We start from the raw sequence: 130,929 nt of genomic DNA on the forward strand, positions 1-130,929 counted from the left end.
ACTGTTTCAAAATGTCAAAAAGTCATCACTACAATAATTCTATATTAATTTTTTTACCATTTTAACTATCCAACTATTTAACTGTTCAGCCTTTCAAACTGTCAGTTGTCATCAACTATGACTCCTGCCAACTGTTTCCTCTGCCCACAACTGTTTCAAAATAAAAGTCATCACTACAATAATTCTATATTAATTTTTTTACCATTTTAACTATCCAACTATTTAACTGTTCAGCCTTTCAAACTGTCAGTTGTCATCAACTATGACTCCCGCCAACTGTTTCCTCTGCTTACAACTGTTTAAAAAAAAAAGTACTCACTACAATAATTCCCTATTAAATAACCAAACTATTTTCACTATCCAACTATTTAACTGTTCAGCCATTCCAACTGTCAGTCGTCATCAACTACAACTCCCGCCAACTGTTCCCTCTGTCCTCAACTTCAAAATAAGTCCTCAATACAATAATTCCCTATTAAATAATTTAACCATTTAAACTATCCAACTTTTTAAATGTTCAACTATTCCAACTGTCAGTTGTCATCAACTACAACTCCCCACCAAACTTTTTTCTCTATCTGACCTCCATCTTTTTACTTGGATTAGATTTTAAACAATATTCAACAATATTTTATTCAGCAGCCATTTTTCATTTTCATGTACTCGTAATTCCCAGGAATTACATTCTCTAGTTTATTATTGCTTTCCCCCCTCATTTTCATTGTTTATTTCATTAGGCTATTGATTGATCCCTGTTTTAAGTATTATATTGTTTTGTATTTGTTAAGGGTAACCATAACCATCATGGTACCAATGTGGTATTTTCTTATGCACTTGAAACAAAGAATAAAAATGTTTCTTTAAACGTAGTACCACTTTAAACACATCACACACTGAACAGCAAAGTAGCTTCCTGATTATGTGTAAAATGTTTACAGAATATCCTGATGTAGTAGGTCCATGTTCTCATATTTTTACAGCTGACATGAAGGCTGCAATATTACATTTTTGATTTATAATGGAGCACCCTCTCTGACTAGCAAGTCTGTGGTAGAGGCATACGATTACAGACATATTGAGAGAGCCTATCAATGAGTTGTCACAGTTTTCAATTTAGACGTATTATTTAGAAATTATGTACGTCTACGGGAGGATTACACATACCTGATCAAATCATACCAATGCAAAATGCTTCTCCAGCGGTGCAATCGCAGGTAACAACGATACCTTAACGCAAGAGTTAACGTTAATGAAACTTAACATCGCCTTCTCCAGTGACTTAAGTGTATTCAAATGAAGTTGCAACGATGATGGCGGCAATCACTGGTTACGTTAAACCATTTAAAACAAGTAGGACTGTAAATGATGGTGACTATGGCTAACGTCACTTCAATATAGCAGAGCCCTTTTACTTAACCTATCAACTGGCTAATGCTAGCATGATGTAGCATGCTATGAGCTAATATACTTAGCATGTACGAAAGAACAGCACATATCTTTTTTCACAAAGAATCTGTCACAACTAACAACGATGTCTCTTACAAACAACTACACAATGTATGACTATCAATTTTGTATTTAGTCAGACTGTGATAAGATATAGCCTAATGATAATAACAGCAACACTTATTTAGGTTAGATTATGTGTCGAAATCAGGTGTCGTTAAAATAAGTGAGCGATGACGTGGTAGTGTCTGCAGCCTAGACGTTAAAACATAATGGACAAAGCGTCGTGTCTGCAGCCAGCCAGCTGTCAATCATAGGTGTAAACACGCCCTTTTTAGATTTGTTAATATAACATTAAAAAAAATAATTTCAGCGAGAAAAGAAAACTTGTGTGTATTGAAGCATCTTGAAAACTATTTTTTCGAATAAAAAGTTGTAGATACAAAAATAGTTTTAGGTGAGAAAAGTGACACGGAAAGTTGGCTACTTGGCCATTGAAATACATGGGGATGGGCGGAGTTACACATTGTACTGCAACCAGCCACCAGGGGGCTCTGGACTAGCGCTCGCATCACTCTTAACAGACGGCACACTGTCCAGTTCTATATATACAGTCTATGCCTGAAAGGGTTGCCAAGATATGAGCTCACTTCCTGTTTGGCGGCTTCGCCACCAATTTCGATTGGCTGTTACAGACGCATGCTTTTGTCAATTGTTCCAGAAAGTAATGCATTGATAAGGCATGGTCTGAAAATAATGTGTGTCAAGTTTGGTGACGATTAGATAACATTTGTGACCTGTGAAAATTTAGTTTCACTTTTGATAGAATCCAATATGGCGGAAAATCCATCATGGCGGAAATTGACGGCATAGGATGTGTTGAACTCGCCTTGGTCCAAGGATTCCAAAGAAACCTAATTTTTGAAAATCAGGCCAATGGGTCAAAAGTAACGTGCATGAACGCACATCCAACTTTGGCCTGTTAGTAACGCTAGAGGTGCCGGCATGAAACTTGGTGAAATGATACATTGGACTGTCCCCAATCAGTGTGCCAAATTTCACAACTTTCACAACGGTTCTATGGGCTGCCAGACTCCCATGGTGGAATAATAGGGAAGAAAACAAACAAACACAATAGGTGCGCGTGTCGGAGCATACCACATTTGTGCGTGGTATGCTCCTCCGTCACATTTCCATATCAATGCTCATTAAATGGTGAAAAACGGTTGAGCCTGGAAGCAGGCTATGCAACAATGGAATCAAGTGTAAACAGGTTAATTCCTCAACTTTATCACTGTCAGGACCAAAGAAAGTAGTACAATAAACTGAACAAGTCGATTTTCTTTTTAAAGTTTGAAGTTTATTTATTTCAAAAAGGGACAGTGTATATTTATGAACATTTCGAAGAATCAATGTAAATATACAGGATTATAGCCAAAGGCTAATTTCCATCCTTAGTCCCTATAGGTTGATGGTCCCTATAAGTTAAGTTAAATAAATAAAACAAATCACAATAAAAAATTACATACATTACAGATCAACAACAGAGGACAAATTATAGATCATCCCAGCTAATGACAACAGGTTTGGTTTTGCAGTAGCCATTTTTTAAACTGTTTGGAAAATGCACTTCTCCTAAAGGGAACAGTGCAGTTACCTCTGGAGCCTGCTCTGGTTGTGCTGTTTGAGTTATTTTCTTTATAACTGAACCACTTGTTCATGCTATAAAGCAGGGGTGTCCAAACTGCGGCCCGCCACGCATATTAATCCGGCCCGAGCGTTTATTAGTTTATCATAGATCCGGCCTGTAGCTGTCACTGCCGTGCATTTAATTAATTAGGTTATCAAAGGCCGCTTTTTTTCCAGCATAGGGCCTAGACAACGTTGTGAATAACTTTAGGCTACTGCAAACTGCTTTAGCCTACACTCTTCTTAGAGAGGGTTTACCATGTCAATGTCAAAACAGCTTGTTACATCGAGATACATAGTATCTCCATTGCAGCAGATCTAACTACGTTATTCTACTCTATTTAATTGGGAACGCATTTGAGCGTGCACAAGAGGGAGAGAGTGTGACAGGTTCCAGCTGGCTTGTTATCGTTGATAATTGATCTTATTTTTATAAGAAACTTTTAAAAGGAAATCGCGATGGCAACAATAGTACCCACTACTGACCATTTATACACTGTGAGCCATAGGCACAGCACTAGCGATAGGCTAGTGGAGCTGGCAAAAGAGTCTTAAAGTGACAGTGCACCATTTATAAATGAATTTAACAACATCAAATGAACAGTATTTCTTAAGAAATCCATTTTCTACAACAAAATTACTTTGTCATTTAAATGATACAAAACATTATACACATTATTTTTTTGTTGTGTGGCCCGCCGGCCAATTTTCAAAACCCAATGTGGCCCTTGAGTCAAAAAGTTTGGACACTCCTGCTATAAAGGCATGACTATTGCCTATAGTGCCAACTGGGCGATAAGCGGGATAAGCCTTTGAGGTGTCCCATTATACGGAATTAATGGACTTGGTGGTTGGGGAGTTCATTAGGCTAATGCAAAAATACAGATCCAAAATACAGGTGAAGATATGAAGGCAGTCGCATATGCACATGTACTTTAGTGTACACACATACTATGCAGTGCATACCTGTAAAGGACATATACATATCCTGCTATTGCACAGTCCAGGCTGCTGGAGAGCACAGCAGAGAACAAACAGGCCTGCCTCAAAACGTTATCGGCCGACCGGGAATTTTCTTGCTTTACAGTGAAGGGGGAACCTCACTAACCACCACCAATGGTGGTGATCAGAGATGTACAGATTGTGCAGGCTAACTAGTCAGTCTAAGCACAAACAGGCAAGCTGAGAGAGTGGAGGAAAGGTGCTCATGATTATGCTGCCTTCCTCCCCCCCAGCAGGAAAGAGGACGTCTGTGATGAGCAGATATGTCTGTGGAGAGGACGGGGTCCGTCAGCTGGAGACCCTCCCCATGGTGAACCCCCCTGATCCTGCGGCCGAGGGGGCCGAGGGGCGCTGCCTCAGCCACTTCTTGCGCCTCATCCTCCAGGAGCTGCAGACCGGTAGAACCCAGCAGAACCCAGCGCTGGAGCAGGGGCGAGCCTGGTACCAGAACACTGTGGTCCGGCCCATAAACACCGCCTTCTTCCTCCTCTACCTGCTCTCCATCTCCGTCTTCTTACTCTGTCTCTTCCTGGACTGGGTCTACTGGTAGACAACAAAGAGAGGAACACAGTCAACAATGTTGAGCAGCTCTCCAGAACTATGTAGGCTATTGTTATTATTATTAGTAGTATTGGTATTAGCTATTCTAATCAAACTTAGCTTATGGATTATGAATTGTATTTGTATGCTGATAGACAGTCTCAGTCACAGTACTGGTGCATTCTGTGCATGCTTGGGGGTGGGGGTTGTGAGGTTGTTGATAAGTGTCATAGTTTTGTCCAATTATAATAACACAGATTGTATAGTCATGGGATCAATGTGAGGGCCTAGTGAGATGTGTGAATTTTAATGAGTTACATTTACTCATACGGTGAAAATAAAAAGTACAAATACACTTTATTTATTTATTGACTGATCTTTTGAACTTTCAATTCCACAGATGTTCGCTGTAAGCTTTGAGGTGCAAGGCTTTAGGAAAAACTCATTCAATTCACTTCTCACTTCACACTTACAACAGCAGGGTTATCCTCTAGCCACTAGGTGGTGACATATCGGCGCAACTTCCATCTCCAATGATGAGAACTGGATAACCCCCCTCTTGAACACTAAACACACCTCCGTCACCAGCTTTCCCAGTTTTCATCTGAATCATGTCACTCTCTACTACAACATGAGCCCTACACTATGTGATAAACAGTGGAGAGTATCAGAGGAAAATAATGCCCCCTGCCCCCATGCTGGGGCAAACTGTCTAACCCCCAACCCCAGGCAATAGTACGCCTCAGTGACTATATGTCTTGGAACCACCCACCCATCCCTCTCCAAACTCTCCCTGTTCCTGAATGGACAGCAGCACCACACAAATCCTCCTCATAGTGACAAGTGTGACGTGATGTGACTACACCCCCTCCTACACACACACACACCAGACATCTCCTAACCTCTTCAGGGCATCATATCATATGATGCCCCACCACAATAATAAAATAACAACAACTGAAAGCTCTCTAAAGAACGCATCTGCAAAGCCACAGAGATTCAGTACAGACAGCTCAGTGGACCTGACACTCTGCAGCTGCTAAGGATGAACTGGTGACCGCTGGTGAGGTGCCGAGGTTCATGCTCATGCCCACAACCATCAGCCTCTCAGTTATTAAAGGCGCCCAACGTCTTGACTGGCACACTATCCCAGACTGTGCTGCGTAAGTTTTCATGGAGCATAGAATGCGGAGCTCATCCACTCATATGTTGAATAACCCCAGACAGCTGCGGGGTCAAACCCATGGTAACGGCTCGGTCGGTCAGTCTCATTGTCTCCCGCTGAATGTTACTGTCGGGTTAGTACGGGTGGGCTTAGAAAGTTAAATTGGAAGTTGACTGATTATCACATTTTTATCCGAAGTGATAACAACTCGCAACGACGGGTTCAAGAATCTAATCCGGTAGGGCTGTAACCATATACGATTCGAAACCGAAATCGCGACATTCATATCCACGATACTGTGTCGCGGTGTCAAAAGGCAGAATCGCGACACACCCTTTCTAGTGTTTCACGCAGTGCTTTGCAGCTTACGCGGCCGCAAAAGCAACCCACATCTCCCGCTTTACTTATCGGTAGCCTACGTTGTCCAAAAACAAATAAATAAATAAATAATAATGTCATACCGCTCCTTGCTTTCATAGACTAGGCTATGTGTGCAACTTTACCAAACAGTATAGAAGTAAACCCCCTATCCTTGCCCCGCTCTCTCTCGCGCTCCCTCCCTCTCGATCTTCCTCCCTCTCCTGCTCAATGAACACGCGCGACTTAAATAAAACATTCACAATCGTGAAAGCAAGGACGCATAGATACGGAAGCTTATTGCTGCCACACTAAAAGAAATAAAAAGGCTCAGTATTATTAGTCTGAGCGAATTAGCCTAGAAAAGGGTCAAAGGTGGAAGTAAATACAGCAAAATCATATTTGGCATCATTTGAATCGTAATTTTCTGTAGATTAAGAATTTGTGGTGCCTACAGCGCAGATTTGTACCGAAAAAAATATATAGGGCTTTGAATGGAGCATGGCACAATGGTTTTTGGGCCAAAAACGTATGTTAGTACATCTTGATATTAGCTGATATCTCTTAAGCCAATTGAAAGATATTCATCAAACTTGGTCTACTTACCAACTACAAGTTGTCAAAGAGCTGGCAAGACAATTTAGGTCTTGAGGTCAAAGGTCAAGGTTACAAGGGGTCACACAAATAACTCACATGCAGTATTTGGTTAATATCTCCAAAGCAGACTGATGGATCTTCATTAACTCTAGTACATTTATTGTCTATACAAGTTAGATGAACTTAGGGACTCAGGGCCATGGGGTCAAAGGTTAAGGTCAGTTTCATCCCCTGACATACAAGGTTATAGACGGTGGAGACATGCTAATCAACATGCCATGTTCAATTCAATTACTGTAAATATAGTGAACTTTTTTTTTATGTTGCACAACATAGACTTGGTTGTTTTTGACATGGGGAGTCCCTATCTACAGCACAATGAGTTTAATACCCCTCCTTTGTATATAATAATCAAGTATCTGATTGCAATTACTGTACTGTAGGCAAATGTGCTTAGCAGTTACATAAGTGAAATACTTCCACTAGCATGACCTGACCAATATCTCTTTCAATATTGCCCATGCAGTCCTTTCCACAGTACAAGCAGTGCTACTTCCAGCTGTAAATTATAGCTTTCTGTGCTGTTGTGACTTTCCATAAGTTAGTATGACTGTTAACTGTGGCCCTTGCTATTTTTCCCTTCATGGACAAGGTGTTGTCCACTTTCTCCTGGCAATTTCTGTGACCCTGAAGACTAGCATTGTCTTCCAGTTTTGATTTTACTAATGTGGCATGTCCGTTGTTCTCTGTTCAGTTGAAGTTAGGGGTGGGCAAAAAATAATATCTAAATATTTTGGAAGATTTTGACGGTAGATATCAATAATATAATTAAATACGAATTTGTTACAAGCCACCTTATAATTTCTTACAAAGCACATTAAGGGACACAAAGTATTAGGATAGCAGTTCATTTTCTAAATTTTGTTTCTAAAAGATGAGACTGTTGTAAGAAGCAATATTTTCCCCTGGGATGAATATCAGTATTTAGTTGTGCTCAGTACTGTCTTGATTCAATATTTTCCATTTCACTGCAATGTATGATGAGACTGACTCTCGCCAGATGAATTTTGTTCCGCATAGCTCCACTAATCCATCTGGGATCGATCCATTGGAGGGGTGTTTCAGAAGGCTGGGCCTTATCAAAAATCCTTGCATATGATTGGATAAGCCACTTGTCCGTCCTCTATTAACATGCAACTTCAACCACTCACATTGAAGCCAACCCGTGACGCTGAGAACAGTCTCACAGTCGCTTCTATGCTACGTCACATCTATGAAACTCCCGCCCTGCGTACTGATTGGCTCTACCATAAAATCTGGTGCCGAAATCACTCTCAACAGAAGCGATCCCAGATGGATGTGAGTGGAGTAAACATTGGTCTAGTGTTATCCAATTGCTTGCAGTGAGATTTTCAAATGCATGCTTGGTGCCGCCTCTCGAGTTGGGCCATTACATTGTTCGTGGCCAGACCCTTAATCTTTCTAGATTACCAGGGTATGGATTTTCCAGGCTAGAAAATTATTCACCGTATTGCAATGATAGTACAGCCCAACCAAAGTCCATCCTAACTCATAAGGCACAGTGGCCTCCTCATCCCTGTCCTGTCCAGTCCTCACTAGCTTGATAACACCCCCTCTTCCTCAACACCCTTCACCAATCAGTACCAAGCAGGGTCGCTTACATTGGTGGAAACCATCTTCCCATCATGCATAAAACTATATGCAAACCTATGTAATGCATAGGTAACATATGTAAAATAGTGTAACCTTAAGTTTTTCTGGTTCCTTCCAGTTTGGTGAAATAAAGCCTTATCTTATTCTCTTCCTAGCTAGACAGGCCCTAACTCGTAAGGCACAGTGGCCTCCTCATCCCTGTCCTGTCCAGTCCACACCAGCTTGATAACACCCTCTCTCCCTTAACCATGTAAGGAGGAGATCCTCTCATCCTGGTACCCCCAGTGCTTTATGAAACCCATGATTACATCCCTTCACATCCTGAAAACCCACCATAATACCTAGTAGAATCCTAGGTAATATCAGTCCGCTGCTGCCGTTGCTTATATGCCCACCTACAACTTCAGGGAACAAAGTATAACTATTGCAATGCGATGCAAGGGTAGTTTTTATTTCTAACAGTATTCTATCAACATAGACATTTACATAAATTGTCTGGCGTTATAATTTAAGTTGAAGGAAATATCTGTAGATGACAATGTTTATCAGATGTTTGACAGAAATGGTTTGGATTTAATCTAAAACTCTGAACTGAAACAGTTATTTTAAAACAGGTATTTACACAGATGTTTGCATTTTTAAAACAGCAAATTATTTAGATTTCCCCTGGTTTCAGAAAGGCTACTACTACAATACTAAAATAAGATGTAGAGGTTGAGACAACTGTTTTTATACAGAAAATAAAGTTTGTTTTGCTTTAATAAATCTTTTTTAATGTCAATTCAGATAGTTGATTCTATGCCTCAGCCAGCTATAGCCTCATGACCTTTAACCTCTACCTGTGACTCCATGATCTTTAATGCCTTATTAGTTAATTTAGGCTTAATTAACTGTGTTGGGTTTAATGAGGATCCTTCAGTCTGCTTGAGAGGTATAAAACAAATGAAACAAAGTGAAATGTTTCTTGTTATAACAATATCTTTTTCATGTTTTAACAAGATATTTATCACGTTATTACATGAAATTATCACGTTATTTCATGATACTGACATTTTCACGTTATAACGTGAAAATATGTTATTTCAAGATATTATATTTTTTACGTTTTAACAAGATATTTATCACGTTATTACATGAAATTATCACGTTATTTCATGATACTGATATTTTCACGTTATAACGTTATTATCACGTTATAACGTGAAAATATCATGTTATTTCAAGATATGATATTTTTTCGTTTTTACAAGATATATATCACGTTATTACATGAAATTATCACGTTATTCAAGATAATGAAACTAAAAGAAACAAGAGGCAAGAATAGGATATGCTCGTTTACACGACTCAATCAAATTCTATTTTAAGCTCGCAAGACATTCTCATTATTGAACACAGTGGATGATATTTATAGGCCTATAGCGTATGCGAACACCCAAGTATTGTTCAGAATAGTCTGCACCTGTGTGCAGTAGGCTAGCGGAGTGGCAATCGGGAGAGTCGGGAGGATTCCCGGTGGGGCCGGATTACTGTAGTGTGATCTCAAAAAGCGCATGCTATTGCTGTTTGAATATTTTCTTTGCTGTGCTCTCCAGCAGCCTGCACTGTGCGACTGCAGCGCTTCACTTCTCACTTTCTGTGTCCCTTCCCCACAGCCTTAGAAATGACAGCGATGACCTGACATGCAGGCTACCGAGCCAGAGCGGTCTATACATTCACCCACATTGCGTGAAGATTTGCATATTTATCAAAGCACTTTCTCCCTCTTGCGTCAAGTTAGCGAAAGTTTTATTTATTGTGTTGATAAGAAGATAAAGCAGAACTATCAGGCTGTCTGAGCCATATATATACAGTCTATGGTGTGAGCAGGCTATCCTGCACAGAACCTCTCTATCGGCCTCCTTTTCAGCAGCTCTCTGCCGATACACACACATCCCTCTTCGCAAGGCTGTAGCCATGACATCAACATTGGGGGGGGACCAAATCTGTGGTGCGGTCTGAATTTCAATAACAGAATTTCAATACATTTCCTGCCATGCAAAAATATTATTAAAATCACAAACAAGTCATTAGTTAAGTCAATTAGGATATACCAAACTTTTGACGGACATAGGCACGGATGGATTATGAACTCCTGGGCATAGATGCAAAAAAACCCTCCCCAGTTAAGATAGGGGGGCCCGGGGGCATACTCCCCCGGAAGAAGAATAAAAAAAAAATGACCCTTTATATTATGACGACTTGTGAGTTTTGTGGAAATAGAAGAGAAGGGCGGAGAAGCAACTTCACACAGTCTTAGGCTTCAGGGCCCACTGAGCTCTTGGGCCCAGTAGGTCCATTCAATAATCCATCCCTGGACATAGACCTGTGGTATGACTCCATTTGTCTCCTAAATATATATTTTAAAAGAAAATACAAACTAGAGTATCTTTGATAACCTCTATATTACACTGAATGCTTACTCATAGGTTTGGACCTAGCCCAATCATATTTTGTATTTTGATTTTATTATTTTGGTGGCTAATCGCACAATTTTAAGGTAGTTTGAAAGGGATGGGATTCAAGATAGGCTACTAAGACAGGTCCCTCTTCTGTCTGACTCACCTCAAGTTACCCTATGCATTATAGGCTGGTTTCTGACAGAAATTATGTTTTGTGTAGAAACATGTAGAAACACAACCTTTATTTGGTGAATGGAGGTGGAAATTCCTTTCTTTGGTTATTGTCCGCGATTCACATTAACTGTAGGCTATCACCGCCATTGTAAAAGTTTTTTGAGTGCTATGTTTTGCTTGCATGGATGCGCGATTGAGTGTGCATCTAAATGTAACATGCAAGATGCAACAACCATTTCTAAGAGGTTCATTTCTGACATTACTACTAGCATATGAATGCATTATTTATGTGTTAAGACGTGAAAAAAATGAATGACACAGGCACGCACAAATTCAAATAAAAGGACACTACGTTTCACTTTCGCTATCATTGCGAGAAAATAGGCTACAATATGGAAAATGCTTCAAAGTTCCCTTTGAGTCTGATCAGCTTCAAAAATGAATGGGGGTTTCCTTAGACAGTGCTACACCTTTCCAACAAGTTTTGTGAGAATTGTACATACGGTATATTTTGCGATATTGTTGACAGCCCGCACCGCAGTAGGATGCAGGAAGCTTTTGATAGCACACGCCCAAGAAAAATGCAAAACCACCAGGACAAACCACTCACAGTGTAGGCTACTCTCTCTGAAACCATCAATAGCTCACTAATTTGTGCGTTATTTACGTTTGATTGCATTTCAGATGGTGGGACTTGTTGGTTTCCTGTAGTAGCCTATAGCGTTTTTTTCTTTATTTATTTTTCTATGTCCGAATATTGGGGGGGACATTTTGGTCACATCTGAATATTGGGGGGACACGTCCCCCCCAATGTCTATGGTGACTACGGCCCTGCCTCTTCGCTGCTCCTCAGTCAGCTGGGAATTGACCACACACACAGCCTACACACTCATACACACATGCACAAAAACAAACACTCATCAAGCAGCACTGTAATAGCAGTCAGGGTGCAAGTTCATAGACACGACTAGTTATCATTTATGCCAGCCATGAGCTCTCGTGGCCTTGTTTTGTCTAGTTTCGTTATTTTGAAATAACGTGATAATTTCATGTAAGGTGATACATATCTTGTTAAAACGTGAAAAAGATATTGTTATAACAAGAAACTTTTCACGTAATTACATAATACTGAGCCTTTTTATTTATTTTAGTGTGGCAGCAGTAAGCTTCCGTAGCCTACATAGAAGACGTCTAGCTAAATTACTATTAAATCTGCTTAGCATCATTAGCATGCTGCACATATTTGTTTAAAACTCTTGCATTGAAGTTGACTGATCATCTCAATACCAACGTTTCCCAAAAGGGCCTGTCCCAAGGAGAACAAGTATTACCTTGAAACTTAAACACACATGGGGAAACTGAACAGTCCAATCAGTAGACTATGATAGGCTAAGCTAGCCAACTATGCTACTTTGTTTACAATATTTCCAGGCTTCAACCAGACAGATGATTTAAAGAGGTAGAGTTGTAATAAAAAATAGTAGGGCTAATCTGCATAAAGTGTGCTGTCATAAATATCAGTCATTCAGAAAAATATTTTTATATCAGGATATAAAATAATAGATATATTATATTGTAATCCTCTGGTGTTCTAAGGGAGGCTATTAAAATGTTATTTAATAAAATGTCTAGCCCCCCCCCCCCCAAAAAAAAAAGAGAAAAAAAGAAAAATCAATATTCGTATCAAACTGTGGGTCAAAAATCGTGATACAAACCGAATCGTGAGGTTGGTGTATCATTACAGCCCTAGAATCCGGGTCGACTGATTGTCAGTCGGAGATGTTACAGCTGCTCCACCACGCCTGTGAAGAAACAGGACGTTGAAACATGATTACAGGATGTAAAAACAGAGGAAGCAGAACGTCTGCAGACGGATAGGATGGGTGGTGAGGAAGATGAGGTAGGGAACTCTGAATGTCGTCGAGGTTGTGGACAATTCATGATCCTGGTCTTCCAAACTAACTAACAAACACTATTTTATGTTCAACTCTAGTTTAAAGAAGCGTCAGAAAAAAAGACAAAAAACTAACCTCATACAGCAATAAATTCTCGTTCTCCTCTTGTCTCCTGAGACAGCTTGCATGCCCTCAGAAAAGTTGAAGAAGTTCTAAAGCTAAAAAGCTGCCTTGCTCGGGCCTTTTCACCACCTCTGAGCATCCACTAACCTGGACCTTTTAGGGGGCTTTCCTCTCAGGGTGAATGAGAGGATGCTTAATTGCTTTTTACCTGACATTTTTTAAAGACAGATGTAATGATTAATGCATCCAAAGCCAGGATATAATTATATAATATGACATGATTTTAAATGTGACCTATAACAATATGCAGTAGGCTACACTTTAATTTGTTTAGTACTAATACAATTATTAAGCCTATTTGGAGAGAGAGATGTTTAGAATGTGACAATATGTCAGTTATCGTGTGAACAAAAGTATGAGGCATAGGCTACTTGTTCTGAGCAAGTGTTGTCAATGAACAGGCTGCAAAACTGTTGGCTATTACAGACACTCATGAACTGATGCTAATTATCTGGGAAACATTCTCTAGCAGCAGTCACGTTGTCATTGTTTGTGTCAAACAAGTTGTGGATTTGTAACATTAAAAGATGTCTTAGCTACTCTGTGCTGAAACCATGAACTGATGCTCGAAGCTCCAGTTTTCTCTGAAGGCGATATGAACAAAGAAGTAGGTAACAGTTTCACGTGAACAATTCCAGGATACGCATTTTTTTCATTGGTTGTTGCGTTAAATCTTTCCCAGATACAATAGTGCTATTTTCTGATTGGCTATTGTTTAGCCCCTCTCATTATTTTTGATTGGCTGATAAGTGGCAGGCTCAACTCCAGGGGAGACGCGCTTGATTCCTGCTGGTTCCGTAGTGAGAACGGCGCGGCCAGAGACATTTTGGGCGCTGCGGCATATTAAATATATAACTAGAAATGCAATGCCAGAGGAATTACAATAGTGGATGGAAAGCTGCTGGCTTAATGTTGGTGGGGAGATTCCTGAAAAAAATAAACATTGAATCACTTAATCTTTGAGATCATACCAACCCTCGTACCAAAAAACCTTATGTGTCAGGTGTTCTTGAGATATCCCACTCATGGTGGGTTTGACCTTGACATTTGATTTCATTATTGAGTCCATACAAATGTTCACACCAAATTTGAAGCATGTACGTCAAGCCGTTCTGAAGTTGTGGCACAAGCACGAAAGCTGGACTTTGGAAAATGTGGTAACACTTTACTTGACGGCTGAGTTCATAACACATTCATAGCAGCTGTCATAAACGGCACATAAAGCATTCATGACTGTTTCATGAGCCATGACTCAACATTCATACCAAACCTTTTATGAATGTGGAAGACAGAACGATGACAACTTGTCAAAATAAAATAAGTCCAACAATCGCAAAGCAGCATTGCTGTTTTTGTTCCACACCTCTTACCTGATCACGTCAGTCTACTCCAGTGCCAAAAAGACAGAATACGGTCAAGAAAATATTTTTTGTTTCATAAAAATTTATTTGTTTTATGATGTAACCTTTGCAGATGATTTCTCATCTTTTGCTACTGGGAATGTCCAACCACTCCAGGTTACATAAATACTGGTCAGCTGAATGTAGGCTAGTTTACCTCCCAGTGTTAAACTCAGTGATTATGAATACTTCACAACTTGTATAGTAAAGTGACAATCGATGTAGACTTCATGATATTAATGAAATATTTACAAAGGCTGGAGAGAAAAACAGCAATGCTGCTTTGCGATTGTTGGACTTTTATTTTGACAAGATGTCATTGTTATGTCTTCCACATTCATGAAAGGTTTGATATGAATGTTGAGTCATGTCTCATGAAACAGTCATGAATGCTTTATGTTCAGTTTATGACAGCTGCTATGAATGTGTTATGAACTCACCCGTCAAGTAAAGTGTTACCGAAAAGGTAGTTCAGAGAAAGCCTAATTGTATGCAATCCAATAGGCTACCTGCAAAACGGGGCTTTCAGTTGGTGTTGATGTCTGCTCATTCTGCACCCAGATAACAATTAGTCATTGAATCTATGTTGATTACTTTGTCAATGTTAAATCATTGAATCACCGTCGCACTGCAACATTGATTCTACACAGGGTTGGGTCAGATTACTTTGAAATGTAATCCATTACTGACTACAAATTACATGGCAATTTTTGTAATCAGTAATGTAATCAGTTGGATTACCAAAAGCATGTAACGTAATCTGATTACTTTAGGATTACTTTTAGATTAGGCCCAGGGCCGTAGTCACCATAGACATTGAGGGGGACGTGTCCCTCCCAATATTCAAATATGACCAAAATGTCCCCCCCAATATTCGGACATAGAAAAATAAAGAAAGAATAAAGCGCTATACTAGGCCTACAGGAAACCAACACGTATCTGAAATGTAGCCTAATCAAACGTAAACAACGCACAAATTCTATGGTTCCAGAGTAGCACACCCCTGAGTGGTTTGTCCTGGTGATTTTCCGTTTTTCGTTAGTGGCGTGCGCTATCAAAAGCTTCCATTTACTGCACCCTACTGCGGTGAGGTAGGGCTGTCAACAATATCGCAAAAGCTACTGGTACAATTTTCACAAAACTTCTTGGAAAGGTGTAGCACAGGCTAAGAAAATCCCATACATCAGCCATCACCAAATGGCGGACCGCGGTCCGAGTCCGGACCCAGACCATAATAGCCTAATTTAGATTTTCACGTAAGATTTCAAAGCTGCGCTAAATGTTTCGTTGGTTAGGATAACAGCATTTACTTCAGGAGCTTCAGGAACCATCATTTCGCTTGCTGCTACTCAGCCAGTGAAATCTGTGAATTCTGATAAAGTCGAGTCAGTGAGTAAAGTAGTATAGTAAAGATAGTAAAGTAGCCTACTATGGAGAAGAGACTGATAGCCTGAAACGAGCGAGGAGAGGAGACGGGACGAGAAACAATCAGATGGATATCTAAGTTAACGATAAGTAAGTTATTTTCAAATCATCGATTGCTCAAAGAGGAGAAAGCTAGAGAGCGAGAAGAGAGCTTTATATAACGATACGGGGGCAATACCACGCAAAACTGTCACGTCCGTAACGCCAACTAAATATGGATGTGACAGTTTTGCGCGGAATTGCCCTGGACTATGGCAAGCGATTTTATCATTTACCCGCTAAATTTGACTATCTGGAATTAACATTGTAGATATCAACAACGTCTTTCTGACTAGTCGCAATTACATTTTGGATAGTTGGAATTGTCATTCAAGATATCTGTAACGTAATTGTGACTAGTCGAAACGTCAGATAGAGATATCTGTAATTTAGTTTTGACTAGGCAAAACTGAATTACAGATATCTGTCCTCACGTCATTGAAAACAACATTCAACTCGTCACACATCTTAAATGGCAATTGCAGATATCTTTAATTCAGTTTTGACTAGGCAGAATGAAAGGTGAAGATATCTCAAACGTCATTATGACTAGTGCAAATTATTGTGCAAGACGTTGCTCTTTAGTTCCGTAGCAGAGCCCGTCTAGATTTCTAGGCGTCCATCTACTTAGACATTGTCAGCTAATTTCCCCTCCCCAACATAATCGAAGAAAAAGTGGGCTTATTTCCTTATTTCTATGAATGGAAGAAGAATAAGCAGGCTGTAATGTCGTAGCCTACATTAATTAGTAGGCCTAGGCTACTAAATTCACCAGTACCAGCTACAGGAAATTCCATTCATAATGGTGTTGGCTGTAATCGAAAAAATCAAAGCAACATTGAATCATCAATTCTTGCTGCCAGCTCCTGTCTTGCATAGGCTGCAGCATTAAAAAGACGATTAAAAACTCCTTCGCCCTCTGGCTGCTCTGACATGGTGCTAATTACAAAGTTAACAGTTAACAGGTGCTATGTGATTTGATGATTTGAACAACAACACGCTCTTCTCCCGCCTAAAGTGGGATGCGGGCCTAATTTGCATAGCAATACAGATATCTCTAACGTCATTTCGCCTAGTCAAAACTCTAATTCAAGATATCTATAATTACATTTTGACTAGGCAGAATGAAAGTTATAGATATCTCCAATTTCAGATATCTCTAAACAAAACTCATTCAAGATATCTATAACTTGATAATAGATATCTACAATCAAATTATGACTATCCCTAACTCCAGTTTGAGATATCTACAACGTCATTTTGACTAGTCAAAATTCCATTTACAGATATCTACAATGTCATTTCGCCTAGTCAAAACTTAATTCAAGATATCTGAAAAGGAACATGTAGATATCTTGAATTGAAGTGAATTAAAGATATCTTCAACTGGAGTTATGACTAGTCAGAATCAAATTGTAGATATCTCTAACTGGAATTACAGATATCTACAATTCAATTGCAGATATCCGTAATTCACATAGTGGATATCTGCAACTGAATTGTAGATATCCGTAATGATAAACCCCATAGAAATGAATGGCAAATGTGGCGTCATTTGTCCTAGGAAGAATGTCTTTGTGGATATCTGAAATGACGATTATGGATAGGAAGAATTCAGTTGCGGATATCTAAAATGTTCGTTTTGACTAGGCAAAACTGAATTACAGATATCTGCAATACATATCCAGTCTAGCGGGAAAATGTTAAAATCGCTTGCCATACCTGGACCTCTTCTATATTCTGAGACAGGCGATTTTAAGCGCCAATTTGAAGCACCTCTACTAGACAAAGCATATATTTTGAGCAAGCATAGGGTAGGCTAGGCCCATTCAACAGTGAACTGAGACCACAGAATATTTTACGATTTAAGAAGGCAATATGATTGATCCACCACAATCTAGTTAAGCCTACATGCATTCACTGCCCAACAAGGTGATTTTCCTGGGTTTCAGGGATTTCGGGTCAACATAAAAAAACTAAATTAAACTTGCTGATTAATGGGTTCAAGGAACAAGCTGTGGAAAATCCATCCTTGTCTCAGCTCAAATTTTATTTTAAGTTCACGTTAAGATCTTAAAACGTTTTTCTCCCCAATTAGGCTACTCTTATCTTGCCTTATTTCTCCTCATTTCGAATGTTGCCTTTTAGGCTACTTATTTTATTTCACATTAAACATTAGGCCTAGGCCTACACTCTTCTATTTCTTGAATTTCCCCTTGGGGATCAATAAAGTATCTATCTATCTATCTATCTATCTATCTATCTACAACTAGGCTCCATCCATCCATCCTAACATGAGGTGAGTCAGACAGAAGAGGGGCCTGTCTTAGCCTATTCCTGAATCCTGTTCCTTTCAAACTACGTTAAAATTGTGTGATTAGCCGCGAGCATAATAAAATCTAAATTAAAAGACAAAATCTTATTAGGCTCCAAACCTATGAGTCTAAGCATTAGTTTAAAAAAATGTATTGAAATTCTGTTTGGGGGTCCCTCAGACCCCACCACAGATTTGGTCCCCCCCAATGTTGACATCATGACTACGGCCTTGATTAGGCCTACTTCAATAAATACGACCCTTAAGTAAAAGACACTTAAGAAATTATCATTCTATTTTTCTCTTTATTGTTTCATTACATCTAAGAAATGTCTTTGCTCTGAGTAAAGCATTCCTGTGTGAATTAACTGATCTTTTCCTCCAAAAATCTTAATGTAGCCCCTTGTTTTAGTGTTACCATTTACTTTGAGGTCACTAGGTCCCATTGTCTGAAAAACATCCAAAACTAATACATTTCTATAGCTAATTCTCCACTTTGGGGTTGGTGTTTTGGTGGTTGAAATTTTCACCCCATCCCAAAATTGATCACTTAGTCATCATGGATGTGATCATGGATCACTATTCTCCAAACATGCACAACTCAGCTTAACCTTTATAAGGGCACACCTGGACAATGAATTTAGCTTTCGCTGGATTTTTTTGACCCAGGGACATGGCCTGAGATTGAATGACACCATGTCCATTTCAATTGTGTGGGTGAGACAGTTATTCCTTTAGGTTTTTTTTTTAACCAGGGGACCTGCTGACTTTATCAAAGTAAACGGTAACACTAAATCAAGAGGCTACATTAAGATTAGGAGGAAAAGATCAGGCAGTGTGCCGAGAGACCTGCCCCAATAGTAAATAAGTTAGTAAGTAAGTATAGATACTCTTTTGATCCCGTGAGAAATTTGGTCTCCCAATCCGTGAATTAGTGAAGCACACAGAGCACACAGTGAACACACAGTGAGATGAAGCACACAATGAGCACACAGTGAGGTGAAGCACACACCAACCCGGAGCAGTGAGCTGTCTGCTACAGCGGCACTCGGGGATCAGTGAGGGGTTAGGTGCCTTACTCAAGGGCACTTCAGCCATGGATGTGGGCATGGGAGAGCAGTGCTCAACCACTTCCCCCGCCCACATTTTTTCTACTGGTCGGGGATCGAACCGGCAAGCCCGAAGTTTGTCAAATTAAAAGATAGCTAGGCTATCATAAAAAAGTTGCATTGTTTGCATGATAAAATGTAATCAGGTAATCCCCAACAATGTAACTGTAATCTGATTACACAATTTTTTTTATTGTAATCTGGGCTGATTATAGTTACTTGATTTTTGTAATCTGATTACGTAATCCAGATTACATGTAATCAGTTACTACCCAACCCTGATTCTACATCACTTTTGCACCCTTCTTTAATATTGAAGCAAAATTGAAATTCTAACTACAGATCAACAGGATTTTAATTGATATTAAACCTCAGTAAACCACTATTAATCTTGCAAGATATTGGGAAATTCATATCCTGCTTTATCTACAGCCAGGATAAATTTGATTAGGCCTAGGTATGTCTGGTTTAGCTACACAAGCTTGCATAAATAACCATTGACAACTTGTTATCAGTTTAAAAAGCAAGTGCGTTTATTCACTCTTCTTCATTTAGAAATTCACATGTGCTGTGCTTTCCTGCCATCCATTCAGTATAGCATAGATCAGCGGTCCCCAACCACCGGGACATTCCTAACCGGGCCGTAGCCTACGACAAGAGTTTAAAAAAAATGCATGCAAACTAAATAAACTCAATTTAATTCGCAATAATGTCACATTCGCAATAATACCCACTGACGATGGTGAGCCAGATACCTCAAAGAAAAAGAAGGGGTCATTCAATACGAAATATGACGAGTCATATTTAAAATATGGTTTTGCAGAGACCAGTGACTCGCATGCACTAAGTCCTTTATGTGTGGTATTTGGCGATAAGTTGTCAAACGAAGCAATGAAACCATCAAAGCTAATTCGACATCTAGAGTCCAAGCATCCTACACTTAAAGCATACTTGTCAACATTTAGCTTTCCAAAACCAAATTTTTTTTCGGGGGGGGGGGGGGGGGTGTCAGTGTTTATACCGGATCTGTGTTTGCATATTTAATACGTTTCATACACGTGTTTCAACACTGCATTTCGGTCGTTGCTTTTACCTTACCATTACCTTACGCATGCCAGTTATGTATCCGACAGGACCTGCCTGCCTGCAGCCTACTTCCAAAACTCCAAAGCTGCTTGCTGCTTGCAACAACACTCAATAACAGTTTATGTGATGTGTTAATCAATTAAATTCCCAACAATTTCACAACAGCTAGTTCTGGAGTAGGCCATTCAACTAGCCCGCTTGCTTACGACGAGACTCAGGCTGCGCAGTCGGCACCCGCTTCCTTATTTGGGTTTTGGATTGCCAGGTTTTAGCCTATGACAAAACAGTTGAAATTGAAACTAAGTGATTGTGTATGTGTATGGTGTATTTCATACACAATCTGGCAACCTGAATGGATCAATGATTTTAAAATGAAGTTTGATGGCCATGCAAATTACGGGAGTTTTCCGGGAGAAATAACAAAACAGGAGGGTGCTGGGAGATGACCTTGAAATACGGGAGAAACCCGGGAAAAACGGGAGTGTTGACAGGTATGACTTAAAGACAAACCCCTTGAGTTCTTTGAGCGTAAGAAACGCGAGCAAGAAGGACAAAAAACTAGTTCGTAAAGCAACCACATCGGTGAACGTGGCTGCGCTAAAAGCCTCATAGTGGCTAGTCGGATTGCTAAATCTAAGAAGCCCTTTACTATTGGGGAAGAGTTAATTCTGCCTGCTGGTAAAGGCATGTGCAATGAACTGCTTGAGGAGGCTGCAGCTAAAAAAATAGCTCAGGTACCGCTTTCTGCAAGCACTGTCCATAGGCGAATTGATGATATGTCAGAGGATATTGAGACACAGTTGTTAGAGAGGGTGAATGGGTCACCGTGGTACGCTATCCAAGTTGGTTGGTTGCAGGTCACTGGCCAGAGTGTTTGAGTTGCGAGAGCCGCTTCTGTATTTCTTACAGAAAAAAAGTCACCGTTAGCTGCATATTTTAGTGATGAGGGCTGGGTGTCAAAACTCGCTTACCTGTGTGACATATTCGGATTGCTTAATGACCTCAACCTGTCACTGCAGGGGAGAATGACGACTGTCTTTAAACTGGCAGATAAAGTCGCTGCATTTAAAGCCAAGCTTGATTTGTGGGTACGACGAGTGGATCGGGGTGTATTTGATATGTTCCAAACAGTAGTGGGGGTTTTGGGAGAGACTGAGGCAGGGCCCTTTCTCTCGCAGCTGGTGCGCGATCACCTTGTTGCGCTTTCAAATGAGTTTGAGCGTTACTTCCCATCCTCCAAAGATCCACGGCAAACCAATGAGTGGGTCCGCAACCCGTTTGTCAATATCCTGAATAGTCCTAACTTGTCAGCGCAGGAGGAAGAGCAGTTGATCGAAATTGCAAATGACGGTGGTCTTAAGAGTGTGTAGGCTGAGGAAACCTCTCTGGCGGGTTTTTGGATGAAAACCAAAGCAGAATATCCCGAGATAGCCGTAAAAGCGCTGAAAACGTTGCTACCATTTCCCACCACGTATCTATGCGAGGCCAGGTTTTCGGCAATGACTGCAACTAAGACCAATATGCGCAATCGACTGGACATTTCAAACATACTGAGGGTGTCACTGTCTTCCATCACCCCCAGATGGAACCTTCTTGTTGCAGGGAAACAAGCACAGGGCTCCCACTGATTATATTCGTAATGCACGTTTAGTTCCCATATTTTGTTACCATATTTTGTTAAGCATGTTCACACATGATAGATGTAGCTTCAAGTTGTACAATTTTCATAGTTCGTTACCTTCACTGTTCATACATAACTGGAGCTAGTTCTTTTCAAGTAATGCATGCACAACACGGAACATGGAACCTGAACCCCCCCCCCCCCTTCACCGGTCCGTGAAAAAAAAATGTTGGGGACCCCTGGCATAGATAGACCACCCTGATCCTCCACCATCCAGTAGCAGAGTGAAGCGGCACCTAACAGAAATAGAAGGGGGAAAAAAGAGATAGCTGTTAGATAAACATGTTCAACTGAACAACAAACTAACCGCTAAGCCTACAATCAAGTCATTTTATGCCTAACCACTCATACAAACATAGTTCAAAACGAAGGCTTTCAGCCACGAAAGTTTCAGCCAGTGGCTGTTTGCCATAAAAGGCCATTTCCCTCGTCAGGCCAGCGATCGCTAGGAAAGACGGCTGACAATTTGAGTGTGAAGTTTATTATTACTTAGCTGCTAACACTACCGCCCCCACTGCACAAAACCGTGAACATCCTCTATAGACGTAGCAGCTACGGGTTTGTTGCTAATTGATGACGGGTAACGCCAGCTTGCTTGCTTACTTGTCTAGCCGAGTCGTTAAAAACAGACTTCACATAGTACTCCATTCGAATGAAAAACACAAATTAATTGTAACTTACATTGGGTGTGGTAGAAAAACGTCTGTTTCGTCATAGTTTGTTGGACGAAGCAGACACCAAGAACGTAAACAAGCAGTGTGGTTCAAAAGCAATTAATTACAGGATGTGTAGGACTAGTTTAGGGAGCGCCAGATTGTATGCACACATACATATATATATACATACATACATACATACATACATATACACACACGTTAAACATTTTGATGCTCCGGACCTTTGCTTGAGGAAATTCTCCGTAACTGGACCTCGCTGAAGGATAATTGAATACCCCTGGTCTGTACATTCCATGCGACTCTTTCTGAATAGAATAGATTTAATAGAATAGAATAGAAAGATTACAACCAGTACAAGTACAGGTACATTGGATTACTCTACCTATCATCTATCATATTTGTACATTCTTGTACACAATGATCAACATCAGTTAATTCCCTATACACATACCTGCAGCTGCAGCATTGGTTGAGGCATTGTTGCCGGGCTAGCCTTACGGCCTAGAAAAGCAGAGCAGCGAGGCGATGCTGATGTTCCAAAAACTGTTTATTTCCCTTCCCAAACAGGGATATGGTCATCTCAGAGAAAAAAAGAAAAAGAAAAACTCCAAAACAAAATAATCAATCAAACTAAAGTATTTATACTTTTAACTAAACTTGTAACTAAACTTTTTTTCAAAGCAAAATGACTTCAATAATATAGCACTTTAAATATAGCTAAATGTGAAACTCTTTTCTCTGGTCATACACAGGTGCTCTCTCTTTGCTCACCTTAACCAACTCTACCTGCTGTCTGGTCTGCCACAGGTCTTCTAGCCCCTGGCCACAACCAAATCATTGTCCCAAAATCAATCATTGTCTAACCAATACAAAAATATATATAAATACTCTAATGAAATATAATACATTATCCGGTTACCAGACATTAACACCACAACCTTTACAAACACAATAAACATACATACCCTGTTAAATACACAAACACCCCTCTTCCCACACAACAATGCCTCGCAATGCACACAAATTCACGCCTATAACGTTTACTCCGCAAAACTATAATTGTCTCTTGAGAGCTACCGTCGGTTCTTCTGATGAACGCAAACCAGGAAGTAAACAGACCAACGTAAGCGGTAAGCCCTGCTCTTTGTTTTACGCTAGTTTGTTTATTGTTTGCCAAGTTTATAAGTTTATTGTCCATAGTACTAAACCTTCAGTTGGCCACTCCTGAAGTTTAAGTAGTTTATTGACGAAGGTGTTTTTGTGTTTGTGTTGCAGATGCTGTTGCTTCCGTGACTGCCAGCTGCCAGCTCACGTTCGTGCGGTACAAACAAAATAAAGGCCTGTTTGAGAAACGGTGTCGGTGTGTTTGTTTGTAGCGATAGCTTGTAGTCTGATGTGGTGTAACACTGGTAACGGGCTACCGCACCGTTACATTTCCCCCCTCCCGTGCAGACGACGCCTGTCGCCCCAGGACCACGGGGATAATCCCTTCAAGCAGGGTTCCATGATGGGTACTCCCTCCTCCTCATCCTCCGGGATGCGGGACAGGAAGTCAGCCACCTTGTTTGAAGCACCAGGCCGATACTCCACAGAAAAGTTGTAGGGCTGGAGAGACAGGTACCACCTGGTGACCCGGGAGTTGGTGTCCCGCATCTTCCCCAGCCACTGGAGTGCTCTGTGGTCAGTCCCCAGCTTGAAAGGTCTGCCCAGGAGATAGTAACGGAGGGAGTCAAGGGCCCACTTGATGGCTAGGGCCTCCAACTCCACAGCTGCATATCACCTCTCCCGGTCGAACAGCTTCCGGCTGATGAAGGCGACTGGCCTCCGCTGTCCATCCTCCTCCTGTAGCAGGACTGCACCCAGCCCTACTCCAGACGCATCGGTCTGCACAATGAAGGGCTTTTCAAAGTCTGGGCTCAGCAAAACACTCAGTCACTGCAGACTGCCCCCTTCAGATCCTGGAACGCCACTTCACATTGCTCAGTCCAGACTACTCTGTTTGGCGCCGCTGCCCTGGTGAGCTCAGAAAGGGGAGATGATCTCTCAGAGAAGTTAGCAATAAAACGTCTGTACCATCCAACCAAACCTAAAAAAGCTCTCACCTTCTTTTCAGTTGTTGGCGGCCTACAGCTCCGAATGGCTTCAACCTTCTCCACCTGTGGGCGTATGACCCCACCGCCAATGATGTAGCCAAGGTAGTGGACCTCCCGCTTTACCAAGGCACACTTTTTTGGGTTGATTGTGAGCCCCGCTTCACGGATGCGGTCAAACACCTGTCTGAGGTGGTGGCAATGTTCTTGCCAGGTGTTACTCCAGATGCAGACATCATCTAAATAAGCTGCAGCAAACTAATGGGTTCCCCTCAGGACACGGTCCATCAGCCTTTGGAAACTGGCTGGCGCCCCCTGCAGTCCAAAAGGCATAGTATTGAACTGGTATATTCCAAAAGGGGTGCGAAAAGCTGATATCTCCTTTGCACGCGGACTCAGCGGCACCTGCCAGTACCCTCTGGACAGATCGATGGTAGATATGTATTTAGCCTTACCCAGCCGTTCCACAAGGTCATCGATTCTAGACATTGGGTAGGGGTCCACCTTGCTCAACGCGTTGACTTGGCGGAAGTCTATGCAGAATCTTACGCTGCCATCCTTCTTTGGTATTAGTACCACCGGGCTGCACCAGTCACTGGACGATGGCTCTACGACTCCCAGTGACAGCATCACATCCAGTTCCTCCTTCTATCTAGTGGCCCTACTATATCCATGCCAATGCGGGTGAATGGTGTGTCAATGATTGGGAGTGGATGAAGTGGTGCACGTGGTACTGCCTTCCCTGAAGTGAGTTGACACTCTGGGCATGTGCGAACAAACTCTGTGATGTCAGTATACATATTGGGCCAAACGGCTACCAACTCTAGCCAGGGTCTTGTACTTTCCCAGATGGCCTGACCATGGGATGGAGTGTGCTAAGGTCATTACTTTCTGCCTCAATGGTTGTGGCACAATCAACATCTCCTGCTCTCCTTTGACCTGGTACAAAATCCCATTTTTCAGGATGTACTGCTCTTCATGCAACAAGCTACCTGAATTACTGCAATCAGTCTTTTTAACACTTGCTTCAGGGTTTCATCCTGCCTCTGTAGCTCTGCAATGTTACGGGGTATATCTATATCAATAGACAACTCAGGCTGTGGCCATACTTCAGTCTCTTCAGCGCTTTTGCTGTCGTGTCAAGTGCCTTCTCTTAGGCTTACTGTCTGCCATGTCCAGATCTGCATCAGCAAAAGGCAACTCCTCCAGTTCCTTTGCACTCTGCACTCTTGTGACCGCATTGCAGTGCTTGACTTTGGGGACGAGGTCCCATAAAATGGGGAGATCGTGACCCAGAACTACTTTATAGGGCAGTGTAGGGGCGATTGCAACAGGCATAAGAAATGTTTGGCCACTAACAGTCAGGAACACCTCAGCTGTGCGGTAGCTCTTAATGTCACCATGCACGCAACACACTTTCACTGTTGGCTGACTATTACTCTCCTCTACAGGGACCAGGCTCTCCTGAATCAAAGTCTGTGAACTTCCTGTGTCCACTAGTGCATCTGCTGCCTCACCATTAACCCGTACCTGTACCAGCTGTTCTGTATTTGGTGTGTGTTGGATGTTTGGTGTGTGCGGCCTAGGTGTGTAGCAGATTGTGGTGTTCTGGGTGTTTCTGGCCTGACAGTTAGGTTTAATGTGACCCCGTTTCCCACAATAAGTACACCTAACCTCCTGTCTGTCTCTATCTGGATAGCGGTTAAAGCTAGGTCTCTGATGGAACTGACCACGGCTCTCACCACCCCCATCAGACTTACCCCTGGAAGTCCATCTGTTGGCGCTTGGGCCCCTGGTTCCATGTCGTGCTGCCTGAAACACTTCTGCCAGCCTGGCTGCTTCCTCAGCGGACTTGTCATGCTCTCTTATCCAGACGGCCATGTCCGGGTTCACCATGTCCATGAACTGCTCCAGCACTATCAGCTCACAGATGTCTTCCAGTGAGTGCTCCTCAGGCCTCACCCACTTCATGAATAGCTCTCTCAAACGCACATAAAGTTCTTTTGGCGACTCACCAGACATGATAGCAGAGCGGAATCTCACACGATAGGTATCAGCACTGATGTTATACTTTTTGAGAATGGCCTCCTTTACCTTGCCATAGTCCTCTGTCTCCTGCAGGTCCATTGCCACAAACGCACTGCGTGCCTTCCCGGTCAGCAAAGGTACCAGCCTGATGGCCCATGTGGAGTCTGTATTTCAGTTTGGGAACGTGCGCACATCCAAATTAAGGTGCAGGAGCCCAAAGAGCAAGATCCAGTAACAAAGATGTGGAGTGTAGAGTCTGGCCATCTGCAGGTCTTCGCAACACGCTCAAATGTGGCCAGGAAATGCTCTATGTTATCATCTTTGGTGAGTGGGCGGAGCTTGGGCTCCTTGAAGGTCAGCTGGGGCTGTCTCTCCCCCAGTGATGGAGACTGAGGTGTTGTGCACCTGGAACCGTCGCTCCCTCGAATATCCTCCATCTGTCCTTGAAGAAGGTGGAAATGGTGGGTCAAGGTCTTCCATCGCTGGTCTTGGGACTGCACCACTTTCTCCCACTTTTCATCACGGTCTGATTGAGCTTGTAACAGGGTCTTCACCAGGTTCGATAGCTCTGCCCTCTGCTGGAGGTGACACCGCTGCACCGTTGGTACTATATTGGCATCCACCTGCTCATTCTCTTCCCTCTGCTGGGGTTGGGTCTTGCTCTTGGGTGGGATCTTCTCAGCTGCTCTCTCTGAAGGTGTCCCAAGCACTTCTGACACCAAATGTTGCCGGGCTAGCCTTACGGCCTAGAAAAGCAGAGCAGCGAGGCAATGCTGATGTTCCAAAAACTGTTTATTTCCCTTCCCAAACAGGGATATGGTCGTCTCACAGAAAAAAAGAAAAAAAAAGAAAAAGAAAAACTCCAAAACAAAATAATCAATCAATCAATCTCTCTTTGCTCACCTTAACCAACTCTACCTGCTGTCTGGTCTGCCACAGGTCTTCTAGCCCCTGGCCAGAACCAAATCATTGTCCCAAAATCAATCATTGTCTAACAGCCTAGAACCAATACAAAAATATATATAAATACTCTAATGAAATATAATACATTATCCGGTTACCAGACATTAACACCATAACCTTTACAAACACAATAAACATACATACCCTGTTAAATACACAAACACCCCTCTTCCCACACAACAATGCCCCATTCACGCCTATGATGTTCACTCGGCAAAACTATAATTGTCTCTTGAGAGCTACCGTCCATGGGCGGACTGGCCATCTGGCATTTTTCCGGTGGGCCGACGCACCTTTTGGGCTGATAGAATAGGCTATATAATTATTATTTTGGCCAACGATCGGCCTAAAGGAGGACAATCAGCGGCCCATTGGTTACATTTCTATTGACACTGGACTGATCCAATAACAGCTCAGGCCCCACCTCTCCCATTTTGGCTCAGAGCCAGGATTCTGTGAGCGCATCAAAAGTTAATCGAAGTTGCCTACACGAAATTGCGGTGGGTGCCGGTAGTGACAATTGTGCAAAATTAACACCAATGTAGAAGATTCAAAAATACAATATTGCAAGTAGGCTAGCATGTCAGTAACATGTTGAAGTTCGTTGAGTTTGAACGAGGATGTAAGCAAGCATACAGAGCAGAGGGACAGTGAGCAGATGGTGGAGAGTGCGAGCCTATTGAGGCTACATGATAAGAACTCACTCACTGGTGGAGCAGGTAGGCTATGTGTGACATGCCATGCTGACGATGATGATTGTTGGAGCTACATTAGTTTGCTTTCAGTAGTGGTAAATTTGTTAGTTAATTTGTTTATTATGATTTTGCTCACATTAGTAATATATATTTTGGTGATATTCTTTTGCTCATTATTTGTTTAGTTAATTGTTTTGATTTATATATGTAGTCTTTATTTTTGGTTAGTTTACTAAAATATTTGGTTTAGACACTTGGGGGCAGTAGTGGGCACAGGTAAAGGTGAATATAGGTAGGAAGTAGCAGGAGGCCTGTATGCACCTGGGTGGTGGGCACATGGTTTTTTACCAGCGCGAGAGATGCTGTGTATTGTTTGCTGCAGCTGGAACTAAATAAACCAGCCAAAACCCCGAATCCAGCCTGGAATTGATTTTATTTCTTGCCTGCGTACATTACCTGCCCAGGGTGCCAGAAGTTGTCGTTTAATTTAAGTTTAATTTTATTTTGTTAACAAACGGCCACTACATCAAGTAAAAAACCCGCCCATGGATTAAAGAAAGAAGAAGAACTTTCCTTGGAATTCGCTTCGGATATTATTGGGATACCCGATGGAAAAGCACGGATTGTTTTATTCGACATTCGTGGATTATCTGCTGGCGTGAGACAGAGGCCTGGCCCGAGTCAAGAAATCAACATTTGGTATGTGTACTGCCAGAAACGCCGTATAGGAACACGGCATCATGAAAAGTTATATGGACTTAAAACTTGGACTGCTTTAATTGACTGTGCGCTTGTGTGGATGAAGAGGATCTGTTTGTTTTAAAAACGAAGTTGTTTCGATAGCGTTGCCATCTTTTGCTAGCCTTGTTGCCCGATTGTGGACACTTACTGATATTATCAACAATTAAGTTTGCAACAAAATGTCAGACGTAGAGGCGGTACCCGATGTGGAGAGGCCGGAATCAAAGCGGTCAATCAAATTGACTTCTAAGGGAATGTGCCTTTACATACAAACCTGTCAAGAAAAACGCACTGCAAAAACTAACCAGGCTAAAAAGATTATGAATAAAATCCGTGCCCTAATGGAATTAATTGGAAGTGCCGACGCAGTGAACACTCAGCTCGCTTTGTTCATTAAGTATTACGAAGAAGCACTCGATATACATAAAACATTTATGGAATTGCCTCTACCAGAAAATGATACAATACTTACCACTAAAACTAAAAACTTTGAAGAGAAGATGAAATCATGTCATGCATTTATTGAGGAGATAAAAGAGTGGCTGTCTAAAGCCGGTCATCCATACTCGCAGCCAAAAGAGCCTATCGACGCAGAATGCGTTGATGACGGAATACAACCTGAAGACAGTATTTCTAACGTCTTAAGTGTAAGAGCAAGTTCTGTAAAATCACGCGCCACCGGCGTATCAAAGACTTCTGCAACATCCGCAGCGCGCATTAATGCGGAGGCCGAGAGAGCAGCTCTTCTCAAACGCTCCGAAGCTCTAAAAAAGAAACATCACATAGAAGCGCAGGAGGAAATGCTTCGTAGAGAAAAGGAGCAATTGGCGCTTGAAACAGACTTAGCGGCCACAACTGCAAAGCTTCAAGTTTTAGAAAAGAATTCATCGCAGTGTAGTTCAAGAAGATCTGATGGAATGAACTCTTATTTTGAGAGGAGCAAACCTCAAAGATCCATCGGTTTAGATCCCTTTGCCAAAGCCTTTGTCCCACATGATGTTCTTGATGTTGTTGCTGCACCTGATCCTGTACCAGTTGTTAGGCCTAGACAAGGAGAAGTACAGACTGCTTATGGACGTCAAATGGGGCATATATTAAACTCTCAAACTCAAAGTGTTAACAACCAAAATGACATGGTGGGTATTATGCAAAAACAAAACGAAATCACTGCACTGTTGGTTCAGCAAAATATGTCCTCTGTTCTTCCACCAAGAAATCTGCCTATTTTTGATGGAGACCCTCTTCAATACAAATCTTTCATTAGAGCCTTTGAAAATGTAGTGGAGAAGAAAACAAATAATCCCAGCGACTGTTTGCACTTTCTTGAACAGTACACTAGGGGACAGCCAAAGGATCTCGTGCATAGTTGTCAACATCTACCTCCAGATCAAGGCTATCACAGAGCCAAGAGTCTTCTTGCTCAGCACTTTGGAGATGAACATAAAATTGCATCTGCTTACATGGAAAAAATATTTAACTGGACACCCGTTAAAGGTGAAGATGTAAAAGGATTACAATCATTTTCTCTGTTTCTCCGAGGATGTTCAAACCTAACAGAACAAGTAATGTATATGAGGGAACTGGACTTGCCATCTAACATGCGGAGCATTATTTTAAAACTTCCTTACAAATTAAGAGAAAAATGGAGGAATATTGCATGTGATCTACAAGAAAGAAGAGGACAGAGAGCCACATTCATTGATCTTGTAAATTTTATTGAGAGACAAGTGAAAATTGCTTTAGATCCAGTTTTTGGAAATATTCAAGATCCTCAACTTACTAACGTCAAGGCATCATGTAGCAGCCAGCTACGACAAAGAAGGAAGGGAAGCAGTTATGCTACAAATGTCACTCCTGTGAGGGAAGAAGCTATGGTACGGCCTGCAGGACATAGTACCTCCTCCACTCATTGTTGTCTGTTCTGCCTGCAGAGAAACCACACATTAGGTCAGTGCACACAGTTTAAAGCTAAGGCACACCGGGACAAGATTAATTTCATTAAAGACAAGGGTATTTGTTTTGGTTGCCTGAAGGTAGGCCACATGAGTAAGGACTGTAGGAGTCGATTGGATTGCCATGTATGTCACCAAAAACACCCTGGAGTCCTTCATATAGAAAGACAGGATAAAAGCACATCTGCAGAACAAGTCAAACATCCTGTGAACTTTCCAAGTGATTCAACCGTAACCTCTCAGACATGTGGCCATATTGGGGCCGGTGTGGAAGATGATTCTACCTTCTCCATTGTTGCAGTAAAGGTCAGAAGCAAACTGACTAATAAGATCATTCAGACATATGCCTTCCTGGATCCTGGCAGTTCCGGCACATTCTGTACAGAAACCATGGCGAAAAGGCTGAATTTGAGAGGTAAAAAGACAAGCATTCTGTTGAGAACGATGGGCCAACGAAAGGTTGTGAATGCTCATGTTTTGTCAGGTCTTGAAGTGTCTGGTGTGGGTGTTGAAGATTTCATAGAGCTTCCTGATGTTTTGACTCAAAGAACTATACCTGTGTCTCCACTTAATATTCCACGACAAGCAGATATTGATCCATGGCCATATTTGAAGGATGTAATACTTCATGACATTCATGCAGATGTTGATCTGCTTATTGGAACTGATGCCCCTAAGGTTTTGGAGCCATGGGAAGTGATAAATAGCATAAATGAAGGCCCATACGCCGTCAGAACCAGGGTTGGCTGGGTCGTTAATGGTCCTCTTCATGGTGGAAGCTGTAGAGGTAAGAGTGGCTACGCTGCTGTAACAGCAAACCACATCTCTGTTGAACACCTGCAAGAAATGCTTGTAAAACAGTATCAGCATGACTTTAATGAGAAATCATCAGAAGAGCAGATTGAAATGTCCAGAGAAGATATTAAGTTCATGGATATTGTCAGTAGCACAGCAAAACTAATTGGAGGTCATTACTGCATTGATCTGCCATTCAGAAAGGAAAATGTAACCCTGCCAGATAATCGTTATATAGCAGAGCAGCGCTTATGTAGCCTGAAAAGAAAGTTTGACAAGAACAGTGTTTTTAAGGAGGAATACACCACGTTCCTAAATGAAATAATAACACAGAGACATGCTGAGCCAGTTCCTCTTGACCAGCTGACACAGAGCAATGGGAAAGTGTGGTATATCCCTCACCACGGGGTGTATCATCCTCAGAAGGGCAAGTTAAGAGTGGTTTTTGACTGTGCAGCCTCATACAAAGGAACATCACTCAATAGTCAGCTTTTGCAAGGGCCCGATCTCACCAACAGCCTCATTGGAGTTTTTGTCCGATTTAGGCAGGAACCTATTGCAATAATGGCTGATATCCAATCTATGTTTCACCAGGTTCATGTCTCAAATAAGCACGTCAACTTTCTCCGCTTCCTCTGGTGGCCAGGTGGTGACACTGCACAGGCTCCGCAGGAATACCGCATGAAGGTACATCTATTTGGAGCTGCATCATCACCAAGCTGTGCCAATTATGCCTTGAGGAGAACTGCAGATGACAACGCAGAACACTTCCCTCCAGAGGTTGTGAGTACAGTGAAAAACAACTTTTATGTTGATGATTGCCTCCGTTCAATGGCCTCAGAAGGGGAAGCTAGGAAAATGATCCAGGATTTAACTGCACTTTGTCAGAAAGGAGGATTCACTCTGTCCAAGTGGGTCAGCAATAGTCGTGCAGTGTTGCGCTCTGTCAGCGAAGGCCACAGAGCAAAAGACATGATGGAGCTGGATTTGGATACAGATCAACTTCCTGTTGAACGCACATTAGGACTACATTGGTACGTTGAGACTGACCAATTTGGATTTAAGGCCTCCGCACGAGAGCAACCACAGACGAGAAGAGGAATTCTTTCAGTGGTTAGCTCCCTCTACGACCCATTGGGCTTCCTTGCTCCATTCAGCATGAGGGCTAAGTTGTTACTACAGGAACTCTGTAAAAGAAACCTTGGATGGGACGAAGATATTCCCCATGTTCTCGCTAAGCAATGGGCTGGCTGGTTGGAAGATCTCCACAAGGTGGCAGAGTTCAAGATTGATCGTTGCATTAAGCCTAAGGACTTTGGCAACCCTGTCACTATGCAGCTTCACCACTTCTCTGATGCCAGTGAGGTCGGGTATGGAGCTGTCTCTTACTTAAGACTGGAAAGGGACAATAAAGTGCATGTTGCATTTATGATGGGGAAGGCCAGAGTTGCTCCGCTGAAGCAAACGACTATTCCTCGCCTGGAGCTAACAGCTGCAGTTCTCGCTGTAAGAGTAGACCGCATGTTACAGAAGGAGTTGCAACTTAGGCTGGAGAAGTCAGTTTTCTGGACCGACAGCACAACAGTCCTTAAATATATATCAAATGAAAGCCGGCGATTCCATACCTTTGTGGCCAACAGAATTGCAGTCATCAGAGAGGCAACTAATGTTGATCAGTGGAGATATGTGGGGACAAAGGAAAATCCAGCAGATGAGGCGTCAAGAGGAATGAGGGCAGAAGACCTCCTGAACAGAAGGAGATGGATGATGGGTCCTGATTTCCTCTACAAGTCCAAGGATGGGTGGCCTAAATTAGACGTGGACCTTCAGGTGATTCCTGGCGCTGACCCTGAGATCAAAAGAGACTTGACCGTGAATGCTGTTGCTAAAGACACAGACAATGCTACAAGCCACCTGATCCATTACTTTTCATCTTGGAGGAGATTGCAGGTAGCTGTAGCTTGGATTCTTAAGATCAAGGATACTCTTGTGTTATTGGGACATAGGAGAAAGGAGCTTTATGCCTCTGCTGACCTCAGTATGGACACTTCAGACTGTCATCAACAAGTGGAAAGCCAAATGCAGAGCTTTAAGGCTACGCTCAAAGGACAGAGTCTGACACCTCAAGATGTGACCAGGGCAGAGTTGTCAATCATCCGTTATGTGCAACATCAACAGTTTAACGATGAAATTACCTCGCTGCAGAGTGGTGTGAAACCCATATCCAAGAACAGTCCACTGTACAGATTGGACCCAGTGATGGATGGTGAGATCCTCAGAGTGGGTGGTCGGTTAAGCAAAGCCTCACTGCCAGTGGAATCCAAGCGTCCTGCTATTCTGTCAAAAGACCTGCATGTATCAACACTAATTCTGCGCCACATTCATCAGCAGATAGGTCATGCTGGAAGAAATTATATGTTGTCCAGTTTAATGCGGAAATATTGGATTATAAATGCAAACTCTGCTGCCAGAAAGGTCATATCAGACTGTGTTGTTTGCAGACGCAACAGAGGAAGACTACTCCTTGAACAAAAGATGGCGGATTTACCTGCCGAAAGAGTGTTGCCTGATGAAGCCCCTTTCACTCATGTAGGCGTTGATTATTTTGGGCCCGTTGAAGTTAAAAGGGGCAGAGGTCTTCTCAAAAGATACGGAGTGCTCTTCACCTGTATGACCAGCCGTGCTGTACACTTAGAAGTAGCATACACATTGGACACGGACTCCTGTATAAATTCAGTGAGGAGGTTTATCTGCAGACGAGGCCCAGTCTCAACTCTCAGGTCCGACAATGGAACCAACTTTGTTGGAGCCAGCCGTGAGCTCAAGGAATGTCTGACTACTCTGAATCATGGTAAAATTCAAAGAGCCTTTCTTCAGGATGGCATAGAATGGAGATTCAACACCCCATCAGCTTCCCATCAAGGTGGTGTTTGGGAGCGCCTGATTCGCTCAGTGAAGAGTGTTCTTACCTCAGTCCTTAAACAGCAGACCCTGGACGATGAAGGACTCCAAACAATTTTTTGCGAGGTTGAAGCAATATTGAATGATAGGCCTATTACAAAGGCCTCAGATGATTCAAATGACCTGGAAACCTTGACCCCAAATCACATTCTGTTGTTGAAGAGCAAACCAATTATGCCACCAGGACTGTTTAACAGAAATGATCTGTATGTCAGAAAAAGATGGAAGCAGATACAGTATATGGCGGAACTCTTCTGGAAGAGGTGGATTTCTGAGTACCTGCCATTGATGCAACAAAGACAAAAATGGACAGTACGAAGAAGAAACCTCATACCTGGAGATGTTGTTCTTGTGGCAGATGCTACAGCTCCAAGAGGATCTTGGATGATGGGGAAAGTTTTAGATGTCAGATCGGATGTGAATGGATGTGTGCGCTCTGTCCGCCTCCAAACGAAGACCAGCATCCTGGAGAGGCCTGTGACGAAGCTGTGCCTGCTGCTGGAGGCAGCACTGTGATCACATGGACTGACTGACTTTCTCTCTCTCTCTCCCTCTCTCTCTCTCATTCTCTTTTTTGTAGGTGCGGCAGGAAGACACAAGAAGACATCTGTGCTTGATATAGTTAGGATACATATTTTTAGTGTAGCTCCGTTTGAGAGTTCAGTAATTGTGATAATGCACAATTAGGGGCCGGAGTGTTGGAGCTACATTAGTTTGCTTTCAGTAGTGGTAAATTTGTTAGTTAATTTGTTTATTATGATTTTGCTCACATTAGTAATATATATTTTGGTGATATTCTTTTGCTCATTATTTGTTTAGTTAATTGTTTTGATTTATATATGTAGTCTTTATTTTTGGTTAGTTTACTAAAATATTTGGTTTAGACACTTGGGGGCAGTAGTGGGCACAGGTAAAGGTGAATATAGGTAGGAAGTAGCAGGAGGCCTGTATGCACCTGGGTGGTGGGCACATGGTTTTTTACCAGCGCGAGAGATGCTGTGTATTGTTTGCTGCAGCTGGAACTAAATAAACCAGCCAAAACCCCGAATCCAGCCTGGAATTGATTTTATTTCTTGCCTGCGTACATTACCTGCCCAGGGTGCCAGAAGTTGTCGTTTAATTTAAGTTTAATTTTATTTTGTTAACAAACGGCCACTACAATGATTATGATGACTTATTAATTGCGATAATGTATATGGTAATGATAACATAGTAAAGCCGTGCTGTGATTACAATAACAAATAGTGCAACTTAAATTTTCTAAGTTAATGATTTGCAAACCCGGACAGCAAAAGAGTGTCAAATCGACGTTAATTGTTGGTCAGATTGATCAGTTTCCGTCAGACACCCAAAATTCAACATCGATGGCATGAGTGGTGGTTGGTCTCTCAAAGTAGAGAAGGTTTCTATCTTGGAAGGGTTATCATGCCATGGGCTAAAAGACTGTAGACTGACGGAAATGTAAGCTTCAAAACGTAAAGTCATGCACAAGCCAACTAAGCTATAACCTATACGATAGGCTACTGGAACAGATAATTAGTTCATGTAGCTATACTGTTCCAAAATGTACCAGCAATGTAGGTAGGTAGTATAGCCTACAGGAATAAAATATTTCCAGCCCTGTTTATTTCATGTTCTTTCAGTTGTCCTACAGTGATAACTGGTATAAATTACATTAATGTCTACGACAATCTGGGTAATTTAACTCTTTACACATAGGCTTCAGTATTTTTTGGTGCTGCTGTCAATTGAGCATTGTATAGTTTAAATGTAGCCTATTGAATAATTTGATGTGATACTTTGAATTCAAGCAGAAACTCTTCTTCAACAATTGTTTGTATAGCCTACTTGAATATGGAGATCATGTGCTCCATGCCTACCTCTGATCAGTCAGAGTGAGGCCTACATCACTTTCAGTGCTCCATGACAGTTGAAAATATACATATTCAAGGGTAACGCAAAGATTATGTATTTAATTAGGTGTGCCCGACCAATTTGAGGGCCGCTTGGGCCAGATATGCCAGGGCCGATTTTTGGTCCCAGTCCGCCCCTGCTACCGTCGGTTCTTCTGATGAACGCAAACCAGGAAGTAAACAGACCAACGTAAGCGGTAAGCCCTGCTCTTTGTTTTATGCTAGTTCATTTATTGTTTGCCAAGTTTATACGTTTATTATCCATAGTACTAAACCTTCAGTTGGCCACTCCTGAAGTTTAAGTAGTTTATTGACGAAGGTGTTTTTGTGTTTGTGTTGCAGATGCTGTTAAGTATAAGTATAAGTATATACTTTTTTGATCCCGTGAGGGAAATTTGGTCTCTGCATTTAACCCAATCGGTGAATTGGTGAAACACAAACAGCACACAGTGAACACACAGTGAGGTGAAGCACACACTAATCCCGGCGCAGTGAGCTGCCTGCTTCAACGGCGGCGCTCGGGGAGCAGTGAGGGGTTAGGTGCCTTGCTCAAGGGCACTTCAGCCGCGGCCCACTGGTCGGGGCTCGAACCGGCAACCCTCCGGTTACAAGTCCAGAGTGCTAACCAGTGGGTGTTGCTTCCGTGACTGCCAGCTGCATGCTCACGTTCGTGCGGTACAAACAAAATAAAAGCCTGTGTGAGAAACGGTGTCGGTGTGTTTGTTTGTAGCGATAGCTTGTAGTCTGATGTGGTGTAACAGTGGTAACGGGCTACTGCACCGTTACAGGCATCCCTTCGTACACCCACATGAAGTGAACTCCCTGCAGGCTTTAGGCATAGGTGGCAGAGACATTAGCCATGGCACTAATTGTCAGGGTGGTCAGAGGAATCAAATGCAGATTACAGAATATCTTGCAGTCTTGGTTTATTGGAGTGAAAATAGTCAATACTCCACAAACTTGGTCATCAACAAAAACAGGCTCTCGAAAACTAAACAGAGCACAAGAAACTGAAAAGTCAGCCGAGCTTACGTGCCGGTAACAGGTAGTCTTAGGCAGGTCTCACAAACACAGACACAACGATCAGACAAAGAACAATGAACAACACAGGGTTTAAATACTCAACAAACGAACTGAGATAAAATGCAGGTGGGAAGGTAATTGGGAGATAATAGGCAAGACAGGAAACAGACCAAATAAGGACAAGGGTGTGGCAACAGGAAAAAACTGAAATGCGAAACAAAAAACATAGATCAACACCAGAGGGAGCCAAAAACAACCAGTCCCTGACAGGCTCCCTGACAGTAATTTACCTTCCTTGTGAATCCATCCCATTTCATCCACTGGAGGAAGATCAGGATGTGGCAGGTGAGCTTGGTTCCAGATTGATGCTTGACAGTGTGAACGCATGATATGAAACCTCACTGCATCTGAGGTTGGAGGCAGAATCTCTTGTGGACAACCTAATCTGCACCCCTTAATACCCCTAAAAATGTTGTATAATATAAATAATCACAATATGCCTTCGGGGTTCTGATTTTGTTAAAATTGACCCTGTCTAGTTCAGCTGATACAAAAAAAAAATGGGATAGCAATGCGTTGTTATAATCATTCAAGTTAAGCCTTAACTATTGTTAAATAATGTTATTGTTGTTAATTATGTTTGTAGAAAAGGCTTGGACTGTTATGTGCCGCGATAGATCATTTGTCGCAATATTTTCTTTGTTAAACTTACACGTTTCCTGTTTAGTTTTCTCTCTGCCAGTGCCTGCAGTAATGAGCAGACGTGCAAGTTTGGTGCTCCAAGAAAAGTATAGTTACTTACCTGTTATTCCTGTAGTAGTTATCCTGAGTAATCCAGTCGTTAATATTCAGAGTGTCGAATCATTGACGAAAAACTATATATATATATGTATGTGATATGTATACATGTGTGTGTGCATATTGGCAACTGAATATAAATGCTGGAACAATACAGAGTTAAACCCCATCTCTTCTTCGTCCTATATTCTGACCGATATACCATCCAGTATAGTGCCACTACCCTGCACCCGAATCAGTGCAACCTTATAACCTCCCCAATATTGGTCCTTCGAACCGCACGCATTATACAAGATGGAGTTGGGAGGAGAGATGTACCCCGATGTGAGACCGAAGCGTCAAACACGACGACCTGCTAGACTGCAAAACTATGAGGTGGACTATACAGGATACCGTCATAGAGACCAGTTACAATTGGATTTATCATCTCCAAATATAGATAGGATAGGGTAGCGTTCAGTCCATGGAACCCCTTCCTGCCACTTCAGACTCACTCTGTTAGCGTCAACGGGGATGCTGCTCACTCTGAGACTCCTCAGCTAGCCCCTGGCCGCCTCCAGAGGAGAGATTTGATTAACAATGCCGTGCCTGAACAAATACCCTCATTCCTGTTGAGCCCACAACAAACCTCCCATTAACCCTTTAGGCGCCAGAGTTTTTTTTTCGAAACGTTCGATTTTGACATCTTCATTTCAAAAGGCTATATCTTAAAAGTGATAAGAGATAGAGACTTTCTGTAAATTAGAGAAATATTAAGGATGACCCAAAGTTTATGTAGGGATTAAATGTGTATATATAATTAGCATATTATGACGTCATATGGTGGCGGCCATCTTGGATTATAGAATTTTCATGAAAAGTCCTATAAGCTATATTGCACAATACTGAATGCTCAGGTAAATAGTAAGTAGTGAACAAACTGTGTAAATCATTACTAATAAATGGCAGAAACAAACCAAATGCATGTAGCGGTAGACTGGCCTTTTGCTGTAGAGATTTTCCATTTACTACATACAGTAGGCACTCTGATTCCATGTATGGGGCACATATATATTATTCAGATGACACACAAACACAAGTAGACAAGACCTGTTTAGTTCAAAACCTCATTTGCCACGGCAAGGCACAGATCAGGAGTGAGATGACGAGACAAGACAAGAGACAATGTTAGTATTTTTTTTCTTTTTGTTGATGTTTTTTTGTTTTTTTTCTTAGCTGACAAAGACACACACATCACAAGGACATGAACACACAAAAAGGAACACATAGTGTATGTCCTAAATGATCAGGGAAATAGATAGCAAATCAACAGTGTAGGCTAAATCATTACTAATAAATGGCTGACTTTTTTTTTATGTAGCAGGCCTTTTGCTGTAGAGATAATGACTCCCTATCCCTATCCATACAGGGCCGGCATTCCCATCATCTTGTGATAGACTATGCATGACCTAATGTGTGTGTGTGGGAGAGGGAGAGAGCGTGTCACCACCTCCACCATGCGAGCAGCATGCAGATCTGCCTTGCGCGCGCCGAGTGGGGAGAATTTGCGCAGCTCGGACTAGGCCTACTGTCATTCTCATTGCGACTCCCCACACTGCCACTACGTTCCCCCCTAACTGTCCTATATGAGCACTTCGACCTCGTCTAACATACCCAGTGGCATTAGATAAAGGCTCCACCACGTTACTGTCGCCGCGATTGTGGAGAGGCACACGTTCAGAAGACAGAAGCTAGCGCTATATTAGGCTACCTCCAGCCTCGTTCGCCACACCACTAACACCCTGCTAACTTCCCGATGAACACTCCGAACCCGTGAAACATTATTCCCACCAGTGACATTGGGCAAACGATTCAACGTTTGTGCTTGGTGTAAGCTAAACTATGGAGTAAACTCTCACTTTGTCCAGCTGCATCATTGCAAGGCAGGGACGCATCTGAAGCCTCACTAAACGAATCACCGTCATTTTCTGAAGGCAGATATTCCCCTTCAGAATCAGGGTCCGCGAATAGAAGACCCAACACTTCATTTCAGGTAAACTTTTTTGATGCCATTAGACGATAATCTAATGCAAATACTCGCTGACGTTGACAATATCGCTCTAACAAAGTGGCTCACACGCACACTAGCTCCGGTATTTCACGCACTGATTCACTGCAGCTGTAGCGCGAAAGTTTTGTTTAAAGAGTGCCCTTTTTTCGACTCGGGGATGACGTATGACATGTCTGCCATCTAGTGGAGTGGATGTCGAATGAAATATGACACCCTATTTGACTAAATCGGCCGTTTTATTCAGTACCGCATCTTGTCGACTATAGTCGACTGTGGCGCCTAGAGGGTTAAAGAAATGAGGGCCATTCAAGACGAGAATAACAATCTGCTCCAAACCCAACAGGCCTTCCAGTCAGGCATAACTGAGCTTAACCAGGCACGTTGATTGAGATTGAGATTAGAGAGCTAATTGAGGTAGCCCGCTAACTGAGAGCCGACATTGGGCAGTATAATGCCCCAACCTCAAAGTATAGCACCTATAAACCTCTTCAATCTAGTACCTTAGCCTCAAGGAACTTCCCCATTGGAGTACAAACCGAAGAGGAAGTGGATGAAGAGGAGGAGGAGGATTGGCCTGATCCCCCTTTATGGAATGAACCTGATGTGGACCTGTATAAAGGTATATATAACCTTAAGTTGGAGGCATCAGATCTAGATCGTAGGCAACCCTACTATGGCCCTAAAGACCCTGCACAAACGCCTTTAAAGCCTCCACCGCCAATACAGCAGCATCTTCAGCCTCCAGCCTCTGCTCCTCATACAAGGATGTCCTACCCTGTGCAGGTAAAACATCACCAGCAATTACCTCGCCCTCCTGCACATCCCGCTCAGCCTCTCACACAGCCCTCTCCAGCCTACCCTGGGAGAATGTATTCAGCGCCCATCCAGCACCCACTGGCCGCCACCAGGGCACCTGGCACAAGGCCTAGCCTGCCACTGCAGCCCCCTGTCTGCACTACACTCTACACTGCAAGCGTATAGAGGCCCTAGACCCACTATACCTAAATTCATCCACCCAGACCCTAGTGAGTTTGCGAGGCTATGCATAGCTTTAGAGAACCTGCTTCCATATGATTCCACGGAGCTCTTCAGGTATCAAATACTTGTAGACCATCTAAAGCTGGATGAAGCTAAACTTATATCCGATGCCTACCTAAACTCACCAACCCCTTACTCTGACACCATGGCTGCCCTGCATGATAAATTCGGCCAACCTGACCAGCTCGCCTTAAGAAAGATAGCCAGTGTTCTAGAAGCCCCTGAAGTCAAGCGTGGTGATACAGCGGCATTCCAGAAATATTCCCTCCAGGTGCAGTCATTAGTGGGCCTGCTGCAGACATTGGGCCCTGAAGGGGAGACTGAACTCATCTGTGGCTCACACGTAGCTCGACTCTTGAGTAAACTTCCACCAGAACAGCGAGCTGATTTTCGCCGTCATCATTTCAGGCAGCCCGGAGCCACTCACACTCTGTATGATCTGTCAGAATGGCTCCGCTACGAATCGTGGTGTCAGGGCTTTGACAATCAAGCCAGTGTTAAAGGCGGAAAGGCAGGGCACAAAGGTTGATGGTCGTCACGGGAAACAAGCAGTAACGGTCCTACACGTGCTGGAGAGGCTTCTGAGTCCACGTCTCCATCACACCGGGAGAGTTCAGTGAAGAAAAAGGTAAAGGCCAAAGCCTACTGTGCATACTGTGAGAGTACAGAGCACTATCTTAGTCAATGCAGTGATGTCGCCAAACTCTCCAAAGACCAGCTTAAAGAGTAGATCCAGGTCAACAAGCGCTGCTGGCGCTGTGCAAAAACTCATCAAGCAGCTCAGTGTACATTAAAGAAACCTTGCAACCTCTGTCAAGGTTGCAATCCTTGACGACGGATCAGAGAGGACAATGTTGTTGCCAGCTGCAGCCAAGTCTCTCGGCATAAAGGGATCCCCTGAAGCTCTCCCATTACACACTGTGCGTCAGGACATCCTGGTACTTCACGGACACTCTGTGTCTTTCCGTGTCTCCTCGGCTGCTACCCCTCAAACCAGCTATAAGATTGAGGGTGCCTTTACAGCCAGCCGTCTCAGCCTAGCTCAGCACACCTATCCCATTGATCGCCTTCAGCAAAAGTTTAAACACCTCCGTGGCCTTCCCTTACCTGCCTTCAAAGAAGCAACGCCATCCCTCCTGATTGGCTCTGACCAGCCCCACCTGATAACGCCTGTCGAACCCGTCAGACTGGGCCCTCCGGATGGTCCTGCAGCCGTCCACACTAGGCTTGGGTGGACTCTCCAAGGCCCCATCCAGTTCATGGGGCGGCCACCACATGCTGCACAGTGTCTGTTCACCTCTGGCCCACCACTGACGGACAAGTTGTTCAAGCACGTCGAACGGCTGTGGAAAGTGGACATAGTGCCTCACCAGCGGGAGAAAGAGGTGACCAGGTCAAAACAGGATAAACAGGCCATCGCACTGCTTGAAGCCAAGACCATCCGCACTGAAGTCGATGGGGTCCTCAGGTACGCTACGCCACTCCTGCGCCACATGGCTATGCCACAGCTGCAGGCACCCATGGAATCAGTTCTGCCTATGCAACGCAGCACGGAGAGGCGTCTCCTAAGAAACCCAGAACAAGCAGATGCCTACAAGATAGAGATGCACAAACTAATCGAAGCAGGTGTGGTTAGGGAAGTCACCCAAGAGAACACCCCTAAACAAAGCTGGTAAATCCCCTATCACCTCGTCACACACAACGGAAAAAATCGCCTTGTCTTCAACTGCTCTCACCAGTACTTGGAGCAGACTCTGAACCAGTACCTCCTACCTGGCCCTGTACTCGGCGCCTCCTTGCTGGGTGTCCTGGTGAGATTTTGTGAGCTACCTGTAGCCGTTAGTGGAGACATCAAGGGGATGTTTCATCAGGTGCGCCTCCTGCCTGATGACCGTCCCCTGCTGAGGTTCCTGTGGCGTGATCTAAAAGCTGATGAGCCTCCCAAAGTGTTTGAGTGGCAGGTTTTGCCGTTCGGCACCACCTGCAGCCCCTGCTGTGCCACATATGCTCTGCAACGCCACGTCATCGATTACAGCAAGCCTGACAACGACCTGAGATTTTCTGTGGAGAACTGCTTCTACGTTGACAGAGTGTGCGCACCACAGCAGAGGCTAGGCTGCTGGTGGACCGGCTCCGGGACCTGCTGTCCTCTGCTGGCTTCCAACTGCGTCAGTGGGCCTGCAACGATGTGAGTGTCCTGAGTCACTTACCTCAAGATGCCAGATCAGAGAGCTTAGACCTGTGGCTCGCTCAAGATAAGACCAACCCACTGGAATCAACCCTCTGCCTCAGCTGGAACTGGCAGACACTCTCCTTAGGTTACAAACATCGGCCAGTGGTGTATAAGATACCTACCTTGAGTAACATTTATAAATTCGTAGCTACACAGTATGACCCCTTAGGTTATCTGTTGCCTTTCTCCACCCGGTCTAAGCTCATTACCCGGCAGCTGTGGGACAAGCAACGCGGCTGGGACGACTCCAATCTGCCCTCTGAGCTTCTGCAAGCCTGGTCCAGCTGGGAGGCTGAGCTCAAGTTACTGTCTCATGCCGCCTTCCCTCGTGCGTATGTGCCGACTGATGTAAAACTAGAGGGGGTCACCCGTGAAGTGCACATCTTCGCAGACGCATCAGAGGAGGCGTATGGAGCCGTGGCCTATATGAGAACCGAGGACGCTGACAGCCACATACACCTGGCTTTCATCCTAGCACGCTCACGGGTAGCTCCAAAACGCCTGCATTCAATTCCACGCCTGGAGCTGTGTGCAGCTCTCGTGGCCGCACAGCTGGCTCGTGTCCTGGAGAGGGAACTCACCCTGAAAGTGGCCCGTACGGTGTTGTGGTCGGACTCCACTACAGTACTAACCTGGCTACACTCCCAGTCTTGTCGGTATAAAGTATTCGTCGGAGCGAGAGTAGCTGAGATACAAGAATTAACAGAGAGCTGCACCTGGCGCTACGTAGACTCAGCGAATAACCCCGCCGATGACTTGACGAGAGGAAAGCCCCTTGAAGCCCTCATTGAGCCAAACCGATGTCACAAGGACCTCCGTTCCTGCTCCAGAGCCCTGACACCTGGCCTGAGCGGCCCAGCACTGAACCGCCTGAGGACAAGACAGAGCTCCGCAAGGTTGCCTTCTGTGGAGTAACAGTCACCTCACCTGAAACAACTAGCAAAGAGGGTAAAGAGTTTGAGACGTGGCAAGAGCTCATGGACACCACCGCTCAAGAGCTCCAGCCTCTCAGCTCCACCCCCAGTGCTGCTGAGTATCGACAAGCAGAGGTAACCGCCCTCCAGAGAGCTCAACAGCAGTCCTTTCCTGAGGACTACCCACTTCTAGCTGCAGGGAAACCTGTCCTGTCAAGGAGTCGTTTACTTACCCTAGCTCCTGAAATGGACAAGTCTACAGGCCTTATAAGAGTGGGTGGGCGGCTAAGACGACTAGAAGGGCAGGCGGATGTATCACTGCACCCTATTTTCCTGGATGCGGCTCACCCAGTGACCCGACTGCTTATCCGGAAGTATGACGAAGACCTGCATCATCCTGGCCCGGAGTGGGTCTTTGCAGAGCTGCGGAGGTCATACTGGGTCATCCATGGTCAGGAAGCAGTCCGCAGACACCAACGCACTTGTGCAGAGTGCCAGTGCTGGAGAGCCCAGCCTGCTGTCCCTAAAATGGCGGATCTTCCCACCGCCCGTCTCCAACTACACAAAACAGCCTTGTACTCAACTGGCGTAGATTGCTTTGGTCCCATGTCAGTGAAAGTAGGCAGACGCCAAGAGAAACGCTGGGGAATTATATTCAAGTGTTTAACCACCAGGGCAGTACACTTGGATATCCTCAGTAATATGGACACTGATGCCTACCTGATGGCCCTGAGGCGATTCATCGCCAGAAGAGGAAGTCCTGCCGAATTGTGGTCTGATTGAGGGACTAATTTTAAAGGAGAGAGGGAACTGAAGGAAGCCTTTGCCAACATGGTACCAGTCCTACAGACACAGCTCGCCCGCCAAAGGATCAAGTTCTGCTTCAACCCACCTGCAGCCCCACACTTCGGCGGAGTGTGGGAAAGAGAAGTCCGTTCAGTTAAGTCTGCACTCTACACCTGTGTGGGGTCCCAACCTGTTCCTGAGGAAGTGTTACTCACCGTTCTCCTAGAAGTGGAGGCTATCCTCAACTCAAAGCCACTGGGTTACGTGTCTGCTGACATTGCAGATATTGACCCCGTGACTCCAAATAGCCTGCTCATGGGGCGGCCTGATGGATTGCTTCCCCAAGTGGTCTACCCAGAGAACGAGATCCTGAGTCGTCGAAGATGGCGGCATTCACAGGTACTGGCGGATCACTTCTGGTCCCGATTCATCAGGGAATACCTACCCGGCCTGCAGACCAGACAGAAATGGCAGGCCTCACCTCCTGAGCTCCTGGAGAAAGCAGTGGTCCTGATGGTGGACCCTCAGCAACCTCGGGCCCTGTGCTGCCGCACTAAGGCAAAAGGTCGTAACTTCGATTTTGGCGAATATTAGTTTTTGTCATTATTAGGACAATAAACATATGTTTTATCATGTAGACAAACATCAAGTTTCAATTCGTTGTTTTTTGGGAGAAATAAGGTTATGTTTTTGCCGTAACTTCAAAAAGCCAAGGGAAACATCAGATACAGCTTTATGCCTTCCTTTCACGCTGCTACTGAACACTGGATTGAAGTTACGGTGCGAAGTTACGGCAAGCTGCCTTCTGACCGACCATCAACGTGAAGTTGTATTGCCGGCTGGAGTTATGTCTAGGCTATGCATTATTCAATTAAATCACCTCAGACACACACTAACTTCAATAACGTGTATACAGTAGCCTACATGTTTTGCAGTGCTTGCTTTTTGTTAGATTGATAGCTTTGAAACGTAGCCTAGCCTAAATGCCAAGATCAAGGAATGACATATGATGGTGCATTAAAGATAGGCTAGGCTATCAAGATTAGCCTAACTTAAAAGCCTAAACTCAACAACATATTCAGTAACAAGTGGTGCATTAGAGCATGGCTTGTAGCCTAGGATATCTTAATTCACATCACAGCCAGTAATACAAGGCTACATGTCAACTGGAAAAAAAATTGTTTCTCATATGCTAGCTCTCGCCTGCAAATGATAGTCATTGACTGAAAACTATGCGAGTTTGTTGGAGCCGCAACGACACACCTTCCACACACACACACACCAGCAGCAGGAATGAAGTAATATAGAGCCTACCTCACATCTGATGAAGGGCTTGAGCTGGCCCAAAACGTCACGGTAATAAAAATATAAATTGGGAGCATATACTGGTGTTGCAGACATTTTCCTCTTTCTCATCTGTATTTACTAAATAGTCCATGAGCCACAGGGGGTCGTCACTACCACTTGGGGGGGCAAATTCTCACTATATTTTTCTGAAAGCTACATATCTCTGGAGTATAAAATGATATGATAGCAAGTTGGATCTTGTAGCTTTGTGGCTGTACAGGCCTTCAAAGCTGACCTCTGATTTAGGAAAAGGAAATTCTGCCTATTGGCTTTTTTTTGTTAAAATACTCATAAGAGCCCAGAAAATAAACCAAACCTTATTATTACTGATGCATATGTGGTATTTGATGTTGGCATACATATTTTGACTCATTATGTGATTTTGCTCTTCATTTTGGTTGATAAAATTCAAGATTTATGTGCAAAAAAAAGCTAATTTGAGTTTTCAGAGCAACATGTTATATTTATTAGGGCAATACCTGAATGCAGACCTTATTGTTAATTACTATTCTACCTTCCTTACTTTCAATTGCGAGTTGAAATTAATGTTAAATGATGACATACATAGGTCTGCAGTACAAATGTTTTTTTTTTTAATTGTAGCCAAAACGAGTACAAAGGATCTTTAATCTATTACAGTTTTTTCTGTAACTATGGCTTTTTTTGCAAAACTCTACACACAAATAGGAAAACCTTTCACCCAATCAGCAAAACATTGTAGTTCTCTTGCAAAAGCTAACACACCTTGCTTAACTCTTCACACTTTCGTAAAAATTGTGTTTTCGTATCAAACAGTTAACACAAGCCATCACAATAGTAAGCACGCAATGTGCCAACTACACACTGATGGTATGAATAAAAAACACATCTGGCTTTTGCTTTCTCTGTGCACAAGGTAGACTACTGTATGTCAATTTGAGGTCATACTTTTGTCATAGTTCTGTAAACATACAGGGATCCAAACTTCAAGTATTAGTGTTCATTTACACACATCTATCTTTAAAGCAAGAAGCGTCTGTGTGTGTGTCTGTGGCACGCATATCTCACTGGCCGTTTGTCAGACTGACCTAAGATTTCGTATGTGGCTCACGCGTGGCACAAAGGTGTGCACTCTCGATTTTGAAGATTTTTGAATGCCTATTTCAAAATATGCTTATTTACGTAGGACGTTTATCGCTGCACTGCTAGGAGTGTGTTGATCATTTGGAAATTGAGTGTAAAGCATGAGTTGTGTTTACAGTTCCGCAAAAAGAGTGCTGTGCAATGAATTGTGCCTACAGTTGTGCAAAGTGTGTTACAAAATTGCAAACTGAGTGCAAAGCAGTGTTTGTGCTTTTAGTTTTGCGAACTCAGTGAGTGGTTTTGCTATAAGTATTAATAGTTTTATTGAATTGAATTGAGTAATTGAATTCATCATCGTCAGAACAGGAGCACAGAGGATGCCATCTCTATGGCACTTCACTCTGCCCTGTCCCACCTTGACAATAGCAACACCTATGTAAGAATGCTGTTCATTGATTTCAGCTCAGAGTTCAACACCATCATCCCCTCCAAACTGTTGTCTGTTAGTTTAGATAACCGCACCTCCTCAACCATCACCCTGAACACTGGCGTACCACAGGGATGTGTGCTGAGCCCTCTCCTCTACTCCCTCTTCACCTACGACTGCACACCTGTACATGGCTCTAACACCATTGTCAAGTTTGCAGATGACACTATGGTGATTGGGCTCATCAGCAACAAAAATTAGAACAACATTCTCATCATCAGGACTGAGATGGAGCGTGTCACCAGCTTCAAGTTTCTGGGTCCACATCTCTAAGGACCTCTCTTGGACCCTCAACATCTCTACCCTGATCAAAAAGGCTGACCAGCGTCTCTTCTTTCTGAGGTCCATCTGTCTCCTCCTAGTGAACGTCTACCGCTGCAACATCGAGAGCATTCTCACCAACTGTGTCACAGTTTGGTATGGCAACAGCTCTGCAGCCACTGAGTGGTGAAAACTGCCCAACGCATCACCGGTTCCTCACTCCCCTCCATCGAGACCATCCAGGGCAAGCGATGCTTGCTTAAGGCGCACATCATCAAAGACTGTTCTCACCCCAACCATAGACTCCGAGAGGTGTTACAGGTCTCTTCGCATCCGAACCAGCAGATTCAGAGGAAGCTTCTTTCCTGTGGCTGTCACCCTACTGAACTCTAGCTCTGCATCCTGGTGACATCCAACAAACTAGCCCCCATCACCCCCCGTCCCGCCTGATGCCTCCTTGCCTGTGCCTGTTGAGGTGTCCACGACCATTGCAACCTTGACAGGGACAACAAGGAGGCCGACATACCCCAGCCCACCCCCCCCCCCCCCCCCCACAACTGCACTACCCTATCCCACCCATAGTGTCTATTTATTTACAAATGTACATACTGTAATTACACTTATACTGTACATAGCGATATTCTACTGCTTTTCATCCTGCACATACACTTATTATTAATACTATTGTAATGTTACTGTTTCTGCACTACTAGGTACTGTAACCACACTGCACATGTGTAGTTGTACATACTGTACATATCTGTCTATATGGTTTATACTAAATATCCATATTTATTCAGTTTTTCTAATATATTCTGTTAATATATTCTGTCTATATTCTTACTACTACTATAATGGTACCGCCACTACATTGCACATACCTGTACATGTTGTTCATACATTGTTCATATTATATAGCCATATTTATTCTGCTCTTATAAGGTAATTGCTAATACACTGCACATATTTATATTTAATTTATGTTACTCTAAACCACCTTCTGCAAAACAACTGTATACTACTGTCTACACTGCACTACATTTCTTGTCCTGTCTATGCACCACCTGCCTATACTACATTGCACTTTTCTGCTTTTTTGCACTTCTGGTTAGACGCAAACTGCATTTCGTTTACTTGTTCTCTGCACAATGACAATAAATATATCTAATCTAATTTAATCTAAAAAATTATCTGCCTCTGCTTTGCCCATTTACGGATCATGCTATAAATAGCAGCAGCAATGTCTGCAAAAGTTGAAACATTGTTATTGACCTTCTGGACCAGAAACATTCCATCAATGATTGTTGCTGTATTATATTAATCTGGAAGATTATCTGATAGTGATGCAAGTTTCTGCAAATGCTTTGCAAGTGCTGCTTTAGAGGTTTTCCTTGGGGTCCCCTCAGGTGTCGCCAATGACCATGGTTAAGGTCCAAGAGGGTGACAAAAGACTTCTCTCATGTCCAGTCTTTAACATGATGGTCTTGCCATGTGCCTATGTTTTCTTTTTTGACTCATGCTTGTAAATGTCTTTAAATTTTGCTTTGTCAATGTATCATGGAATTTGTGCTTAGGTGTATCTGACTCCAACCTTTGCCTGTAGTGTGAGCCTGAATCAGTTCACCTCTTGTGTTGCTTTGCCTGCTGTAGATATGCAAATTAACTCATGTTCCTCTGAAAATGGATTGATCCACACTGCATGAAAAGTGTGATTTTCGTCCCCGTAAACGACCGGAGATCTCCCTCATTTTCGGTAGTTGACGACAATTTGCAACCCGCGCTTGTCGCCGTTTGTCTGTGCCACAAATTGTCGGAACCGAACAATGACGTATGTGGAGAGCTTGCAGAGTGCTAATGGCCCTAATTAGCATATGAATGCAGCGAAACCGCGGCTGGCAAGGCCTGGCTTGAACATCCTTACTCAGTATTGGATGAAACCACTACTTTCAAACAAGTAAAATCACTACTGATTGGCAGCAAAACCACTCCTTGCCAGGCCAGGCTTGAATTTCCTTACTCAGTATTGGATAAAACCACAACTTTCAAACAAGTAAAATCACTCGTGATTGGTTGGCAGATCTGTCACTATTAGTCACCCTGCCTCATAATAAATGTATATATATAAATATATATTTATTTATTTATTCATATTAAGCTGTATATTCATGTCATTGTTATCCTATGTAGGCTACTACACTATTATTAGGCTACCATCAAGGACATGAATGAATTTATAGAGGAAATGAACATTTGCCAGGAACATGTTTATGCAAAGAAAGAGCTTTATTAAAACAAACACAACTATATACAAAGCGAGGATCTGCCCACACATGGGTAGAGGATGATCCAAAAACTACAACTCAGTGAACTGTCCGTTTGCCTCCTCGGGGTTGTAGGTAACTGGCGCCGTTCTTTTTCCGAGGCAGGTCCGTTGTGCAGACGCGTGGCTCTGTACTTCAGATGTCGCCTCTTACCGGGACTGCAGCTTCGCACAGAGTTCAGAGAGCTCCGGCCTACGAAATGACGGCGACCGTACAATCCATCCAGAGACCCCACCAACAACGCCATCTTCTTCGTCAGACAGTTCCACCTCGTCATCTGCTAGCACACTCTGTCTCGATTCCAGCAGCTGTAAAAAAAAAAACAATGAATCAGTACTGTGCGATGATGCACTGCGTATGGACACAACACATCTATCAATGCACCAAATAAAGTCTTACCCTCTTTCTTCTCGCTCGACTCCGAGCTGAACTCTTCACAGCTTCCGCCCGCAATGAGTTTTCTGGCTGGGTAGGCCTATAGACCTCTGAAGTTCGCCTACAAAAAAGCTGCCATCTTTGACATCCGGTATCTGGCGATTTTTCCTATGGGAAAATAACATGGGGATTTCGAATAATCGCACCTGTTAAAGTCTCGTGGGGATGAAAAAGTCTGAAATGCAGACGTTTTCCTGAACACACTTTTGTCCTCTGCCTTCGAGTGGATACTGTGATCTCCGGTAAGTGAAGGCGGCACACTTAGATGTTTGCTACTCCAGAGCTAACTTGCAATGCAATTTGCCATAGGTAGTTAGCTTCAATTAACAACCGGATCTCCTTATATGGGCAAAGATGGCCGTTTTGGATCTATTTTGTAGGCGAACTTCAGAGGTCTATACCTAAAGCTCCTGCGTACCGTCTCGTAATGTCTTACAGGCGGCTGGAAAACAATTAAATGAGAGTGGTATGAATAAAAATCAAACGCAAGTCACAGTAACATTAAATAAGGAAGGAGAAACAGTAAAAAAAAAAAAAAAAGTCACTTACACACAATGTCGTCTTTCAACATAGTGTAAATCTGGACTTGCAGATATTGCTCCGAGCAAATAGGAGGCCACCGCCTCATTATGAGGCGAGATTAGTCTGTGAAAACAAAATGTACAGTTATGATCGGTATCTTTCCTATGGTATCTATACGTATCTATTTCCTTATACCGCAGAATGAAAGGATATTCTTTAAATCTTACCCTTGCTCCGGTTCGTAGCGCCTGCAATTTGTCTCCGAGTTGTGAAGACGGTGTACTGCTTCCTGTAAATGACGACACAAAAAAATACACTTTAATAAAGCTGGTTCTGCTCACTTGTTCTTTTGCAAGGCTACTAGGCTACTCTTAGCTTTGCTTTTAGGCTAGGGTACTTTTAGCTTAGCTAGCAGTCATCGAACATATTCTTACCGCAAGCCTTCTCTTCTTAAAGTTTGTCTCTCCCGCACAGTTTTTCGACTCCAGAGCAGCCCACCGGTCCTTAATGGACAGCAACCTAGAGTTTACCTAATTGCTTGAATGACTTAGACAGCTCCGAGCAAAGAGGAGGTCACGACCCCATTAAGAGGCAAAGTTATTCTGTGAAAACAAAATGTTCAGTTAAGATCGGTATCTATCAACGTAGCCTATCTATTTCCGTATAGCCTACAGCAGAATGAAAGCATAGTAGGCTATTCTTTAAATCTTACCATTGCTCCGGTCGGTCCTATACCGAGGTGAAGTTAGTTTGATATTTGATATTCGGATATTCGACAGATTTTCAAAAAAAAATGTATGCGGCCAGTTTCACCCCGTGTTTGCAGACAATGTACAAACAGATGACCTGTCTACTTGCTCCCAGCCGACCTTAGGGACAGTCTAAAAAGTACCTTCTGAATTACCTTCATAGTCTTTTTTGTCAATAGCTTTGACATCATGTGACCTAGTGACTCCAAACCAATGCAGAATATTTATCCTATATGGGACTCATCAGACACACCCCTTTTTTGATAGTCTGTATGCACACTGTATTTTATATGAATATTTTGTAAAAAAATACATTATATCCTATATGAATGGTCCTCTTTTTTCAATACCTCCCAAGTCATGTGAACTAGTGACTCCAAACCAATGCAGAATAGTGATCCTATATGGGACTCATCGGGCACACCTCTTTTTATGGTCACTGTATGCACACTGTATTTTACATTAATATTTTAAAGGAAATACTTTATTTCATATAAGAAACAGTCTCCTTTTTTTCAATACCTCCCAAGCCATGTGACCTAGTGACTCCAAATCAATGCAGAATAGTTATCCTATATGGGACTCATCAGACACACCTCTTTTTATGGTCACTGTATGCACACTGTATTTTATATGAATATTTTGTAAAAAAAATACATTATTTCCTATATGAATGGTCCTCTTTTTTCAATACCTCCCAAGTCATTTGACCTAGTGACTCCAAACCAATGCAGAATAGTTATCCTATATGGGACTCATCGGGCACACCTCTTTTTATGGTCACTGTATGCACACTGTATTTTATATGAATATTTTAAAGAAAATACATTATTTCCCATGAGGAATGGTCTCCTTTTTTTCAATACCTCCCAAGCCATGTGACCTAGTGACTCCAAACCAATGCAGAATAGTTATCCTATATGGGACTCATCGGGCACACCTCTTTTTATGGTCACTGTATGCACACTGTATTTTATATGAATATTTTAAAGAAAATACATTATTTCCCATAAGGAATGGTCTCCTTTTTTTCAATACCTCCTAAGCCATGTGACCTAGTGTCTCCAAACCAATGCAGAATAGTTATCCTATATGGGACTCATCAGACACACCTCTTTTTATGGTCACTGTATGCACACTGTATTTTATATGAATATTTTGTAAAAAAATATGTTATTTCCTATATGAATGGTCCTCTTTTTTCAATACCTCCCAAGTCATGTGACCTAGTGACTCCAAACCAATGCAGAATAGTTATCCTATATGGGACTCATCGGGCACACCTCTTTTTATGGTCACTGTATGCACACTGTATTTTATATGAATATTTGGTAAAAAAATACATTATTTCCTATATGAATGGTCCTCTTTTTTCAATACCTCCCAAGTCATGTGACCTAGTGACTCCAAACCAATGCAGAATAGTTATCCTATATGGGACCCATCGGGCACACCTCTTTTTATGGTCACTGTATGCACACTGTATTTTATATGGATATTTTAAAGAAAATACATTATTTCCCATGAGGAATGGTCTCCTTTTTTTCAATACCTCCCAAGCCATGTGACCTAGTGACTCCAAACCAATGCAGAATAGTTATCCTATATGGGACTCATCAGACACACCTCTTCCTATAACCATTGAAAGCACACTATTTTATATTAATATTTTAAAGAAAATACATCGTTTCCTATAAGGAATGGTCTCCTTTTTCAATACCCCCGTGTGTCTGATGAGTCCCATATAGGATAACTATTCTGCATTGGTTTGGAGTCACTAGGTCGCATGGCTTGGGAGGTATTGAAAAAAGGGAGGCCGTTTCTTATGGTAAATAATGTATTTTCTTTAAAATATTCATATAAAATACAGTGTGCATACAGTGACTATAAAAAGAGGTGTGCCCGATGAGTCCCATATAGGATAACTATTCTGCATTGGTTTGGAGTCACTAGGTCACATGAATTGGGAGGTATTGAAAAAAGAGGACCATTCATATAGGAAATAATGTATTTTTTTCACAAAATATTCATATAAAATACAGTGTGCATACAGTGACCATAAAAAGAGGTGTGCCCGATGAGTCCCATATAGGATAACTATTCTGCATTGGTTTGGAGTCACTAGGTCACATGACCTGGGAGGTATTGAAAAAAGGAGACTGTTTCTTATATGAAATAATGTATTTTCTTTAAAATATTCATAAAAAATACAGTGTGCATACAGTGACCATAAAAAGAGGTGTGCCCGATGAGTCCCATATAGGATAACTATTCTGCATTGGTTTGGAGTCACTAGGTCACATGGCTTGGGAGGTATTGAATAAAAGGAGACCGTTTCTTATGATAAATAATGTATTATATTTAAAATATTCATATAAAATACAGTGTGCATACAGTGACCATAAAAAGAGATGTGTCTGATGAGTCCCATATAGGATAACTATTTTGAATTGGTTTGGAGTCACTAGGTCACATGACCTGGGAGGTATTGAAAAATAGAAGACTGTTTCTTATATGAAATAATGTATTTTCTTTAAAATATTCATAAAAAATACAGTGTGCATACAGTGACCATAAATTGGTTTGGAGTCACTAGGTCACATGATGTCAAAGCTATTGACAAAAAAGACTATGAAGGTAATTCAGAAGTCCCTGAATCGGTCGGCTGGGAGCAAGTAGACAGGTCATCTGTTTGTACATTGTCTGCAAACACGGGGTGAAACCGGCAGCATAATTTTTTTTTTTTGAATATCTGTCAAATATCCGAATATCAAATATCAAACTAACTTCACCTCGGTAGCGCCTATGTGTCTCGGAGTGAACCCTGGTAGGCTACGGCTGGCTCTGATTTCCCGAAAGCAGATGTCCATTCTCCTGGCGAGACAAGTAACCACTCATCTGGCACTAGATCCAATGCTCTCCATTCTTCCAAGCAAAAAGGTAAGTGCTCGTTTAAAGGTCCCCTCTTCTAGAAATGAGCGCAGACGATTGCGGGCGCGTTGTTTATGATTCACATCCACATACATCCAAATAACGTGAAGTAGGCTAGTAGCCTAATGAAACTGTAGGCTAGCCTTTCTGTTCTGCTGAATCCAAGTACAGCTCGCTGCAGCCTGTGGGAAGGCGAGGCTTGGAGATGCTCCTCTCTGAATTTGCCGCCGCACACTGACTGTTGTTTATCCTATCAGCTGTTCTGGTGGAAGCGCGACCACAGTGCAACCACTGCTCACTAGAGGAAGTGTCTCCCCTGCTGGCGTGGGGGCGTAACGGTTGGACTTAGTGGTTTATTGAAGTGACCCTGCTGTGGCGTATAGACTGAGAATGTTTTGGACTGTGTAAATAGTCTACTACCAGGGAAATAGCCAATCTATTTCCCTGGTAGTAGACTATTTACACAGTTCAAAACATTGGCTATTTCCTTGGTAGACTATTTACACAGTCCAAAACATTCTCAGTCTATGCAGGGTCACTTATATAGGTATATATTTTTTATTCAACAAAAATATATGCAGTTTTGCATATATTTTTGCTGAATGAAGATTGTCTTTATCACTATAATTTATATATTTGCCTCTGCAATTCTCATTGTGTTGGTGTGAAGGGAAAATCTGAATCTAAACTCTATCGACTGTTTTAAGTCAGGTTACATTATTGGAGCTTGCAGGGAACAGACATGTCATACCCAGCATCATTTCTGCCTGTTGAGCGTATTACTGGGAGTTGTTTAAGCAAGACCAAAGGCCACAGTCATGTCAGCATGCACAGTTCACTCTCCCTGCTACCCTGATTTGCATTTGTATAGCTCACAGCATTTTCATTTACATGTTAAAGCCTCCCCTAGAATTAGGAGGAGGGGGGTCGTGGGTGGACGACTGCCAAGCAAGGACCACGTCAATTTCTGACAATTCATGGCAGTTTTCGGCATTGCCTGCAAACTGCCGCGAACAGCCATTAAACTGAACTTCCACGACAATCTACAGTGCCGCATACTGACGGAAATCACACTTTTCATGCAGTGCCAATTTCAGTTTCTGTCTCATCAGATCTAACTGTGTAGACTGTTAAAACTGTTGTAAATGTCTGTAGATCAAGTCTTGGAAAATAGTTATTATTTCTTTTCAATGGAAATGATTTTAACATCAGCTGAAAGACAATTTTAAGTATTAATAATAATAATAATAATAATAATAATAATAATAATAACTAGATGTACCGCAGAGCGGTACAAAATATGACCGCCGCCCAGTCCAGCACATTTTTTCCACAAAAAGAAATCACGCTTGAAAGGCCTATATGATTCTAACTGTCTCACTAAATTGCATTATCCACACTCAATTCTCACTGGTATCTGCTAGACAACAAGTATCAAAACATGATTAGTTCATAGATTTCACATGTAAAATTAATTTTATTCAACCCCTCCTGCATCTTGCCTGTTCATAATTCTGAGAAATTCTTGATTGTTTGTGTTATGTTTATGTTATGTGTGTGGGTGTGTGTGTGTGTGAGTGTGTGTGAGTGTGTGTGTGTGTGTGTGTGTGTGTGTGTGCGTGCTTGTGTGTGTGCCTGCGTATGTGCCTGTGCATGCAAGCGTACATATGTCTACTGTGTGAGTATGTGTCATACGTATGATTACTGTGAATGTATGTGTGTGTGTGTGTGTATCTGTTTGTGCACATGTGTGCACATGAAATGGGTTAACGTGACCCCTGGAGGCAAACATACGGAAAAAAATGGTCATCCTAGGCCCTACAGTTCTCAAGATATTCACAGAGAACTGTGTCTGCCCTACCCTCCTTTCGGGGGGTCCAGTCCAGCGGGGGGGCTACAGATCAAAACGAAAAATGACGGTTCCATGCTATCCATGTGGGGGTACATGCCCACCAAGTTTTGTGTACCCCGGTCTTTCAGTGTCCCGGGAATCCTTGTTGGTGTACATCACTAAATGTACACATAAATTGTTTTATTGTAAGGCCCCCCATGAACGAAAGTACACAAAACTTGGCATGCATTCGGAGGGTGTCATAATGATCCTACACTTTTAATTTCGTGCAGTTTTGACCTTGTCAGCCAGAGATATTGTGATGAAAACACATCATTTTTTGCTGTTTAATTTTTAACTAGGTGGCGCTATACATGAAATAAGTGGTAATGGGATGGGTTGACATGCCCCCTTAAGACCAACATAGATAAAAAAGGTGGACCTCCTAGGCCCTACGGTTCTCGAGATATTCACAGAAAACAGTCTCCGGCCACCTACAGGCCAGTTGGTGTATAGTAACATAAATTAATTTATTGTGTGGCCCCCCATGAACGGAATTCCACAAAACTTGGCGTGCATACAGAGGGTGTCATAATGATCCTACACTTCCAATTTCGTGCAGTTTTGACTATGTTAGGTCACAGATACCTTCAATTACAACACCTCATTTTTACTTTTTTGTGTTTAACTAGGTGGCGCTATACATGAAATGAGTGGTTATGGAATGGGTTGACAAAATGGTCCTCCTAAATCCTACGGTTTTCGAGATATTCACAGAAAACTGTGTCTGCCCTACCCTCCTTTCGGGGGGTCCAGTCCAGAGGGGGGGCTACAGATGGGCTACAGAAAAACGATGGTTCCATTCTATCCATGTGGGGTTACATGCCCACCAAGTTTCGTGTACCCCGGTCTTTCAGTGTCCCGGGAATCATTGACGGAAATTTGGGCATGCGAAAAAAAAAAAAAAAAAGAAAAAAAAAAAATCTGACTAAACCTATATGACCGCCGCTTCGCTGCGCGGCGGTCATAATAATTAATGATAACAATGTGTAAAGTATAAATATTTTCATTAACCAGTTCATCTACATCTCATTCCCACATTCTTATTAGTCAAAAGTACAACTGAAATGTATAATGTAGATCATTTTAGCACCTGTGATGCAATTACTCTAATTATGTGCACAAACAGATACACACACACACACACATACATTCACAGTAATCATACGTATGACACCTACACAGTAGACATATGTACGCTTGCATGCACAGGCACATACGCAGGCACACACACAAGCACGCACACACACACACACACACACTCACACACACACACACCCACACACATAACATAACACAAACAATCAAGAATTTCTCAGAATTATGAACAGGCAAGATGGAGGTGGGGTTGTATAAAATGAATTTTACATGTAAAATCTGAAGAGTTCAGATGCAAAACCCTCTAAATCCGTCTGACCACTTTTCTTTTAAATGAGCATTTAAATTCAGGCTCCTATAGGTTTTTGCCTATAAATCGATATTTCAGACCAGGAAGAGAGTGGTATTTAGTGGGTTTAGAAGTTAAATTATTTGATTAACGTATACTATGGGTGTGTTCCAAACGGCTAAAGTTGCTGCCTTTTAAGATATCTAACTGGGGAGCAAGGCAGCAAGTGTGGTTCGAAACCGAAAAAACAAATTCTGCTGCCTTTTCAGATATCTTAGAATTCCCAAATAACGGTCATTTTTGAAGGCAGCATCGATGCACACTTCATGCTCCCTCCTACCCATAATCCCTTGCGGCAACGTCTGAAACAGCTGTGAAAGGTAAACAAACATGGCGGATGACATCTGTAATGGCTGCTGAATCTGTTTAAAATGTCATTTGTGTGACCTTATTTTGCTTAGATTTGTAGATTACAGATTAGAAATAAACATTTTACTATCTGATTATGCCATTGTTGTAACCATTAATAGCGTCTGGTCTGATATATCTGCCGGCCGTAAAACTAATTTATACCGTTAGCCTGCTAGCTTACGTAAGCTAATTTAGTTTAACGTCAGGCCTTTGCTAACGTCATACCGTAGTGTTAACCAAAGATTCTAGAGTGCTACGCTCATTTTTAAAAGATGTATTTAATCCAAAGTCATATCTAGTGAGACAGCTCTCTATGTAGGGAGGGAGGCAATAGGCAGCTGTCTCCCGTTTCGAATACACCCTATGTGTGGAGAGCATCCCCTCACCATCTTTATCTCATTTTTGACATAGGTGACATTTAGAGGCTTTTGCATCTGAACCCTTCATCTATGAACTAATCATGTTTTGGTACTTGTTGTCTAACAGATACCAGTGAGAATTGAGTGTGGATAATGCAATTTAGTGAGACAGTTAAAATCATATAGGCCTTTCAGCGTGATTTCTTTTTGTGGAAAAAATGTGCTGGACTGGGCGGCGGTCATATTTTGTACCGCTCTGCGGTACATCTAGTTTACTGAATTTTGGGGGGGTGTTTCCGAATAGTACATTTACAAATAGTAAAGTCTCTGCTGGGAGGTAGGAAGGTAGAAATACATTGATTAATGAGGTAGTGGGCATTTCAATTAGTGCTGCAACACGTTGTGTCTCTGAAAGCGTAGATTTGCACATTATTACACATAAATCTTGAATTTTATCAACCAAAATGAAGGGCAAAATCACATAATGATTCAAAATATGTATGCCAACATCAAACACCACATATGCATCAGTAATAATGAGGTTTGGATTATTTTCTGGGCTCTGAGTGGTTTAACCAAAAAAAGCCAATAGGCGGAATTTCCTTTTTTCAAATAAGAGGTCAACTTTGAAGGCCTGTACAGCCACAAAGCTACAAGAACCAACTTGCTATCATACCATTTTATACTCCAGAGATATGTAGCTTTCAGAAAAATATAGTGAGAATTTGCCCTCCCCCCCCCCCCCCCCCAAGTAGTAGTGACACGCCCCTTTTTGGGCCTGTGGCGCATGGACTAAAAGGAATCATGGAGATTTGTAAGAATAAAATGGCAAGATATTTTTCCCTGAAAACAATGCATTGCTTGATTTTCTTGATTTTTATTGGGAATCAACTAGGAATCAACCTCAACCTTCTGTTTTCGGTGGTCGGTTGTAAAAGAACTGTTTGGCTCCAGGCAGATTTTGAGATGTCAGTTATTCAGATAGCCTAGGCTATAGGGTTTAATATTTTTCCCGAAAATAAGATGTATCAAATCCCGGGAAAAGACGACGCATTTCCCGGGAATCCCAGGAAATAGCTGTTTTTTTGTAGTTGTTGTTTTTAGCCCAAGTAATGTATGATATCACTCAAATATGCGTTCCCAAATCGCAAACTGACATTTTTATATTATTTGTATCATTATTAGGCCAAAAGAACACAGTTTATGTCCATCGACAAAGTTTGCAATTATCATTTCTGCTGCGTGCGTGATAGGCCGCAGCACTAACTATGAAATTCCAAGTGGATTGTCTAGGCAACCCTTATAAAACCAATATATTACAGAACTCTATTATAAAAACTGACGAAATCTCCTAAAGTAAACCATGAAATGTTTGATGAAAATGAAAATACAGAAATGTTGCCATCTTTGCCGCCACTTTGAGGGGAAAGTCCGTAGGAGTCTTATTGCTGAGTGTGTTGTAACACGCTCTGGAAATTCACAATTTCGTCGCGGTTTTTAAAAAAAAAAAAAAACATAGTCCAGTATTTCTTTCGAAATTGAAATGAAGTTGTATGGACTGGACTATGTTTTTTTTTTTAAAACGGCGACGAAATTGTGAATTTCCAGAGCGTGTTACACAGCAATAAGACTCCTACGGACTTTCCCCTCAAGGTGGCGGCAAAGATGGCAACATTCCCGGAAAGGTACTGGCTTGATGAAATTCATTCTGGACTCTCTATTCGACCACATAAAGACCTCGGGATACTTCGGTTTGGCTTTAGGGACCCTCTACTCACTACCACGTAAAGTGTTATGTTGTTTGGAACTGTAGAAGAGGTATAGAAATAGCGTTTTGTAGCGGCGCAATTGAAATGCCCCGCTCACTTCCAGGCTACGAGTTGTGACTGAAAACGGTACAATCGAACTTTCTCAAAACACATCCGAATTACATAATTTTGATGTCAACTCAACGTATGTACCCCCAATCATCCGGAAATCGATCTAAAGTGCATTTTACTCCGGATAATTCCTTTAATAATTCTGCTAATTAACAATGGAACTAGATGTACCGCATAGCGGTACAAAATATGACCGCCGCTCAGTCCTGTACATCCGTTCCGCGAAAATAAAGCACACTTCAATTTGTCTCCATATTTTACTCCATCCCCCACTCTTGAAACTTTTGTGTATGCTTGTTTGGCATGCCTGAGTGTGTGTGTGCGGCTGCACAGAAAGTAGCCTACTGGTGCTGAAAAGGTGAATAGATTGTAGAATAGCCAAAGAAATCCAAAGCCAAAATCTCTAAACAATCACAAGTAGGGCAGTTCATCACAGTTCATCCATTGCAACTGGATTGATGAAAGGTCACTTACACCTGTAGGCTACATTGTATTTGGGAAAAGCAAAAGGTATCAGCATAATTTTATTTATTTATTTATTTATTTATTTATAAATAAACAAAAACATCTCTGTCAGTTCCATGCCGTTTTCAAAGCTATCAAAAACAAAGGTCATTTTTGGATGGATGGATTTTTTGTGAATGTTTCTTCTTCTACATAAGATTTTAGTCATCTTTAGTTCATGTAATACTTTATTGTCAATGCACAAATTAAGTCTGAAACGTTATTGTTAATGCACAAATTAAGTAGGCTAACAGTAGTCTGAAACAAAATGCTGTTTTACATCTAACCAGTGGTGCAAATAACTGACATGTCCAAATGGGCCTTGATGAAATACGTCGCTAGACTGTTCATACACATTTTAACGGGCCAAAGTTGAAGAGCTGTTGTCCGTTATTGTTCGTGCAAATATAGGCTGATTCATGTTCCCTTGCATTGTGTAACTGAGGTCCATGGCTAGTCTGGCTTTCACCAGACTAAGCTCAATCTTTTAAGAAATCAAAAAATAAATAGCGGGCAGATCAGGCTGGGTTCACAGCCTAGTCCATAGGCACCCGATATTGTTTAATTTTCCGATTGAGATATCCACGCTCTGGCTATTCTAAATGCAAAAATGCATCAGGGAGTTATGACAAAACTGTAACTAACAAACTAGATCCTAATAGACAGCTGTTAGCTTCCCTAAGCTACAGGTAGGCTTATAAGGTAGGCCTATTTACAACATAAATTGTCAATAGGCTATGCTGGCGACACAAATCAAATCTCCTTTGGAAACCAATGGCTTACGCCTTACAGTATCAAGCGGATTTAAACTGCCATATCGTGGCGAAAAGTTGTAATACAATTCACGCAGCTCCATGAGTCAAGGAAAGCGCGAATGAAGTAGCCACTTCTAAATGGGACCCACTACACAGTAGTTTAAGGTGTGTTGCTAAAGCAGCCATAATGAAATGAAGGTGTCATTGTTTGGATACTTCACACACACATGCTTTTTAATTTCACAGACTACAACTACCAAGCTGGAATCAAAGCACATCGATTCCCCTCTCACACCCTGCACGCACTTAAAACAAAATAAACAGGTGTCTCAGTCTCACGCATGTATAGGCAAAACTGTATCAGACCGGTGTAACGTTGGTAAATCTTCCATTGCACAGAATGATTTTTGTAGCACGTGCAACAAATGACAGTCGAAAGATACAATTACAGTGCTGCTATCAATTTGCTTGGTATAACCACATTTATAGTTTTCTACAAATGCAATCAATCAAATTGGCCTCCATCACTCAACCAACGCTAACGGTAACATTACCTAGGTAGGTCCTTATTGATATTATAAGATTAACGTACCTGCTGTAAAAACCAAGCATGTCCGATAAACATCCTCAGATTTATTTCGGCTTCAAGAAGAAATGGGAATTACATTTCATGTGAACATTGTCCTATCCTTATTAGACGTTCTCTGCGGTAAACATTCCTTGTAGGAAGCGTCCATTGTTTTTCCAACCCACTTTTAACTTCCAACAAAATTACGTCTCACTGCAACGATGCGCCATCTAGTGGACAAACGACTACTTATCGCCAATACTGGAAATGCAGCCATGATGATGATGATGAATATTTATTTTGGCTTTCTTTTAATCCTACTGAATTTCTAATTATGTATCGGCCGTTCTAATACCGATAGTATGTGGGTGCCTGTGTGTGTGTGCATGTGTATATGTGTGCACCGCCATCTACAGGCCAATGAGTGTACAGTCACTAAATGTACACATAACCTAATTTTTTTAGGACCCCCCCATGGATGAAATTCTACGAAACTTGGCATACCCCCAGAGAATGCCAGGTCAATCATACACATAAAATTTGGTGCATTTCTGAACATCTTAACTGAAGATAGGGGCGATTAAAGCAGAATAATATTGCATTTTCATTTTTTACCGAGGGGGTGCAAATCACAAATGAGTGATTATGGGCCAGGTTGATGTGGGCCCTTGAGACCAACATACCATAAAAGATTCTTCATCCTCAGTGCCACGGTTCAGGTAGTTATTTAGGAAAAAGTAGCTTCGCTAGCTTCGCTAGCGGCGGTCATAATAATTGTTGTGCACTGTAATAAGAAGAGTCCTACGAATAACAGTGCAGCGCTGTAGGCCTAATAACCTGGTTTTAAAATTGGTTGCAGTTGGAGCATGTTTTATGTCCCCAGGAAGTGCGTTCCAGGACTGCACAGTTAGGCCTAAGCTGCTTCACCATATTTTTACCTCTTATGGCCACCCTACACCAAACAACTTTGACAACATTTGGGAAAGATTCTTGAAATATTGTAGTCTTTTAACTAATGCCCCCCATTCAAGCTTTACGCAAAAGACTCCAATCTTTCAAGAATCTTTCCCAAATCTTGTCAATGTTGTTTGGTGTAAGGAGGCCATTAGGGAGTTTTGTTAGTAGGCCTAAGTCTTTCTCCTGTGATCTGAGGTCTGGAAGGCCTGTAAAAATGGTAACATGACTAACAGGTATCAGGTCCTAAAGACTAATAGTCAGGAGGCCTATGTGGTTTCTGTGGGATTGAAATGCTAATTTTTGGAGAGTGGTTGGACTGTCTTTAGAGGTCATTGAACATGGAGAAAAATTATGTCTCCATTTTTTTTACCTGTTTTAACCCTATTTTGGTGAAATTGTATATTTCACTATAATTAACACCATAAATTTCGCCTAAATCACTGGCTATGTTGAATAAAGTTCACAAAACAGTTATTTTCTTATTTTCAACAGTATGATTGTATGTCAGTATTATGATTGTATGTCAAACAATTAGAGATAAGATCAGTAACCAATCAGTTTCACCCAATACACATACTCCATTGCTGAAAGATAGCAAAATCACAGAATCACAGATGAGACCTCAAACAACATTTAATTCATTTACATATACCCAACATATTAGATCTCACCTCCACAATTTCCTCATCATAATTTACAACTAGTCTACTAAACCCTATTTGTACTCACCTTCTTAAGACTGGTCTCCCCTCCCTGGATAATGTTTTGCTCTAGATTATAAATAATTCTATCAGGGCATGTACCGCAGTCATTTAAGACATCTGTTATTAAGCCCTTCCCCCATCCTAGCATCTTTCCACTGGCTACCTGTTAAAAGTCATTGACTTCAAAATATTACTTATAGTTCTTGGTTGGTTGCCTGCATTGAAAGAGGACACCTCATGAAGACGCTCTTTTGTCTGCTTCTGACAGAAGAAGCACTTCTATGCTGCCAGCAGCTGCTGCTGAACAAGTGTACAAAGTCCCTCTAGATGGACTGGATGCAGTTGCAGGTGTTGCTGCAGGTTCAGAAGATGGTCTACCACGTCTTTTCTGAAGTCCTGCCTGCTTCACATGATTTCTAGTAGGGAATCTTGCATGCTGCAGATGCTCACTGTTACAGGTGGATTTGTAGCAATTCCTGTGCCAAACTGCTTTGTTCTGTTGTAAAATAACTGTACTGTAACAATGTAATCGTTGGCTGATCCCCATCTCCATACTCTCTCATGGACAAAAACAAGAAATTTGGCATATGTCTCTAATGATGGGTCATTCACCAGTCCACACATATCTGCCACTGGATACATAGCCCAAAATCTGTTTCTTTTAGAATATGTGTGCCATCACCTGACTAACAGAAAGACACACCTCAGAATATAACCTAAGACTGTGCCACCATGAACTGAAAATGTGCTTGCTCAAATGTAGAAGGCTAGAAGGTCACTAATATCACCAACCATGAAGAACAGAGCACTATGTGCTTCAGGTTATTCGATATTCTAAATTCTATCACTGCCTATCATCAGCCAACTGTCACTGGTAGTCAGGGATGGATTACTGCACAGGCCTACCGGGCCTAAGCCCAGGGGCCCAAGGAGTCAGGGGGCCCAAGCCATTGCATGGAATCATTGCCTCAATATCAACACATCATATCAACACATAGGCTATGAATCTGATTGAATTAAAGTATTGGCCATCCCCAAAATGCACCAGAATACAGGAAATCACATCAAATAAATTTTAAAAAATGTCCCCCGCAACAATTAGTGGGGGGCCCTTAATACATCTGGGCCCAGGGGCCTTAAAGTTCATAATCCTTCCAGGCTGGTAGTGTCTCTCTTTCTCTTTCTCTCTCTTACACACACACACACACACACACACACACACACACATGTCTGTTTGTCTATCTGATCCTTTACCCTTTCTTTTCTACACACTTACATAGGCTACGGAAGGCCTTTCAGACTTCAGCTGGTACTATGTAAAAGTCTGTTAAACTTGATTTAACAGAGATCTCTGCACTTTGTGCTCTGATGGGTGTAGACAAGAACTGACAGAGCAGGCTAGGCCTACACTCAAGCACATTAATAGGCATGAATTGATAGTATTGATATTGAAGTATTATTTTTTAAGTGGACAATTTTGCGAATTTTAGGCACAATTTCTTGTTAAAGAGATCAATCATCAGCCTAATGTTATTTTGTTTATGTGGCCCACTTTTGCACACTACCTTGTAGAATATCTTTGCTTTTTGGCACCAAACCCATATGCTATAATACCAGCAATGTGAGGTTTATGGACAAAACACCAAATCTGAACTTTTCTGAATTTCACCTTTGATTTGGGTCCTTCAAAACCTTCAAAAAAAATGGAGACATGTTTTTTTACTCTTAAGAACCCCTAGAACAAAGATATACTACTCTCCAAAAATTAACATGCGAATCCCACAAGCCCCCAAATTAGACACATAGGCCCCCCTACTATAAGGGAACGATCAGACAGGACGCTTTTTTGCAGTGAGCTGCGCATTTTTTTTATGTTGCTTCTTATTGGCAGTAAGCTCTGCGCCTAGAGCGCCTCGATCGCGTTTTTGCGCCTGCTGTGCCTTTTATTTTTGCGGAGGCGTCCTGAGCTGAAAAAAGGTAAAAAGTGAAAAAACGGCTGCGTTTTTATGAAAACATAGTACACCCTGGGTTTTATAAGCGGCAAAGCGTGTTCACACCCCTTAAACAAGCAGCAGTAGGCCTATTGCGGTTATGTTTTGTTAGGTTTATTGTGATAGTGTTCTTACTTAATTAGAAGTCATAATGAGCTGTACCTGATATCACTGAAGATTCAGATAGGGTTATTCATGTTTAACGTAGCCTAACTCCGAAGTGTAACAAAAAAACAAGTAGGCTACACAAATTCTCTGCTCTTGTCCGATACAGTGGCAGCGCATGCGTTGAGTGTTGAAACTGCCCCAAGTATAACCGTCCTCCAAACTGCGGGTCTGAAACTGCGGCTCTGCAGACAGATATTATTGTCCGCGTCCGCGAAGGCACAGAGCGCATGCCCCCATTCCTTCCACAGCAAAATGTCGTCAGTAGACTTTGATGTACCCATGGATCCAGATATGGAATTACTCGATGATGAGGATCTGGAAAGGTAATACTACATGAGGAGCTATTCCTGACAAGAGGTTAACGTGAAACATTATTTATGTGTTGGTGTGTACACGGAACGTTATTGTTTTCAGCACTCATTGCAGTTAGCTCGCGAATTAGCAAGGTCCCAGTGGCCTTGTTTTAGCTGAAGCTAAACCACTGAATGGCTGCTTAAAAGTAGCCAGTCAGATAGTTGGCGAGCACTCATATGCAGAGCAACTCCTGTTTGTTCCATAGAAGATTTCTTTCAATGCTGTTTGCCTGGTTATTAGCTGTCAGCTAGTCTCAGCCTCACAAAAGACTGCGTGTTGAAGACACGTTTTTGGCCTGTCTTGCTAGCTAGCCAGCTAACGTTAACCAAGTTTGGCGAATCAAGTGCTACGTTAACTCCATTTGTAGGCTACATACTATTGGAAATGGTGACCATCTGACTACAGCTAGCTGCCTTAACTGGCTAATGATTTAGTTCTGAACCAGAACAATGGAGACGGGGCCCTTTTCCCCACAAGGAAAGGTAACCTAACCTTACATATCATAGCATCTAACGTTAGATAAAACGGATGTCGCAGCCGATTGCCATTCAAAAACATCAGTCTGTGGTTGTGGTAACGTTAGTTACTTCCGGTGTTCTAATTTACATTACTAATCTATTAGCTGTTGCTTTTTCACTTTCCGACAGTAGGAGAGGTGAAGCTGCAGCACTCCTCAATAATATCTGTGCGCAGTGCCGCCCGCTGTAGTTTACCATAACAGATGTCCAACTCTTGCTCAGGCACCTTTTAAACGCTTAATAAACTTATGCTGGGCTCACACTACAACATATTAGGGCCGAAGATTTCGGACAACCTACAGCCTGATGGTAACTGCTTGTCTGCTCAGATTGGGTGCATTTGAATAGTCAGTACCCAGATAGCAAACAGTCATTGAAACTATGTTAACGTTAAGTCATTGAATTAACATCGAACTCTGATTCAGTTTTGCACCCTGTTTTAATATTGAATCAATGCTGAAATATTGTCCATAGACCAACAGAATTTCAATGGTATTTCAATTGACCCTTAGCTAAGTCCCGCCCCCCTTAGTTACTGTTGCTAAGTCCGACAACCTCAGACCAGAGTTGACTAGAACTTCAATGGTAGCTGTAAGTCTGTCTGTCTAAAATTTACATCCCAAGAGGCTCTTTTGGAGAGCCACAGACCTGATTTCATTTAGTATCCGTCTAAAGACTCCAGTGTGACATGGAGACACATATAAAAATTAATATCTAGCTTTTGTCGGGGGACAAACATAGGGTGCTTACACACAGTTGCGTTATTTCACCGCATGTCAGTGGGTGGTCCCGATGGTCGAGGGTGTGTAGCCTACTATGCAAACCCTTGAAGTAGGCCTATAGCCGTAATTTGATTGGCCTGTGCCTTCCGTTGCTCTCCGTCGGTGCAGCAAAAGTTTAACTTTTCGTCAGGGGCAACCCAAGGGGGCAGGCGAATTCCCGGAAGTAGAAGAATCGACGTAGGCTGGAGGGACCACCTCTCTGCTAACTCTCATAGAAGCCCATTCATTCTAGGATTTTTTTGAAATACCATAACTTCATATAACATATATCCTGTGCCGATATTGTAGCTTCTGTGTAATCCACATAAACACTACACTCAACATTAACACGACTTGGTGAGGATGATATTAATAATAATACATAAATAAATGTTTAACTTTGATGACTTTGAAGGCGAAGGAAGTGTGACAAGAATTTCTGTGTATCTATCATATGAGTTACAAGATTCAGTTCGATGGCTGTCACAAAGTTAAGTGTGAGTCTGCGCCGTACTGGGGGGACCAACTGAAAAATCGTTCTATTTGACTCCGTGCCCTCCCATTGAAAACGACGGAGTCTGTTTGTCCATTTCTTTTACTGTCTATGGGGGCAACGGGAGCAATGTGATGCAACGGACCCACAATTCAGTTCGGCAACGGATGATGTAAGCCCATCCAAAGCGAACGAGATGCGTCTCCAGCATTGGACTGCACGCAACTCGTGATTCACTGATATAATAATATAAGCTGTGCTAGATAGCCTTGCAAGGACACTGGGTCATGTCGTGTAAGTAACATGGTACTGCAAATAAACGGTTAAACATAGCCCACATTGCAGCCACTTCAACTTTATTCATTTATGGTGAATAAATGTTACATTACTGTGCACTAGGGCTGTCAATCTTCCATAATCCCTTTTGAATTTCATTCATTATTATTTTTAAAGGTGCACTATGAGTTCCTGCATGAAGTCATTTCTGTTGACGTTCAAAGTAAATACCAAACAAACAGGTTTTGCATCGTCTTGGCCGATCGTCCAAACGAATCCTGTAAACGCACTGCCCGAAACCGCACTTTTTTGAAACCTGGTCCCAGGGTGGAAAAATCTGAAACCTTAGCCCTTGCGAGTTCGTTTGGACAGCGAAACCGCATACTTGCATATTGATGATGTCATCGCCACACCTCCAAATTTCTTCAAGCATTTGGGTAAACGCTGAATGAACATGAAAGCAGAGTCCCTCGACGTTAGATTAGGTTGCTTACAAATGCCGTTGTTCATGACAGTGTTTCCTCTATGTTGATTTGATAGTGGCGGCCCCCCACGGTTTAATTTTCTTCCCCCACGGTATCAGAAATGGGGCAGACGCACAATAGTCGCAATTGCCTTTGAAAATTCATTGTGCAGACCTGTTGTAGATTCTTCAAATATACAGCTCAATCACAACTGAAAATAATGCCTCATTGTGTGTGAATAGAGGTGAATACATATAACTGTTTGTGTTGCAGCGAAGTGTCAGTTGTCAGTTCCGTGGGACGGGGGGACGGTGGGGGGGGGGGGGGGGGGTTCGGACAGGCCTGCCCCCACTGCTTAAAAAAATCCTAGAGGAAACACTGCATGACCTGGCAGTTCCATGGCAAGCGGCACCGTTTTAAAAGTATTGATTAGGCACTGGTATCGGATAAAACTCAAACGATACCCAATCCTATACTTAAGTAAAGTACAGATCTGTGGTAAATTTACTTAAGTACAGTAACAAAGTACTTGGTTAACTTCCACCACCAGACAAGAGTGATGTGCTTCTCGCGCACAAGGCATGCTCAACAATCACAGGTGGCCCAACTTGTAATATTGAACTGAAGCTTGACTTCAAAAAGTATACTTCAAAAAGTATATTGCAAATGAAATCGCAATTGCAAAATCTGTCAATTAGATATTTTCCCAAAATCTTGCAGTCCTACTTGTCTTCCATTTTTATCCCATGCCATTAAGTCACAAAATTCTGGGATTTCTTGGTCTTTTGTTTCACACCAGGGTGTGATAAAAAATATCTGAGTCCTTGGTTCTTTCTGAACTTTTTATTTGAAAGCAGGCTATGCCACCTTTATAGAATAGGCTTACTTTAATTTATAGAAAATGTCTACATTAAATGTGTTAGGAACTGCATCAGATTTACATTGCACCACACGTTACTCTAAAGTTCTGTATTTAACCCATTTAGGCCTAAAACGCCTGGAAAAAATGCCTGTAAAACCTAAGGGTGATTTCAGAAAACCCCCTAAAACCTGAAGTTTTTCTGGAAATTCAGCAATTGTGTCAACACCTACTTAATGATTGATTTCTCAGCCTCTGTAGCAGATAGGAACAAAATTTAAAAAGTATTTGAGAGCTTATACCTGTGGCTTTGCTAAGAAATTGGGTTTATTCAGTTACACCTTCACAAAAATAAAACATGTAATGTGTCAGTGCAGGAACAGCACTATTTTATCAGAAACCAGTGCATTTTCTACAGCTTCTCATTCTGGTTGACATCTACTGCCTGGTTATATGTATTATTGGTATGTTCAGAAATTACTGATAGGCCTACACAAGCTGAAATAGTTTCAAAAAGTGTAACTGTGTTTATTATATTACAAAAACATAGGCAAATTGGGGCCACCACCACCTTGACACTTATCAGTAATAATGAATACTGTGTGATTATTCACAGTAGTGGTGATCCTAGTCTCTGCTCAACCCTCCATACACACACAAAATGATGGCTTGTCATGTTTCTATTTAATATTTTGAATTCATAAACTGTATATATTTTGTTAGTATTTTATGATCTGCATAATTACTTATAGCTAAAAATATTCAGTAATTTGAATACATATTGATTTTTAAACTATTGCACTTGTCTTTAATGACATTACAGTGGTGATATGTAGGTCTAATTGAGTGCCTGTCACTTTGAGAAAAAACGTGAAAGTAATTAGCTTTCATTCTCAATTCCATAGCCTAGGTAGGTTACCGTGGCATTGTGTGTTGTCCCATTGACTTGGTCATGTTTAACGGGCTATGTGCTTATAGCTTACCCTACCATAACTTGGAGTTCGCTATTTCTGTTATTTTGATCCAATGAGTGAGACCTAGAAAGTGCTCAAAATAAAACTTTACGGTATTCTCTTGATAACGTTAGTGAAATGGATTTAATGTGAACGTGCACATAAAAAGACGCAGAGTGGCTACATAATACAGCGCACGTTTTGCAGTGATGTTCCGCCTTTTAAAAGCAGGTGTAGCCTAATCCGAATCGGGGTTAAATCCATCAATTAGACAAACAGAATAAGTAGGGTACAAGTTTTGTAGCCTACCAGGGCTATGTCAAAAGCAGGTAACATTAGGGAGGGGAGAGCGCGTTCAAAGTCATCAGCAATAATGTCATCGAAGCCGAGAATCACCTCAAAATCATACCTTCCGAAATCTCCTCGCTATCAAAGTCCTCCATGCTTTGCTCGAAGAAATTTCAAAACAATGTCACGAGGAACATGACGATGCATTTCATTGGCCCAGAGGCCGATAATTGGTGCAAAAAAAACCTTATACGCGGAAATCGACGTATACGCTTTCCCGGCCTCAATGGTAGAATTACGCAACAGCGCTCCCGGCTTTAATGGTAGAAATGCGCCAATGCTTTCCCGGCCTAAATGGATTAATGTAACATGGCCTTTCTTTCTAAAACAAATCAGTGACTCAGGTAGGCCTATAACATGATAATTAATAACTTTGTATTTGCTTTGCATTTTCATTTCTAGGGAAGCAGAGGTGTTTAAAGAGCAAGGTAATGCCTACTATGTCAAGAAGGACTACACAGAAGCTTTCAACTACTACACAAAAGCAATTGGTAAGTTTTTTACATAGTTGAATTTGGTCGTCTTTTTTCTTCCTCCTAAAAAAACATAAATAACGTCCTTGATTTTGGATTCTATTTTTTTTCTACAATGTGGCACATATGTTGCTCAGACCAAGCTTGACATATTGGATATTTTGTTTTTAAAAAGCATTTGTCTCTCTTAGCTACATGAAGTGCATAAACAGGAATTTAAGTCATCACTGACATATCCAGTTATGACACTCTCCAGAGGACTTCCAAACAAAATTCAGGTGTTTCCTCTGCTAATATCTGCTAATATTGAGTCTGACTAATTTTCACTGGTCACACTAATGCACATGAAATTTTGCTGTTCTATTTACAACTGTGATAGGCTATATAATTCCCCTGGGGATCAATAAAGTATCTATCTATCTATCTATCTATCTATGATCTACATTTTATTAGGCAACCATGTAGACATGCAGGACAACAAATATGTAAGGGATAATGTATTGTCCAGCGGTAATTATAGGAAAATAAGTCCTGACAGGGCAAACAGAACCCCGACGCACAGCGGATACATTATCCCGCTTATTATTATACGGCTACTTGACAAATCGAGAAAAGAAAATTAACACAATGGGTCTTTAAAAAATATTTTTCTACTGTTTTGTGGCTTCCGCTGACAAAATAAATAATTGGCCACACAGTTAGAACTTGACAGTTTCCGGTGTTGCGTGGCATCTTACTAGCTGACTTTCACTTTCAATGAAATCCCATTGCAATAATCGAACAGACGTCTTGCGGAATGATATGAGGCTGAAATGAATGCAACTTGTTTGTGCTTTATTCTGAATAACGGGTCATATTTCCAACTTTATTTGTATTTATGGTATATTTAAATATTTAACTAGTGCTATAGACATCTGTTTTATTTGACTGCTTCATTTCCACTTTAAGTAATGTAGACACGAGTGACATGAGTGCGGCGCACTTCCCCTTCGACATTCAATTACATTAGATTCTGTCCTCAATACAACTCTGCACACCAGCATCGCACTTTGCTACCACCTAAATTAAGATTCAGTTCTATTTTGTCGGCGCCACTTCAAAAAATCCATTGTTCATCCAGTGTTTGCCAGTTAAAAACCTTGGCACTGATGTGCAAGTGACAGTGCGCTCATCTCAGCACCGGTGTTGGCTCAGTCCACATGGAATTAAAATATCACTGAAGCACTTCAAGTTTAAGCTATAGTCTACTACGAGCTAAACATTGTTTACACTCCTACACTGTTACACGTGAACTGAACATAGTAAATTAACTAGGCTATTTCTGTTAGCACTTCATTGAAATGTGCTGCAGGCTTACATTTTGCACATGCACTTTTGCATATTTCTTAATATGAAAAGTTCCTTATTTTCAATTGAACTCTAAAGATAATGAATCTAAGTATAAGTATATACTCTTTTGATCCCGTGAGGGAAATTTGGTCTCGGCATTTATCCCAATCCGTGAATTAGTGAAACACACTCAGCACACAGTGAACACACAGAGGTGAAGCACACACTAATACCGGCGGAGTGAGCTGCCTGCAACAACAGGGGCTCAGGGAGCAGTGAGGGCCTTGCAGGGTCAGGGCACTTCAGCCGTGCCTACTGGTCGGGGTTCAAGTCCGGTTACAAGTCCGAAGCGCTAACCAGTAGGCCACGGCTGCCCCTAGGCTATATGGAGTGATTTTTGTTTGTTATGCCCTTTATGTATACATTTTGTGCATGCACTTCTGTTGTAGCATTTATTTCAGTTTATATCATCTATATTTCTGAAGAATACAATGTGTTGCCTCAGGCCCGCTGCACATCTTTTGACATTTTATTTGAAATAATCAAATGTCTTAAAGTAGGGCTGCACGATATATCTAAAATCTATCGTTATCGCGATATCAACGCTTGCGATGGACATACCGCAAAGATTACTTAATTTTCGATACATTTTGATACATTTTCTGTGCCGTACGCATTCCATGGCCTACAGTCTATGATGTATTCACATTCTGAATGTCAACATATTTTACCAAACCGATGCTGTCATGCAGCCCTAGAAGCCCGTCCCCTACCAGTTTAGGTGTGTGGTGTTTTAGGTGTTGAGGCAGGAGCTAAGTCGTGATGGCTGAAGATAGTGAGTCAAGCGAGGTAGGCTACAGGTGAAGAGGAATTGGTGACTAAAGGAAAAGCACGTCTGTTATATGGAAATATTTTGGTTTTATAAAGGACGACGTATTAGAAACACAGCGCCAAATGCGTCCTTCTCCACCGTGTTAAAATAAACAATTTCTTTCGTTGTTGTTATAGGATCAGAAGATAGCCTATCTATTTTTCACTGTAAGGCTTGTATTTCATGATTTGCATTTAGCAAAAGCCCCAGACAGCAGCAGAGAGGTAATCAGGATTCGTTATTTGTAAAAGTTGTTTAGCCTACTTCTTAGCCTGGACTGTGCGATCGCAGCCACTTACTTTCACTTTCCGCTGCCCTCGTAGTCGGCATGCCGGTAGCCTAATAACGTGGGATGCGCAGCGTATGAGGTTACAGACTGGGCTACTTAACATTTTAGATGAGTGACCGCCGCGATATAGCTTAAGTAGGCCTAGCTTTTTTTGCTAGGCCCAGCGAAGGCTGGCAATGTGGAATATTCCGCTGGTTGGTGCACAAGTATTCAGATTGGCTGTCTATCCGTCTTTTACGAGGATTTTCTTGGAGCACTCTTCCACACAACTTCGATAGCCTAGTCCAGTGGTTCCCAAACTTTTAACAGGCATGTACCCCCTGAGACATTATGATCTTCCGGAGTACCCCCAACACCACCAATTGTTAACAAGTTTTTTTTTTATTGTTTTATTAATATTTATTTTTATCAATTTTGTCGAGAATAGTGAATAGGATCATAAACATATGATACAAATCTCATCAATAGTCAACATATGATAGGCCTACAAATGTGCTGAATATAATGATTTTAAATAGATCTGCACCTAATCTCACACACAATCGTCTTGTTGAATGCAGTGATCTTATCTGGTGCTTGTCTTTGCCTTGTAACTGGAGATTTAACTCATTGAGCTTTCCAAAAATATAGCTAAGATAGGCCAGCTTCGTCAAGAAATGTTCATTAGTGAACGTGCTTGCAGATTCAAACATGCGCTCTTCCTCCAAGAAGAGGCGACTCGGAGCTCAAACACGCGACAGCACTTTAGCTCGGGAAAGCCACCTTGCCTCGCTGTGAAACAGTACAGCCTTTTGGTCAGCTCCCATCTCCTCTCAAAGTGCGGAGAATAGACACGCTTTTAAGGGCCGGGTCTTGATGAAATTCACCATTCTCACAACCTCGTTCAAAATCTCATTCAGGTCGGGACTAACTAAGCTGCCTTGACACGAGCGCTTCCCTATGAATAACACAGTGCGTCCATTGCGCATCGGGTGCAACCTGGGCCTAGGCTACAGATGAAAAAAATAAATAAATAAAACTCCTGTTTTTCACGTCAGTTCGCGCCCCACCTGGCATGTCTCCGCGACCCAGTAGTGGGTTGCGACCCACAGTTTGAGAAACCCTGCTTTACCCTCTCTGTCTCCACTCTCGAATATTTTGTTAATGCGTAGAAAATACGTTTTTAATGTGCAGTGCAAATGCGGAAGTTAAGTTACCAACGTGGGATAGAGAAAATGTTTGAAAAGGCATAGGCCAGCGGTTCCCAAACTTTTCCCCCCGCGTACCACCGGCTACATTCCGACTCGGCTCGCGTACCCCCACCATCCGACACATAAACACATAAAAACGTAACGCATTCTATAACCCCCTCCCTTGACGATATTTGATCCGTTTCCCGGGTTTAGGTGCGTGCATTTGGTCAGTTAAAAAGTTATGATTATGAAAAGTAGCCTGCATAGTAGCCTAAATACATCCACATACAATATAGGCCTACAACAACGCCTGACAAGGATGTATTCGTTTGGACAACATTAGGCTATACAGCCTAGAAAGGCTAAACTTAGGCTACCTTTAGTTTGTTAAATGTAAAGCCTAGCTAATGTTACCTTTCTTGCCCATCTGAAATAACTCTTAGCTTTGCTCCTTCCCTCCTTTCTGTTTTTGTTGTTTTCAAAAACCTGTTATATCCGCAAAACTTTCCCACCACGGACCATCCAACGCATTCAAAAGTAACGCATTCTATTAGCTATTCCAGGCGTCTTTTTTTTATGAACACATACATAGTTTATAAATGATATCCTTTAATTTCATGTTTCCATATCATTATGACCTGATTCGAAATTATGTATTTATTCATGAATTAATTACAAAAGATTAAAAATTTTCATTTTACACCTGTCCGCCATAGCCCTTTTCATCTCGCGTACCCCCTCGAAGCAGCTCGCGTACCACCGGGGGTACGCGTACCACAGTTTGGGAATCCCTGGCATAGGCTATGACCAGTGTTGGGAGGGTTACTTTCAAAATGTATTCCGTTACAGAATACAGAATACATGCCCAAAAATGTAATTTGTAACGTATTCCGTTACGTTACTCAATCTGAGTAACGTATTCTGAATACTTATATTACTTCTGCATTGAATTGCATTTTATAAGTGTAGGAATGCAGCCATCAAATCCTGCTTAGGCCTACTAAACAGTAGCCTGACGAGCCAGACCCACATTAAAATGTAGGGTCTGGGCACTCACCGTTGGCAGTGCTCAGTCCGAGGGGCGGGATAATCGGTTGTCTTTCAAATTCCCTCTGCACGCAAAAGGACAGTGCTATCCCATACATTTTCCCACTAGCTGAGCTAGTTGGCTCAAACTTTTGCCAACTTAAAAAAAGCTTAACTCGTCAGGCTGTTCGCCAACAGCAACATCCATTTTCTTTGTTTTCAAGTAGCAGGGAATTCAAGCCAAACCGTTGCAACTCTGCCATCAATCATTATGTTAAGCCCGCCTAACATCTCTATACACGATTTGATTGGCCTGATAGAAGTTTAATTTTTCCAGCTCACAAGCCAACGGAGAGTTGCTAGAGGGTGCGTCTAGATTTAGGCTAACTAAACAGGCCTATTCTGGTGTGTTCCTCTGTTCCAAATGGCTGAAGTGTTAGGCCCACATAGGAGAATGTAAAGTCAACTAAGCTACCTGATACAACTTTAAAATAGCAAGGTGACCACTAAAACTACAGCAGGCGACTAGGCTAATTAAAACAAACAAAATAAATAGGCTACTTTAAGGGCGTAGCCAGAAATTATAATTAAGGTGTGCCTGTGAGATTTTTCGGTGGCATCAACCCAGTACAAGTGAGGGGCGCATATGACAGGTGGAACGCAAATGACCTGTAAATGTAATTCTTCAGAGACTGCACCATATAATTCATTTAAAAACGTAAATGTAGATCAAATTAGAAAAAATAATAATCCATAAAGCTATTTTAAGTTAGAATAAAAAACTTAGAATGCAGTGACTATTTTAGAGATTGGTTTTATTGTAGGTCTAAATCAACACGTGAACTAGGCTTTGTTTATTGCTTAGCAAACTGTGTAACCGATTGGCCGAAGTAGCCTGAGCCAATAATACTTGGGAAAATATCCTTTGAACAGACATCAGGAACCACGATCAGTGAGGAACAGGAGTTACCTCCACTTACTTTACTCCTAATTTGCTGTGCAAACAGTAATTTCAGGGTCTCCGATGACGCGTCCATAATGCGCGCTGGCTGCGTTTTGAGGCTAGTGCAAGACGGCGGGGCTTGGATTTAAACATGCAAACAATTTCATCATAGATTGCTTTCAGGAGCTTCTGGGAAATGGAGTTGCCTTAATTTATTTAGAGAGTGAATAAACTTATGAAACAGAGAAGTATCGTCATGTAATCCATTGATTTCAACAATGTAACTGTATTCTAAATACCAACTATTTAACTTGTAACTGTATCGGAATACAGTTACTCATAATTTGTATTCTGAATACGTAACGCCGGTACATGTATTCCGTTACTCCCCAACACTGGCTATGACTTAGATCTTTTTTCGCGTACCCCCTGAAATCAGTCCACGTACCCCTGGGGGTACGCGTACCCCAGTTTGACAACCGCTGGCCTAGTCAGTAAGTATCTTAGCTGTCCACTTTAATCAGGCCATATAAAGCCTAGGCTACATAATATACTGCTCAAAAAAATTAAAGGAACACTTACAGTTTTTCACAATTGTTAAAACCCATTTTTTGAAACCTTCCACCCTTCTCTCCATTCTCAAACTACATTCACAGAATGTCTGACAGTTCTTGCAAAATAAAACACTCGCCTTAAAAAGTTTTTACTTATGCTCAGAACCAAACAGTCAGAGCACCAATCCAGTGTATGATTGAAGTGTCCCCTTAATTTTTTTGAGCAGTATATTTATATTGTTTATGTAGAAAATTATACATTTATTTCTGTAATTATACATTTACCCCCCCCCCCAACCCTACAGTCTATGTTAGCAGCAAGAACAATGGAGAAAAACATTAAATATTTAAATATCGCAAGTTATATCGTTATCGCAGTACTCAATAATGTTATCGCATATCGCATGTTTTCCTAATATCGTGCAGCCCTATCTTAAGGTTAAGATCATAAAGTAACTTTTTTTGCTTTCATTTGATTCCCAATCAAGATGGTAAAAATGGCTTTACATTGTTAATATGGACTTCTGGAATGTTTAGTTAATGTAAAATAATATAATTTTCATTATGTGATAAAATATGCGATTAATCACGATTGACTATAGACATTTTGTGATTAATCACGATTAAAAAATAATCGTTTGACAGTCCTAATTTTTTTATCGGCTGATATTCTTTATAATTTGTATGACACATCTCGTTAGTGTCAAGAACACTCATCGACAGGGTTTGAGGTAGCCTAGCTCAATTAGTCATACAGTCAACGATTGTGACGCTTTTTTTCTCGCCCCGTAGCATAACTCTACGGGTAGCCCAGTTCGACACAACACCGGCCGTTATGAACTTGCAGAGCCATAGACACGGCTCTGTGAACTTGTTACTCGGTGCCATCTGCTGGATTGACTTTAATTATAGTATGATCGCAGATAAAGAAGGCCTTTTTGTCCTTTTCCTTCAAATTGCGAAGACATTGCACATTGTAATCACAGGTACCTCTGGCTGACATGTTCAAAACTGCACAAAAAAGTGTAGGATCATTATCACACCCTCATGCCAAGTTTAGTGGAGTCCGTTCATGGGGGGCCATATCAGCCACTAGTGCTGGGCGGTATACCGGTTCACACGGTAAACCGGTGTATATTTTCGTTATGATATGAATTTTTAATATACCGCCATACCGGTGTATTTGATTACACAACGTTTCGAACGTGGCGCCTCGCGACAGTGTTTCAGACGGGACTTTTTTCACACGCACGCATGGTGCCACTGCGAGGCAGGCATAGTGAGGGTAAACACAAAACACCTTAAGTTTTTCCCCTGAAGTATGACCCTTAAGGCTTAATTTATCCTTAGGTAAGGGGTTTATTTAAGGGTGTTGCACAGAATACCTTAAATTGTTTCTTTAGTTAAGGAAAAAACTTTAAATGATACTGCATTGAAAGGGATTTACCGTCACGAAAATTCTATTGAGATTGTTCAATAGCTGTAACTAGCTGGCTAGTAGGTGATGTCGTTAGTTAGCAACCCACCGAACACAGTGAAGTTTAATGATCTTATCATTCATCTCACCTTAAGAATATTCACTGAAATTATCCAGGTAGCAAGTAAAGCATGTTATAGACATGAACTGAGCAAATCTAGCTGGCTAGTTAGAAATTATCCTGACTGTCATCAGTGCACCAAAACGAACTTTTTTGTTAATGTTTTGCCTAGCGAACCGAACCGAAGCTCATGGCAGGCTAACAAAACCATCAGAGCCCGTCTATGGAGAGCCTGGCCACTCCGTATTAAGGGCTGTATTTTGGGTCACCAGCGCATGGCGTAATACTCGTTATTCACCCGCGCAAAGTTGAATTCGGTATTTTGCACGTTTATTTTTTAAGCATTGCGCCCAGGGGTGTGGCAATTAACAACCTAGGGAGGGGCCTAGCGCGTTGTCTAAAAATCGATATCATACACCACCTAAACCTGGTCAGAAGTCAATGGCGAGTTGTTCATATGCTATTTTAGGGTAAGTGTTGCTTTTTCCAGCCTATGTTTTTGGGGGTAACCCATTGTCAGTCAATAGTGAAAGTAACTGCATATAACTGTCTTGTCGTTGACTGACTCCTTGGTGAAGTTAGTTTCACTTTGCCAATGAGTTCAAATAGACGAGTGCAAATGCGTGAAGGCTATGCTAGGTTTTAGTAAAGCATGGTTTAAGAATGACTATTCTATACGGTCTCGCAAGCAGCCTCCTTCAAATGCGCCTTTGAATGCCAAAATACCGATGCATTTCTTTGACATATCGCGCGTTGCGCCGTTAAAGGGAATGACTGATGTCATTCTCATTGGTTTAAAATGATGTTACGCCCCAAACACACCCATATGACTGATTAAAAGACCTAGGAACACCTTGTTACGCCATGCGCTCCACTTTTGATAGCGAAACCCCTCCCAATGTGAACTGGACATCCTGCTAAATTTGAATAGACTTTTGACAAGTGACGATGCACTTTAGAATGTCATGATAGGGCCCTAAGTCCCATTGTACCGAATTTTGGTTGCAGTTCCACCAGAGTTCCACTGGGGGCGATCGCCATGAGTGCAGAATGAATGGGAGTCAATGGAGCTAGACGGCTAAATTTGTCTCTTTCACCTGATTGTCGTTGACAAATCTCAGATTTGATTGTAGTATGTATAACTTCAACATGGGTTATAGGTCAAAAGTTAAATGAACGAGTACTTATGTCCTTTTGATTTCTTAAAGGTTGGGTCGTTGTTGCCCATAACACGCTAGCATTGTGCTAATGAATGACGTCATTGACACGTTTGAAAGGCTTTTTAGAACAATTAAGTGACTTTAATATTTAATACTATAATACTATACCAATACTATAATACTATACCAATACTATAATACTATACTTGGTTGAGACTATAATACTCGACCAAGTGTATTTTCTTTGCCTCCCCTTTCAAATACAATATTCAAATTACTTGAAAAAATATATATAACCCGAGAAAAGTGGATTTTGAGGAGTACAGGGCCCACTTCCCCGAAAGCATCTTAAGCCTAAGAGCGTCGTAAAGTCCCTCTTACGAACGTCTTAAGATTTGCCGACTGTTTCCCGAAACCATCGTAGCTTAAGAGCGTCGTGAAAACACTCGTAGATCTACGAGTGCTCCAGAGTACTCGTTACCGGCTAAGAGCGTCTTAACAGTACTTCTCACTGAGGTCACCAACAGGACATACAGAGGAATTACAACTTAGAACACATAATCCAACTTACGTTCCCATTCTTTATTGTGTTTACCTGTGATGAATCAGATTTTAGCGTGCAAAATAGCCTACATTTAATGGTCATAATAATGTGATGAAAAGCGGACAAAAATGCAATCAAGTTATGAAACGAGACGTTGCCAGAATAGTTTGACCTTATCTTTGCTAAGTGAATATTTTATTAGGCCTATGAGGTAAAAAGCAGAGAAAGCAACATGTGGTTTAGTCTGTAGCCTACTGCGTTCACGCTACGAGCATGTTCGGGAAACAGTCGGAAAAATCAAACGAACGATCGTAAGATGAATCGTAGAAAACCCTCTTAAGAGCGTGTCTCCGTCGTTATCGGGGAAGTGGGCCCAGGTCCATAGACCTCCATACATTCTGCACTCGTGGACGAGCGCCCTCATGTGGAACCAGTTCAGAAACCGGAAGTTTTCAGAGAGTGGCAGTTCTCCCCTTATTAGACATTCTCTGAAGACATCTACATCTACATGAAGTTAACGTTAGCCTACCACTAACGTCATGCAAACCACACAATAACAATAAGGCATGTTTCTGATAGGCCTATTTGACAGAGTAAGCATATTAGCAGAGAGGTTTTATTTTAAATTGTATACTTTTCAAAAAAGTATAATTATTGCAAGTTGCACTACTTTTTGTATTGGTTTTATACGTTTTATTGGTTATATAAGATGTTTGTGAAATTTGCACAGTAAAAGTTCTGTATTTTGACTGCAATTGTCTTTGCATTCTGATTAGATTCTTCATTAGAATCATGAGTGGCTCTTTGTAAACAGCATCATTTTCTGGGGCCATGCAAAACTGCATTACCACTAGTGTGGAGTTATTGTACATCATGACCGTAAAATACTGCAGCAATTCCTCTCTCAACCTGTAGAAAATGCTGTGAACATCTGATTATGCATGGAAAAAAAATACCGTCATATACCGTGAAACCGTAAGAATTTTGAAAAATACTGTGATATACATTTTTGGTTTAACCGCCCAGCACTATCAGCTACGCACACATGCACACACACACACATGCACACACAAACACAAATGCATGTACACACACACACACACACACGCATAAACACACACGCACATATAAAGACACAGGAACACACACAGCAGACATGCACAGGCACAGACACGCACACAGGGGTGCCATCACTTGTGTGAAAGTAGTATTACCAAATTTCTTGCCAAGCCCAAAGTGTTGTATTTATTATATTTATTTATATTATATAAAATTCATCCGGAAGGGGTCATGCTTATTTTGTTTATTGTATAGTAGTATTGCCAAATTTCTTGCCAAGCCCAAAGTGTTGTATTTATTATATTTATTTAAAATAAAATATAATAAATACAAATACAAATACAAATTCCGAAAATTCATTCGGAAGGGGTCATTACCTATTTTCTTTGTGATTGCCTTTATGTAACACTACTCTGTAATATAGCCTACCATATAGTAACACATAGGCCTACTCATTATGTAAACTAAATCAAGCAATCCACATCCCAATCACACAGACCATTAAGTCACATTATGCTGTTACAGACTGCTGACAATTGCCGGGGGCTTCTCCCCCAGGAAATTGTACAAAAATTCTGCCTACACAATTTTAGCGCAGTTTGGGAGGGAAAGAAATACCTAACAGAGTACTTGGTTGCTTCTTTCTGACTCCGATGACGTGAACATTGGCTACCTGCATAGTGTTATCACTTCACTGCTTGACACTATAGAGACATTTTATGTCAACAATGGAGATGTTTCAGTTAACGGAGATCATCTGATAGTCTTCCTAATTAATTTCTAAACCATCTAGGAGGCTCAAATTTTGCATGCTGGTACATAAACAGGAATAGCACGTAGCAAAATCGTCACATTTGGTCTGGATGATCCTGCATGGTCATAGCTGTCCCTCAAAGTTGATAATACATTTTACGATGTTGCTACATACTATTCCTATTTATGTACCAGCATGCAACATTTGAGCCTCCTACATGGTTTAGTTCTTGCGCTATGGGCTTGTGAACTTTGACAAAAAAAGGCAGAACACCCCCCTCCCCCTGTAAAACTGACTGTATCTTGGAAAGTATTGATCTTACATAAAATTCATTTTACAGTGTGTATCCTAGATAACATAGGTACTCCTGGTATTTTTTTCAGATTTCTTTGAGACCAAGTGCGTTGGCCCTGGTTGAATTGACGTGTAATGACCCTATTGATATTCTCCTTAATGTAGTCTTACCATATTATTGTTTTTATATTATTGATTGAATGGACATTATTGTTTATTTTGCTTTTTTCCCTCATTTCCATTGTTTATTTTATTAGGCTATTGATTGAATTGACATTTGTTTATTGTTGCTCTTCTCCTTATTATAGTCTGACCAACATTTCAATTTGTTCCCTGTTAAATTGAAGTATTATATTGTTTTGTATTTGTATGTCGCTTTGGACAAAAGTATATCCATAACCATAACCATATTAATAACATCTAGTTACTGATTATGTGAATTTTTGCAGTGGCGATCATATTTTAACAGCCACGGTCTGAGACACTTTTGACCACATATATTTTGTAGTGTAAACGCTAATGCGTTCTGATACGTCTTGGACAATGTATGGGAATTGTAATGATTGTGATATTAGCAATAGTGAAATCTAAACACAAGTGGCTAGCAATGTCTCTTGCTGTACATTTTGAATACATGTACACCAGTGATTGGATCACCCAAGATGCATTCTAAAAATAAATGTACTTTTACAGACCCTCTATGTCTCTCTCCATTGAAATAGATATTCATACTTGGCCCCTTCCATATAGATAGATAGATAGATAGATAGATAGATAGATAGATACTTTATTGATCCCCAAGGGGAAATTCAAGATGCGTCATATGCATCCATCAGGGCTCCAGACTAACTTTTTGCATTGGTTGCACTGGTGCGCCTAACTTTTTTATTTAGGTGCACCCAAATGTTTCATCGCGGCACCTTTAACGTCACAATTTCAAGGTCCCCTTTTTATTGCTCTCCATATACATTCCGTGTCTGAGCTGTTGTCAGAGCATGGACCAGGAATGACAGTATTGATTTGATTTGGGGCCTCCACCACCTTGACGACATCAGTAATATTAAATACTGTGATCATTCACATCAGTGTCAATGTTATTACAGTGGTGGTGTGTAGGTCTAATTGAGTGCCTGTCACTTTAAGAGGAACGTCAAAGTAGTCATTCTTATGGTCTTAGGCTAGAGGAAAATAGCCGCGCATCATCTAAGGATATATGGATGCAATTCATTATGTTTTCTATGTTCTTTGATAAAATAAATGTTCAAAAATCTAACAAGTCAAAGACTGTGTAGCAACACAAACTTGAGAGGTGCAGGTCAAAATCAACATCGCTGCTCGCTCGGATCACGACAGCTGTGTGTGTGTGTGAGGAGAAAAGACACATAGGCTACGGGAAGCGCACGACTGTCATTCTTAAATGTAGGCTATATCGATACTAATACAATTAGGTATTGTGAGGTTTCTAATTTCAGGGTATTGCGATACTTTTGCAGTATTGGTGCACCATGCATCACTATTCAAAGTAGAACAACCGCTTAGTTCGTGGAGAGACAGCAGATGTGAGTAAAGTCTAGGCGCTCAACCTTATGACATTAGGTGCACCAGTACGACCCAGGGAAAATTGGTCGCACTCTGGAGCCCTGTCCATTCATTTCACTATCTGTCTACATCCACCCACTCATCCATCTATCCATCTATTGACGTTCATCTAGCCATCCATCGTTCTGGGTGTTTTTAATATGATTTGAGTGGGGGATGTTTACATTTATGGGGAAAAGTCGATATCTTATCTTTTCTTCTTCCAATGTTAAGGATCTTTATCTGACTCGCTATGACATCGCTATGAAATATGTCAAACTGACCAGAACCTTGTAGACCATAATGTCCCCATAAGCAGTAGAATCTAAGTGAGTTCATGAAGCGTCTAAACTGGCATTGTATAACAAGAAGAAACCCTTTTGAGTGAATATTTCTGAAGTATTAACTAAGTATAAGCTATTCAATTGTTTATCTCTATTTGCTTGTTTATAACAGACATGTGCCCGAAGAATGCAAGTTATTATGGTAATCGTGCCGCCACTTTGATGATGTTGAGTCGTTATAGAGAGGCACTGGAAGACTCCCAGCAGGCTGTTAGACTTGATGACACATTTGTGAAGGTAAAGTTGTCATTGCAAAGATTTTCTAACATTTTGAGTTGAGTTGAAAATATACCCATCTTGCTACCCCGGCTTCAAACTAACCTAGGTAATATAAGTAATACTGCTAAACTGTTGTTGGGCCGCTGTTGTTGGCTGATGTTAAATAGGTTTCTGTGGTTTGATGGAGAGGATGTTAGCAGGTATGAAAATCATTTAGTTGAAGATAAGCTAAGCTTTATGAGTTCACATTGCACTATGGATGGAACAGTACAATGTGCCCACGGTTCGGTCGACGACATGGTTTTTGTATCAGTGGAGAGAGCTAGATGGAGTGTCTGTCAATTTCTGTGATTTCTGAGTGATGTTTTATAGAATTCACTTAGCTGTTTCAATGTGTGTGAGTGGGGACAATATAGGCCTAACACACATTTATACATTTTTCACCGTATGACTGGTGCTATAATAGTACATCCAGGATATTAGGTTACGTTCATTGTGCAGTTTGTCTGTAAGCAGTACGATGTTGAGGCAGGCTACCAGTTCAATTTCAATGAAACTTGGTGGAAAGTAGAATGGACTAAGTAAGAAGACATTAAAATTAAAAGGAGACCTGCTGTATTTCTTCTTACTTGGCCTTGGTAGCTGTCAACATTGAGCATTGAAAATAAAGGAGATTTCCCGGGTTTCTCACCCAAAATACAGTAGCATTTCAACACTCGTCTTTCTGCTGCTATCCTTCTGCTAACCGCAACAATTCAGACTGCAAAACTGCTGCATTAACTAAATTAAATTTTTTAATTTCAATTTAATTTCACTAATAGAGCGCCAAAACATTACACATGTCTCATGGCGCTTTACAGTGTTGAACAATCAGAGAAGGAGTAACAGGGGCGAGGAAAAACTCCCTAGAATTGAAGATACATATGGGAAGAAACCTCAAGCAGATCCACGACTCAAGGGCCTGGCCCATCTGCCTAGGGTCAGTTACAGAACAGTAAGGTCTGTATATACATGATAAATGAATAAGTTGGTTAGGTGTAGAGAATAAAACATGGTGTTTAAAGCCACCTGAGGTGTATGTATGATAATGCATGAATCCTATTTAGTGTCAAAGTTCAAATAGTCCAAAGGAAATTAATTGTCCAGGGGGATTAGGAGTTGTCATAGGGCAAGTAGTGGGTCGCTAGGCTGCGCAGGCCAGGAATCCGGGCAGGGGGACAGCAATAGGCGATGATAGGGCAGTCGTAGGGATGGGACTTCAGGTGAGATGAGGGCCAAACACAAGGATGGCTGATAACTGGTAATGGTATACCTCACAAGTGAGGTAAAGGGGAAGAAATAGAGATCGTGCTCTTGATAAAAAGTTAAAATATGTGAGAAATCCTAGCCTGGGTGTTCCCATGCTGCCTTGCGCGCGATTTGATTCACGCTGCTAATGCAGCCTGGAGACCATGGAGCAAATTTTCGCCTGAGATAGGGGACCAATCACAGAACAAGGGGGAAAGCAAGACGATGATGAGCTATGCACAGACGCATTTGATAGACATCCGTGGCACCCAATAAATGGATCTGGGCATTTTTTTCAAATAAGAGAAAATGAACGCTTGGTTTCCAGACCACGTCTCATTGAGAAGTGGTGGCGCTAGCCAGGCTAGAGAAATCCAGAAAAAACGGTAGGGTTGACAGGTATGTGTTTACCTTCACCATTGTGGATCTCACAGTGGATAAGAAAAAAGTGGTGGGCCTACCTCTTCAAAATACCGTAGGGCGTGTACTGTTCGGTTCGATAATGTACTGTACTGTGCCATCCTTATATCACAAGTTGGCCTAAGTTCAAACTATGAGCTATCTTGAACATACTTGTCCCACAGGGTCATCTCCGTGAGGGTAAGTGCCACTTGTCACTTGGGAATGCCATGGCAGCCAGTCGTTGTTTCCAGAGGGTTCTTGAACTTGAACCTGACAATGCTCAGGCTCAGCAGGAGGTAAGTCATCAAGAGTAGTTAGACATCCCATGTCAACTCAATTAGTGGTTCTCACATAATACTTTTATCTATGTACAGTATGTTCAAATAAATAGCAGTGTGTTAAAACAAGTGAATAAAGTGCAAAATATTTGTAATATATTTTATGTCAATATTTGGAAACATTCCACATTAATTTCCAAGTCAAATTCTACCAACGCAGATGTGCAGCAGTTAGCAAAAACAATGGTTCTGCAACTAAGCATTATTTCAGTGATGTGAGTAAAGTGAAGTTCAATCTTGAAAAAAATCTTCAGTTCATGTCAACTGTTAGAGATTGAAGCAAAACAAATCACTGATATTTTCTTGAACAGACTAATATTAATTTTCTTTGCTATAAAAAAAAATAACGTGGACTTGACAAATAATTTGGTAATAATTTGATTTGGAATTGAATGTGGAATGGAACTTCGAACTTTTCTTTTTAAAACCACACTGCAATCTATAGGTGTGTGTGTGTGTGTGTGTGTAAAGAAAGCAATTAAACTGACTTCTCATGAGCTGAGAATTGAGACTTAAACATTTCATCATATGCTTAAATGGACAAGCTGTATCTGATACATTATTGTTGTAGCTGCTTTAGGTAAGCATCTTGTAAGTAACATTAACTATAGGCTAAACAATCATGCCCCTGCCTGACATTTTGGGGAACATTGAGCAGAAAAGTAATGATAGCTAGCAACACTAGCCACCACAGATGAAACAAACCATAATGAGAATAAATACATTTTGTTTGGTCTGCCTTGATACCGAAATGCTTCGTCCCAATGTGTGCTTTAATCACTGCAAAAAATAAAGCCTAACCTCAAATCTCAAACTACATTCACAAAACCTCTGACAACTTTTACAAAACTGAACAATCACCTCAAAACAGTTGTACCTGTGCTCATAACCAAACAATGTCTTTAGATCAGGGGTCTCCAACCTTCTTGGGAATGAGGGATACCTGAAGGACCTAAAATCATATGGAGGGCTACTCATTTGAAACAAACAGACCCTCACCTCTTTTTTGCGAGGGTAATTTTCCTAAATAATAGGCCTATGTGATTTTTAACTTTTGTGATTTTTAACTTTTAAATTATCAATATTATGTAGGCTCATAAGTCTTTATATATTAAGGAACTGTATTTTCATCTGATTCTTCAATACTTAAATATCAATATGTTCATTTCACAGTTTGCATGGGTGATCTAATCTCTTTTTTTAAACAACAAAAGCAATCTTTTGGTTACAATTGTTAGCATTACCCACCATTATGAATTCAGGGGTTGTTTAAGTTCTGATTTCAGCGGACAATTCGGTTTTGACATTTCAATAGTAATCTTTCACACCACCCTAACTTATGAAGACGCCTTTTATAATTATTGCACACCTGAAATTTTTCCATGATCTGTCAAAAAAAGGTTTTGTGTTTCACCAGGTAATGCATAATCCTGCAGTCATGCATGCCACAACATTTTCAGCGCTATTGCTACGCCAGTAGCCTACGGAGGAGAAAAGGCCTGTGAGCTAAAGCAATTGTTTTTCAGTCCTTGATCAATCATGCAAGAACCGTATTTGACGAATACGGAATGGCCACAGAACTTTAGCAAAGATATGCTTCCATTGGCTACACCTGACGAGCAAGTTTCCCCCCCCCCCTTTACTGTCTATGTGTGCGAGCAGCATGTATGCGTTCCTCTTCCATTGTTGTTTAAAGATTGCCAGCCAAGATGAAAAGATTGAAGAAATTAGTTCTTCTATCCACCGAATTCATCGGATATAGGAGGAACAGGATGAGATTCTGAGAATGCAGTGAGAGAAGGAAAGGTAACCTAACATGCCTTTTAGCCCAGTTGACGTATTGGCTGCAATATGCAAAATATAGCTGTAGCGAACAGGCACAAAAGTAGCTTCCCGTAATACTCCCATTTTATTCAAAGGTAGAACGCTACTGACCACTCCAGGCATCCACGCACGCATGTTTGTTTACACCGAATACAAGCTTAAGTGCAAAACGAAAGTAGGCCTAACGTTTGGCTACTATATATATATATATATATATCCTTGATTAGACTATGTTGGGTTTTGTGGAAGAGAAAATGGACTGTTTTAGTAGTAGTATTAGGCAGTATGCAGTCAGATAGGTCACCATGGGCATATTTGGATTAGCTACAGGTGGATTCACAAATAAATAAATTAGCCTACATTTGGCAGGATACTTGATATACAGGCTAAATGCAAATATGGCAATGTATTATATTATTTTACATTAACAAAATGTAGGAAAATAGAACAGACTGAAAATAAAGTAGGCACTGATCTTTAAAATTCTGTTTCCTGTAGCCTAAATGTTGTCAGTCATTCTTAATATTCGCAATTGGTGCACTGGCATGTTTAACTGTTAGCTGCAGTGTAATGTTAGATTATGTGTACAGAACTGACTGTGCTCCCAAATTTTTGTCTGTGCTCCTACATTTTTTAACTTGGGCGCACAAGTGCTCCTGGAAAAAAATGTTAGTGTAGAGCCCTGGAATGGGAAACGGATTCTGAGCCAAAGGCCAAAATTTAACGCAGCTACAATTTGTAAGGTATCACCAATATCAATTTTACAGATGTATGGCTACATAAATTCTTAAAATGGTTCTGGTCTAGACTTAAATATCTATTTAAAATTTCACAATGGAGCGTGTTTTTAGAGCGTGATCTGTAGGCAACTTGTTGGCTATTTTTAGAGGGTGCGCTGGGGGCGCCTCATACCCAGCACCGTGTTGGAAGCCACTGCTTTAGATCATTCACAAAACAGTCAAAATGAAAGCACTACTGAGCAGTCATTACACACTAAATCAAAAATGAAAAACACAATGTTCAGGGCAGGGCATATAGCTCCAGTACACACAGCGGGGCCCGTTGGAGCTGCAGCCCCGCTATCTTAATCTTCAAACATGCATGTTGCATCCTATAACTGTCGGGGGCTCCGTGTCAGCAATGCTGCTGGAGACAGGGCTTGACGTATGGTTGTTGATAACCTGCTGCAAAAAATGCGACATTGTATGTCTGCAAGAAATTTTCTTATCCAAGCAGGATCTCAATTTCAATTTAATTTCACTTATAGAGCACCAAAACATTACACATGTCTCATGGCGCTTTACAGAATGTTAATGTTGTTTAAGCCTATGAAGTAGTATGTCAGGTGGGTCTATGGTGTCAGAGGCAGCGCTGAGTTCCAGGAGGACCAGTATTGATACATATCCATTATCAGCAGCAATGAGGAGGTCATTAAAAACTTTAACTAGGCTGATTAAGTACTGTGGTGAGCTCTGAAGCCAGACTGATATAATTCCTGGATTTTGTTTATATGTAAGAAGGCACCAATTTGTTTGGGCACTATTTTTCTGGGGAAATTGAACTCTTATTGACAGTTTCCATGGAGCAGGGGAATCCACAGCGGACCTTACTATGGGAATAGTGAGAGGACGGATATCAGGGGGTGTGGCTATCCTTTGGCACAAGAAGCTGGATAAATGTCATCAGGACTGAAGTTGATGGTGCATTGCTGTACAATTGAAGTTTAAAAATAAAGAGCCTTTTATTCTCAGTGTATATACACCTTATGAGTGTTCACAGAATGAAGATATATATTTAAATAGGCTTGCCTATATAAATTCCTTTATTCATGAGAATCATTTTCATGAGAGTTTGTGTAGTTGGTCATATTACTCAGACCTTGCAGACAGTCAGTCTCTGTTTGCCAGACATATGTTACAGTTTTGTGAGGATGGGACTTCAGGTGAGATGAGGGCCAAACACAAGGATGGCTGATGACTGGTAATGGTATACCTCACAAGTGAGGTAAGGGGTAAGAAGAAAGAGAAATATAGAGTGGGTTAGTAAAACAATGGGTAATATCAATAAGTATATCAATGGTACTATATAGTGTTATACCATAGTGAGAATAGGCAAGAGAAGGAGAGTTGAGAGAGAGAGGGAAGGGGAGAGAGGAGAGAAGGGGGGTTGTACAGCGTGACACATGAAAAGTCCATGACAGCACTATGCTATAGCAGCATAACTAAGGCATGGTGACACCAGTCGACACCAGCGCACACATGACTGGGGTGCCAGTCACACTCAGCAGGGTGGTCCATTCCAAAAAACCCTGAGGTGGTTGAAGTTCCACACTGCACCATACCTAACTATGGGAGGCACTAAAGAGGTATGTTTTAAGTCTAGACTTAAAAATAGGGAGGGTGTCTGCTAATCAAATTGAGGGAGGGAGATTATTCCAGAGGAGGAGTGCGCGGTAGCAGAAAGCTCTGCCTCCTGTAGTTTTTGAGATTCTTAGGGTTACAAGAAGTCCAGTATTCTGTGATCGTAGCGGTCGAGGTGGGTTATATGGGAGAGATCTTTAATATATTCATGTGCCCGGCCATTTATGGCTTTGTATGTGAGAAGTGCGTCAATGCGACTTTTAACAGGTAGCCAGTGTAGAGATGCTAGGATGGGGGAAATATGTTCATATTCTTTAGTAGGGGGGTGTCGTCGTGTTTTTTTTTTCACCACACGTGTTTGCATCCCTGTATCTGATAAGTAAGCAAGTGGGTCAGACCACATCACAGCAGAGAACCTTAAGTTTGCTAGCCCGAAGGTAACCGTACTGCTTGCCATTTGCTTTTCTGGATTCATGACCCATGTCCGTCCTGCTAACTGAATCTATGTTGTCTGTTACTCTTGTGACTGTCATCATGGACAAAGCTGACAAGGTTGGGAGTTTGGATAATTATAGGCCAATAGCTCGATCCAGTGTGATATAAAATACTGGAAGGGATATTGCTTGATTGTCTTTGTCCTTATATTGGTACCACTGGCTGGTACATAAGGCAGAACTTATCTGTCTAATTGGGTTTATTGAGGCCCAAAAGGCAGTCGGACTAGAGTCTGCACTTGCGTGAGACATAAGTCTCCATAATAGCATGCAACGCTAATCTGTATTGTTGCCCAAAAAAGAAAAAACGGAAATGACGAAACATCTCTCTAGGAAACATGGAGCACGCTGTCATCAGTCATTGTTGTCATCAGAGAGTGTTGATAGTAGTCAAGAAGGATTGAAATCCAATACAATAATTCAAACGCTACAATGAGAGTATGGTGCCATCGTCTGCGCCGTCACTGTTTATCTGGTATGCTTGCTATCGTCACTTCCTGTCTTGTGCACTGATTCGCTAGTCAAGGCCTAGCGCTCCACCAATCAGATTGGTCATTAAGTACGACTGCCCACTGGTCGATTTGACAAGTCAAGTCGGTCAAAATAAACGCAGACGGCTCCTTACTACTGACAACGGCATGGAACACACTAAACAGACTTGTCACCGACTTATATATACTTATACTTACTTACTTACTTAAAAAATAAATAAATAAACCAAAAAGATTATCATTGGCATTGCGCATTGGTGACTCCTGGTATTGAACATCTTAAAGGAGAAATCCGGCTGATTTTTACATGAATCCTGATCTCTAGCAGAGTTAGTGAGCGGAGCATGAGCGAACGAGGAGCGGAGCAGACGGACTTTTGTTGGAGTGTGGAGCTCTTTTTAATTTAGAGGCTGGAGCGGCCGCTCTGTTCCGCTCCAATTTCGCTCCTATACCGCTCACACCACGAGTTCATGTCTTCCTAATAAAACCAAATAATTATTTAAAATAAATGTTCTATGAGTGAAATATATTTCCGTTGCTCTTAGTTCTTTGGGATTTAAGTTTTTTGTTTAAGGCGACAATTCGGCTGGTAGATTATTTCTCCCTCTTTTAACCCTTTGCAGACCGCGCCGAACATTCAATTTTTTCATACTCGATGGCCTTATGGCACAAAAAGGCTTATTGTGTGATTATGCTACATGACAGAAATATAATTTACCCACCATTATAATCAGGAGAAATAGCCCTTTCAAATGGTATAAAATATAATTAATAATTTTGAGGAGAACACACATATCTTTTAAAAAATATCTTTAAAATTCAACCCCAAAAAACACAAAACTATCAGTTTGTCAAGATTAATCTCATTTCCCCCCCAATTTCTGTTGTAGATAGAGAAAAACTTAGAGTGTATGGGAGATTCACAATTTTGTCCTCTACTCAGTGATGAAAACAGAATCAATGTATCACCTTTTGTTCAAAAGTTATGATAAATTTATTAGACCTTTGCAGACGGCACGAAACATTCCGATTTTTCATACTTGATGCCCTTGTGAGACAAAAAGGCTTATTGTGTGGCCATGCTACATGGCAGAGATAAGATATACCCACCATTGTAATCAAGAGAACTAGCCCTTTAAAATGGTACATATCATAGTTAATAAGTTTGAGTGTAACACACATTGTTTTTAAACAATACCTTCAAAATTCAACATCAAAAAACACGAAAATATCAATTTGTAAAGATAAATCTTGCTTTTCACCTAATGTCTATTGTAGATATAGTGTGTGAAAGATAGACAGTGTTGTGATCTCCTCAGTGAAAAAAACAGAATCAATTTATCACCTTTGGTTCAGAAGTTATGATTAATTTACTCATAACTGCAAGTCGCAGTAACATGTAGAATTTTTAAAGAGTAGGATGTTTTCCTTTCCTGGTTTGACATCTGACCAGAAATACACAGATATAATGGTCATGTAACAAATATAAGATGTTTTACCATCAAAACAAGATGCATAGCTAAATATAGGATGTCTTACTGTATTCTGAAGAGGCTTAATCAATTGTGGGGAGGAAAGATAAAGGCTGAAATAAAGACTAGGCAGATGGTAACTGCTTCTCCGTGTGCTTCATTCTACTATGAAAACAAGAATAAGAGACACTGGCACATGTGTTAGGTTTACGAAAGAAGAAATAAATCATTTTATTTAGATAAGTCTTTAACAATTTCATTAAATAATCAGGAACAACAACTTCAGGTAAATAACATAAACATATGTTTACAAACAAGCAGTAACTATTAGAACTACAAGAATAACAAGACAACAGTATAACAAAGATCAACAAAATACTTTAACATGATGAACAAAGCATCAATTCATATTAACATTCACACATATAAACAATTAAAACATTAGAAGTAAATTCAATACATTTAACAACCATACAGCATATAATTTGATACAATATATAATTATCGATATCATTTGCCCTACACATAAGGTGATACACTAACGCCGCATTTACACCAGATCCGTGTGTGTGTTGTCACAGCTGTGGCGTGTGTGTGTGTGTGTGTGTGTGTGTGTGTGTGTGTGTGTGTGTGTGTGTGTGTGTGTGTGTGTGTGTGTGTGTGTGTGTGTGTGTGTGTGTGTGTGTGTGTGTGTGTGTGTGTGTGTGTGTGTGTGTGTGTGTGTGTGTGTGTGTGTGTGTGTGTGTGTGTGTGTGTGTGTGTGTGTGTGTGTGTGTGTGTGTGTGTGTGCGTGCGTGTGTGTGTGTGTGTCCATCTAAGCCTAGCAGACGATGAAGTGTAAATGCTACTGGAGTTGGTGTCCCTGTCTGTGTTAGAAGGATAGGCAAAGTGTATGCTTTCTACCTAACATGGGACTTGACCAAGCTCAAAATAAAGAAATTGTCAGATAAGAAAATTACAAATCTAACCAAACTATTATTACTATAATCCCTGTCATTATTGTTATAAGCAACACTCTTATCACAACCAGAAATGTGCATACGCCCAGTTGGGCGAACACACACACACACAAACATGCTTACCCAGCGGAGGATGATAGGAGATCACTCTCCTCCTCTAGCACATCATTGTCTTCCTGTTCATCCAGAAACTACCCATCCATGTCCCATGTCCATGCCACCGTGGTCCTTCGGGTCATGTTTGCCATCAGCAGTCGGCTGCTTTCACCTCAGTTGCACATACTTCTCTCCCTCCATATAAAATAACAAAAAATCACAGGTCTGATAGTAAATAGGTTGTTTGGTTTTATTTTACATTACTTCCACACAATCTTAATCACCACCAACCATGACTCTTTTCACTGAAAGTATTATCGTCACTGGAGGACTCCAATATTGCTATTGTCTCAGAGCTCACTAGGTGTTATTGCCTTGGCTAAACCATACATAGCATACCAGCTTACAAGCAAACATTGATTCATGAACATGAGTCAGGAGATATGACAGAACACATCTAAACAGCGTATGCATACACATACACACAGTGCATAAGCTACTGCAGTTGCGTAAAGACAAAACACCCCGTTAGAAAATAATGTGTCGACGAGTAGGCTTGGGTGTATGAGCTCCCATCATAGTTAGCCACCCAAAAACCTCATAATCGTAGCAGCCAACCTTACAGCCTAAAAGCTAAACAATACTAAGACACATTTATAACAAATCTTCAATCATGTATTCATGAAAACAGCAGTCAATGAATAAAAATCCTTACGTTACACCATCGGTGATCAACACAGTCTTCACGTCGGTAACATAACATTAACGTTGTCATTCATGTCAGATGTTTCTATCTAAGTAAGCTAAGCAACTTGGCTACAAACAACTGTAAATTGAAGGAATGAAAGGTTTATTTGTCAATAAAATACCGTTTAGGTGTACTTGACATAAAGTTGGCAGTCATGAAGCACGGGAGTGAACTTTATCGCGACTACGCGTCAGGGACATGTTGCTGCCTCTTCTGATGCTAACGTTACCTAACTTAGCTAGTTTTCTGTATCAGCTGACAAGCAAGGAACATCGTTCAAAATAGAACAAATCGTTAAAATGTCAGTCCTAGTAGGTCTATAATCTTGGTTGACATATAGTAACCCCCCAGAAATTACTGAAAATAATGAGTTTACTAAAGATTACAATGTGCTAAAATACCAGCTGTCATATCAGCTGTGAACACACACACGCATTATGTTACGGCCATGCATACAAGGTGTAATTACCAGCAAAAATAACTTTTAAAAACGATTTTGAAGTAATAACATGGATAACAAGTAGTAATAACATAAAAAGACTTGTTTTTACCTCAGATGATCCAGTAGTTTCTCCTTTAGACGACGTCAAGATCAATGATGCATAGTGCTTCCTGCTGTTTTTCCTCTAGTGGAGGGAGGCGTCAACTCTTGATTTTTCCTTCACGTAGTAAAATAAATTCGCGCCACAAATCCCTTAACCAATCACATTGCCAGAAAGCCTATGATGTGACGTTTTTGAGGAAGTTTTCATTGATAAAATTGGTTGGGGTATGGCGGAGTTATTAGACTGAACGTCATCGGTACTGGGGTACCGAAATTAGAGCGTGCGGTCTATTGGAGCGAGCATGGATCGGGAGAATTTTTAAGTGGAGCGGGGAGTGAAATTGAGTGGAGCGACCTGACGCAAATTTGAGCGGAGGAGCGCCCGAGTGAACAGCCACTTGAGCAAGGAGCGGGATATTCACACCGTTCAGCTCCACTCACTAGCTCTGATCTCTAAACGTCGCAGAGTACTGTCGATAGGAAAAATAACGACCAAAATCGGTGCTACTGAACTGGAGTGGCTGCAGCTAATGGCCAGTACATCCATTGAGCTACAATGCTAGGTCTGGGGGGGGGATAATCTAAAAGTGCCCTTTTTTGGATTGTAGTTTGTACAAAAAGTGCCCTTTTTTGGATTGTAGTTTGCTATGCTTTACGGAGACGTGGCTAACAAGCCATATCCCCCCAGCTAATGTTGAGCTGCCCGGCTTCAGTGTAGCTCGTTTGGACACAGACAATAAACTTTCTGGCAAAAAGAAGGGAGGCGGACTGGTGCTATACATAAACAACAGATGGTGCTATCCCGGACATGTTACAGTGAAGGAGACTGTATGCTGTAAGGATGTGGAGTTACTAGCGGTCAGTCTACGACCATACTACATGCCGAGGGAGTTCTCACACGCCATTGTTGTTTGTGTCTACGTTCCGCCTCAAGCCCTCATTCATTTGTACCGGTACCGGGCCGCAGGACATTCCTAACCGGGCCGTAGCCTACGACATGAGTTTAAAAAAAATGCATGCAAACTAAACTAAATTTAATTCGCAATAATGTCACGTTTTTACATGGCATAGGCCTATATGCAGTTGTTTGATTGCACGCATGTTTGCATTTTGCAAGGTCTATTTTCTTACGTCTGTCTGTCCCGCCTTCAACACTTTTTACATATTGCCTTCAGCGCTGCACAGCCTCAAGTCAGCTCACTTCACTTGATCAGTTCTTGGCGAACAAAAACAGCAACAAAAAACAAGCATCTTTAGCAGGTCACTGGCCAGAGTGTTTGAGTTGCGAGAGCCGCTGAAGATATTTCGTACAGAAAAAAAGTCACCATTAGCTGCGCATTTTAGTGATGAGGACTAGGTGTCAAAACTCGCTTACCTGTGTGACATATTCGGGTTGCTTAATGACCTCAACCTGTCACTCCAGGAGAGAATGACGACTGTCTTTAAACTGGCAGATAAAGTCGCTGCATTTAAAGCCAAGCTTGATTTGTGGGGACGACGAATGGACCAGATAAGTTCCAAACAGTATTGGGGGTTTTGGGAGAGACTTAGGCAGGGCCCTTTCTCTCGCAGCTGGTGCGCGATCACCTTGTTGCGCTTTCAAATGAGTTTGAGCGTTACTTCCCATCCTCCAAAGATCCACGGAAAAACCAATGAGTGGGTCAGCAAACCATTTGTCAATATCCCAGTCCTAACATGTCAGCGCAGGAGGAAAAGCAGTTGATCGAAATTGCAAATGACGGTGGTCTTAAGAGTGTGTATAAGGAAACCTCTCTGGCGGGTTTTTGGATCAAAATCAAAGCAGAATATCCCGAGATAGCCGTAAAAGCGCTGAAAACGTTTCCCACCACGTATCTATGCGAGGCCGGGTTTTTGGCAATGACTGCAACTAAGACCAAATTGCGCAATCGACTGGACATTTCAAACACACTGAGGGTGTTACTGTCTTCCATCACCCCCAGATGGAAGCTTCTTAATTGTTGTAGGGAAACAAGCAGGGCTCCCACTGATTATATTCGTAATGCACGTTTAGTTCCCATGTTTTGTTCCCATATTTTGTTAAGCATGTTCACACTTATAGATGTAGCTTCAAGTTGTTCAATATTCATAGTTCATATTGTTCAATTTTCACTTCTTCAAGTTCACGTTTTTCACAAGAGATCGTTACCTTCACTGTTCATACATAACTAAAGCTAGTTCTTTTCAAGTAATGCATGCACAACACATATGGAACATGGAACCCCCGAAAAAAAAAAAAAATAGGAATCAAACCGGTCCATGGTACATAAAAGGTTGGGGACCCCTGGTCTACATTATACTTTACTCTCCTATTTGTCCATATTATTTATGCTGGTCTCTAGACCTTATTCTTGCACTGTTGGACTAATGTTGGACTACTTTTTGCACCTTCACCATGACACTCACTCCCTTTAGCACCTTACCAATCCCGGCCCTGTCACTACAAGCGTCTTATGCTTATGCCCTCAAGTACATTGGACTTTCTAAATTTAATTTATATAGTGTATTTAGTTTTGTTAGTTTTCTTATCTTTCTTATCTTCTACTGTCTTATTGTACAGTGGAGTTTAGTTATATATGTATACTTATACTTATGTTTACCATTTCTGCTGTAAGTGCATGTTGTGTGTGATGTCTGTATGCTACTGATACCCTTGAATTTCCCCTTGGATCAATAAAGTATCTATCTATCTATCTATCTATCTATCTATCTCCTCTTAACAGACTGAAAATGCCATTAAAAGGTCTGTACAATATGAACAGAGTCCTTAGGTGACAAAACATTTTCTACTCATTAGCTGTGAAGAAACCGTTTGAACAAATTACCGGATGGAGCAGTGTTCATACTGAGGGTTGAGGTGTGGTTATCTGACCTAACAGACTGCGGTCTTTTGGTTAGGAAGTCCAGTTACAGGGGGAGGTATTTTGATGCCCAGTTCACTGAGTTTGGTGATCAGTTCAGCATTCAACACCATCATCCCCTCCAAACTGAAGTCAATGAACAGCATTCTCACATGTGTTGCTGTTGCTGATGGCATCCTCCGTACTCCTGTTCTGACGGTAGGCAAATTGGAAGGGGTCCAGTGAGTGTGGTAAGCAGGTGAGGCAAGACCAGCCTCTTGAAGTACTTCATAAGGATGAGTGCAACTGGATGGAAGTCATTAAGGCTTGCCATCAAGGCATACACAGCTGCTTGGGCTAGTGACAGGATGAATATGTCAGTCCAAACCTCAGGCAGCTGCACAGTACAGGCCCTGAGGACGCATTCAGGGATACCATCAGGACCAGCAGCTTTACGTGCATTAGTAATGCTCAGTGTCGCACACACGTCGGTGGGAAGAGTTGCCCCTGTCAAAGCGTCCACAGAAGTGGTTCAGCTCATCAGGCAAGGAGGCATCGGTGGTAGGGGGCTGGTGTTAGTAGTTTTGTAGTCTGTGATTGCCTGGATGTCTTGCCACATACATCTGGGGTTAGACATGTTCTTGAAGTGATCCTCGATCCTTAGCTTGTGGTTGTGCTTGGCCTTTTTGAGGTCCCTCTTCAAGTTAGCCCTGCATGAGCTATAGGCTTGAGCATCATCTGATCTGAAGGGCGAAGTCACGTGCCTTCAGCAGGAGTCAGACCTCACTATTCATCCATGCTTCTGATTAAGGAAAGTGGTAATCCGTTTGAGGGTGGTGACAGTGTTGATGTTGGAGTTGATACAGTTCAGATTGGAGGAAGCATGTAAAAAAAACTCTGTGGATTCAACATTTACTGTAAATCCAGTAAAAAAGTATTGCGAATGAGATTGTGTTTACAGTTTTGAGAAAAGTGAGGAAGGTTTCAAAAAATGTGTTTCAATTGTGAAAAACTGTATACTGAAAAAGTTCAGTACTGTAAATGAGAAGTACATTACAGTCTATAGCTTACAATACACTCTAATGTCTTCGTGATAGTTTCTGTCCATTGTTGATTCAAGCCTGCACTGTTCAGCAACCTGTTTGCACTCTGAACTAGCTTATATTGGTTGTGTCACATCATTTGAAACAAGTACAATCATGTTTAAGGCATGATCTCTATGCTTTCTTTGTGTTTACCTTTTTCCATTTGTGATTCCCACAATCACAAGTACATCACAGAGCAAAATGTGTTTCACTGCATGAGAATGTGTTTGAGATTTGCAAAAAGTATTAGATGAAATGTGTTCAGGCATCTGAGCATTTAGTTCAGAGAAAGGGGTTTAGTGTTTTAGCAACTGTGAAAAACTAAGATACAAAATCTAATTGGTATTGTTTTTTAGTACAGATTGATTTACCTAGGGCTCTCTCGTAAGATAATTTTGACTTAAAATAAGCCAAACTCTGATTCAATTAAGACGTTTCATCATGAAAACAAGCAAATTTGGCTGCCAGAGCGTTAAAGCAACACTAAAGCACTTTTCCTCTGTCGCACGCACACTATTTCTTTTTCCAGCACCGGCTTTGCAAATAATGATGTCGACAGACACGGTACATAGTGCGGTTATAGCCGATAGAGGGCCGCGAAGCGAATGCAGAAATGCCATTCACCCTGTTACGAGTAGATGAACCACTGAAATGATTTAAGAAACATTATTTTAAGGTACAAAAAACTCTTTGGTGTTGCTTTAAGCAAATTTGTCTTGATAAGGCGCCTTAATGGGACACCAGGCAACGTTTTCGTGTTAAATCATATTCGTCAGTCGGTATATGGTTAAATGACTCATTACAGGGCGTATAAAGACACTTTCACCCGCCCCTACTGCCTGTAGGAAGAATATTCCGCTTGCAAGTTCGGTGTATCGTACCCGCCGACCTTCAGTCTCACAAAGTCTCTGACATTGCGAGAAGCAGGATCGGTTTACATCCTGCATCCCCAACACAGAAGCAGGCTAATGAAACGCTAGCGATTGTTGCAAACGTGTGTATAATGGCAGAGCCGGCGAAGAAGCAGCGAAAACCCTTGACGGAAGATGGAAAGAAAAGGAAAAGAGCTTCAGACCGAGCGAGGGCTCGCACACGTATCGACACATACAGACACTAGGGGGAGCTTCGTAGAGAAAAAGCATCAGGCTTGCCTGGTGTCCCTTTAAAATAAGTCAAACTCTTATTAAATTAAATCAAAATGATCTTACAAGAGATTTCTAATTCAAGAGTTGCAAAGCTACACTTTGGATATCTTTTCAATTTTTCGTTAATTTATGTAATTACCTGCAATCAATAACATGCTTTACAGTAAAATAACGGTATCCTAAAAATGGAAGTGTATTTTCTATTACTTTTGTAGATTAAAAATGCAGAGTCTATTTTGGAGTATGAGAAGATGGCAGAAATTGGCTTTGAGAAACGAGACTTCAGAATGGTAATATAATGATCAAATTCATCATGTTTTCTCTTTTTATGTGTGTTGTATGTTTTCATGATTGGATTGTTTGAGAAGTAGCATGCATTTATAAAGGTGCAACTAGCCTTACCTCTTTTTTAAAGAGAGATGTTCAGCAGCTTTATTTTTAGAAGTTCACAGCTAGTGAACATATGATGTCAGTTCTGACAGAAGCATAAATGGACATATTTATGTAAATATGCCTACATTTCTCTTATTCATATTTGTCTCGTTTCATTTGACTTGCATGTCTCTCACTGTCTTATATTTTGTACATTTGTAGGTAGTTTTTTGTATGGACCGAGCACTGGAGTCTGCATCGGCCTGTCACAGGTTTAAAGTTCTGAAGGCAGAATGTTTGGCTTTACTTGGCCGCTACCCGGAAGCCCAGTCTGTTGCCAGGTAACTATAATTGTTTGTGAAGGGAGCTGAGGTTGGACAAAATAAAGATCGTCGTATGCTACTGTCATATGAAGAAATTACTACGAGGCACTTAGTCAGACGGACTCTTTCTGCGTTCAATTCAGCTTGGACTATGTGCGATGAATTTGTCATGCATTGATTGAAATGGGTCAAACCTCACAGATTCTTCATTATTATGGTAATGATTATATTCACACGCCCACAATGCATATTTGGAATAGCGGCACCATCTGGCAACAGATAAAATTACACTAAAATTTTGCTATTACACTGGTGGCACATGATCAATTTTTATGCACTTCTCCTAGTTTTTTAGGATAACTAGTCAACTGTTATCTGCATTGCACTGCATATCACAAAATGTATATCAAACGAATAACTTTGAAGCTTATCATTGTACCCTACATATTTGTGGTGTAGTGCCACCTAGTCTACCATCGGTGTAAAAGGCCACACCCAACAGGAAGTGAGCAAGCGCTTCCAATGTATAAAACATGCAAAAACAAATAGGACACACATCAGATATGTGCATTTAACAAACGCACCACATGTGAGTGCATTGTTGGATTCCGAAATGTCACGGGTGCTCGGGCCCGCCATTGCTGCTTGCGGCTATAAAGGATAGTTATTGCTAGATTTAGACAAGAGTTCATGAAATTCCTTTACGGTAGGTTTCAGCACAGCGAAACACCTCGCAAATTTCGCCCAAAAAACATTTAGCCTCGGGCGTGGACGGCAAAATGCCAAATAGGAAAACAGTAGTGGCTGCAAGTGGTGCCAAGTGAGGTAATTATGATATCAGCTAGTTCAAAGTTTGAATACTTAATGAAGATATACAGGGGTATTTATGCCTTAAGTTGATGTTGCCAATAAACAACAATTCATGTTCATAGAAACAACAAGGTCACTAAGACATAATATATTTCATTCCCACCTCCAAACACAAACACTGAACTGATTGGTCCTCATTTGAATAAAGTTAAATTTTCGAGCGATACAAAATTCACATCAATGGTAAAGCATGAGGTCACACGAGCTGTTAAACATTGTTTACTATATGGTCCATCCCTCCGCTTTAAGTTTACATCTTGAAGTGTTTATGTTAGCTAACTGTATAGGATGTGGTGCTATCAGGGCAAGATGCAGTGATACCTCGTATTAAAACAAACAAACAACAAAAAAAAACAGCGGGGGATTTAAGTGGCACCGAAATGAGGCACACTGAAATCCATATTGGAATCGGGTTTTGGTGCCCAACCCTAAGTAGCAGTGCTTAGAACAAAGTTCTATTGTAACATCTCTGACACTATAAATCTTGAATGTGCTGAGAGAGTTAGCTTTACCTATGTCTAGATAAGAGCAAGCATCTTATTTATTGATCCTGTTTATTTTGGCATTCAAGATGACTTCAGCTTTACACAAGAAAATATATGAAATTGAAATTGTTATAATGGTTGGTTAAAAGAAGTCATGACATTGTGGACTTCCTCCATGTTTCTTCATTCTCTATATTCAACATAATTGTCACATTTCCTTTCCTAGTGATATTTTACGGATGGACTCAACCAATGGTGACGCACTGTATGTGCGTGGTTTGTGTCTCTACTATGAGGATTGTATTGATAAAGCAGTACAGTTCTTCATCCAAGCACTTCGTATGGCACCAGACCATGAAAAAGCCAGACTGGCTTGCAGGGTAAGTGACTTTTTAGACAGGATTATTCATGTTTTTCTTTTGTGTTGATTGTCAGCTTTTCCATTTCATTATTGAGAGAAAAATTATATGAAAAAACAACAACTTACTCAGAATCGCATTATAACACTAAGTAACACCATTAAGGACAATGGTCAAAGATAAAGATGTGTAGATGGATTTGATCCCCCCCTCCAGAAAAAAAAAGCTTTGGCTGTTGTGCTTTCTCAGTGTGCAAGTAAATGTCTTGCCTGTGATATTTCTTATCATGTGAAGATTTTAGATTTGTGCTCATAATTATAACTAGTGCACCGCTACTAAATGCATATAGTGGAAACACTGGGCTTTTCTCAATATGCGTTCTTTTCTATACTTGTGTTCTCATGAACTTGAAAATCGTTCTAAAACGTCATCAATCACCGCCGAAGTACTGTTCCAATTCACAAGTTCGCATTTATTCAAGAACGCATAAGCTTCCCGGAAGTGTTCTCGAATCGTTGGTTTTATCAAGGATGCATTGGGTGGTGACTTGGTGGATTGAAGATTCCACAATGCATTAAGTCAGCTCAGCCGTGACACTCACATAAGAGAAATGGCAGCATTGATACATAATAGGCCTACCTATCATAATTGCTGCTACAATCCGATCCATGTTTAGGCTATAAACGGTAGGCTACAGGCTTCACAACTAACGTTAATCATACTGTCACTTAAACTGCGAACTTCAAACGTTGTTCCCGCCATCGGCAAGTGAATATATTCTTATTAGGCTAATATTTAATAAAAAAAATCAATGAGAAACAAACTTAAACAAGCTGGTGAATTATATATTTTATTGTAAATGTCAGAAATACTGGGTAGACCAATAGAGCAATAGACTAGACTCCCGAGCTGTTCCGAGAGAAGAACGCTGCTGTCTCAAACTGCAAATTGAGCGTCCTGTGTCCTCGCGTTCTCCAGAGTCTGGACTCACGATCTTATCTTTTCAAGTTCGAACTTTCAAGAACGGGAGAAAAGCCCACTGTCAAGCCCACTGTCTATTATTACATGAATGCAGTGTTACTACATCCTAATTTGATCTGATCAAATTGCATGTTTGAATTTGTTTTATATTTGGTGTCTAGCAAAGCCTTGAAAATGAATGTTGAATATTTTTTAGGTTTTAACTTCCTCCTCTATGATCTTTGCTTGGATGAGAGTGTGACATGGTGAAAACAATTTAGATCAGAGTTTCAGTTGACAACTAACTGATAAATTGTTTAATTGTTGCAGCCATAATTCTGTCTGTCCCTCATAGTGTACTTTCTGTGCATATTTTTGTACAACGCCAAAACAGAAAAAATTGGAATGTTGTGTAAAATGCGAATAAAAACAGAATGTAATAATCTGCAAATCTCTTAAACTCATATTTAGTTGCAAAAAGGACACACAACATATCAAATGTTGAAAATCACAAATTTCACCATGTCATGGAAAATATATGTTAAAGGAAAATTCTGGTTTTTAACACTTTAAGGCCCTTTTCTGGTTTGTTTTGGATGAACTAGAGTGGTGGTCCTGTCTCGACTTTTCTGACTCGTTTTGAATCGCCTTTTCACTTCTCAGGGTGGCTGGCAATGGGCATACTGTAGTAGGCTACTCAAACATGTCCTAAAACAACCCTTAATGTTCGTTTTCAAAACTGTGCAACTCACCTAGTGTTTAGTGGAGTTCGTTGACTATTAAAAGAAAATATATCGGCGCAATGTATGATCAACGTGCAATGACAGAAATCAATGGGATTTTACAAAATGCCAAATAAAAGACGACAGAAACTGTAATTCGCTACGCTACTTGTTTTGGAACATCAACGAACACCACTAACCACTCGGGGAGTTGCACAGTTTTGAAAACGAACGTTAAAGGAACCGTATGTAGGATTTTGGCCAAAACTGGTACTACAATCACTTTCAAAATACTGTAGAGCGGTGTACACCGCAGATGTGGTAACTAGAGCAGAGCTGGCAACCCAGATGCCGAAACGCTACTGACTTTGTGATTACTAGATAGGTGGAGGGTGGCGGATCAGGCTAAAACACAAATATGTAAACATCAACATCAGTTGAGGGCTGCAACTTCACTTTTTTAAATGACGATATCCTGGCCGGACTACTGTTGTCAGTGATATAAGTATTTTAAATTAGCATGATTTCCTAATGTCTAGTGACAAATCAGGGCCATTTTATGATTAATTGAATTACATTTCTTACATACGGTTCCTTTAAGGGTTGTTTTAGGACATGTTTGAGTAGCCTACTACAGTATGCCCATTGCCAGCCACCCTGAGAAGTGAAAAGGCGATTCAAAACGAGTCAGAAAAGTCGAGACAGGACCAATCGTCAAAATTTCGGTGTCCACCACTCTAGTTCATCCAAAACAAACCAGAAAAGGGCCTTAAAGTGCTAAAAACCGGAATTTTCCTTTAATTCTGAATTTCATACCAACAACATGTTTCAAAAAAGGTTGGGACGGGGGTAACAAAATGCTGGAAAAGTTGTGTAATGATAAAGAAAACAAAAGGAGGACTGTTTCACAACTAATTAGGGTTACTGGCAACACAATTGGGTATGAAAAAGAGCATTCCAGAGAGGCAGGGTTTCTTAGAGTGATGAATACCCCTACATCTTTACTTCTGTGTAAACCTGTGTGCACAAATGATGAAACAATGTAATTTTAATGCCTCTTAACATGAGGGGTTCATGTGCAGTAAGCATTTGATTGTCAGTATGCATTTTGGATAACCAAAAGTAATATGGGGAGTTTCCATAGTCATTTACAAAACGCATGAGCATACCTTGGCAAATAATGGTCTAAAGCACTCATATTTTCAATTTATATTGATCTACTTTTGCACACAGCTTCACAAGACCTGGTGCTAGGGCTCAGTTGTGTTTCTAAGTGATATCAAGTGACCTAGAGGGCTGAAATGTGGTCAGTTCAGAGATGCTTGTAATCCGGCAGGAAGAAAAAACTATATTGTAGCCTCACAGTTATTTTGACTGGTTCTCAGCTTTCTATAGAGGTCAAACATTTGATGGTAGGCCCCAAAAGAGGTGGGAACAATGCCCTCATAAGTAGGCACAGTGCAATTTCAGGCAAAAACTTGAAATTTGTTTTGGAATTCATGTGTTAAAAGATGTCATGACATTGTGGACTGTGTTGTTTTTTTCCCTCCATGTTTCAGTTCAGTTCCTAAACATTTACAGAATTTTGTTAAATGAAGAGGTAAAGCAGCACAGGGGTATACATGCTCCCGTTCCAACTTTTTTTAAAAACATGTTGCTGGTATCAAATTCAAAATTAACATATATTTTCCATGAAATAGTCCACATTTTCATTTTCAACATTAGATATGTTGTCTATGTCCTTTTTGCTGCTAAATAGATAGATAGATAGATAGATAGATAGATAGATAGATAGATAGATAGATAGATAGATAGATAGATAGATAGATACTTTATTGATCCCCAAGGGGAAATTCAAGTATGGGTTTACAAGACTTGTATATTATCACATTTTGCTTTTATTTGCATTTTACATATGTTAATAAGATTGGATGAATTCCTCTTTCTGCAGAATGCAAAAGCCCTGAAAGCCAAGAAAGAAGAGGGAAACAAAGCTTTCAAAGAAGGCAGTTACACTGAAGCTTATGAACTGTATTCTGAGGCACTCACCATTGACCCAAACAACATCAAAACAAATGCCAAACTCTACTGTAACCGTGCCACAGTTGGATCAAAGGCAAGATGCACCTCACATTCACCTGTTCATGCTCTGTAATTTTTATCATTCTGCCCAGACAGATACAGACAGAAAGACACTTACAGAATGACAGACAGATACACATAATGTCACATAATAAGCGCTTTCAGACATACGTGTAAGACCGGCGGTTCTGCCGATGTTAAACGGTGGGGCCGTGTATCTGAATGACATAACCGGTCATATGGAAGTCTGAATTTACCCGGTGTTTATACTACTCCCCCCCTAGTATTTCCTTCGGACATTATGTAAATGTGCTGTGTCTGAACGAGGAGTAGAACATGCGGTTAAATTCACACCTAGTGAGAGGGCGTGTTGGTTACGTTTCTTTTGTGCGTCCATGTGGTTAGATCTGACTTAAATGCCAGTGTTATGATGGAGTGGCATAGTGCTGTCCAGAAAATCTCCGACCTGGAAAGATGCAGACATCACGGAGCTACTGTCCATGAGGGCATACAACATTTTGATAGAACACCTGAAGGGAACGTTAGAGACACGTTAGCCTACAACTGCATGGCAAGGACAAACGAATTCAGAAGACTGAATCATCATAAGCAGAACGCGCTGAAAAGGCAGTAGCCTACAGCGACGTCGTTGACGACAATAACAGGAGTATTTAATAAATTGTTAGCCAACACGGTTTTCTGTTCATTGATAGCCTTCATGACCTGCTGAGCTCGCTGATATTTGCTGAGCATATATGCCTAGAGAAAATGAAAACGAAGAAAACACAACTTTGTTCCAAGCTCCTTACGTAGGCCTAAATGCGACACATGGGGAGAGGATCCTTTTGGAAAAAATAAACCATGAAAAAACGAACAACTTCACTGTTATTAATGTTAGTATTTTGTTTGTTGCTTAAAAACGTTGTATGATCTTGAAGTCTTGAGTTAGCCTACTGAATTGGCTGGTAGCCTACCATAAAGTTTGTCCATGCTCTCTCTCTCCAACGCAAACCAGATTTGGGGTTCTATTCTGGTACATAACGTTGAAAAACAGATAAATGTGTTTATTTGAAGCACACATACAAATACTGTAGGCTAGGTCAATTTCAAGTGTGCACTTACGTGACTAGCCTACTTCAAGTATTAGCCTATGCACAATAGATTTCTCTTCTTCAGCCTACATAATGCATAGGCTACATTTTGTAAACAAAAAGCAGCTGTGACAGGCAGCGGCCGCATATATTCTGTCATATCTCGCATCTTGTGAACTCTACAAGCCCCCACCCCTCACTCGACAACCACACAGAGATTCTGTAATGTGCGTGTATGTCGTTCACACATACGTCCGTATAAGGTCAGTATTAGGTCCGCAGGTTAGCATCATATCTGAATCATGCGAAGGGTAGGACCTCCGTTTGACAAACCTCCTCATATACTCCGGAGGTTATATCTGAAAGCGCTTACTGATAGACTGATAGAAAGACATAATGACATGCAGACATCAAGACAAATATACATTATGATCTATATGGAGGAGTAATAAATGAAAAGAAATAAAATATTTCATTAATTTGCCATTGTAAATGCATTGAAAACAACAAGTAAATGATGAATTAATCCATCAATAAATGCTTCTAGTATTATAATCTCGCATTTCAAATTTCAATTGGTTATCCATTCTCAAGCTGTTTTTCCTTTTCCTTTTTCAAATTTGATTTGCTTAACTCATTGAATGCCAAGCTGTTTTCGGAAGCTTTGTCCTAGAGTGCAGGCAATCTAGACCATTGTTGATGATTTTTGTACAGCCACAGCATATTCTGTGTTATAGCTATGAACACACACAATGGCTTGTTTAAAAGGTGAGACTTTAAGCTCTCAGTGGGTGCAAACCGTGTATTTCTACACGCCTCTGTTCCTGAGAAATCCCAAGCTAAACAGTGGCTAGTTTTCATCAAAATCACTGTTTTTTTCTAGAAATGGAGATATATCGTCTTTCATGAAATATGAAGTGTTGCCTGTAAACTTTCCGGGAAGTGATCAGCGAGACCTGGCGAGACTGCCACCTAGTGATAGATCCACGGAAATGGCCTGGTTTTGACCTGACGTGCATGCGTCACTGATTCGACCCAAAGCGGCAACCGAGTTATGATAAAATGTCCAGATAAAATGTCCGTTTTCATGAGTTTTCGATCATCATATATTTCATTTCCATTCATCAGAGTTCCCAAAATCACATATAAGGTGTGTTAGAGTGTCTAGTTTTGTAATAAAAAAAAAAAGCTAAAAACGTAATATTACGTTTTTGGCACTCAATGAGTTAATTGATTAGCTTTATTGATACTTTACTTTGATACTTTATTTCTTTTAGGTAGTTTTAGTCAGTTTAGCTGGGGGCCAAGCAGCGAAGCTGCGTAGGCACCCGTTGTGTTTGTATGTTTTCTTCCCTATTATTCCGCCATGGGAGTCTATGGCAGCCCATAGAACCGTCTGGTAAAAAGTTGTGAAATTTGGCACAATGAATGGCGAATGAAGTCCCATGATTAATTTCACCAAGTTTCATGTCGGCACCTCGAGCTCTCTAGCGCCACCAACAGGCCAAAGTTGGATGTGTGTTCACACACGTAACTTCTGACCCCTTGGCCCGTTTTTGAAAAATGAGGGATCGTTGGAATCCTTAGACCAAGGACCACGTATTCCTTTTTGAAAGCTTTTGCCCGGCAAAGCCACCAAACAGGAAGTGAGCTCATCTCGGCACCCCTTTCATGTATCATAACCAAACTTGGTTTTCACTCTGTGAACACAACTGTGAGACCTTATATAAATAGATGTGTGCCTCCTAATAATGTCCAGTGAATTCATTTAGGCACAAGTGGACTCCAATCAAGTTGTAGAAGCATCTCAAGGACCATTGATAGCAGTAGGAATAAGATTCACCAGAGCTCAATTGCAAACATAATAACAAAGGGTCTGAATACCTATGTAAATTGGATATTTCAGTCTTATTTGACAGTGCGTACTGCAATGGCACTGGAGAATGGCGACATGGTGCTGCTGTGGTTACTCTGGCTGTTAATTGTTTGTCTAAGTGTGGACTGTTGCCTGTTTAACTGGATTGGCACCAAGACAAATTCCAATCAACTGTGTGTTGACATGGCAATAAAGTAATGAATTTAATTGAATTGAATTATTTTTGTTTTAATACATTTACAAAAAACTGCCTGTTTTTTGTTGTTGTTGTGGAGTATAGGAGCATTGGGCATACCGGTAGTTTGATGTTTTTTTTTTTTAAATGAATTGAATCTATTTTAAGTCTGAAACATAACAAAATGTTAAAAACAGAAAGGGTCTTAACTTTCCAGTTGCACTGTATATAATTACCAAACACACACACTACACAAAAAACACACAAACACACACACACACTCTTATTTCCTCAAAGTCATGACATCAACACCATATCAGCATCTGTCAGTTGTCGCAAGAAGTCATACATTAACAACAAACAAGCATTTTTTTGGATGAAGAGTGTGTTTAATTCTTACTTGTGCTGTGTCTTTTCAGTTAAATAAACTGGAGCAGGCCATAGAAGACTGCACCAAGGCCATCAAGCTGGATGAAAGCTATATCAAGGCTTACTTGAGGAGAGCACAGTGGTAGGCTTTTAGATCATTTTGTGTTGTATGTTGAATGATAAAATGTATTTTAGTTAAGGCTGGGACGATTAGTCAACGTAAATGTATTAACCCATTAACAGCCCGATTTAAACCAAAGAGATGTGCCACAGACCTTTGGGGTAATGCAGTCCACTTCGCTCAAAATCTTTACATTAACATGTAAATCACGCTGAGAGGACTGCATTACCCACAAATCTGTGTCTCGTGTTCTCACCTACAGTAGTCCTGCTGCACAATGAGTCAATGACACCATTGATTGCCCTGGTGCTTACCATCTGAATAGCTAAGGGGCGTGTCATCGCCATTGATACATTTTATTGTATATTTTATTCGATATATTTGAAAACTAGAAGATTCAAGGATTCTTGTGGTGTTACTTGTATGTTTCTAGGACAAAAAACTTGTGGAGCTTTAGATGTGTGTTTGGAACAGACCAAAAAGTCCCCCCGGGGGGATCGCGACCTCAGAGGGTTAAACTAACTGAGAATATGCATGTGTTGGAGATCGGGATCAATATGCCCTACCATATTGGTTATGAATTTTTAAACACCTCTGACCTGTATGTCACCTTTTCTCACCTTTTTTACATTTATTCATTTATCTTTTATTTAGGCTTTTATCCCAAATAAGTGAGGGGTAACATTCAAGCTACAGTGCAAGAATAGTCACTCTGTAGGTGAACATGATTGACTTTGATTGCCTGTGCCAAGAGTTAGGTACGGCCTGATTTTTTTTCTTATGTACAATAGCATAGTGTAGAGCGACGCAACTGTGGGATACAAATGCAACATAGTCCGAGAGGGCTAGATGATCATGACATCCAGGTTTTTTTTAAACCTTGGAAAGAGTGATAGATAAAGAGGTGATTTAATCTTTATTTTGTCATAGATCACGTATGTGTTTGCGATAGAGCACGTATGTGTAGACATATTTAAGGAGCTACAAGTCCTCTTGCTGAACATGTGGAGTCATGGCAGGCAGCTCAGTTACCCTCGATCTAAGGTCCGAAGGGATTGGGACACAATGAAGAATCACCTTCTGCAAACTGTATACAAGCATGGTTGACATAAAGGGCAGGGTTACATCACCCACATGCTTAACTGAGGTTAAGAGTATCAGCAAGGCAGTCTTGAAGCAGCTCTTCTCCAGAGGCTCAAATGAGTCCCCCTTTGAAGGCACCTTTCTACACAATTGCACACAACACACACAACAAATCCCTGGGAGCCACTGCAAAAACCTCAAGGGTTGGTCTCAAGGCCTTTGAGAAATTGTGAGGTCAAAGGGTCCCAAAGTTCACAACTGCCAAATCAGATTTAACATTTACAGGCATGTTCAGTGTAGAGGCTGACTGGTCTTTGTCAAATTGGGCTTTCATAAAATCATTTGACTTCATTTAATAAGAGTTTGACTTATTTTAAAACATTATCAAGAAATGTTTCAATTGCATCGAGGTTCATGATGCTGTAATCAGCCATTCAGTCCTCATTGTGCTACACAACGAGCACACAACTCAAAATGCTTGATTAGCCAGAAGGGAGGGGTGTGTCTTGTCATTTGACAGAGTGTAGGGCTAAAAGTGGCAGCTTCAATCAGTGCGCTCTAGGTTTAAATAGAACATTTTTAAATAGAAAAAGGGTTTAAATTTCCCTTTAATAGAAATTATGTTTTGGAAAAGTATGGGGGGCTGAGTTACGTCACTGGCCAGAAAAAGTATAGTTAAAACTCTTAAAGCTGCAGTCGGCAAGTCTGGCAGATTGAGGGGATTTAGCCAAAATGTTGAATGTTTACAACTCTCATGCCTCTTCCCCACTACCATCGAGCACCCTCCCATCGAGTTTGTGCTCGTCAGTGCGTCAGTCTGACAGTGTGACAGCTGACAGTCAGATCTCACACAGCCCTGCACTGATTGGACCAGAAGAACAGGAAGCAGTGGATTTTTGCAGAACAAATAACAGGCACTAGGTGAAGGTAGAAGCGTGGGTTTTTTCTAAAAACAGCTGATTTATGTTGTTCTGTCAGAGCATAGTGTCTGTTTCAGTGAAATATGATCAAAAAATCTTGTCGACTGCAACTTTAATGGCACAAACAAATAATAATTATATTTTTGGATGACATGGGAGGCCAGCTTCATGAAGGTCCCACTTTGCTATTGTTTTTGATTTATTGACATAACAAAAGTTCTGTTCTCACAATAACTTAAAAAAAAAAAAAAATTCAATCACGAACAGTATTGAAGTGTATGGGTAAGTATCAATGACCATAACCAGTATTGTTATATAAATGTTCATGATCATGAAATGATCAACAATCATAGGTGTTTGTATGGGGTGCATATGTACACCTGCCATTGTATAAGTAACTATATGTGTTCTCTCTAAATAACTGTTAACCATTATGGATACATAAATGTATGTGCTCTTTTGTTTAGTTATATGGACTCTGAGATGTATGAGGAGGCAGTGAGAGACTATGAGAAGGTTTATCAAACAGAGAAGACAAAAGGTAGGTTTTTTGACCAGTCCTCAAGTGCTTACTCAAAGGAAGATGAGACTGCAATACCATTGTTGTCTTCAACATTACATCAGAATGACCTGAACTCTCTTGTGTTGCAATTGAATTGACATCACAAGATCACTGTCACTTGCCTATTCATTTAAATCACTTTCTGAAATATGGCTCCAGTATGGTTCCAATATGGCACGGGGCCAAGGTGAATGTTAAAGGGACACCAGGCAACGTTTTCATGTTAATTACTCCTCTTCGTAAGTCGGTATATGGTTAAATGACTCATTACAGGGCGAATGAAGACTCTCTCACCCGCCCCTACTGCCTGTAGGAAGAATATCCCGCTTGCAAGTTCAGTGTATCGTACCCGGCGACCGAAGCAGTTTCAGTTTCCATCCTGCATCCACAGCACAGAGGGAGGCTAACGAAACGCTAGCGATTGTTGCAAACGTGTGTATAATGGCAGAGCCGGCGAAGAAGCAGCGAAAACCCTTGACGGAAGATGCAAAGAAAAGGAAAAGAGCTTCAGACCGAGCGAGGGGGAGTTTCGTAGAGAAAAAGCATCAGGCTTGCCTGGTGTCCCTTTAATAACCAAACCGAATAACAAGGCGGATGCCTTATCAACCCACCTCCCCAGTTGTTACTTGCAACAGAAGCATCCAACATTACATGCAAAAGAAGCATCACTGCTCTCATAGCACCAAAGCCCACTGTTTTCGATTGTTTTCGAATTAATTTCCGAGGAACTGTTTGGTATTCACGCATGTCCAAAATGGCAAAATATTTTTTTTGTAGTTGCAGTGCCCCCTAGAGATCAAAGAGACCATAACTTGATGTTGCTTGGCAACCATTCAGATAGGAGAAATATATTTATTGGCGGAAGAGTGATTATCTATGAATAAATCAGTTACATTTCTAGTTGCTGTGCCTTTACTTTATGAAACTTTGCCAGGTATTTATAGTAACAGTTTTAGAAAAGCAATAAGCCACTCGAGTCCGTAGGTTACACCGATTATACAACAGCTAAGGGGGGTTTTAGCAATCAGTGTAACCTACGGCCTCTCGGGGCTTATTGCTTAACCACATGAATTCCAATACAAGTTTTTGCCTGAAATTGCACTGTGCCTATTTATGAGGGCATTGTTCCCACCTCTTTTGGGGCCTACCATCAAATGTTGGACCTCCTATAGAAAGCTGAGAACCTGTAGTTTTCGTAGGAAACAGTCAAAATAACTGTGTGATGTACTGACACAGAGTTACAGAGGCTAGAATATATTTTTTTCTTTCTGCCGGATTACAAGCATCTCTTAACCCTTAGAACCCGATTGACGCAAAGTGCGTCAAAAAACACACCCTTTCTTCTCTGTTACATTGCTCCGGAACGGTTCATCGCAGCGAGATGAAACCTTTATTGCACGACAAAGCAGAAGTGGGGCTTTCCAACGAGACTACACACTTGTCTGTACGATCAAGTATGAAAATTAAAAAAAATCATGAAATTAAATCAAATTGCATCATATTTACAGTCTATACTTCTCTGCGTTCACCTGCACACACATTACTCTAGTTTGAATTACTCGCGAACCCGTGATCGCATCAATATGGCAAGCATATCAGATGAAAGAGGAGGCACAGGGCTATCCATTGGTACCATGTTTATCGACCCTTCTGGCTTATAAAACCAGACGAAGTGACTGCAAAATAATAACGTCATGTACACAAACCAACGCTGCACACTCATTACTCTCGTTTAAATTACTCGCGGACCCGTGATCGCATAGATATGCCACGCATGTCAGATGAAAGAGGAGACTCGGAGCTATCATTTGATACCAAGTACATCCTTCTGGGATATAAAACAGACGAAGTGACAGCAAAATAATAACTTCATATAGCTGGACTTACCCCACGTTTTTGTCTGTTCTTGTGGCAAAGCATGTTTATAATCCAATGCTATCATGTGTTTCTCTATGGCAAAGCATGTTCATATTCCGGTTTTGAGATCCTAGCAAATTCCTGCATGGCATCCAATTCAAGGCTCACATTGCATCCCAATTTGTTCAACAAATAAACACCTTTTTTGCCTTTACTTTGTTCATGGCAATGCAGTAAAAAGTTGAGAATTATTATGACTGCATACACACAGGCACGCAGGCTAACACGCAACCTCAGGTCAAGTCAGGTCAGATCAGTTCATGTCACAAATATGGAGCGCAGAAAGGTCATTTTTCATCACTAAATAAAAAAAGGCATTTATTTCCGTAAATCACACAGCAAATATTTCTGTAAATTGCTCAGCCCCAGAGTATCCCTCCAACATGGCAATTATATTGCCCGATTCAGGACAGTCTGCCCTACACACACATGAAATGCATGTAGAGCTGTGAGCTTGCTGTGGTGAGATACATGTCGAAATAAGAATTTTTATAATACACTTTTTATATTTCAAAATAAAATCAATGCTAGTATTAATACATGAAATGATGGCATATCTGAATAGCCTAGACTCTCCTGAAAAAAACAATATATAATATATGTGTGTGGCACTTACAATGATCAGAATAAATCCTTATGAATAAAGGTAGTGAAAATGCCCTAAAAACAGCTTAGGGTTCTAAGGGTTAACTGACCACATTTCAGCCCTCTAGGTCACTTGATATCACTTAGAAACACAACTGAGCCCTAGCACCAGGTCTTGTGAAGCTGTGTGCAAAAGTAGATCAATATAGAATGAAAATATGAGTGCTTTAGACCATTATTTGCCAAGGTACAGTTAAGAACAAAATTATTCATACCCCTGGCAAATATTGATGTAATGTTGATTTTTCTCTTGACCAATATGTTTGACACTACCACATGCCAAAAGGGATGTTTTTCAACCAGGGGGACCTGGTGACCTTCTCAAAGTAAACGGTAACACTAAAGCAAGAGGCTACACTGAGATTCTGGAGGAAAAGATCAGGCAGTGTGCCAAGAGACCTGCCAGAATAGGCATCATTGGACCATTAAACCATACAATGATCCAAAACATACAGCCAAACAAGGCAAGAAATGGTTAACAGAGAACAATGTCAACATTTTAGAGTGGCCCAGCCGGAGTCCAGACCTCAATCAGTCAAAAAAGTTAGCACAAGGCCAAAGTGATGGCAAATAATACTTTCTGCCTCAAAATCCAGATTGCTGCTTAAAAGGTGCGGTCTAAAATCACTGTGGAGACATGGAGAGGCTTGGTAGGTATTATAAGAACCATTTCTAGAGCTTTGATGGTAAATAAAGATGTTTCCATTGATTATTTAAGAAGGGTATGAATAATTTTGGACATGCCATTTTTCATAAAAATTTTAAAAAAGATAAAAAAAAACGTTTTTTTTATTCCATGTTTCTACCACATTGTCTTACAACCTTTTGGCATGTGGCAGTGTCAATTTCAGTCAGAACAAACATATTGGTCAAGAGAAAATCAACATTACATCAATATTTGCCAGGGGTATGAATAATTTTGTTCTTAACTGTATGCTCATGCGTTTTGTAAAATGCCTATGGAAACTCCCCATAGGACTTTTGGTTATCCAAAATGTATACTGACAATCAAATGCTTACTGCAGATGAACCCCTTTGTGTAGAAGCATAATCCTGGTCTCAAATGAAAGGTAAATAAAGATCGGACAAAATTTGTGAAAATTTTGTTTCGCTTTCTATAAAATCCAATATGGCGGAAAAACAACAAGGGTCAGGGACGCCATCTCTGCAATCAACTAACACCGGTTCCGGCTGGAAAGATGTCAATCTCTCAAAAGCTCTAGGAGCAGGAGCTGGCCAAAAAAGTGGACTGACAGGAATAAAAAATAATAAGATGGGGAACTTAAAGGAATGTTCCGGAGCAAAAACAAAAGCTTTTATTTTTTTTATTTGACCTTAATGTAACCAGGGAAAGTGAACACATTGAGATTGTTATCTCTTTTTCAAGTGGGCTCTGGCCAAGGCAGCAGCACACAAAAAGACAATAGACAACATTGACCAAAGGAAAAAGACTGCAGTAACGAAGACATACAAAGTTAAAACTGAAACAATACCAAATTCAAAAACAAGAACAGACAGACAGAAATGCCTTTCTTGATCATCTATCTTTCTTAAAAATCTATTAATGAGATGAAGAGCTCCAGTTTTAAGTGTTTTCGCAGCTCATTCCATGCAGCTGGAGCACTATAATTAGGCTTAGTAAACTCTACGCAATTTGACAAGGTACACCGTTCTCTTTCAGCAGACAGAAAAACTGTCTTCGTACATCAGATCCTGAGTGTGTATGCTTAATTGCCGGTAGCATTTTACTGAAATGCAATATCTTTAATATCTTAATCAGCTTGTTGTGCCTTTCTGTTTTTCTTTTCTACCAGATCATAAGCATCTGTTAAAAAATGCCCAGTTGGAACTGAAAAAGAGTAAAAGGAAAGACTACTATAAGGTGTTGGGTGTTGACAAAAATGCCACTGAAGATGAAATCAAGAAAGCTTACCGAAAACGAGCACTTATGCACCACCCAGGTACTTTAACCACATTTCCTCCCAATATGGTTAAGCCTGACTTTTTAGTTACACAGTATTTAGCTGCATATATATGGCTATGTTACTGGTGAACAATATGTAGGTAAAATGCATATACTGATATGGCTGTTATTGGTGAGCAACATGCAGGTGTCAACAAATAGGAATGGGAGTAGAGCAAATATGTATGTTCACACAAAAAAAACTGTACTTATCTTGTAGACCGTCACAGTGGTGCAAGTGCAGAGGTTCAGAAGGAAGAGGAAAAGAAGTTTAAGGAGGTTGGTGAAGCTTTCACTGTGCTCTCTGACCCAAAGAAGAAATCCCGCTATGACAGTGGTCATGATCTGGAGGATGATGGCATGGGAGGTCAGTAACTGTCCATACACAGAAATCATAGTAAAGTAAACATGTTTATCCCACCTCCACCCCTTACTATTGTTTTCCCCAAACTCATATTGTAGATGACAATAACTGCCCAGGCTATTCTTTAGGTAATTTTTTTTGCTTCAGGTCAGAAACCCTGCAGAAATGAAAAAACAGCTTTTACACCAAATATGAGTTATCAAACCTGTTAGCGTCATAACCAATAAAACCAATAGCCTGTGACTTCAACCGAATCAACCGAATCATTATGACGCTGACAAATTTCCCATTCTGCCCCCATCTGTGTGTGTGGTAATGGCATGGTCTAGCCAGCTCCATTAGTTGAGAGTTTCCCAAGAGAAAGTCTAAAGCTGAAGTTCAGAACAGAGTACATCTCAGTTATTTCCTTCAATGTTTAAGAGCAATCATGTAGGCTAGCATTACAAGTTACTTGTGTTGGCCTATGACTAATGTATATGAGAAATCCCATAGAGATGCTAACGGTACATAAAAAGAGTTTTGTTTACAACTGACTATTAAAATACTGAAAGGCAAAAATTTGTTCTCCATTATAATACCGTGTAGGAAAAAATGTGACTGTTTAACTCACCAATGCAATGCCAATTGAACTAAGTAGCTGCACAAAATAAACATTAGGCTACTGTGTGTGTGTCTGATCATGTGACCTGCTCTGTTGCAGCCAGGGGCTCCTCCCACTTCTGCTGCATGCACCTTCTGATTTAGTGAATGCATGGGGCTTCAATGAGTGTTTTTGCCCGAAGTAATTTAAATACTCGATTATGTCAATTTACACATTGTTAAAACAACAATCACAATATTATCGTATATGATATATATCGCACATCCCTAGTAATGTCATGTCAATGCAAGTCATTGCAGTGGTTTATTTTGACCAGCAAGTATGAGAGAAGTATGTTGGGAAGAGTGGGTTAGCTTCATTAACAGATTATTGCCCCCCACTGATTTCCCACTGGTAAATCAATGCTTTTGTCTATGCTTACCCTCAGATGTGGATGCTAACAACATATTTAAAGCATTCTTTGGAGGACCTGGAGGTTTTAGTTTTGAAGGTAATTTCTGTGTGTGCTTCATCTTAATGTGCTTAATGCAATACAAATTATATTTCTGTTTGTAAATGAATAATCTCCATTTTTTTAAAGCTTCTGGACCAGGGAATTTCTTTTTCCAGTTTGGCTAATGAAGAATGGAGAAGTATGCAATTATCCTCATCCTGATATTAAGTTTATATGGACTGCCTCACAGCCACAGCCCTAAATTGTCTGCCAGGCCAATCATCTCAGAACGTCAACCAGGAAGTCTTTAATTTCGTACAAACCAGGCATATGTTTTTGTGTGAAGTCTCTACTTAGAGGCAGTCACGGAAAATCATGGATTTCTGTAACCCATACTCATTCCATATCAGTGCTGTGAGATAGTGTGGCATATGTTATCTATTTATGATTTTTTTGGTAACAGTATGCATCCCTAATGAATGTTCATGAAAAATACTGTTGTCGTGTTCTTGGCTCTTTCTTTTTGGTATTTGTGATAGTAGGAGTGTGATTCATAGTCTCTTCAAACCAAATTTGGTTTCAGCTGATGGCACAGATATATGGCAGAAAAAAGATGATTTGTGAGGTGAAAAGAAGCACATCACTAGAATATTTTAGTGGTAGGCCCTTCTGAGATGAAAACATTACTGCTTAGTCTTGTCTTTGTCTCAGAATTAAAGCCCTTTTTTTTTAGTAATGACTGAATTTGTAACTAATTCTCCTGGACCCCTTGGAGAAATAAAGAGCAAAAGAATATCAAAGCTCTCATATTGATGTTAAATTGAGCTCAATTGTGTTTTGAAGGAATAGGCTAGACAAAGAGATCTTATTTTGATTGTTTCTTTCCTTTGGGTTGTTATATGCTGCGTGCTTTCCTGACCACCTCTGTATGGGTGTTCTGTAAGCATGCCTTAAAATCTGTCATGTAAAAGGTGTGCCACACTGTTTAGTAAAGATATTAGATAAAATAAGTTAAATAAGGATGTTTAAAAGGCAAGGCAACTGTATTTATACTGTATACTGTAGCACCTTTCAAACACTGTGCCAGGCACGTGCACACACACACATCACATCAAAAGAGACTCTGCCCTTTTTCTTCCATTAGAGAAAGTGCCCTTTTTTATGGAGTGTTTTTTAAATAAGTTAAATATACATATTCCTGTCTGCACACAGCTTCCCTGTCAGTAATTATTGAATAAAACAAACTACATATGAGGTCGGGAGATTAGACTTTGTTGATATTGAGTTCCCGCGCCCTCTCTACCTCCCGCCCTCTAATGCCGCGTTCCAATTGTCTTGTAAAATGACTAGTAAATCGGAATGATGTCACATCCATATAAAAATCCGAAGGCGCTAACGAGCCGGGATATGACTTCAGGGGGTGTTCCATTTGCAACTTCTGTTCCTTCCAGTGACTAGAGAAACCAACTTGGGAGGACGCAGCATACGTCTCCTGCGCACAAGTTTCCCTACAAAACAGCTGCCATCTTAACCCACATAACGAGTAATTGCACCTGTTAACAAAGAAGTCTAAAACGCAGACGTTTTGCCCCTACACACTTTTGCCATCTGACTTAAAGTGGGTTTCGTGATCTTTGGTACTTTAAGACGGTAGCCTAAACTTTAATTTTTGCTACAGTACATGAGGGCCAGGGGTGTAGTGGTAAAATAAGAGGTGGGTAAACTATGAATTCTGTGATCATGGTAAGGTGGACTGCACCATGCAGTATCAGATTTTTAAAAAAGGCATTTAAGAGTTCCTAGAGTGTTGATGAGTGTACATATTGTGAATGTGGATAATACAGTGTGATATTTGAATGTTACAAGTTGCAGTGGTGAATACACTCTTTTGAGAGGAGGATAAGCTATTTCTGAAATTTCAGAGATGGATAAACTGTTTAGTTGCGTTTAACCACTACATCCCTGATAAGCGCTAACCGAAGCTAACTTGCACTAAGTAGTGCAACAAATTTAAGACATGAAGCAGACATATAGCTAAATTTAGAAATAAATAAGGTATCACTACAGAATGGAAAAGCAGTAAACTTAATAATGTCTTTAAATACACCTGATCAAATTTAACATGGACAATTTCTCTAGCAAATAAAAATCAATATGACCTCGTGCCTGGACACTAACCAGGTTGGATGTACTGTATGTCTGAACATAATGTCCCTTTTTTTACCTAGAAATCACCTGTGTGTGACACTACCAGTCACCTAGTACTACGTGTGGGTGCCACACATGGGTGAGCATAAGTCTGAACAAAAAGGTTAAAACACTAGTGGATTCTCACCTAGTGAGGGTGTGTGTTCCGTGGAAAATAAAGTATTTAAATGTCAGATCAATACTGATATGTAATTTTACGTTGAAGACCAGACGTGTCAAACTGAAAAGACAATGAGATTTTATACTGTATGGTTCTGAGGAAGTTTACTCTGCATTTTACCCATCTGGGGGCACAAACACTTACAGTAGTGAGCTCACTACGAGCACACATATACACACCCGGAGCAGTGGGCAGCCCTTGATCCGGCGCCCGGGGAGCAGTTGGTCAAGGGCACCTCATCTGTGGATGTGGGAGAGTGCTGTTCAATTACTCCCCCCACCCACATTTTTTCCTTCCAGTCAGGGATCGAACCAGCCACCTTTTGGTCAGAAGTCTGATTCCCTAACCAGTAGACCAAGGATGCCCAATACCAAAAGCACTCATAAATCAAGGGACTGCAAGAGACTCCTTTGACTTTGACAGATTCACAAGCCAGTTAAGAGGCATATCAAGGACAAAAGATACAGCTACAGGCTATATCAACAGGTACAGTGTTTGGGTTGTTACTCCAAAAAAGTAATGTATAACACATTACCTGCTACTGTATGTAGCTCACTTTGAATTAAGTGAGCAGCCACCATCCTTCCTCGCAACAGTAGCACGAGCCTGAATGATGGGAGACCAAGAGATCATCAACAATGTGGTTCAAGAGTAGGCTAGGTCAAGTTAATCAACGATTGAGAAGGAGCTATGATGGCAATTTTAAAATAATATGGTGGCGAGCCCAGAAAGACCATTTTAAAAATTCTAACAGTCATCAAAATCGGTGGTGCTAAAAGGCGCCATTTACAACAGATTGATAGAAAAGTGTGAATATGTCACTGATTACCAGAGCTGTCTGAAGTCTATCCAAATAAAGATCCAACATTATATCTGATAAGGTAGCATTTTAAATGGGCGTTGTTTTTTTGTTTTTTTTTTAACCACAAGCTCCACGACCCACCATGAACAGTTCCGCGGCCCACTTTTGGGTCCTGACCCAAGAGTCAAGAAACGCTGAACTACATGTAGGGTGACCAGACGTCCCGAAAAATTCGGGACAGTCCCGATATCCAAGCAGTTGTCCCGAATCCCGAATCCTGCCCTAATTGTCCCGAAAATTATACTCAATCAGAATACTGAGTAGTTATTTTCTGATAAACATTAAAAACTGTCCGTAGAGAGTCTGAGTCGACTGCATGCAGCCCCCGACGGCAGCTAAGTGTCTGGATGCAGCCCGGCTACTTTGTTTCTTTTTGACGTTCTATAATTAGGCGCGAATATGCACTGATTTCGCGAAGCCGAGGACATTGTGCAGGCAGCGCAGCAGGCAGAGCCAGCGTGTGTGCAAAAAAATACGTCGGAAGTTTGGCCTAATGTCCATGTCGTTTTAACATAATCTTCTTAATCTAACAATTATTTTGTATTCTTACTTAAAGGCTTGTTATTAGCGTTAGGCAGGGCTCGAATTATCTTTTTGTCTTTAAGGGGGTCTCTCTATCTCATAAAAAGTTGGCACACCCCGCGCATAGCCTAACAAGGCGATACAATGAAATAGCCTAGGCGCAAGTGGCGCTTTTGCGCAGTACAGTATATGCGCACGGTAGGCCTAGGCTTTACCTTGACACACGCACACAACAGACATAGATTTTTCATAGAAATTGATTACTTTTAATTAATTTCAACATATTATTGATTATAATAGTCCATATCTCATTTCAAGATTTCACAATACAAAGAAATAGACTAAACGATTTAGTCTGTGCCATTCTCAATTTCACAACGTAACTCATTTAAACCAGACCACCGTCTCAGATAGGCTATCCTCAGTGTCATGTAGTGTAACTTATACACAGGGGGAAAAGCACTAACTGGCAGAAATGAATAAAGCCAGCCAAACTATGTTCTAGTAGGCTAATGTGTTGAACCGTGGAAAATTAGACGAACAATTTTGGAGTTTGCACTGAGATTTTGTCGGGTAGCCATTGAATATTCGGACATCAGAGATTGCTAACAGGTGTTTCAAAATAGCTGGGAACTTTCCGGAGCTCTGAATGGCAGAGGATAGATCATCAGACAACATAATCATTGTAGGCTGCATTATGGGCCATAATTTATGGCTTTGTCAATCAACATATAATAGGTGAAGCGTAAGTTCAACAGCAAACAGGACTTTTCAGCACGTATCAAACACGTAGGCTAGCCCAATGAACGCCTGCAAATAGACAAAACACTGACATCAAAGCAGGGTGACTTCTTCAGATTTGCGAGTGCTGTCAAATCGATACGGTTTGCTCATATAGTCTAGTGGTGTCATGCTGCATTCAAGAGCGTAGTGTAGATCTACGTCCCGTAGTAGCCTAAATTTTAATTTAACGTCTTTAATGGTAAGAGATCGCACAGGGATGGATAATGAGCGGTTGTTTAAGATTAAATTACAATGCCAGACACCTTCAGATATGAGAGACCCCCTCAGGTTTTTGACTTTGTTGCTTTCATGGGAGCCAGTCCTCACTCTATGGGAGCTCGGCTCCCTCTGGCTCCCACGTAATTCGAGCCCTGGCATTAGGCTATCCTTATTCTGAAAGGTCTGATTTGCACTGTTACGCAGTCATTGTTTTTTTTTTTTTTCCCACAATGACATTTTGAGTTCATGATTTCTCTGTTGTATTTTGAGGCAGACTTTGAATAAAGATGTTTGAATAAAAATGTGTTTTGGTACATGTTTGAAAATTCGCTGTAAGCCTACCATCCCCCCCCCCCGAAAAAAAAAAAGCGTCCTGAATTTCAGCCAATCTCATCTGGTCACCCTAACTACATGAAGTAAACAAAACAAAAAAATGAAAGTGAAAGTTTTGTGTGCTCACTATAGGGCTGGGATAAACGATTATTTTTTAAACGATTAATCTAGCGATTATTTTTTCGATGCATCGATTAATCTAACAATTCATTTTTTCAGTCCGATTCGATTTCGTTTCGATTCGATAGGATTATCGATTATCTCCTCATTAATTGGCTAATAGCAACTTATACATGTTTATTTACATATCTGAATGAATTAAACATGAATTTTTTAACATTGCAATATATTTATTGCTCTTACGATTCCAAAATAAAAGACTAGTGCAAAGTAATGCATTCTTAGTCAGAGGTAGCATTCAATAAAGTTCAGTAGTGTATAGGTCTAATTGAGTGCCTGTCACTTTAAGACGTCTTGCAATTAACATTAACACAGTTAAAAGGCTGCTGATGTGTTTATGCAATTCATAACGTAGTTAGTTCAAATAACGGTTCGTACTTCCTTGGGACAAGCACTTTTGAGTCTTGGAAAACACCTTTCCATTTACATCGGGATTTTGCAAACATTCAGTCAATAAAATGAGCCCTGCATGAGTAACGAAATACAAGCAGCTGTAAGTAAGCATGCTAAACTTGACATCCAAAAAGTATTCTAACATTAGCTTTGAGATACTGCTTGATTGCATACTGTAACTTAACTTAGCTTAGTCTCCTCAATGTACTATGTTGTGATAAGACCTTAGCAGAGTTTACTTTAACTTTAATGCAGCAGTTTTGAACAAATTTGTGCTGCATGGTCACGATGCTAAGCGGATTTAATAGCAATTTAGCCCACTGTGTTCTATGCAGTGCTTCTATGTGGCAACAACAATCCTTCAACAATCGTGAATATCTTGTTAAATGCACATGCAGAGGAGGAGCAGCGGCTTGTTACGAGAGAGAGCGGGCGGGGCGAGGAAAGACTGTGTGAGTAAAAAGTGCAGCTCAATGAAGTTATTTTATCTTATCTTTAATTTAAATAGTACAACATCAATGTGTGCTGGCCGGTTTTGATAAAAATATTAAGCAGCACACGTTATGCTTGACGAATCGACGCGCATATTTTGCGTCGACGTATTTTTTGCGTCGACGTCATCGATTACGTCGACGCGTTGTCCCAGCCCTAGTGCTCACGCAAAACCTTTTCACATGAAACTTTCATGTGCGCACATTAAACTAAACTTTAGATTTTTTTTTGCTCATGTACCCTAAGGGGCTCTGTAGGAGAGAAATGGTATTACACAGAAATTTAATGAAACCTTGTCCTGTTTCTGTTGTGTCATCTAATATTCCATCTATTGTTTCTCCACAAAGCAATGTGGAGCCATTCGGCTCCCTGTCGGGTGGTCTGTCTTGCAGGTCCCTCAGTGATTGATCAACCCAGCACTGCTGCTTTGCTGGACGATGACCATTCCAGCATGGACATCACACAGTCCATCCCAGGGAATGATGAAGCTTCCACCTGGCTGGTTCCAGCTTCCTCCACAGATGGTCAACCCAACACTGCTCCCTTGTCCACCTGCAGCCCACCCCAACATATGATGTACCGCCCACCTCTACTGTTCAGGGTCAATCTGGTCCACAGCCTGCTGTAAGTATGTTTGCACTCCAGCAGGAACCCGGGCAGGACAATAATCAATCTCTCATCCAGCAATTGCCAGGGACTATGACTACACCAACCCAACAACAATGTATGAGAACATCAACTCCTAACATCAACCTAACTTGGGGGTGCCACTTACTCGTCTCATTGAGGAAGTGTAACGGACAAGCTGCCATGAGGACATGGCTATTGCAAAGTGGGGAGGGATGTAACAGGTGTCCAGTGGAAGGTTGTTGTGGTGATATGATTTTGTTTTTGTTTTATTGTTTTCATGTTTGACATGAGTGTCCTTCATTTTGGTGTTATGTCTTTGTGTTCCTTTGCCTCGGTGAGGTGTTGTACATGAATGACCGTTAGGCTACATCATGACATCACGGAGGTGTGTTGGAGGCGTGTTGATGAACGCACTTTTTAAAAGGTCTGAAGACTTTGTCTGGGAAATGCGTGAGTCGGGAGAGCACGCCACGAAAATTGCCATTAACACTGAGTTGGTGAGATATTTGAAGTTGGATATCATTGTGTGTAGCCTAGTTAACACAGATCATTTAGCCTAATAATTAGTGCCACTGTAGTTGGAGAGGCGGCAGGCAGCTGCATCTTCCCGCCTGGGTAAATGTATGTTTTCTACTGTTGCTTATACTTGTGTTTATTTAAAGTATACGGTTTTAATTGCGTAGGTATCAGGCTTGTGCAGAATTCCAGAATTTAATTGAAACTGGCTATTAGAGATGCGCGGATGGGCTATTATTTCAACCGTAACCGCATAGCAAAACTTATCATCCATCCACACCAACGTTTTTTGACCAATTTTCAAAACCGCACCCGCCCACCATCAGCTGGTTGTTTTAATGTATATGGGTGATGCGTTTGATTGGTTCAACCGCCACCCGCCCGAATTTAATTAAAATATTATATTTCTTCACGTCATCCGCCCGATCCGCGGTTTAAAAATAATAAACCCGTTTAGAAATTATTTGGATGGTTAAATGACCTGTTCCGGTGAAAATGGTTACTTTCCCCGCTGCGTCTAGCGTCCCCAGGCGGAAAACCAACCTTGCAACATTGAGACTACCGTCCCGGAAAGAGAAGTGAGAAACAAGAAACTCGTTTTAAATCGTGTTTCTTACCTTGTAACATCCACATAGTTTTGCCAAAATTATGCTAAACGTTCGCTAACTTGTAAACAAATCCATGTGCTTTATCATTACCTTTTCCCACAGTTTGAAATAGCATAATGCACAATTTCTCCAGCAGAGGGGGAAATCCTGCCAAGTTTCCCTTTAAATTCCAATTCAATTATTGAATTTCACTTGCATTTCAATTGAGGTACCAAACAGGAAGCAGAATTGCAATTCGAATTGTGCACAACTCTGGTAGGTATGTCATATTGTAAGGGTTTTCTTGCCCTTAACCTGCCTTGTTTCACGTTTGCAGTGCTGTGTGTATTATTTGCTCATTGAGATTTACAGGTGTGAGAGACTGGTGTGATTCATAAGTGTTATTTATGCCGTGATTTATGAGCGTGATTTTTGTGGTGTTGCTTTACTTTTTACACGTTGTCTGCATGGTTGGGGGTGCTTGAACCTTTGGGTTTGTGGAAGTACAAGCCATATGTTTCTAAATGAATTGTGAATAAATTACATAATCCATTGTCTGCCTTTTTGAAGCCACTGATATACCAGTTCCAGGTGATATAGCTTAATAGCTGAATATTGTAGGATTGCAATAAACTGAGTGGAGAAAGAGTCTCACGTTGACAACGCAACAGCGTGTCGTTTATTCAATCATACTAAAACGGAAAGAATCAAAACATGCCGGTGAAACCAGCAGTGTGTCCTTAAAGAGACAGCGTCCCTAAAGCAGAACAAGATAATGCAGTAAGCACAGAACGAGATAGCACAGTATGATAACACAGTATGGTGAATTATATCCATAGTGTCCACTACATACGTCCCCCCAGAATTCACCAGAACAGAGAAACAATAAAGGTCAACGAGGAGGTGGGCGAATGATCCGCCCACTACGGCTCCTCTGCACTGGAATGTGGGTTGAGGCATCCAGGCGTGGTGTTCCAGAGGCCTTGTGATTGGAGGGAGGGAAGTGGGGTTGGGACTTGGGCCGAACATGAGGGCGCCCCCGTAGTGGAGGCTGGGCTAGCCTCACAGGTCTTTCCAAATTCAGATGAGCTGGCTTGAGGCGGTCCACAGAAATGCTCTGCATGCTCCGCCTTACCACCCATGTCTACTGCAAAATGCTTTTCTCCCGTCTCTAAAACGCGGAACGGGCCGTCGTAGGGAGGCTGCAGCGGTCTCCGGTGTGCATCGTGACGGATGAAAACATATTCTGCTGACTGCAGACGTGAGGGAGTGTAGGATTGCGGGAGGCCGTGGCGCAAAAAATCTAGCCTTATCATGGAGCACAGTTCGCTGATGGGCAGCGGACCAGGGAGCTGTGGTGTCGGCAACGAAATGGCTGGCCATACATCAGCTCTGCTGATGAGGACTGGAGGTCCTCCTTAGGGGCAGTCCTAAGGCCTCAGCAGTAGTCGTTGCTGTCAGTGGGACAGCCTCTGGCCATCGAGTGGTCCTATCCACCATGGTGAGGAGGTAAGTGGAGGAGGGAAGGGGGCTCACCAGGGGGCCCACTAGGTCCACATTGACATGGTCGAATCTCCGCTCCAGCACAGGGAAATGCGCCAGGGGTGCTTTGGTGTGGCGATGAATTTTGGAGCGCTGACACTCCACACAAGAGTCTGCCCAGTCCCGCACATCTTTCTTGAGCCCATCACTTGGCTGCCACCAACCTTTGAGATGGTTTCCTACCCGGGTGAGAGGGACTGTGCACAGCCTCAAAAACCCGTCATTTCCATGCAGTGGGAATAATGGGCCGTGGCTGTCCGGTGGAGACATCGCAAAGCAGCATGGCGCCACCGTCACCAAAAGCAATCTCCATTAACTGCAGTCCAGTGGCAGCAGTCCTGAATGACTGTACCTCCGGGTCAGTGGACT

General features: G+C 41.2%; 1 protein-coding gene and 1 long non-coding RNA gene across 2 annotated transcripts; one reads left to right on the forward strand and one right to left on the reverse strand.

The window, feature by feature from the left end:
• Nucleotides 1-52,342: 52,342 nt before the first annotated feature.
• LOC143101641 (uncharacterized) lies at nucleotides 52,343-52,803 on the reverse strand. Its single transcript, XR_012982503.1, has 3 exons — nucleotides 52,744-52,803; nucleotides 52,537-52,598; nucleotides 52,343-52,432 (listed from the first exon to the last, which is right to left on the reverse strand). It is a non-coding gene; the product is annotated as an uncharacterized LOC143101641 (long non-coding RNA).
• A 14,951-nt stretch (nucleotides 52,804-67,754) lies between these two features.
• Nucleotides 67,755-121,628, forward strand: dnajc7 (DnaJ (Hsp40) homolog, subfamily C, member 7). Its single transcript, XM_076266585.1, has 14 exons — nucleotides 67,755-67,887; nucleotides 72,993-73,081; nucleotides 86,631-86,755; nucleotides 88,609-88,722; nucleotides 103,056-103,130; nucleotides 103,435-103,553; nucleotides 105,117-105,270; nucleotides 108,883-109,047; nucleotides 112,575-112,666; nucleotides 115,116-115,189; nucleotides 119,587-119,733; nucleotides 119,956-120,102; nucleotides 121,128-121,190; nucleotides 121,281-121,628. The coding sequence occupies exons 1-14, from the start codon at nucleotides 67,817-67,819 to the stop codon at nucleotides 121,316-121,318; spliced, it is 1,473 nt and encodes a 490-aa protein (XP_076122700.1). The 5' UTR covers nucleotides 67,755-67,816; the 3' UTR covers nucleotides 121,319-121,628.
• The last annotated feature ends 9,301 nt before the right edge of the window (nucleotides 121,629-130,929 follow it).

This window comes from Alosa pseudoharengus, unplaced genomic scaffold (genome assembly GCF_046254945.1).
Source record: "Alosa pseudoharengus isolate Yale_2024_CS ecotype anadromous, Long Island Sound unplaced genomic scaffold, YU_APseudo_1.1 YU_APseudo_1.1_scf_4, whole genome shotgun sequence".
NCBI lineage: Eukaryota > Metazoa > Chordata > Actinopteri > Clupeiformes > Clupeidae > Alosa > Alosa pseudoharengus.

Bases quoted from the DNA above. Each gene is read 5' to 3' on its own strand.
- dnajc7 (XM_076266585.1), top strand. From the start codon at position 67,817: ATGTCGTCAGTAGACTTTGATGTACCCATGGATCCAGATATGGAATTA. The intron at 109,048-112,574 runs GCAAGATGCACC...GTGTCTTTTCAG, and splicing joins GTGCCACAGTTGGATCAAAG to TTAAATAAACTGGAGCAGGC. The intron at 112,667-115,115 runs GTAGGCTTTTAG...TCTTTTGTTTAG, and splicing joins TACTTGAGGAGAGCACAGTG to TTATATGGACTCTGAGATGT.